The 144,179-nt window shown below is 39.0% G+C and overlaps 1 protein-coding gene and 2 pseudogenes across 7 annotated transcripts; 2 read left to right on the top strand and 1 right to left on the bottom strand.

The window, feature by feature from the left end:
• Nucleotides 1-6,473: 6,473 nt before the first annotated feature.
• On the top strand, nucleotides 6,474-9,156 carry LOC114203791 (polypeptide N-acetylgalactosaminyltransferase 12 pseudogene; annotated as a pseudogene).
• An 18,766-nt stretch (nucleotides 9,157-27,922) lies between these two features.
• Nucleotides 27,923-35,620, bottom strand: LOC114202493 (pleckstrin homology domain-containing family A member 1-like; annotated as a pseudogene).
• Nucleotides 35,621-52,248: 16,628 nt separating this feature from the next.
• On the top strand, nucleotides 52,249-117,384 carry MAGED1 (MAGE family member D1). Of its 7 annotated transcripts, none has more exons than XM_088028789.1 (14): nucleotides 52,249-52,301; nucleotides 72,894-72,981; nucleotides 111,072-111,145; nucleotides 111,863-112,579; nucleotides 113,287-113,955; nucleotides 114,081-114,144; nucleotides 114,373-114,452; nucleotides 114,626-114,717; nucleotides 114,945-115,024; nucleotides 115,116-115,158; nucleotides 115,417-115,479; nucleotides 116,225-116,339; nucleotides 116,581-116,966; nucleotides 117,173-117,384. In XM_088028789.1, exons 2-13 carry the CDS (start codon nucleotides 72,918-72,920, stop codon nucleotides 116,956-116,958), a joined length of 2,439 nt encoding a protein of 812 aa, XP_087884915.1. In that variant the 5' UTR covers nucleotides 52,249-52,301; nucleotides 72,894-72,917; the 3' UTR covers nucleotides 116,959-116,966; nucleotides 117,173-117,384. The 7 variants fall into 7 exon arrangements, with proteins under 7 accessions (XP_087884915.1, XP_027951543.1, XP_087884914.1 ...); XM_028095742.2 differs by having other exon boundaries at nucleotides 72,894-73,008; XM_088028788.1 differs by lacking the exon at nucleotides 72,894-72,981 and adding an exon at nucleotides 100,426-100,634 and having other exon boundaries at nucleotides 52,257-52,301.
• Nucleotides 117,385-144,179: the final 26,795 nt, after the last annotated feature.

Genomic DNA, 144,179 nt, shown 5'->3' with positions numbered 1-144,179 from the left:
GTAGATAGAATTAAAATATCTCAATTTTAAGCCTCAAGGGATGCCAGCGCCCCATGCTGGCATTATAAAAAAAGGGGCAGCCGTGCAATACGTGCCTCCTGAGAGAATAATGCAACACTGCCTCTGAGACTTTCTTGCCAAAATAGGAAGACTGGATCAGAAGACTCCAGCTCTAATTCCCTGTCGCAAATGGCAGGATTTCCTTCTTTCTGATGGCTGGATTAACATCCCACTGCACATACGTCCTTCTTATCAAGAAACAATCTTCCACAGAAGACCCCTACATGTGGCCCGTCCACTTCTGTGGGCAGAACTGGGTCACGTGGCCGCCACCGTTATAGGGGTAGGGGAGGCGGGAAACACCATCACCCGGCAAAGGGGAATGGGATAGCCATGACTGCACTGGAGAAATCCAGAGTCCCACCCCGGGATCGGGCATGATACTTTTTTTTAAACAAAATCAGTTTTTCTTACAATAGGGCATTGGTAGGAAAGGCTGCTGGGTCAGAGATGAACAAATCCAGTGAGAAGGAGAGGCAGGGCTCCTAGGATCAAAAACACAGCCAAGGGCAAGGATTGGCTATGCACTGAAGGGGGTAAACTCACAAAGATTGGGCCACATACCATTTCAGGGCACTTTCATAACCGCCACCTTCTTCTGTGCTTCCAACCCTCCTACAACGCAGGTAGCCGGCATTAATCTCCTTGCTATGCATGAGGGACCACAGACTCCTAGAGACGGGCTGAGGTGGCTTGTTCAGGGTTCCGATTAGTGCCTCTAAGGCACGTTATTTTCCCTCTACCCTGGATCATCATCCCACCTCTGACTTAACTCCGTTTACCGTGGGAAACATAAGCAGGCGAAGGGAAAGAGGTCCGCTATTTCCTCAGCACAGTGCAAGGCATATTGCATGTCAGGAAGGGGACACACTTTTAATTCTGGCCACTTCTGTGATGATGGGAGATGGTGGCACAAATGGAGCTGACAGGGTGTCTCAGAGCTGATCCTGCCTCTTATGGGCTGAATCGTGTGCCCTCAAAATTCGTATCTTTAAAACTTTAACTCCCAGTACCTCAGAATATGACTGTACTTGAAGATTGGGCTTTTGAACACGTGATGATCAGGTTAAAATGAAGCTGTTAGGGTGGTCCCTACTCCAATCTGACCAGTGTCCTCATGAGAAGAGGAGATCAGGACACACGGAAGGAAACCAGGGGTGTGTGACCACAGACGGACAACATGTGAAGAGGCAGCAAGACGGCGTCCATGTGCAAGCCAAGGAGAGAGGTTCCAGGGGAAGCCAACCGTATGGGGACCTTGACCTTGGCCTTCCTAACTCTGGAGCTGTGAGAAAATAAACTTTTGTTCTTAAAGCCACCCAGTGGGGGACATTTTGTTATGGCAGCTCTTGTAAATGAACGCACTGCCCAAACTATCCCTGCTGCCCATTCTGCACAGCCTGATCAAACGTGACATGTGGGGTCACATGAGCTCAGCCATGCACTGACACAAGAAGACTTCAAGGCCTAACACACGACTAGGGAGAGTGTCTCCGAGACTTAGCAATCTTACCATACTCAGAGGTCGCTGCCATCCGGGTCGTGTTGCCAGCACGCCCGACCATAATCACAAAGAATGCCTCTGATGTGCATTTGGTTCCACGTGCCTCTGTCATGACACCAGAGGCCTGCTGATGTCCTGCCAGGACATCAGAGGAAGTTCCCGGAAGGCCTTTCTTATGCCCCACACTCCATTTCATGCCAATACTAGGTTGCCATTGACAAAGGCAAATAGTTGTTCTTTTTTATGTCGACTTTGCTCCCCTACCGCGTTTTACCCCATGCCAGAAGGGCGTGACTCAGTTCTCCTCTGTCCTCAAGGATTGTGTTTCCTGAGATGAGAATCCTGCCAACTGAACGCTCTGTTCTCTAGTTAGGTAGATGCATGTGGCTCAACGCCATTTGTAGACTGACGAGTTCTTGGTGTGTGAGTCTCTTGTGAAGAGTACTGGGGAGAGGGAACTTCCCGTTACTAAAACAACTCAGGATCTAGTCTTTGGATGTTTTAAAAATATTCCATTACATTTCAATCAATGTTTTCATATGTCATGAGAAACTCGGTTGAGCCATCATAATCCGGCAGACTCACCTGTTGACATGTGACATTTCCTCTCTCCTCTGAAAACTTAACTGTGGACTTACTCAACTCTTCCTAGAAAATCAAGGCCCTGAAGGTAAGAAGCATACCTGCTCACAGTAGGTCCTGTAGGCGAGTAAGACCAAGGACACAGGAGGATGCCCCATCATTACTAATTCTATTATTATCCTGTTGATAGTTCCATGCTTGCCTATTAGTTATAAAATCTGTCTTGTAATAGACGAAGCAAACCCTTCAGATACCCAAATGAGAAAGGAGAAGTAGTGTGGTGTCTGGGTGCTGTCTCTGTCGATTATATTGGGTGTATTATCAGAGAAGAGTCGCCTAATGTGAGAGAAACGGTGAACAGGTTGTGTCCACAAACACTGACCCTGGAAAAAACTGGTTTTTGTTTGTTTGTCTGTTTGTTTTTCTTTCCTACAGGAGATGGCTGAGTTTCTTTGATGTGAGTTCGAGAAGAGAGTACAGTTTCTCTGCTCTGATCTTGAAGTAATTCACCTACTAAGAAAAGAAACTTCACCACCAGAGGTCTGAGGAACCGGTGTAGATAACTTCTTATCTCACTTAATTTAATCTTGAACAGAAAATAAGGAGTCTGTGATGAAAAAGCCTTTTGATTCTTTTCTGTCTCACAGAATGGAGAGCATCCCACTCACTCGTTTACTGAAACAACACATCTATTATGGGAGACTTGTCGGCGAAGGGGAACCTTCCTCGATCTTTGCCTAAACTCACCCCCAAAATATCTGAGGTGTGGCTGACAAGGCATTCAGTGAATTATGCACACGCTTACAGTGGGATCCCAAAGGTTGGTTCCAAATTTTTCTTGCCAACCGAAAAGAAAATGGAAACCTTATTTCTAACCTTTAAAGTGTCTTTAGGATACATGCTACAAGATGGTTAACCTTGCAAACATTATGCCAAGTGAAATATCCCAGACACAAAAGGACACGTCCCTTAGGATTTGACAGATATGCAATGTCTAAAGGAGGCAAAATCATAGAGGCTGAAAGTAGAGTAGAGGACACCAGGGACTAAGTGGGAAGAGCAGAGGGGGAGTCATTGTTCAATGTGTACAGAGTTTCTGTTCACAGTAGTAAAAGGTTTGGCAAGAGTGGTGACAGTTGCACAAGATTGTGAACCTAATTAATGCCACTGAATTGTACACTTAAAATGATTAAAGTGACCATTTCACACTCGATATATACGTTTTTACCACAATAAAAACATTTTAGGGCTTTTGATCAGGAGGCAGAAGTGTCTCTTGAGGGCCAGAGGCAGCCATCTCGAAGGGGTACTTAAGTCTGTCTCTGGATAATGATTTGCACAGCCCAGGCAGAGTGTCCAGTATCCAGCAAGGGCTGCATGGGTATTAGCTGCTGCTTGAACCATCCTCTGTCCTGTTCCTTCTGTGCACAAGTTGTGTCTCTGAGATCCCACGGACAAACCTGTGCACCTGTCAGCCTTCTGCTTGCCCTTCCCCTGAACTTTTCTCTCTCTTCCCCCTCCATTCTGCTGGTTCTGATATGTTGTTGCACTCAAATGTAGAATTCTTAATGTCAGCGATTGTATTTTTCAGTTTTCCATTTTCCAGTGTATCTATTTGATTGATTTAGAAATTCTAGTGTTCCGACGAAATCTCAAGTTTGTCATCCATATTCTTGAACATATTCATCACAATTATTTCACAATCCATGTCGGATAAGTATGCTATTGGGGTATTCTGGGGGATTTTTTTTTCTTCCTTTTTCTCTTAATCTGGTTTTTAATATGTCTGCTGGTTTAATTAAGTGTCAGGCATTGTTTATGGAAGAGCTGAGTGGTTCTGGATGATGCTTCTCCCCTCCATAGAAGTTTCGCCTTCTCCCTGGCAGGCGTCCAGGGTAGGGGCCATGACATCAATCCAGCCAGGGGCTGAGCTGACTCACGGCTACTCGGGGCTTTATAAGGTTTGCACCACCTCAGGTTTTCCCCCCTCCCAGATGGCAGCACTTCAGGGGTCCCCACTGACAGTCTGGGGTGTTTCCTGGGGGACCTCTTTCTGGTGAGTTCTGCACTCTTCTTTTTACTTCCCTACACCCTGGGACTGCTGAGAAATCTGTTGAGACTTTTAACAGCTGCCTGCTCAGCTTCATCGTCTCATGTCCTGTGCAGCTTAGGTATGGAGAAATGCCTCCAGAGAGAAAACCACGCAAGGCAGGCCTCACGTCTGCTGCCTTTCTTCTTCCTAAGGCCCTGACTTCTCAAATATTGACTGCTTTGTAAATTGGACTCCAAGTTTGGTTTCCCTAGCCCCATGAGTTTTCTGAGGAGCTGCTGTCTTCTCTCACTTGGTGGGTGCTTTGTCTATAGAATGATGCCCTGTCCCTCAGGGTAGTGTGGCCTTCAGCAATTCCCTGAGGGGAGAAAAGAAGCACAGGATGGCTGCATTCCCCTGCGGAGCTTCCCTACTCTCCAGTAGGAAGTGGAAGCTCAAGTGTGACATAAAGGAGAGATGGACACACAATAGAAGCACCAAGAGGGACTACCTGCAGCATTTGTAAGAGCTGGTCCTGGCCCGCAGGGCAGGTCCATCCACTCTGCACCCCAAAATGAAGGAGACAGCAGGATCCACCTTCCCAAAGCAGCACCTATAGCGGATTCTCAGAGGCCTGACCCACCCCACGCACTTGTCAAGACTGCCACAGTTGTGCCTCACCACCAGCCCAGGTGACTCCAGTAGGCTTCATGTCTCCTAGGGGTCCCTTCAATGGCAGAAGGTGATCCAAGGCCAGCATTTCCCTCTACTCCAGCCAACAGAAAGGTTCCAACTGGATACGGTGGCTCATGGTATTCTGCGCAGCAAAACAACACCCAGGCCAGGCACCTGCAGTCCTTCCACTCACTGGCAGAAAGCAACCAGGCCTGGTATTTGCACCAGAAGGTGAACTACTTTTGGGGTGCCTCCACCCAGTGGCGGAGAAATACCCAGGCCTGCAGCTCCTAGCCTGCCCACCAGCAGCAGCAGGTGTCATGGTAGATGCCTCCCTCCCCTGGGTATACTGGCAGATGTAGAGTAGGAAGGCCAGTGGTACTGGGTGACTGAAAAACAGGCCAGGGGCAAATGCTCTACATCCTTTAGGTCCTGAATCCCACACCCCCACCTAATGACACCCCACGGCCCATGGAAGCGTTTTCTGCTACCACGGGCATCTCTGGCAATCGCCCATCAGAAAATCAGGTGGACTCAGGACAACGCGGTTCAGGAATGCTTTGCAAAAGCACGTGAAACTAAGTGACTATGGGACTACAACCCCCACAAAGTAGGCCAGAACAGGCAGGCCAAACCTTAAAACAGGGCAACTTCCTATGAAAGGATCAAGAGTCTTTTTGCAGAATATGCAAACTATGCAGGCCAGGATAAAACATCGTTCTTCATATGTAGAGCCAGGGAAGCCAAAACTTAAATGAGAAAAGGCAATCCCCGAGAGCAACAGAGATGAATCAGATTTTGGGACTAGTTTGCAAAGATTTTAAAGTAGCCAATACAAAATTTCTTGAAGGAGTAATTATGGATTACTGTGGAATTAAAAAAAGATAGCAAGCCTCTGCCAAGTTACAGAAATGCCATAAAACACACCAAATGGAAATTAAATATTTAAAAATATAATAAACAAAATTAAAAACTTGCTGGCTGGGATCCATTGTAGAATGTAGGTGACAGAAGATGAAATCCGTGAACTTGAGGACAGATCAACGGAATATGCTGTTGTTCAGGAATGAGTATGTTGTTAAGGAAAATGGTACAACAAGCAAACAAACGTGGACAGAGAGTTTGGGAGCTGTGGGACGAAAGCCAAAGGGCTAACGTTCGAATCATCTGAGTTCCAGAAAGAACAAACAGTCGAAGCAATACAGATCCAATTCAGATATGACACAGCAGCTGGAGTGATCAGACAGGGAAGATAAGACAACTGTGATAAATATGCTAAGATTTCTAATGGGAAAAGTCGACAACGTAATGGAGGTAGATAGATGGAAACTGTGAAAGAGAATAAAAAGGGAATGCCAGAATTCATGCTACTGCAATAGCTGTGAAAAATGTCTTTGATGGGGTCCTCAGGAGTTGTGACCTGTCCTAGGAAAGAATCAGTGACCTTGAAGAACGGCCAAGAAGGACTTCCCAAAGTGAACCGCAAACAGAAAAAAGATGAAAAAATGCGGGGTAGAACATCTAAAAACTGTGAAACAATTTCAAAATACATGACATAGACGTAGTCGGAATGTCAGAAGTGGAAGTAAGAGAAAAAAGAGCAGAAAAACTATTTGAAAAATGATGACTGGAATTTCCAAATTACTGATAGGCACTGAATCAGATACCCAGAAAGCTCACAGGACAGCAAGCTACCTCATGGCCTATAAATTTGAATTAAAGAAAAGGTAAAGAAGAAATCTTGAAGAAAGCCAGACCAAGACAAACACACACACACACACACACACACACACACACACACACACACACACACACACACCAAGAATACCGAGAACGAAACCTCCTTACCCGTAGAGGGACAAGAGGAAAATTACAGTGAAGTCGTGTGAGTGACCATGCAAGCAAGAAGAGAGTTAGGGGACATTTTTAATGTGCCAAAAGAAAAATAATTCACCAACCTAGGATCCTTATATATCTAAGAAAAACTATTTGGTATAAAAGACAGAGTAAACAGACTTTTTCTCTCGGACAAATAAAAATGAAGGGACTTGTCACCATTAGACCTACCTGCAAAAAATAGGAAAGAGTTTATTCAGGAAGAAGAGAAATGATAAAGGTCAGAAATTTGGATTTACATAGGAAAGGAAGTGCATCAGGGAAGAAACACATAAAGGTAAATAAAGTTAATTTTTCTTGTTCTTAATAGATCAAAAGGTAACTTGTTTATTTATGTTTTTAAAGATTTTATTTATTTATTTGAGAGAGAGAGACAGAGATAGCAAGAGAGAGCCCCTGAGCGGGGAGGAGAGGGAGAAGCAGACTCCCCACTGAGCTGGGAACCTGATGTGGGACTGGACCCCAGGACCCCGGGATCATGACCTGAGCCAAAGGCAGACGCTTAACCAACTAAACCACCCACGCGCCCCAAAAGTAACTTGTTTAAATAATAAAATTTATCTTATTCTTGATAAATGTCAAATAAATGTTTAAATAATGACAGTCATAACGTAGCTGGGGAGTATAGCATACGAGTAAGTGAAAAGAATGGCAGTCATGGAAAAATGGGCAGAAATATTGCAAGTTGCCCGCTCAACTTGTCAACCATGTCACTTGGAGGTGGACTTACATTAGTTTGAAATGTATATGTAACCTCTAAGGAAAGATCTAAAATGTTTTTAAGCACCCATAACTGAGACACTAAGAGGTGAACAAAAAAACTGCCTTCATTTAAAATGTTCAATTAAAACCCGAGAAGGCAGGAAAGTAAGCCTCTTGTAATGAATAGAGAACAGCTATAAACATGGTTGATATCAATGCAAGTAATTTCAATAACCACTTTAAATAGGAATGGTCTGTAAATAGCAATCAAGAGACAGAGTGAATTTTAAAACTTCAGCAGTATATATTGTCTGCAATGACCTATTTTCAATACAGTGATTCTGATAGGCTTAAGTAAAGGGATGGAGAAAGACATACCATGTTAACAGTAAGCTAAAGAACTCTGGAGTATTGATATTAATTTCAAGCTGTCAGAGGCATAAAACTCACAGAAATCGACAGAATTGTCACAGCCACGAGAAGCCTAAGAAGATACTAAGGGTACGAAATATGAGTTTGTATCCTGCATGGGATCTCGGAACACAAAAACAACATTAGAGAAAGTCTGAATAAAGTATAGCCTTTAGTTAATGATGACATCTCGATATCAGTTCGTTAATGTTACAAATGTACCCCGTTAGCATAAAATGATAATAATAGGGGAATCACCTGTGGGGTGTATGGGAACCATCTTTACTCTCCTCATAGTAATTCTGTAAGCCTGAAACTGTTTCAAAATGTAAGGTTTAGGGCGCCTGGGTGGCTCGGTTGGTTAAGCGACTGCCTTCGGCTCAGGTCATGATCCTGGAGTCCCAGGATCGAGTCCCGCCTCGGGCTCCCTGCTCGGCGGGGAGTCTGCTTCTCGCTCTGACCCTCCCCCCTCTCATGTGCTCTCTCTCTCTCATTCTCTCTCTCAAATAAATAAATAAAATCTTTAAAAGGAATGTCATGTTTACTTTCAAGAAGCACATTGCTACTATGTTGCAAGAGTTGCAGTTATCTTGATGCCCCTCTGGACAGATACTTTTAATGACGTAGAATGTCAGTTTCCTAAAAAAAAGTATACTCAACCCCACTCCCGCAACAAGGCTGTGGGCCAGCAGCGTCCGAACAGCTGAAGTGTAGATGATGAATTTAAAGAGCTCTACGGCCATCACAACCCCCACGCCCGCGTGGAACCTTTTGGGGATGTGACAGAGAGGAAGCAGCTCCATGCAAAGCTCCAGTGGAAGGACTTCAGGTGTTCTTGGAGAACATGTACTCAGAATTGCACGGGCCTGACGACAAGCCCGCCTTCTTTGGGATGTTCCGGAACAAAAGACCGAAAGGTTATTGCTTTGACTCTTACCCTCCCAGTGAAAACCAAATCGTGGGACACCGGGTCCTTCTGTACCTCTGTCATGGAATGGGTCAGAAGCAGTTTTTCGAGCACACGTCCCAGAATGAAGCATGCTGTCACACCCACCAGCCACAGCCTGCATAGCTGTGGACGCAGGAACGGATATTCTCATCCTGCATCTCTGCCAGGAAACTGCCACAGAGAATCAGAAGTTCATGTTGCCAGAGGATGGCTCTTTTTTTCACGTACAGTCGAATAAATGCGTTCAGGATGAGAGGAAGGCGTTCGCTCAGGGACAGTTTCCTATCACCCTTACGGGACTGCGTGGATTGGGAACATCAGAAATGGCTCTTCAAGGAACACATGTAATAAAGTGTCACTGTACCAAGGCGCTCATCGAAGGAGTGGAAAGGCCCCTGGACTCTGTACCCAACAGAGACTTAGCTCAGTACGGTGACAGACCCACCCAAAACCTGGCTGCTCCACTTTTATAAGGAAGTCTTTTTTGCAATCTGTGAAGGTTGATGTTGGATTTAATAAGCTTTGTACTGATTTTGAAAACTTCAAAATTGCTCCCAAGTACCCTAATTTCAAAGGGAAGTCATAAAATGTTAACTCTTGGTATTCAGAGAATTAAAACATTGAAGTATTTTTATTTTTTTAGAATTTCACTTATTTACTTGAGAGAGAGAACAAGGCAGAGAAAGAGTAGGAGCAGGGGCATAAGGAGAGAGAGAAGCAGACTTCCCGCTGAGCAGGGATCCTGAGGCAGGCCTCGATCCCAGGACCCCATATCATGACCTGAACCAAAGGCAGATTCTTAACTGATTGAGCCACCCAGGCACTCCAGTATTTTTCTATCAAGACAAAAAAAGTCACTCTGATCCAGTATGTCATTCAAAGCCATTGTTTTCTTGCTGATGGTGTGTTTCAATGATCTGTCCATGGATATAAGTGGTGTTTTAAAATCCTCTACTATTATTGAATCTTATCAATTATTTCTTTTTTGTTTGTCATTAATTGTTTTATATATTTGGGTGCTCCCATTTTGGGTGCATAAATATTTACAGTTGTTAGGTCTTCTTGTTGTTTTGTTTTCTTTATTTTGAAAAAGTAACCTTCTTCATCTCTTGTTACCATCTTTGGTTTAAAATCTAGTTTGTCTGATGTAAGTATGGCTACTCCGGCTTTCCTTTGATGTCCATTAATGTGATAGATGTTTCCCCATCCCCTCTTCACTTTTTTTTTTTGTTCTTGAAGATTTTATTTATTTATTTGAGAAAAAGAGAGGGAGAGTGGGGGGGGAGCACACTCCCCGCCAAGCAGAGAGCCCAGGATGCCCAGGCATGACCTGAGCCGAAGGCAGATGCTTACCAGACTGAGCCACCCAGGCGCCCCAGCCATCCTTCACTTTCAGTCAGCAGGTGTGTTTAGGTCTAAAATGAGTCTCTTGTAGGCAGCATATAGATGGGTCTTGTTTTTTATTTATGCATTCTGACCCCCTATGTCTTTTGATTGGAGCATTTAGTCCATTTGCTTTCAAAGTAATTATTGATAGATATGTATTTAGTGCCATTTTATTACTTGTTTTGTCATTGTTTCCTGAGATTTCTCTGATCCTTTGTCTTTGTCACTTTTGACAAAAAAGTGGACTCAAAGAGTCCACTTTAATATTTCTTGCAGGGCTGGCTTAGTGGTCATGAACTCCTTTTGTTTTTGCTTGTCTGGGAAACTCTTATTTCTCCTTCTCTTCTGAATGATAGTCCTGCTGGATAGAGTGTTCTTTCCTGCAGATTTTTCCCATTCAGCACTTTGAATATATCATGCCAGTCTCTTCTGGCTTGCCAAGTTTCTGTGGAGAGATCTGAAGCTAACTTTGTGGGTCTTCCCTTGTAAGTTAAGGACTTCTTTTGTCCTGCTACTTTTAAGATTTTTCTTTATCACTGTATTTTGCAAATTTCATTACAATATGTGTTGGTGTTGGCCTGCTTTTGTTGATTTTGATGGGGGTTCTCTGTGCCTCCTGTATCTGGATGTCTGTTTCCTTCCCCATTTTTAGGGAAGTTTTCGGCTATTATTTCTTCAAATAAATTTTCTGCCCCCCTTTTTTTTCCTCTCTTCTTCTTCTTCTGGGACTCCTATAATACGAATGATGGAGTCACTGAGTTCCATATGTCTATTCTCATGTTGCGTAATTCTTCTTTCTTTGTTGAGCTATATTATTTTATCTTCTATATCACTTATTTGTTCCTCTGTTTCTTCCAGTCTGCTGTTCATTGCATCAAGCCTGTTTCCAATCTCATTTATTGCACTCTTCATTTCTGACTAATTCTTTTTTAACTCATTTATCTCTGTGGTAAGGGTATCACTGATGTCTTCTATTCTTTTCTCAAGCCCAGTGAGAATCCTTATGACCGTTGCTTTAAATTCTCCATCAGACATGTTACTTATATCTGTTTCTGTTAGATCTCTGGCCTGGCCTTATCTTGGTCTTTCACTGGGATGAATTCCTCCATTTTTGTATTTTGTCCACGTCTTTGCTTGGGTATGTTAAAAAAAAAAAAAGCCAGTTATGTTTCCTGCTCCTGGGAGTAATGGCTTTATGAAGAAGAGGTCATGTGTGTCCAGGACCTGGGGCTTCAGGGAGCATCTCCGATGTGTGCTGCATGCTCTCTGCTGTTGTGTTTTGGCTGCTCTGTCCTTCAGGCCAGTCATCTGCAGAGCCTCTACTTGCCTGCAGTGAGTAGTGTTTGGTCCTTGGCTAGAGTATGGTGTTTGTTAACTAGGTGTGCTCTGGTCTGCTTGTTAAATGAGACCTGGTACTACTTGCACTAGAATTGAAGCCCTGCAGAACTCTCTGGTTGGGAGACGTGGTATGTGCATGGGTTTCTGCTGGTCTCCTGTGGCAAGGGCCCACCTCTCTGGGACTGAGGCAAGCTTGACTGAAAAGGACAGTCTTGTCATAGCATATGGTTGTAGGACTTGGTATAAGCAAGTTAGGCAGCCAGTGTTGAAGCAGTGCTGCTTACTGCAGGTGGCTCTGTGGTTATGCTAAAGGGCAAGTGAGGGAAATGACGCCAACCAGCTCTTTTGTCCCCGGAGAGGCATCTCCATGAATGCTGCCTCTCAGGGAAGCAATCTAAGAAGATTGAATATTCTACCTTTGTGTGTCCCAGTTGTTCTTTAGATTGCTGTTTCCACACTGTCTGCCTTCAGGTTATTTGCCTGACTTCTCTCCAAAGCAACATATTGCCCTCCAGGCTCTATCTCAGCCAAGCCTGCTGACCTTTAAGACTCTAGGCCTTAGGGACATGGTGTGGGCATGGGCTTGTGCTGGTCTTCTGGGGGCGGGGCCTGCCTCACTGGACTGAGGCAAGCTTGACCAAGAAGGGCAGTTGGGCCAGAATGCAAGGGTATGGGCCTTGGTATTAACAATAGCCAGTGTCGGTGAACCAATTCCTTTTAAGCAATCTCTGGTTCTGTTGCTTGGAGAACACTTAAAAATATACTCTGTAATATTTTTTGCACTCCTAACTTCATGTCAGCATCTGTTTTCTGAAAATCCCAATCTGTAACAGAGATTAATATTGCAGGAGATGAGAATTGGACAGATTCAGGATACTTTTTTTGTTTTTTAGATTTTATCTATTTATTTGACACAGAGAGAGAGAGAGAGAGAGAGAGTCAGTGAGAGCAGGAACACAAGCAGGGGGCTGGGAGAGGGAGAAGTAGACTTCCCGCTGAGCAAGGAGCCTGATGAGGGGCTCAATCCCAGGACCCTGAGATCATGACCTGAGCTGAAGGCAGACGCCCAATGACTGAGCCACCCAGGCGCCCCCAGGATACATTTTGAAGGTAGAGTTGACAGAGTTTGCCGATGAGTTATATATGCCATGTGACACAAGTACTTATTAATATTTATTTTAATTAAATATGCAGTAAATATTACTACTCTTTATCAGTGTTAAATATGGGAAATGCTGTGCAATGAGAAGTGTCACATTTCCTTGCTCTCTTGAAGTTAAATATAGCTATGTTCCTTTCTCTGATAAATGAAATATAAAAAGAAGTAAAAATTGTCATTTATTTTGGGAGCAATTAAGAATTGATGAAATGTTTCTCCATGCTTTCTTCTTCCTGCTGCTGTAACTGGTGAGGATTTAGAGGTTGTAGCCTCCATTATCCTACATCCCCAAGTAAGGATAATATAGAGAAAATACCTCTTCTGATCCATGTAAAGCATGTCCAATAAGCAAGAAATAAATGTCAAACCACAGAGATTTTGCTGTATTTTATTACAACAACCTACTCTTGCTTAGCCTGACTGAAATAGCTACTGGTACTGGAAGTGGAATGTTACAGAAACAAAACCCATAAAAGCCTAAAGTATATGGCATTGACTTAGCAGTCAGATGGTAGATGGTAAGAAAAAGTTCTTTGGAAGCTCAGAGAGTTAAAAAATTTGTTTCTGTTCACACATTTGATAAATAGCAAAGCTGAACTTGAATGCAATTTTGACTCCAAAATCTATGCCATTTACCATTTGATTTGGGGCTCAGGAGGTTGGATAGTGGTAGCTTGTCTTTAATTGATGCATTCACCCTTTTGGTAAATATTATTTGTAGTATTACTTAGTATGTTCCAGTAATTGTGCAGAGTGGGAATAGGAATACATACATTAATAAGTCGATTTTTAGATATGTTGTGTTTGACTTGGCTTTGGGACTGAGGAGTGGAATGGTCCAGTAAGAATTAATTAATTAATCCATTCAATCGTCCCACAAGTTAGTGTCCAACATCTACAATGGGCCAAGAACTCTGTTACATGCTGCGAATGCAGTCATGAGGTGTATAGTTCTTTTTTTTAATAGTTTGCTGTTTTATTACATTTATGTTCATGAGAAATAATGCTCTGTAGTTTTCTTTTTTGTGCTGCTTTTGTCTTGTTTTGGAATTAGAGTTAAATCATAAAATAATTATAGAAGTGTTCCCTTCCCTTCCATATCCTGAAAGAGATTCTGTAAATTGGTATTATTCTCTAAGTGTTTGGTAGACTTGTCTAATGAAACCATACTGGCATAGAGATTTCATTTTCTGGAACTTTTTCATTACAAATTCAAAATCTTTCATGGTTATAGGACTAATCAGATGATCAGATTATGTATATTATTTTGGTTGAGTTTGGCAAGTTGTATTTTTTTATTTTTTTTAGTTTTAAAGATTTTTAAATTTTATTTTATTGTTATGTTAATCACCGTAATCATCATTAGTTTTTGATGTAGTGTTCCATGATTCACTGTTTGCATATAACACCCAGTGCTCCATTCAGTACGTGCCCTCTTTAATACCCATCACCAGGCTAACCCATCCCCCCACCCCCTTCCCCTCTAAAACCCTCAGTTTGTTTCTCAGAGTCCACAGTCTTTCATGGTTCAACTCCCCCTCCGATTTCCCCCCAATCATTTTTCCCTTCCTACTATCTTCTTCTTTTTTTTTTTTTAACATATACTGTATTACTGTTTCAGAAGTACAGGTCTGTGATTCATCAGTCTTACACAATTCACAGTGCTCACCATAGCACATACCCTCCCCAATGTCTATCAGCCAGCCACCCCATGCCTCCCACCCCTCACCACTCCAGCAACCCTCAGTTTGTTTCCTGAGATTAAGAATTCCTCATATCAGTGAGATCATATGATACATGTCTTTCTCTGATTGACTTATTCTGCTTAGCATAATACCCTCTAGTTTCATCCACGTCGTTGCAAATGGCAAGATTTCATTTTTTGATGGCTGCATAATACTCCATTGTGTAAAGATACCACATCTTCTTTATCCATTCATCTGTTGATGGACATCTAGGCTCTTTCCATAGTTTGGCTGTTGTGGACATTGCTGCTATAAACATTGGGGTGCACATAACCCTTCGGATCACTACATTTGTATCTATGGGGTAATTACCCAGTAGTGCAAATGCTGGGTTGTATGGTAGCTCTATTTTCAACTCTTTGAGGAACCTCCATACTGTTTTCCAAAGCGGCTGCACCAGCTTGCATTCCCACCAACAGTGTAGGAGGGTTCCCCTTTCTCCACATCCTCGCCAACATCTATCGTTTCCTGACTTGTTAATTTTAGCCATTCTGATTGGTGTGAGGTGGTATCTCATTGAGGTTTTGTTTGGGATTTCCCTGATGCCAAGCGATGTTGAGCACTTTTTCATGTGTCCATTGGCCATTTGGATGTCTTCTTTGGAAAAATGTCTGTTCATGTCTTCTGCCCATTTCTTGATTGGATCATTTGTTCTTTGGGTGTTGAGTTTGATAAGTTCTTTATAGATTTTGGATATTAGCTCTTTATCTGATATGTCATTTGCAAATATCTTCTCCCATTATGTCAGTTGTCTTCTGGTTTTGTTGACTGTTTCCCCTGCTGTGCAAAAGCTTTTTATCTTGATGAAGTCTCAATGTTCATTTTTGCTGTGGCTAAGGTCGAAGAGGTTGCTGCCTGTGTTCTCCTCTAGGATTTTGATGGACTCCTGTCTCACATTTAGGTCTTTCATCCATTTTGGGTCTATTTTTGTGTGTGCTGTAAGGAAATGGTCCAGTTTCATTCTTCTGCATGTGACTGTCCAAATTTCCAACACCATTTGTTGAAGAGACTGGCTTTTTGCCATCGGACATTGTTTCTTGCTTTGTTGAAGATGAGTTGACCAGAGAGTTGAGGGTCCATTTCTGGGCTCTCTATTCTGTCCCATTGATCTATGTGTCTGTTTCTGTGCCAGTACCAAACTGTCTTGATGATGACAGCTTTGTAATAGAGCTTGAAGTCCGGAATTGTGATGCCACCAGCTTTGTTTTTCTTCATCAACATTCCTCTAGCTATTCAGAATCTTTCATGGTTCCATATAAATTTTAGGATTATTTGTTCCATTTCTTTGAAAAAAGTGGATGTTATTTTGATAGGGATTGGATTAAATGTGTAGATTACTCTAGGTAGCATTGACATCTTAACAATACTTGTTCTTCCAATCCATGAGCTTGGAACGTTTTTCCATTTCTTTGTCTTCCTCAATTTCTTTCATGAGTATTTTATAGTTTTCTGAGTACAGATTCTTTGCCTCTTTGGTTAGATTTATTCCTAGGTATCTTATGGTTTTGGGTGCAGTTGTAAATGGGATCAACTCCTTAATTTCTTTTTCTTCTCTCTTGTTGGTGTATAGAAATGCCGCTGATTTCTGTGCATTGATTTTATATCCTACCACTTTACTGAATTCCTGTATGAATTCTAGGAGTTTTGGGGTGGAGTTTTTTCAGTTATCCACATAAAGTATCATATCATCTGCAAAGAGTGAGAGTTTGACTTCTTCTTCGCTGATTCGGATGCCTTTTATTTCTTTTTGTTGCCTGATTGCTGTGGCTAAGACTTCTAATACTATGTTGAATAGCAGTGGTAGTAGTGGACATTCCTGCCGCATTCCTGACCTTAGGGGGAAAGCTCTCAGTTTTTCCCCATTGAGAATGATACTCGCTGTGAGGTTTTATAGTTGTTGTTTTTTTTTTATAATATTGAGGTATGTACCCTCTATCCCTATACTCTGAAGAGTTTTGATCAAGAAAGGATGCTGTACTTTGTCAAATGCTTTTTCTGCATCTATTGAGAGGATCATATGATTCTTGTTCTTTCTTTTATTAATGTATTGTATCACATTGATTGATTTGTGGATGTTGAACCAACCTTGCAGCCTAGGGATAAATCCCACTTGGTCATGGTGAATAATCCTTTTAATGTACTGTTGGATCTTATTGCTAGTATTTTGGTGAGAATTTTTGCATCCATGTTCATCAGGGATATTAGTCTGTATTCTCTTTTCTGATGGGGTAATTGTCTGGTTTTGGGATCAAGGTAATGCTGGCCTCATAAAACGAGTTTGAAAGTTTTCCTTCCATTTCTATTTTTTGGAACAGTTTCAGAAGAATTGGTATTAATTCTTCTTTAAATGTTTGGTAGAATTCCCCTAGGAAGCCATCTGGCTCTGGGCTTTTGTTTGATGGGAGATTTTTTTTTTACTGCTTCAATTTCCTTAGTGGTTATAGGTCTGTTCATGTTTTCTATTTCTTCCTGGTTCAGTTTTGGTAGTTTATACATCTCTAGGAGTGCAACCATTTCTTCCAGATTATCTAATTTGCTGGCATATAGTTGCTCATAATATGTTCTTATAATTGTTCGTATTTCTTTGGTGTTGGTTGTAATCTCTCCTCTTTCATTCATGATAGTATTTATTTGCATCATTTCTCTTTTCTTTTTGATAAGTTTGGCCAGGGGTTTATCAATCTTATTAATTCTTTCAACGAACAAGCTCCTAGTTTTGTTGATCTGTTCTACTGTTCTTTTGGTTTCTATTTCATTGATTTCTGCTCCGATCTTTATTATTTCTCTTCTCCTGATAGGTTTAGGCTTTATTTGCTGTTCTTTCTCCAGCTCCTTTAGGTATAGGGTTAGGTTGTGTATTTGAGATCTTTCTTGTTTCTTGAGGAAGTCTTGTATTGCTATATACTTTCCTCTTAGGATCACTTTTGCTGCATCTCAAATATTTTGAACAGTTGTGTTTTCATTTTCATTTGTTTCCATGAATTTTTTAATTCTTCTTTAATTTCCTGGTTGACCCATTCATTCTTTAGTAGGGTGCTCTTTAGCCTCCATGTATTTGAGTTCTTTCTGACTTTCCTTTTGTGATTGAATTCTAGTTTCAAAGCCCTGTGGCCCAAAACTATGCAGGGAATGATCCCAATCTTTTGGTACTGGTTGAGACCTGATTTGTGACCTAGGATGTGATCTATTCTGGAGCATATTCCATGGGCACTAGAGAAGAATGTGTATTCTGTTGCTTTGGGATGGAATGTTCTGAATAGATCTGTGAAGTCCATTTGGTCCAGTGTGTCATTTAAAGCCTTTATTTCCTTGTTGATCTTTTGCTTAGATGATCTGTCCATTTCAGTGGGGGTGGGGGTGTTAACATCCCCTACTATTATTGTATTGTTGTTGATGTGTTTCTTTGCTTTTGTTATTAATTGGCTTATATAATTGGCTGCTCCCGTGTTAGGGGCATAGATATTTACAATTGTTAGATCTTCTTGTTGGATAGACCCTTTCAGTATGATATAGTGTCCTTCCTCATCTCTTATTATAGTCTTGGGTTTAAAATCTTATTTGTCTGATATAAGGATTGCCACCCCAGCATTCTTTTGATGTCCATTAGCATGGTAAATTGTTTTCCAAGCCCTCACTTTCAATCTGGAGGACCTTTGGGTCTAAAATTAGTCTCTTGCAGACAGCATATCGATGGGTCTTATTTTTTTATACAATCTGATACCCTGTGTCTTTTGATTGGAGCATTTAGCCCATTTATATTCAGGGTAACTATTGAAAGATATGAATTTAGTGCCTTTGTATTGCCTGTAAGGTGACTGTTACTATATATTGTCTCTGTTCCTTTCTGGTCTATGTTACTTTTAGGCTCTCTTTTTGCTTAGAGAACCCTTTTCAATATTTCTTCTAGGGCTACTTTCATGTTTGCATAATTTTTGTTTGTCCTGGAAGCTTTTTATCTCTCCTTCTATTTTCAATGACAGCCAGCTGGATATAGTATTCTTGGCTGCATATTTTTCTTGCTTAGTGCTCTGAATATATCATGCCAGTCCTTTCTGGCCTGGCATGTCTCTGTTGATAGGTCTGTTGCCAATCTAATGTTCCTACCATTGTAGGTTACAGACCTCTTGTCCTGAGCTACTTTCAGGATTTTCTCTTTGTCTCTGAAACTCTTAAGTTTTACTATTAGATGTTGGGGTATTGTCCTATTTTTATTGATTTTGAGGGGGGTTCCTAGTGCCTCCTGGATTTTGATGCCTGTTTCCTTCCCCAAATTAGGGAAGTTCTCTGCTATAATTTCCTCCAATATACTCTCTGCCCCTCTCTCTCTTTCTTCTTCTGGGATCCCAATTATTCTAATATTGTTTCGTCTCATGGTATCACTTATCTCTCGTATTCTGTCCTCCTGATCCAGTAGCTGTTCATCTCTCTTTTTCTCAGCTTCTTTATTCTCCATCATTTGGTCTTCTATATCACTAATTCTCTCTTCTGCCTCATTTAGTCTAGCAGTTAGAGCCTCCATTTTTTATTGCACCTCATTAATAGTCTTTTGGATTTTGACTTGGTTAGATTTTAGTTCTTTTATTTCTCCAGAAAAGGTTTCTTTAGTATCTTCCATGCTTTTTTCAAGCCCTGCTAGTATCTTTATAATTGTCATTCTGAACTCTAGTTCTGACATCTTACTAATGTCTGTATTGATTAGGTCCCAGGCATTCAGTATTGCCTCTTGTTCTTTTTTTTGAGGTGAGTTTTTCCATCTTGTCATTTTGTCCAGAGGACAATAAATGAATGGGAGAACAAAATGCTCAGAGGGTAACAAAGACCCCAGAAAAATATACGCTAAACAAATCAGAAGAGACCTGAAACTTGGAGAAAAGAAAGAGAAAGAAAGAAAGAAAGAAAAAGAAGAATAAAAGAAGAATATGATCAAGCTGGTGAATAGATTAGTGCCACACCCTAGATTTTGGGCGTATTTTGGTCTGTTTGAAGAAACTGCCTCCCAAAATTTTAAAGAAAGAAAAAATAAGGGTAAATATGATGAAAGAATGGATATGATTATAAAGATGAAAATTATAAAAGATTTTGTAAAAAGAATTGATAAGAAGTTGGCTGAAAAAAGAAAGAAGAGAAATTTAAAAAAAATAGGGAGAGAATGTGATCAGGTAGGAGACTAGAACAAAACCATACACTAGAAATTTAGGGTGTATTTTAGTCTGTTAGAAGAAACTGTATCCCCAAATTTTAAAGATAGAACAACTTATATATATACCAAAAATAAGGTTAACTACTATGAAGGGATAGAATATGACCCTAAAAATGAAAAATAAAAAATATTTTTTAAAAAGGGTAAGGTGTTGGTTGAAAAAGGGAAAAAGAAAAATTTAAAAAAAATTTTAAAAATTGACTTTGAAAGACTAAAGAATCATAGGAAAAAAAAGCCATGAATTCTATGTGCTGTATTCCCCGAGTCCTGGAGTTCTGCCCTTCTCATTGATTGGTAAACTTGGTTTTGGCGGGCTGTTCTTGCTGATCTTCTGGGGGAGGAGTCTGTCGCAGTGGTTCTCAAATGTCTTTGCGGGAGGCGGAATTGTCCCGCCCTTGCCGGGGCTAGGCTAAGTAATCTGCTCCGGTTTGCTCTTGGGAGCTTTTGTTCCCTGCAAGCTTTCCATACAGCTTTGGAGGACGAGAGTGAAAATGGTAGCCTCCCATTCTCCACCCCAGAGGAACCAAGAATTCGGGGCCCAACTCCTCGGGGAGCCCCCAGAGAAAAGCAGTCAGTTGCTCCCATCTCCCCCGTCTCCAACCACACTCCATGTTCACCCAGCCTGTGACCAAGGGTTTCTATCTCTGGCACACGACCCCGTGTGGAGTCTCCAAACTCAGCAGATCCCTGTGGTGTGCTCCCATGTCGCTCCTCCTGGGGGAGGAAGGGGAGTCTCCCCGGATCTGCCACTTGTTGGGTCCCTGCTGGAAGAGGGGTGGCCTGACTGTACTGCGGATCACGGTTTATGGCAACCCCGAGCTGAGAGCCCACTCCTCGGCTCTGTCTGTGCTGCCGGCTTCCCTGCTCCGATATCTGGGAGCTCTGCTGCACTCAGGCACCCCCAGTCTTTCTGTGATCCTGAGGGTCCTGAGACCACACTGTCCCAGCTAGTGTTCTGCCCCCCGCTTAGCCACTGGAGCGATGTCCCTCCTTGGAGCAGACTTCTAAAAGTTCCGATTTTGTGCTCTGCTGCTCTATCACCTGCCGGTAGTGGCTGATGGAGGCTCCCTCCCCCTGCAGTCTATCTTCCCGAATATCGCCTCAGATTCACTTCTTCGCACTTCCTTCCAGAAAGCGGTTGCTTTTCTGTTCAGAGAGTTGTTGCTATTCTTTTTTCGATCTCCTGTTGAGTTCATAGGTGTTCAGAATGGTTTGATCCCTATCTAGGTGAATTCCTGGGACCAGACGAAATTTAGGTCTCCTACTCCTCCACCATCTTGCTCCTTGCCCCCGGCAAGTTGTAATTTTTGAGGACTGTTTCTTTTTCTTTTAAGTTGCCAAATTTATGACTATAATGTTGTTTGTAATATTTCCTATTATGTTTTTAATTATGTAGGATCTATAATGGGATTCCCTATTTCATTCCTGGTATTGATGATTTGTGTATTCTCTCATTTTATTTTTGCTCTTCTAGCAAAAGGTTTATCAATGTTATCAATCTTTTTTTTATACTTTTTTATTATGTTAGTTACCATACAGTAGTACATCATTGGTTTTTGACGTAGTGTTCCATGATTCATTGTTTGCGTATAACACCCGGTGCTCCATGCAGTACATACCCTCCTTAATACCCATCACCAGGCTAATCCATACTCCTAGCCCCCTCCCCTCTAAAACCCTCAGTTTGTTTCTCAGAGTCCATAATCTCTCATGGTTCATCTCCCCCTCTGATTTCCCCCCTTCATTTTTCCCTTCCTTCTCCTAATGTCCTCCATGCTATTCCTTATGTTCCACAAATGAGTGAAACCATATGATAATCGTCTTTCTCAGCTTGACTTATTTCACTTAGCATAATCTCCTCTAGTTTCATCTATGTTGATGCAAATGTTGGGTATTCATCCTTTCTGACAGCTGAGTAATATTCCATTGTATATATGGACCACATCTTCTTTATCCGTTTGTCTGTTGAAGGGCATCTCAGCTCCTTCCACAGTTTGGCTGTTGTGGACATTGCTGCTATGAACATTGGGGTGCATATGGTTCTTCTTTTCACTACAGTTACTGATCTTTTTTTAAAAAAATTCCCTTTATTAATACTTACATTGTGTATTTTTCTGTTTTCATTATAACCAAACTATGTCATTGAATTTGAAGTTTCTTATAACCAGCAGCATGTAGTTAGATTTTTTTTGTTATTTTATCACAGGTTCTTCAGGCTCTGGTTTGTTTGTTTTTACTCTATTTCTATGTCTACATTGGATAAATGCTATTGATATGTCCTCAATTCACTGACTCAATGCTTTGTCTTCTCCATTCTACTGTAGAGCCTACCTTAGGCAGAGATTTCCTATTTCAGTTATATTATTATTTCTTACTGAGAATTTCTATTTTTCTTCACTTAAGAGAATTTTAAATTGCTTGTTGAAGTATTTGTATAATGGCTGCTTTAACGTTTGTCTTCGATGTCTCAGGCCCTAAGGATGAAGAAGCTTCCTGAATGGAGCTACTTGTTGTCCAGGGAAGAAAAGCACTTTCCCTGGTTGCTTATTATCAGCAGGTCTCCTGATAGATCCTCCTGGCCATTGCCACCAGGCCTCATTGGTGTTGGTGATGGTACTTCAATTCAAGGGAGAAATGAACCTATCTGGGCTTTCTGGTATTGATAGATTGGGCTTTGGGAATTGCCAGACCTGGGTTGCTTTATTCTGTTGCGTTGGAGGGAAGGTAATAAGATATTCTCTCCACCTTCTAAGGTCTTCTTATATATTTTTTGTGTCATGTGTAGAATTTTTAGTTGTACTTTGTGGGAATTTATCTTTTCCCAGAACCATAAACCAACAGGTGATTTATAATAAGAATTTTAGTTTGCAAGTGGATCAGTGATTTGTATCTTTCTGTCTACATGTTCTTTTCCTATCTACACTGGATAAAATCCTAATAATAATGTTCCTTTGTGCACAATAAGTCATAGCTCTTATGAGTTATGATTCTTACATCAATGACCCTAACATACTCATCACTCCTACCAAAAGGAATTAAATGTTCAAATTTTCTTAATGTACCACTTTCTGGACTCTATACTGAGAACCCACTCCCTCTTTTCTTTAAGATTTATTTATTTATTTGTCAGAGAGAGAGGGAGAGGGAGCACAAGCAGGAGGAGCAACAGGCCGAGGGGGAGGGAGACTCCTGGCCAAGCAGGGAGCCTGACGTGGGACTCCATCTCAGAACTGCGAGATGATGACCCTAGCAGAAGGCAGACAATCGACTGAGCCACTCAGGCGTCCCCCACTCCCTCTTTGTTTATTAATTTTTCTACAGTCTGTGCTCAATAGAGTTTTTTAGGTTTCAAGTTTCTTGGATTCTATCCTACTCTTTTAATATTTCACTCTTGCCATTTATACAGACCTATGTATTGGTAAATTACCTCAGATACAAATTTGGAAACACGAGTGTAATATAGTGTACATGCTAAACCATCTTATGCTATGTAAAAGCATCTAATATCTGAATAATACATGATAAAATTGTTAAAGTGAACTTAACATATGTTAGAGGCATTATAAAATGATTTTATAAGTTTAGAAAGAGATAGAACTAAATTATCTGAGTTCTTATGATCATTAATTTAAAGTATTATATAACATGTTAAAGACATAAAAATGTATACAAAGGGCTTGCCATCCTATGCCATCTGCATGTGCAGCACTGGCTCCACCCACACTGAGAAATGGACCAATTTTGACAAGATGTAGTGCCGCAGTGTGCCTGATGGGATATATTCAATCCTGGCATCCAAACTTTCCAGAAAACCTTGCTCAGAAGCTTCCAAACCCTGTGGAACTGTACCTTCACTCAAATGACATAGTTGTGGTTCCAAAAACCATTGGGTCCCTTGTAAAATTCCAATGTTTGGATCTTTGTGACAATGCCTTAGAAATTATTTGCCCAGAATTTGGTTATCTGAGAGCATTATGTCATCTTCAATTAACTAATAACCAACTGCAATTCCTACCTCCAATACCTCACTGTGGACCAGTATCATCTATGGTGTGTGCTGTACCAATTCTGCCCCCTTCCCAGTCTCAGTGAGCTTTCCATGGCTGGAAACTATCTTGCATTTTTGCCACTTGTCAAGGACAACAAGAGCAAAAATAATCAAATGGGACTACATCAAACTAAAAAACTTTTGCACAGTGAAGAAGACCGTCAACAAAACAAAAAAGCAACCTACTGAATGGGAAAAGATATTTGCAAATGATATAGCCAATAAAGGGTTAATATCCAAAAATATAAAGAATTCATAAAACTCAATATCAAAAAAATAAACTGGTTAAAAAATGGACAGAGGACCTGAATAGACATTTTTCCAAAGAAAACATATAGATGGTCAACAGGCACACGAAGAGATGCTCAACATTACTAACCATCAGGGAAATACAAATCAAAGCCACAGTTTGATATTTCACCTCACACCTGTCAGAATGGCTATTATTAAAGAAACAAGAAATAACCAATGTTTGGGGAGGATGTGGAGAAAAGGAAACCTTCGTATACCGTTGGTAAGACTGTAAATTGGTGCAGTCACTATGGAAAACAGTATGGTCGTTCCTCAAAAAATTTAAAATAGAACTACATTACGATCCAGCAATTCCACTTCTAAGTATTTATCCAAAGAAAATGAAAACCCTAATTTGAAAAGACATATGTACCCCTATATTCATTACAGCATTATTTACAATAGTTAAGGTATGAGAGCCACCTAAATGTCCACTGATAGATGAATGGATGAGAAAGATGTCGTATATACATACAATGGAATTAGTCATAAAAAAGAATGAAATCTTCCTATTTGTGACAACGTGGGTGGACCAAGAGGGATTATGCTAAGTGAAATAAACCAGACAAAGACAAATACTGTATGACTTAACTTATATGAGGACTCTAAAATACAAGACACACTAACAATCTAATAAATTTACCAACTATGAGTTTTGATCATAGATACAGAGAACATAGATAGCTACAGAAAACAAACTAATGGATGCCAGAGTGGAGGAGGTGGAGGGATAGATGAAACAGATGAGGGGGATTAAGGTGTATGATTTTCCAGTTATTTTTGTAAAGATTTTTACTTATTTATTTGACAGAGAGAAAAAGAGATAGTGAGAGAGAGAGAGAGAGCACAAGCAGGGGGAGTAGCAGGCAGAGGGAGAGAGAAAAGCAGGGTCCTTGCTTGAGCAAGGAGCCTGACACAGGGCTCGATCCCAGGACCTTGGGATCATGACCTGAGCCAAAGGCAGACGCTTAACCGACTGAGCCACCCAGGTGCCCCCAGTTTTCCAGTTATAAAATAAATAACACACAGTGATGTAATGTACAGCATGGGGAATTTAGTAAAAAAAAGGTACAGATGTGAAATTTAGAAAAATAAGTAGTATGAGGACTAGATCTTTGAGCAGAATCCTGGCCAGCAAAGTTTTTGTTAATTTGGTTTTGGAATTCAGAGTTTTTAAAATAGTGACAAGAATGTGCAGTACTAGGAAAATCTGGAAGATGTTGTCAGTTGACTTCAAAGCAAAAATCTGGAGTTTCTATCAGTCATTGTTTTCAATAAAGTTCTTCAGTTTTAGGGAGGGAGAAAAAAATCAGGTGCAAGTCCAGCTAGGCAAAAGCTCAAGATGAAATGCAGAATGAAGACATTGTGCTCTCCACACTGCTGCCATGGCATCAGAAGATAAAGTGTTGTAATTCCTGAGTCTGTGTTGGACAAACAGCACGAAGTCTCCTTCTCTAGGATCTTCTCTGAGGGAATTCTTGGTATTTCTTGAGATTATTGTTGTAAATCTGTAAGTCAGAACAACCTCACCAGGTTTTGATCTTTTAAAGGAAGTATAGGGATATTTTGTTCATCATGTGTCTCCTTGGCAGTGTCTCCTGACATCATACCTGGATGCTTGGGCACAGTGCCTGTCCTTTGGCACCCACAGCATTTATGCAGCTTGCTAGGTATTATCACCTCCTACATTATGTGGGAGTTCCCTGCTTATATGGAAATGATGTGTTTTGGGAGGCTGTCTAACTAACATCATGATGAACCAGGCTGACATCCTTTTAAATTCCAGCTCTGCTATTTAATAGCTGGGTGAACTTGGGCTTAGAAAAGCTTTTAATTTGTCTCTCTCAGAAACAGGGTAAAATTAATACCTATTTCATAGCATTATTTGAAAATTAAATAAGATCCATTTAAAATACTTCTATCACTCATAAATACTACACAAGCATGGAGTCAATTTGAACCATTACTATTGTTTCACTAGACTGCTAGAAAGGGTTGGAACTGTGTGTGTCTTCACTTTTGTACCCCAAGCATCTAGCACAATGTCTAGTCCATTACTCATAATAATATCTTTGTTACCTGAACTATGCAACAGAAATAAATATGCTGATGCTTCAATATTTAAACCAACAGAAAAGGAAGTTTTCATTCAAATTCATTAAAATAAGTTTAATTTTTAAAAAAGTATACGGGAGTTGTACAATGTAGCCCATGCATCCACCATCCAACCTAATAAATTAAACTATGCTTATGCTAAAGTTTTGTGTTCTTTGGCTGATTATTATGGTTCTGCAAATTTTTTTTAGTAACTCAGTGTGAGACTTTATTCTCTGAAAAGCAAACAAAACACACACCCAGAGCAGAAGCATAAGCCATGCAGCATACATGTGCAAGTTCCTTCTTAAAGCAATGCATTTTAATTTCATTGTTTTTAAATTTTTTTTGAGTATAGTTGACACACAACATTATATTAGTTTCAAGTGTACAACATAGTGATTTGAAAAGTTTATATATTATGCTATGCTCACCACAATGCTATTACAATATCATTGACTATATTCCTTAGGCTGTGCCTCTTATTTCCATGACTTATTCATTCCATAACTGGAAATATTTATCTTCCACTCCCCTTTACCCATTTCGCCCATTCCCCTCACCCCCCCCCTCCACCCTGGCAACCATTACTTTGCTCTCTGTATTTATAGGTCTGATTCTGCTTTTTGTTTCTTTACTCATTTGTTCTTTTTAGATTCCTCATACGAGTGAAATCATATGGCATTTGTCTTTCCCAATCCAAAACAATGCATTTTTAGGAGTGAGTTTAAAGCAATGATACTTAACCATCATTTCCACTATCGTTTCCACTAAGAAACCAGCTCTGTCACCAAAGCCAAATTTGACAGCTTTGCCACCTGAAGATTCAGTCAACCTAAACTAGAATGCAGTGTTCCGGTTGCAACTAAATTGTGTTTAAAAGGAAGCCTACCAGTTTTACCCTTTTATTTCAGTGTCTATTCTCAATTGACACTAGGAATTATCCCACATATTTTAGAAGGACAAAAAATGAAAACGCAGAAAATAAAAATAAAAGGTCATGTTTCTTTATATTTCTTTAATTAGCCGAACTCAACATTTTTCACACCTATTATTTTTTCTGGCAGTCTGCAAATTTAGTTTCCTTCCCTGAATCTCACTGTAATCAATAACAGCATAGTCTTTTCACCTTTGCTTTAATTGTATTTATTTAGTGTTGAATATGTCACACATTCGTATAACTTAAGATTTTAAATGTAACAAAGGGCACATATTTAATCATTTACTAAAACTGCAGTGAAAAAAACTGCAGTGAACTAATTATCAATTGTAAATATTAATTTTAATTTGTTTTCACCTAAATAAAATCTAAATATATCCTTAAATATGACCATTCTAAATGCACTGCCATACAGTCCCTAGTATGTTGTGTTTATTTATGATACTAGTGACTTTGAAAACAAAGTGGTACAAATTAACAAAACACTATAGATTCCTATGAGGTGGCTAAATTTCACCTGATATTTAAAATTCCATGCAAACTATAGTAATGTAGAGTTTGTCCAATGCATATGCATGTATGAGTTTGCATGTATCCTTAGAACAAAGGTGCATTTCAAGTGGCGTGGTATAAAAAATTTCAAAACACATAAAACATAGAAATTGAAACTCTAGGGCCAATTCAGTAAATTAATTTTTACAAGATAGCTTAATGTGATTTTTTCACATTAAAGTTCCATTTTTTCATAATTCATCATTTAAAAAAATATACTTATACAACCTGATGACTGTCGAGAAAGTTTGCATGTTGTTGACATAGTCAGTTACCATAACTGTAAAAGGCAGTTTGGTTAACTCAACTTTCTATGATCATTTATAAGTACTGAGTAAGTCCTGGGACTTGTTTTTTTTTTTTAGTAAGTCCCAGAGATTTCTTTAATCCACCTGTGCATCTCTTCAGGGCTATCAGCCTGCACATAGAAAGTTTAAAACAATGTTACACTTTCAAAGAGATTGTCCCTCATCATTACATTGCTCTGTCTACATTCCTGTACTTCATGATCTTCTTTAAGTGGTATTATCTGGAGAGGTTCCTTCTCCAGTTCAGATTTGAAGTAGGCTATTGTGTTTTCATCCAATTGAAAAAAATATCTTCTACTCCAGTTGCTTCATCACCACTCCTTGCTTAACACAATATCCAGCTTTGATAACTGCACTATCTGAAGGAGGTTTAGGAGTAAAGAAGATGGCTTCATGACCACTTCAAATTATTTGCCAATACTTTCACCATATTTATTTACTTCTTACTGAGGTGGAGTAATGATGGGTATACCACCAATGCCAGTTTTCTAAGATGCTTGCTTCTTCCTACATTCACCCTGCTGACTTATGTCATCAGAATGATGCTGTGAATCTGACTGCTTTGGTCTTGTAGTTTTTATGGCTTAGTTCAACATATTTACTCATTCTACTAGATCCTGCTGGTCATTGGCTTGTAAGGAAATACTTCCTCATCCCTGCATTCATGACAAGAAAAAATTCAGCCTTTGGTCTTAGCTTACTTGCATTGCTACCTTTGAAATGTAGGTAAGATTAATGGCTCCAATGTATGATGATCCAGAAGGTAGGTCTTGTGGATTACCCATGTACCATACAAAGCAATCTTCTCTGGACAGAAGAAGATGGTGGTGGAGTAGGAGGTTACCTCATCCCACGAACACAACTAGATAACTATCAAACCATCCTAAATACCCCAGAAATCAACCTGAAAACTGACAGAAAAAATTCCACACCTAAAGGGAAAGAAGAGTCTACATCAAAGAAGGTAGAAAGTGTGGAGACCTGGTTTGGGGAGAAATGTATTGTGGGTGCTGCAGAGGGGAGGGAGCCCTAATTGTGGAGAGGGCGAGAGAGAGAGAGAGAGAGAGAGGAGCACATGGGAGAACCCACAAAGAGAACATTTCTCCAAAGTCGTTGCCTTGGAAAATAAGAAGGGCTGAATTTCATGAGTTCTTATAACCAGCAGGGCTTAAGACTGGAGTTTTAATTTTTTAAGATTTTATTTATTTATTTGGGAGAGAGAGAAGAGCACACAAGCAGGGGTAGAGGGAGAGGGAGAAACAGACTCCCCGCTGAGCAAGGAACCCAATGTGGAGCTTGATCCCAGGACCCTGAGATCATGACCCGAACTGAAGGCAGGCACCCAACGACTGAGCCACCCAGGCGAGGCGCCCCTAAAGCCTAGAGGTCAGTGAGCTTGGCTGGGATAGACCCTGAGCACACAGTGCTGCTCCTGGAGAGAAGGCAGGCAAACAACACAAGGTCAGACAGCGTGGAAACAGTAACCTGAAGAATGCCTGGGACACACATGGGGAGATTATTTGCTTTTCTCACAGTGTGTCCCTGAGAGGTAGTGTTCATGGAGACACTTCTCCAGGAAAAAAGGAGATATCTGGCACCATTTTCCTACACGGTCCCTGAGCATAAACACAGAGCTACCTGTGGGAAGCAGTGTAGCACCAACACTGGATGTCCAACTTGCTTACACCAAACCCCACCACTCTACACTCCAGTAGTACTACCCTTCTTAGTCACATTTGCCTCAGTCCCTCCCCCAGAAGACCAGCACAAACCACTGCCCACACCACATCCCCAAACAAAGAGTTCTGCAGGGCCTCAGTTCTGGTGGAGATAGTGTCAGGTTTCATTTCACAAGCAGTCCAGAGCACATGTAGTTAAAAAAATCACCACACTCTAGCCAAGGACCAAACACTGCCCAGAGCAGGCAAGGAGAGCCTCTGCAGATGACTGGCCTGAAGGATAGAGCAGCCAGAACACAACAGCAGAGTACACATGGCACACAACAGAGACATTCCCTGAAGTGGCAAGCCCTGGACACTACATGACTTCTTCTTCAAAGGTCGTTACTTTCAGGAGCAGGAAACATGACTGCCTTTTCTAACACAGAGAAGAAGGCAGAGACCTAGACAAAATGTGAAGATGGAGGAATTTATCCCATATGAAAGACCAAGATAAGGCCATGGCCAGAGATCTAAGAGAAATAGATATAAGTAACATGCCTGATGGAGAATTTAAAGCAACGGTCATAAGGATACTCACTGGGCTTGAGAAAAGAATAGAAGACATCAGTGATACCCTTACCACAGAGATAAATGAGTTAAAAAAGAATTAGTCAGAAATGAAGAGTGCAATAAATGAGATTGGAAACAGGCTTGATGCAATGAACAGCAGACTGGAAGAAACAGAGGAACAAATAAGTGATATAGAAGATAAAATAATATAGCTCAACAAAGAAAGAAGAATTACGCAACATGAGAATAGACATAAGGAACCCAGTGACTCCATCATTCGTATTATAGAAGTCCCAGAAGAAGAAGAAGAAGAGAGAAAAAAAAGGGGGGCAGAAAATTTATTTGAAGAAATAATAGCCGAAAACTTCCCTAAAAATGGGGAAGGAAACAGACATCCAGATACAGGAGGCACAGAGAACCCCCATCAAAATCAACAAAAGCAGGCCAACACCAACACATATTGTAATGAAATTTGCAAAATACAGTGATAAAGAAAAATCTTAAAAGTAGCAGGACAAAAGAAGTCCTTAACTTACAAGGGAAGACCCACAAAGTTAGCTTCAGATCTCTCCACAGAAACTTGACAAGCCAGAAGAGACTGGCATGATATATTCAAAGTGCTGAATGGGAAAAATCTGCAGGAAAGAACACTCTATCCAGCAGGACTATCATTCAGAAGAGAAGGAGAAATAAGAGTTTCCCAGACAAACAAAAACAAAAAGAGTTCGGGGCGCCTGGGTGGCTCAGTCCTTAAGTGTCTGCCTTCGGCTCAGGTCATGATCCCAGGGTCCTGGGACTGAGCCTCACGTCAGGCTCCCTGTTCCGCGGGAAGCCTGCTTCTCCCTCTCCCACTCCCCCTGCTGTGTTCCCCCCTCGCTGTCTCTCTCTCTGTCAAATAAATAAATAAAATCTTTAAAACAAAACAAAACAAAACAAAACAAAAGGAGTTCATGACCACTAAGCCAGCCCTGCAAGAAATATTAAAGTGGACTCTTTGAGTCCACTCTTTTGTCAAAACTGACAAAGACAAAGGATCAGAGAAATCTCAGGAAACAATGACAAAACAAGTAATAAAATGGCACTAAATACATATCTATCAATAATTACTTTGAAAGCAAATGGACTAAATGCTCCAATCAAAAGACATAGGGGGTCAGAATGCATAAATAAAAAACAAGACCCATCTATATGCTGCCTACAAGACACTCATTTTAGACCTAAAGGCACATGCAGCTCGAAAGTGAGGGGATGGAGAAACACTTATCAAACAACTTTTTTCAGAAGAAGTAGACTTTAAAACAGAGCTTAACAGGAGACAAAGAAGTAAATATATAATCATAAAGGGGACAATGCAACAAGAAGATATAATAATTGTAAATATTTATGTACCTAACATGTGAGTGCCCAAATATATAAAACAAAGGCAAGCATAAAGGAACTAACTGATAATAACACAATAATAGTAGGGGACTTTAACACCCCACTTACATCAATGGACAGATCATTGTAACACAACATCAACAAGGAAACAATGGCTTTGAATGACACATTGGACCAGATTGACTTAGATATATTCAGAACATTCCATCCTAAAGTAGCAGAACACACATTCTTTTCCAATGCACATGGGATATTCTCCAGAACAGATCACCTACTGGGTCATAAAACAGGTCTTAACAAATACAAAGAGATTGACATCACACCATTCATCTTTTCTAACCATAACATTATGAAACTAGAAATCAACCTAAAGAAAAATTTTGGAAAGACCACAAATACATGGAGGTTAAACAACATGCTACCAAACAATGAATGGGCCAACCAGGAAATCAAAGAAGAAATTAAAAAATACACGGAAATAAATGAAAATTGAAACACAATGGTCCAAAACCGTTTGGATGCAGCAAAAGTTGTCGTAAGAGGGAAATATATAGAAATAGAGGCCTACCTGAAGAAGCAAGTAAAATCTCAAATAAACAACTTACACCTAAAGAAGCTAGAAAAAGAACAACAAAGCTTAAAGCTAGCTGAAGGAAAGAAGTATTAAAGATCAGAGTACAAATAAATGATATAGAAACTAAAAAAACAGTAGAACAGATCAATGAAACTAGGAGCTGGTTCTTTGAAAAAACTTAATAATATTGGTAAACCTCTAGCCAGACTTATCAAAAAGAAAAGAGAAAGTACCCAAATAAATAAAATCACAAATAAGAGAGGATAAATAACAACCAACACCTCAGAAATACAATTATAAGACAATATTATGAAAAACTATATGCCAATAAATTGGACAACCTGGAAGAAATCGACAAATTCCTGGACACATATAAACTATCAAAACTGAAGCAGGAAGAAATAGAAAACTTGAACAGACTGATAACCAGCAAAGAAATTTAATCAGTTATGAAAATCTCCCAACAAACAAAAGTCCAGGGCCAGATGGCTTCACAGGCAAATTCTACCAAACATTTAAAGAAGAGTTAATACCTTTTCTCATAAAACTATTCCAAAAACTAGAAGAGGAAGGAAAACTTCCAAATACATTCTATGAGGCCAGCATTACCCTGATATCAAAACCAGGTAAAGTCTCCACTAAAAAAGAGAACTACAGGCCAACATCCCTGATGAATATGAATGCAAAAATTCTCAATAAAATACTAGCAAACTGAATGCAACAGCACATTAAAAGAATCATTCACCACAATCAAGGGGCGTTTATTCCTGGGTTGCAAGGGTGTTCCAATATTTGCAAATCAATCAATGTGATATACAACATTAATAAAAGAAAGGGTAAGAACTATATGATCTTTTCAATAGATATAGAAAAATCATTTCACAAAGTACAACATCCATTTGTGATAAAAACCCCTCAACAAAGTGTGGTTAGAGGAAACTTACCTCAACATTACTAAAGGACATATATGAAAAACCCACAGTGAATATCATAAATGGGGAAAAACTAAGAGCTCTTCCTCTAAGGTCAGGAACATGACAGGGATGTCCGCTCTCACCACTATTTTTAACATAGTACTGGAAGTCTTAGCCAGAACAATCAGACAAGAAAAAAATAAAAGACATCCAAATTGGCAAGGAAGAAGTAAAATTGTAATGATTTGCAGATAACATGATACTCTATATAGAAAACCCTAAAGACTCCACCAAAACCTGCTAGAACTGATACACGAATTCAGTAATATTGCAGGATACAAGATCAATGTACAAAAATCTGTTGCATTTCTATACACCAATAATGAAGCAGCAGAAAGAGAAATCAAGGAATCAACCCCATTTACAATTGCACCCAAAACCATAAAATACCTAGGAATAAACCTAACTAAAGAGGTGAAAGACCTGTATTCTGAAAACTATAAAACACTGATGAAAGAAATTGAAGAGGGCACAAAGAAATGGAAAGACATTCCATGCTCATGGATTGGAGGAACAGATATTGTTAAAATGTCTGTACTGCCCAAAGCAATCTACACATTCAATGCACTCCTATCAAAATATCACCAGCATTTTTCACAGAGCTAGGAAAAGCAATCCTAAAATTTGTTTGGAACCAAAAAAGACCCCAAATAGCCAAAGCAAACTTGAAAAAGAAAAACAATGTTGTAGTCATCACAATTCTGGATTTCAACATATATTACAAAGCTGTAGTCATCAAAACAGTATGTGCTGGCCCAAAAATAAACAAATTGATCAACAGAACAGAATAGAAAACCCAGAAATAAACCCACAACTATATTGTCAATTAATCTTCAACGGAGAAGGAAAGATTATCCAAAGGGTTAAGGACAATCTCTTGAACAAATGATGTTCAGAAAACAGGACAGCACCATGCAAAAGAGTGAAACTTAACAACTTTCTTATACCACACACAAAAATAAGTTCAAAATGGATTAAGACCTAAATGTGAGACCTGAAACCATGAAAATTTTAGAGGAAAACATAGGCAGTGACCTCTTTGACATCGGCCATAGCTACTTCTTTCTAGATATATCTCCTGAGGCAAGGAAAACAAAAGCAAAGATAAATTATTGGGACTTCATAAAAATAAATAGCGTCTGCATAGTGAAGGAAACAACCAAGAAAACTGAAAGGTAACCAATGGAATGGGTGAAGATACTTGCAAATGACATATCCAATATAGGATTAGTATCCAAAATATATAAGGAACTTCTAAAACTCATCACTCAAAAAATAAATCATCTAATTAAAAATGGGCAGAAGACATGAAAAGACATTTTTCCAAAGAAGACATACAGATGGCCAACAGACACATGAAAAGATGCTCAACATCACTGATCATCAGGGAAATACAAATCAAAACTATAATGAGATATCACCCCACACCTGTCAGAATAGCTAAAATCAACAACACAAGAAACAACAGGTGTTGGTGAGGTTGTGGAGAAAGGAGAACCCTCTTACACTGTTGGTGGGAATGCAAACTGGTGCCCCCACTGTGGAAAATAGTATGGAGATTTCTCAGAAAGCTAAAAATAGAAGTATCCTAGGATCCAGCAATTGCACTACTGGGTATTTACCCAATGAATACAAAAATACTAATTCAAATGGATACATGCACCCCTATGTTTATAGCAGCATTACTTTCAATAGTCCAATTATGGAAACAGCCCAAGTGTCCATTGACTGATGAATGGATAAGGAGAATGTGGTACATACATACAATAGAATATTACTCAGCCATAAAAATGAGTGAAATCTTGCTATTTGCAATGACATAAATGGAGCTAGAGAATATTATGTTAAGTGAAGTAATTCAGTCAAAGAAAGACAAACACCATATGATTTCACTCATATGTGGGACTTAAGAAACAAAAGAAAAGAGCAAAAGCAAAAAGAGAGAGAGAGGCAAACCAAGAGATAGACTTTTAACTATAGTGAACAAACTCATGGTTACCAGAGGGGAGGGGGGTGGGGGCGTGGTTTAAATAGGTGATGGGGATTAAGGAGTGCACTTGTGATGAGCACCAGGCGTTGTCTGGAAGTGTTGAATCACTATATTGGATCCTGAAACGATTACACTGTGTGTTAACTAACTAGAATTTAAATAAAAACTTAAAAAATAACTATCTTCTCTGGTATCCAGTATGAAATATCTTTGGAGAAATTTCCCACTGTTTTCATTTTCTTTGATGTCTTATAAAATCACAAATGTGGCTGTGACATTTCACACAGGTATTCCTGAGCTTCAACATTACACTGGGTGACCTTGGGCAAGTCACTTTCAACTCTGGCACCAGTCATCTGTATCATTAAGGTGTGAACATAAAGCATGATTCTATGGCACAGGGCAAAATCCACTTCTGACTTAGGGAGTCCAGTGCTTGCCAGCCCCTTAGCAGACCAGCAGTTGCCTCATACCTTGCCCAGCTGCTCTTTAAGCCAAACTGCACCACAGTCCTCCAACCATCCACGGCCCTCCATCCATGCAGCCCTCATGCCACTGTGGCTCATGCTGTCATAGGCATGAACTGCTGGCACTATGCACATGTTCCTGGCTGTCTCAGCATCCACACGGTGGCAGAGATTCCAGAGTCCACACTCCCAGTCCGTGGAGACTCATGGTTCTGCAAATTTTGAGTACAGCATAAAGATCATGGGTATTGATGTCAGGCCTAAATTCTAGTCCAAGTTTTAATTGACCCAGACAAGTCATTTAACCTCTTTGGGACTCAGTTTCCTCATCTGTAATACTGTGGTAAAGAAAGCGCCCATTGCTCAAGGCAGTTGTGATACTTAAATTAGATCATTTTGTTAATTAAGATGCTTTATCACAGTGCCTGGCACCCAATAAATGTAGTTTCTGTTGTCATTTTTGTATCATCCCAAGCACTGCAAGGGGTACAGAAGTGAGTAAGCCATGGTTCTTGTTTTCAAGGAGCTCGTGATGAGCACTGGTGTTATAAGCAGCTAATGAATTGTTGAACACATCAAGAACTAATGATGTACTATATGTTGGCTAATTGAACATAATAATAAAAAAGTAAGGATATGATAGATATACAAATAGCTACTCTAAGAGCTATAGCTCTTATAAGATAAATGACACAGAGGTAGGGTTACCAAAATGCTGTGAGTTCAAAGGCTTGAAATGTGGTAGCTGATGTCAGAATTTTGTGTCTAATTGTTACATGTGTGATTTTGTTAACACTGATGTCTGGGAATACAGTGTTAAAGCTAGGAGTCAAGTATGCTGACACCCTTTTTCCTATATCCATTGACAGACACTACTGCTTGATCTCAGATATGGCCTTAAAATTTTTGACATACTGCTTCGGGCATCATTACTAATCAATTGGATTTGTCCTTGAAATAAAGTATGGTACCTAAAGTATGATGCTCCTGGGAGGACATCAAGAAGAAGGGGACATAGGCTAACAGTACCAAGTAATAGAGGTAAAAGAGATAGAAAGGTATCAATTTTGAAGAAAATTATCACTGGTGAATATTGAGAGAGAAATTATATTAAGTTGTAACGTATGATCCATAAGTAAAAGTCATAGAGTTGGAGCTTAAGGTGGATAGAATTAATGGCTATTGAAGTTGTGGGCATCAAGGAGCTTTGAAGCTAAATTTGGATGAAAAATCTAAAGAAATCTTGAAGTTGCCCATGATGATGGTAGAAATTGCAGTGGAAAACAAGAACTGACTGCATGTCGAAGAGCAATGAGTTAGGACACAGTAGATTATAACAAAGAAGATTTGTTAAACATGTTCACTCCCTTTACTAGATAGTGACATGTAAAACCCAAGGAATTAAATCTTATTTTCTTTGAATCCCAGGATTTAAATGCAATGTACAAAACATTGAATAAATGGACGAATGCATGAAGGAACGTTTGGTGATCATCAAGAAAGTTAATGTAGACAACTTATTTGAGCCCAAGTTGAAAAACCACCCTAAAAGAGATTAGTTTGGGACTAAAGAGAAGTAATGAAAACTGAGTTTCCCTTGAGCAAATCATATCCTCCTTTTGCTGGGTATTCAATAGATAATTTGTCCTACTAAGCCCTCATTCTTATCTCAGTCTATGCCAAAGGTACTTTAAGTTAGAAACACCTAAATACTTTTTAAAAAATCCCATTGCCCCAGTTTCACCTCCGACAAATCAAATTAGAATCTCTGGAGGTGTTATCTAGTCTTCAGTATTTCTTAAACTCCTTTTTAAAGGTTTATATTTCTAAGTAATCTTTATACCCAATGTGGGGTTTGAATTTACAACCCCGTGATCAAGAGTGGCACACTCTACTGACTGAGCCAGTCAGGCAGGCCTAGTCTCACATTTTTAAAAGCTCCCCAGGTCAGGGCACTTGATGTAATGAACACTGGGTGTTATATGCAACTGATGAATCACTAATAATACACTATATGTTAATTAATTGAATTCAACTTTAAAAATAAATAAATAAATAAATAAATAAATAAATAAATAAATAAAAATTTTTAAAAAGCTCCCCAGGTAATTTATGCTGTCAAGATTGAGAACTATGGGGTTGAGACTAGATAAAAGAAGATGCAAGTGTATTAAATTATCTAATTACACAAAAATTCAACATTACAGCTAGAATTTCTAGTAATTTTTTGTAAGAAATGTAGTATCTCAGTTCTCAACTTCTACTTAAAATGTTTATCCCATAATTACATAGTGCCTGGAAGCCTACAGATGGGTTGTGTTTGGCCCTCATAATGCTGAAAATTTTTGAATTGATGGCCAATATTTAAAAATCAAATTTCACATAAAAATGAGAACTTGCAACTTCTCTTCACAATTAGAAGCACCAGTAACATGATGTTTGCATTCCCTAGTGGAAGAAGTCAAAACTCAGTAGCTGCTGCCCCATTTAGATATAAATGGTCATTGAATTTTCTTTTTTTCACTTTGATTAGAGATTTATCAATTTTATTGATCTCATAGAACCAGATTTTGGGTTCACTGATATTCCATTGTTTTAATTTTTTTCTCTTTCATCAGTTTCTACTTTGATCTTTATTAGTCCCTTTCTTCCGCTTACTTTGGGATTAATTCTCTCTCTGTGCCACCCAGGAGCCTCTATTTGGACTTGTTTTTATTCCACAGAATATTATTCATATTGTTAAGTGTTCCATGTGTACTTGAGAATAATGTATATTCTACTGTTGCTCAGAAGAGTGTTCTATAAATGTCAATCAAGTCTAGCTGGTTGATTGTGTTGTTCAAGTTGGCTTCATATCCTTGATGATTTTCTGCTTACGTTTTCTATCAGATATGAGAGAAGAGTATTGAAGTCCTTGACTATAATTGTGGATTTGAATATTTCACATTGCAGTTGTGAGATAATAGAAAAAATATATATTGGTTTCAGGCCCCAGTTTCTGGCACAGAGCTCCTAACACCCTTGTAAATTCCTGAGTGATAAGAACACCAGGAGCATCTTTTGTTCTAATATTTGCTCTTTGACCCTGGGTCCAGACACTGGGCTCCTGAAACCTTTGCAAATTCTCAAGTGATAAAAGGACTAGTGATGTGGGAAACAAAGGCAAAAGAAATATAGCTTAAATTAAAATCTCCTTACAGCTTGCAGCCCACTGATAGATACCTGAAACATGCAGGGTGTGACCTTCCTCAAGGAACTCGTGGTTGCCTTAGTGCCTTAATGTTTAAAAAGAACCTGATCTTGGCAGCAGTTGGCCCCTCAAGGTCCTGAAGACTTGCTTCCAGATTCTTGGAGATTTGCACTATCCCTAACCCCCACTAATAAAAAAGTATACAATCAGTCACCCCTCACAATCCCAGTATAGACATTTCTGCCTACAGCTCCTGTCCCATGAATAGGGAAGGGGTTAAGGTATAGGCAGAAGAGAGAGGAGGCCCTGATTCTTCTGACTGGGTTCTGTAACTATTCCTGGCAGGTGGAGATGCTGAGACAGAACGGAACAAGAGATAAAGAAACAAACCAAGACGGCACAAGAATCTCAAGGCCACAAGCTTCGCAGTCAGTTCTCAATAAAAGACTGCCTCTAAAGGCCCTCAGTGGCAACCCATTCGGGACCCCTCTCACTCTAGAGAGCTTTTGTCTTTCCTTTCTGCTCTCACCTTCACTTAATAAACTTACACTTCACTTCACCCTTTTGTGTCCGTGAGATTCATTCTTGGACTCTGTGAAACAAGGACCCTGCAATCCTGCAACACTAGGAGCATCTTTTGTTCCAGTGAGGTGACTTTAAGTGGGATCCTGGATGGTGATTGGTCACCAGAAAGTCCAAGCTAAGATTAGAAGCTTGGAGTTTGCAGCTCTATCCACCCCATCCCCATCCTCCAGAAAGGCGACGAGGGCTGGAAATGGAGTTAATAATTGACCATGCCTATGTGAGGAAGTCTCCATAAAATCCCAATAAGTATGGGATTCAAAGAGCTTCTAGGTTGGTGAACACATCCACATACCAAGAGGGTGATGCACCCCAACTCCATGGGGATAGAAGTTCTGGTGCTCAGGACCATCCCAGAACTCATCCTATGTATCTCTTCATCTGACTGTTCCTCTGTATCTTTAATCATATCCTTTAATAAACTGGTAAATAGGGATGCCTGGGTGGCTCAGTTGGTTAAGCAGCTGCCTTTAGCTCAGGTCATGATCTCGGGGTTGGGACATTGAGTCCCACGTCGGGCTCCCTGCTCAGGGGGGAGCCTGCTTCTCCCTCTGCCCCACCCCACCCCCCTGCTCATGCTCTCTATCAAATAAATAAATACAATTTTTAAAAAATAGGTAAATTGGTAAACATAAGTGTTTCCCTGAGTCTTGTGAGTCACTGTAGCAAATTAATCAAATCCAAAGAGGGGGTTGTGGGAGCCTCAGATTTATAATCCATTAGAAGCACAGGTGTTGTGGGCCTGAGTTCTTAACCTGTGTACCTGATGCTATCTTCAGGTAGATAGTGTCAGAACTGAATTGAACTGAGTTAAATCGTAGGACACCCAGCTGGTGTAGCAGAATTGCTTGTTTGGGAAAACTCCACACACGTCATAAGTGTTATGAGTGTGTTAGTACCATGAGAATAAAGGAGAAATACTGGAGGAGGACTGGGTTTTATCCTAACACAACAGTTCTATCAGGTTTTCCTCCATGTATTTTGATGCTCTATTATTAGGTAGATAAACATAATTGTTATGTTGCCTATCTAATTGACTAATTTATCATTATTAAATATCCTTATTTTAAAGTGGTAATATTCTTTGCCCTAAAATCTACTTTGTCTCTTCTTTACACTAGAGTTAACATGGTATATTTTTATCAAATCTTTTATGTTTGTTCTATTTGTGTCTTTAAAAGTAAACTGTACCTCTTATAGGTAGCAGATAGTTGTTTCATTTTTATCCAATCTGCCAATCTATGACATTAAACTGGAATGTTCAGACCAGTTATATTTTGTCATTATTGATATGGTTTGGTTTGAGTCTAGTATTTTTCTTTTGTCTTACTTGTTTTCTGTTCTTTTTTCTCTCTTTTTCTGCCTTCTTTTCCATTATTCAAGTATTTTTCTGAATTCATTTTATCCCTGTTGTCAGCTTATTACCTATAACTTTTTTATTTTTTTTTTTTATTTTAGTGGTCAGTCTTGGATTTATGACATGCATTTTTAACTTACTCTAGTCTACGTTCAAGTAATATTATACCAGTTTGGGTACAATATAAGATCTTTAAAATAGCTTGCCCATTCTTGCCTCTTGACCTTTATTCCATTGTATACATTTTACTTTTACATATGTTATAAAACTTACAATACATACTATTATTTTTGTTTAAACATTCAATTTTCTTTTAAAGAGTTTTAAATAGGAAAAACACTTTCTTATCCATTTTGTTACCATTTCCAGAAGAAAAACACCCTTCTGTGTGTCTCCTCCACTCTCAATACTCTACTACAATACTACTTCACTTCTAACACCAGATGTGTGTATGTATGTGTGTGTATGTGTGTGTGTAGGGAGGCATTCCCCCATACCAAACAATTCTTAACCAGTTGAGTTTCCTACAATTTAATTCCACAGGTTAAAGGCTCAGTCCCACAGAACTGCCCCCCCATAACTTCAGACAACAATAGCAAGTCCACGTTGTTACCTATGCTTCTGACCAACTGACTGTGAATCAGAGTTTCACATGACCCCCTCCTTCAGTTCGATTAATTTGGTAAACCGGCTCACATAACTTAGGAAAACATTTACTTACTAGATTACTGGTTTATTATAAAAGGATATAACTCAGGAACAGCCAGATGGAAGAGATACACAAGACAGTTTCCATGCTCTCTCCAGGCACACAATTCTCACATCTCCAAATATTCACCAACCCGGAAGTTCTCTGAACCCATACATTCGGGTTTTCAACGAGGCTTTACTACATAGGCATGATGGATTAAATCTTTGGCTGTAAGTGACTGAACTCAATCTCCAGCCCCTCTCCCTTTCCCGCAGGTTGGGGAGGGTGCATAGAACTGAAAGTTCCAACCCTGTTATCAGGCTTGGTTCCCCTGGCAACCAGCCTCCATCCCTAGAAGCTTTCCAAAAGTCACCTCATTAACATAATCTCAGGTGTTGTTGAAAGGGGTTTGTTATGAATAACAAAAGACATCCACTTCACCTTTATGTTCTGAAGCTATTTCAGGAACTAAGGACAATAGACCAAATATTATAACAAAGGATGTCCCTATGGCTCTTAAGAAATTATAAGGATTTTAGGAAATACGTGCCAGGAATAGTGGACAAAGACCAATATGTATTTATTATAAATAGCAATATCACACCATTTCTGACCCTCTTCATTCCTTTCTATAGATGCATATTTTTATCTGCTATCATTTTCCCTCTGCAGGAAGCACTTTCTTTAACATTTCTTATAGTACAGGCCTGCCAGTAATAAATTATTTCAGCTTTTGTAAGTCTGAAAAAAATATCTTTATTTTACCTTCACTTTCAAAAGATATTCTTGTCAGTATAGAATTTTACCTTGACTTTTTTTTCTTTCGGTATGTTAAAAATGTTTCTTCACTGTCTTGTATGCGTTATTTCCAAGGGGAAATAAGATGTCATTGTTATTTTTGTTCCTCCAGACATAACATGGCTTTTATCTCTGGATGTTTTAAAATTTTTCTCTTCTTCACTGGTTTTAAGCAATTTGATCATAATATACACAATTGTAATTTTCTTCATTTTTCTTGTGCTTGGAATTTATCTTCCTGTTTCTTTATGTTTATAGTTTTCAACAAATTTAGAAATTTTCAGCTATTATTTCTTCAGTTTTTTTTTCTCTCTCCTTCCCCTCTCCTCTTTCAGACACTCCAATTATCCATCCAGTAGTCACTTAGTAAATTGTCCCACAATTCACTGATCTCACTGATAACTCTGTTCATTTTGTAGAATTCATTTTTTCTACTGTGTTTTATTTTGGATAGTTTATGTCATCAACTACATTAATCTTTTTTTTCTGCAGTGCCTAATCTGCCATTAATTCTATCCGTCATATTTTACATCGAACAAATTTTAGTTTTCATCTCCAGAATGTCTATTTGGGTCTTTTTATATATAACCCATGTCTCTACTCAATTTTCTGAACAGATGGAATATAGTTATAATGTCTTTAAATGTCTATGGTTCCTAATTCTAACATCTCTATCAGCCTTGGATCAGTTTCAATTGTTTTAATTTTCTCCTCGATATAATTTGTATTTTTATGTATTTTTTCATTCTTTGTAATGTTTAATGAGATATTAGCCAGACATTGTAGATTTTACCTTGTTCAATGCTGAATATGTCTGTATTCCTTTAAATACTCTTGACAGAGTTCTGGGACATGTTAAGGTGCCTGGAAATACTTTGATCCTTTTGAGTCATGTGTTTAAGTTTTGTTACAGGACTGGAATAGTGTTCAATATAGGTCTAATTATTCCCTTACCAAAGCCACCCTTCTGTGTACTTTACCCAATGCGCAATGAATTTTGAGGTTTTCTAGTGTAGCTGGTGTGAACAGGCATTGTTTCTGGCTCTGCATTCACCCCAGACAATGTTAGCTCTCATCCTTTTGGATGATTTTCTACCTGGCCTTGAGGGTACTTTCCTCAAATGTGTGTTCTGATCAGTCCTTAGCTGAATGCTAAAGGGGAATCTTTGTAGGTATCTGGGGTTTTACCTCTATGCAGTTTCTCCTCTTTAGTACTCTCTCCTGAAAATTCTAGCCATCTATGTCTTTCTGGACACTCATCTCTACCTTCTCAATGCAAGTAGTCCATCAGTCTTTTCTTCAATTCTTCCTCCCTGCACCATAGCCCAGAAAAATCTCTCAAGACAATAAACTGGGGAAATCTTTGAACTCACCTCATTTGTTTCCATATCTGAATCTCTGGATCTCCAGTGTCTTGAAAACTGATGTTTCATATGATTTGAAACATCTTTTGTTGTCTCAGCTATGAGGGTAAATCTGATCTTTTTTATTCCATACTGCCCATAAGTGAAAGCATCTGTTCTTTTTTTTAAATGTCTTTTAAGTTGAGGTATTTTACAAGCAATAATATGCACTACTCATGTGTGTACAGCTCAATTATTTATATATCTGTGCAATCACCATCAAGATATTAAAATTTTCAAGCACTTCTAGAAGGCTCCCTCATCCCCCTCCATTGCTGTTTTACTGGAAGCTAAACACTTTGTTATTTCACTTTGCCCATGAGGAAACTTACACTACAGTTGGGATAAAGCCATGTAATTTTATTACTGCTGCACTTCAACTATAAATCCCTGTCTTCTAGAAGTAGTCTCATGTCATATATTCTCTATTTTTTTTTACAGATGGCCATTACAAAATAGAGTGAATTTTTTTGCTTTATTTTTTTATTGAGGTATAATTGACATATAACACTATATTAGTTTCAGCCCTGCAGTATAATGAGTCAGTATACATATATATTGTGAAATGATCACCACAAGTCTAGTTAACATCCATCATTATACATAGTTACAAAATTTTTTTCTTGTGATGACGACTTTTAAGATTTACTCTCTTAGCAACTTTCAATGCAGTGCAGTATTATTAACTATAGTCACCATGCTTACATTACATCCCATAACATATTTATTTTATAACTGGAAGTTTATGCCTCTTGACCCCCTTCACCCATTTTGCCCATCCCTTACCCTCTGCCTCTGACAACCAGTTTGTTCTGTGTCTGCGAGCTTGGTTTTTGTTTTGTTTTAAATTTCACTGTAAGTGGGATCATATGGTATTTGTCTTTCTCTGTCTGACTTATTTCACTTAGCATAATGCCCTCAAGGTCCATCCATATTGTTGCAAATGGCAAAATTTCCTTCTTTTTTATGGCTGAATAGTATTCCTCTGTGTGTATATATGTGTGTGTGTGTGTATGTGTGTGTGTGTGTCTATGTGTATCACACATCTTCTTTATCCATTTTTCCCTTGATAAACACTCAAATTGCTTGCATATCTTGGCTATTGTAAATAGTGCTGCAATGAACATGGGGGTGCATAGATCTTTTCAAATTAGTGATTTTGTTTTCTTTGGATAAATACCCAGAAGTGGAATGGCTGGATCATATGGTGATTCTATTTTTAATATTCAAGGAAACTTCATACTCTTTCCCATAGTTGTGGAACCAATTTACATTCCCACTAAGTGAAAGAGGGTTCCCTTTTCTCCACATTCTCACAAACACTTTTTTCCCAAAGTACTGGGCCTACCTAAATATACAGATTTTCCCAGTTTTATACTAAAACCCACCCCAATCTCATTGTTATCAGTTGTTTATCATTCACATAGTAGAATATCAAAAGATGGTAACAAAAGTGAGTGGTACTAATGGAATTATGATTATGACTTTGATCAGAAAAAAATAATGACTTCCTCTTTTTCATCTTTTTTTTTGTCTACATAATAAGCCAAAAACTGTTTTTAAAGACATGAGTTATTTTCTGAGTTTATAATTTTTTTGTTTGCCAATTACCAATATTTCATGTTTCCTAGACCTCAGCAACCAAGCAATAAAATAATAATTAAAAAGGAATATTCTTTTAATTCTGCTTTCACTTAGTCTTCAGAAACTTCAGTCCTTGACAAATTCTACCTAAATGACTTTGAATGAACCTAGGGAGGTTTCTTATGCCCCCAGGTTTTCTCACCTTGATCATTATCAAAATTATCTCAGAACTATCTCAGATCCCATCCTCAAGGAGCTGTTATGGTTCCTTTTATTTTGTATTCTGCTTTTATTACCATAATCTTTCCCTAAAACTCAATCTTTGGATCCTTGAGGCAGGGCTGGTGGACAGTCTGAATGACTGGCTAGGTTATATTTATCATTCCTCTCTTCATGGCTTTGATATGCATTTTCCTGATGGCTAATGATGTTGAGCATCTTTTCATATATTCACTGGCCATTTGAAGAATGTCCATTTGGATCCATTGCCCATTTTTTAAGTTGGGTTATTTGTTTTTGAGCTGTACAAATTCCTTATATATTGCATATACAAGTCCTTCATCAGATATATGATTTACAAACATTTTCTCCCATTTTGAGTGTTTTCTTTTCACCTTCTTGATAGTATCCATTGAAGCATGAAAGATTTTAATTTTGGTAAGTCAAAATTTACCTATAGTTTTTTATTTTGTTATTTGGACATTTGTATCATATCTAAGAGGGCTTTGCCTAACTTGTAGTCACAAAGATTTACTCCTATATTTTTTTCTAAGATTTGTATAGCTTCTGCACTTATATTTAGGCCTATGATCCACTTTGTGCTAATTTTTATATATAATATGTGGTAGGGTCAGGAGGCTTCATTCTGTTTCTAGTTTGATGTTTTTTTTATTTTTATCATGAAAGTGTGTTGGATTTTGTCAAATTCTTTTTCTGTGTCTGTCCAAATGATTATTTGGTTTTTGTCCTTTATTTTATTGATATGCTGTTTTACTTTAATAGATTTTCAGATGTTATACCAACTTTGCATTTCTTGGATATATTCCACTTGCTCATGGGGTATAATTCTTTATATATGGCAGTGGGTTTGGTTTGATAGTATTTTACTGAGGATCTTGGAATAAAAGCCTGTGGTTTTCTTTTCTTGTCATGCTCTTGTTTACTTTTGTTAGCAGGAAAATACCAGTCTTACAGAATTTGGAAAATGTTTCTCTTCTATTTTCTGTAACAATTTGTAAAGAATTAGTATTGATTGTAATTAGTTATTTAAAAGTTTGGTAGACTTTATCAGTGAATTTGGACATGGACTTTTTCTTGTGGGAAGTTTTTTATTAAATTACAAATATAGAGATTGCTTTGTAGTTGTTATGGGTCTTCTTTGGATTTTCTACTTCTTGAATTTGTTTCAGTAGTTTGTTTCTTTCTAAGAATATGTCCATTTTGCCTAATCTATCTAATTTATTGGCATACAGTTATTCATAGTATTCTCTTATTTTCTTTCTCTTTCTTTAAAGTCTGTAGTAACAACTGCTCTCTCATCACACCTTTTAATAATTTGAGTCTTCTCTTTTTTCTTGGTCAGTTTAGCTAAAGATTTATGAATTTTGTTGGTCTTTTCAGAGAAACAATTTTTTTTGTTGATTTTCAATTTATTGAGGCTTATTTTGTGACCTAACATATTGTCTATCCTGGGGAATGTTCCGTGTGTACTTGAAAAGAATATGTATTCTGCCTTTTCGGAGGGGAGTATACCATTAAGCCAAGATTCTTTATATTGTTGTTCAAGTCTTCTATTTCCTTTTCGATCTTCTGCTTTGTTGTCCTATACATTCCTGAAAGTGGAGTATTAAAGTTTCCAAATATTGTTGAATTATCCATAACACTCTTAAGTTCTATAACTTTCTGTTTCTCTTCTTCGGGGTTCTGGTTTTAGGCGGATATGCACCTGTGCTTGTAATTTTAATATCTTAGAGATGGATATACTCTGTTATCATTATAAAATGTTTTCCTTTACTTGTAATAAAATTTTATGTATTAAAGTCTCTTTTTTTCTAATATTATAGCCACTCCAGCTTTACTTAATGCTGGAAAATTAAATGCTTTCCCTTTAATTTCTGGAACAAAGCAGAGATTCTTCTCACCACTCCTATTCAACATTGTAGTGGAAGTCCTAAACAGTGCAATTACTCATGAAAAAGAAACAACATTAATTGGAACAACATTAATTCCAATTAAGTAATTGGAAAGGGGAAAAAACTTTCCTTACATTCAGACAACATATTTGTCCAGAAAAAATCCCCCCAAAATCTACAAAACAAAAACCCTTAGAAATATCAAGTGAGTTTAACAAAAATTCAGGATATAAGTCAATACACAAAATCTATCATATATCTAAAAACCAGTAAGAAATTTAAAAAAGTTACAATAGCTCCAACAATTAAACAAAATTGAAGAAAACAATACAATTTATGATAACTCAAAAAAAGAGCAATTGGTGTGAATTTAGTAAAAAGTAAACACAATCTGCATGTTGAAAACTATAAAGCACTGATTCAAGAAATCTAGAAAGATCTGAAGAAATGGAAAGACATCTCATATTCATGGATTTGTAGGATCTACAAAAATGAAGAATATCCCCAAATTAATCTAGATTCAACACAATTTACACCAAAACCACAAGATTTTTTGTAGTTATAGAAAAGCTGATTCCATAACATATAGGAAAAATCAAAGGAATTAGAATAACTAAACAATTTGGAAAAGAAGAATAAATGTGAAGGAATTACACTATTTGAGATTAAAATTCACTTTAAAACCATAGTTATCAAGACAGTGTCATATTGGTAAAAGGGAGACATATACATCAGTGGAGAAGAATAGAGTATTTAGAAATAGACCAGTACAAATATGGTGAGCTGATTTTTTATAAAGGTGCTGTTTCAATGGAGAAAAAATAGTCCTTTTAACAAATAGTATGCATACTAAAGCCACAGAGATTCTATCTACCACATACCTATTTGAATAATTAAAATTAAGAAAAGTATGAAGGGGCGCCTGGCTGGCTCAGCTGGAAGAGCATGTGACTCTTGATCTCAGGTTTGTGAGTTCAAGCCCCATGTTGGGTGTAGAAATTACTTAAATAAATAAAAACTTTAAACAAAGTATGAAGAATACCAAGTGCTGGCAAGGACATGGAGCAATCATAACTCACACATTGCTGGTAGGAATGCAAAATTGTTCAGCCACTTTGGAAAACATTTTGGCAGTTTCTTATAAAGTTAAACATCCAGATACCATAACCATTTATGAGCAATCTTACGCCTAGGCCTTTCTTTTGAGATATTAAAACTATGTTCACACAAAAACCTGCATATAAATGTTATAGCCTTTTAACTCATCATCTCCAAAAGTGGAAATTACCCAAATGTTTCAATTGGTGAATGGATAAACAATCTGTGATACATCTATACAATGAAATACTATTCAGAAATAAAAACTAATGAAAAATTGATACATATAACAACTTGGATGACTCTCAAAGGTGTTATCCTAAGTAAAAGAAGCCTGTCTCAAAGGTTACTTATTCTATGTTTCCATATATATGATATTTTAGAAAAGTAGAAACTAGATTGAAAGAGAACAGGAGTCTTTGCCAGGGTTTTTGGGTGAGGAAGACTGTGTGACTAAAATAGGGTATCATAGAGACTTTTGGGAGTTATGGGACTGTTCTATATCCTGACTGTGGTGTGGTTATATGAACCTATGCATGTGTTAATACTCATAGTACTGTTCATACCAAAAAAGTAATTTACTATATGTAATTTTAAGAAATGACAAATCTCTTTATTTAACAAGGTGAAACACATGCCTACACATATAGTTAAGTAAAAAAAATCTTGGAGCAAAATAGTTTGTATTATATGCTGTTTTTTGGTAAAAATGTAAACAATACATATACATGTGTTTGCTTGCATATGTATAAAATATCTTTGAAAGAATAACTAAGAAACTTACTAGGTGACTAGGGGCCAGGTATAAGGTGGAAAGTTTTTATTGTATATGATTTTGTGTCAGTTTTGGGTAACTGTTTAAAATTATTCTTTATATCTTTATTATAATATATGATATATACAAAATAATGCATGTGGTTTTCATGGGCACCCAGAGTTGAAAACTACTGTTTTATAAGTTCCATATTTATTATGCTATTTTGTTTATTGCTTGTCTTCCCCACTAAAATGTAAGTTTTAAAAGTGGGAGGATTTTTTCCACTCCTTTGTTTATGCAAGTATCTCTACTGCCTTGAACAGTGACAACCACACAGTGGTTGACCAACAAATGTTTGTTGAGTGAATAAAATAAAGTGTTAAGAACAGGATGTATGGTGGAAGCAGAGAAGAGGAACAGTTGTCTGGTTTTGGTTAAGGAGTGGAAGGAAGAATCAGTAAGGCTTAATGAAAGAGTTAAAATATCAGCTAATCTATGAAAGGTGAATACTAGATAGCGGGTGTGAAAGCACACATATTTGAGATCTCAGTACACTTTCTAAATTGTAAGCACTTGTGTGAGACTTTAACTTAGGGTGGGAAAAGCTGAGTGGTGAGAGATGAGGCTGGAGAGAGAGAGAGACCAAGTTAGACTACCAAGGCTTTTGTATACCATCTAAGGAGTTGGGATTTGGGGAGAAACATGTAGGGTCTGAACTAAGTGATCCTGATGACTGAGAGAAATGGATGAAGTCTATAAACATTCATATATCACCCTTTCAGGGAGCTTTTCCATAATGGCAATCTTCTCCCCCTCCCCTTTGTGCATTGCTATCCTACTTACTTGCTTTATTTCTTCATAGTACTTGTCACTTTCTGGCATGTATTTTCTTAAGTATTTTATTATCTGCCACAAGAATGTAGTTTATGTGAGGGCAGAAATTTTTGTCCATTTTGCTCATGGTTCTATCCTTACAGCTTGGTGCATATTAACTGCTTGATAAATATTTGTTGCATGAATTTTTCAAAACTTTGAATGTGGAGGAAGTCAAGGAAAAATGATCAGGTTTCAATGCCTCTGGATTTCTCATAATCCACTGGCTAATTTTTCCAGCTCAATTCCCAAATATAATTAATTATTATTAGCATAAGCCCCTAATTTTCTGTATTTATTCACTGATTACTGTAATATCCTCTAAATCAACTTCTCTGCTTCCAGATTGCACCAGTACAACCCATTTTCTATATTCTGGTTTTAAACATTACCATATACTTTTTTTTTAACATATAATGTATTATTTGTTTCAGAGGTACAGATCTGTGATTCAACAGTCTTACACAATTCACAGCGCTCACCATAGCACATACCCTCCTCAATGTCTATCACCCAGCCACCCCATCCCTCCCACCCCCCACCACTCCAGCAATCCTCAGTTTGTTTCCTGAGATTAAGAACTCCTCATATCAGTGAGATCATATGATACATGTCTTTCTTTGAGTGACTTATTTCGCTCAGCATAACACCCTCCAGTTCCATCCATGTCGTTGCAAATGGCAAGATTTCATTCCTTCTGATGGCTGCATAATATTCCACTGTATATATATACCACTTCTTCTTTATCCATTCCTCTGTCGATGGACATCTTGGCTCTTTCCACAGTTTGGCTATTGTGGACATTGCTGCTATAAACACTGGGGTGCACGTACCCCTTTGGATCCCTACATTTGTATCTTTGGGGTAAATACCCCAGTAGTGCATATACTTTCTTGCTTAAAATTCTTCTTTGGACTTCTGTTTCCCTTAAGCTCAAACTCCATGACATGGCTTGCAAGGTCCTTCCTTCTCTGGCTTCTTCTTACATTCAGCTTCATCACTCATTACTGTTCCTCTCACATCATACTTCAAGTCCTCTGCCATTCTTCCCTTTCATTCGTCCATTCAATAATCTAGTCAACATTAAACAAGTCTTCATTGAGCACCCCTTAGGAGATAAGGTATGTTTCAGGTTTTTAATATTCACCAATCAATGGGACAACCGTGGTTCCTACACTGTCTTCTCTACCTATTATTTTGTCACATTATAGTGCTGTTAGTTGTTTATGTGTTCATTTCTCCCACTGTTTGGATGGCCTTGAAATCCAGGGTTGTGTCTTATTTTTCTTTATATGAGCAATATCAGGAACAGAACCTTACACTGAGTGGTTGTTCAGAATCTGCTGGTTGAGTGACAAAATATGAGTTAAAAATGTTGAAATGAACTATAAAAATACCAGAGAAAGTAAGGACTTGGTGCTGGCCCCTTTCATTTCCCTGACCACATTTTGGTTATTTATTCATCAAACACTGATAATCACCTATTTTATGCCAGGCTCTTATGCATTTAAAATGTCACCTTTAGCTCCTAAGGTGTGGGGTTCCGATTACAATGCTCATCGGTGTAGCATAGTATTTGGGACATGGTAGATGCTCACTATATACTTGTAGATTGACTGAAAATAACCACAAAAAAGAACTGGGGTACAGACTTTGGGCCCAGAAGAGCTTTCCTGAAGTAGTGGCAATAGGTAATTCAATACTGAACTTTTAACCACAGTAAGAATTATTCTTGTTATTGAAAATTTTGTCAGTTGTCATTTTCTTGGGGGGGGGGTTATATACATATACAAGAATGCTTTCTAGACGAGTTTCCCTTATTTATTTGGAAATTTGAGTATGGCATGTAACTCTTTGGATACCGTTCCGAGACAAAAAGATTCAGACTTCAGATTTTTTAAGATCTTGAAATCAAAGTATGCCACTAATAAAAATGAAATTTTTTTCCAACATGGTATGCCAGAAAACAGTAACTCAGTATGACAAATACGTAACTGTTGACATCCAAGAGTTAAGGGACTAGGGTTAGGAAGGTATTTCAAAGGCTTAATCAACAAAGCGAGGTGACAAATTTGGATACGTGGGGTTTGGCTGAAATAATGCAGTTCTTGGGATGACGAGAGCTAAGATTTGTAAAAACGTACTGATTCCCTCTCAGCCTGTTTACATCACTACCCAGCTTCTGTTAGGGTGAGAGAGCCAGAGCGATAAAGTATTGTAAGAGATTGCTAGAGAGGCACAGGAAGTTGCCTGGTAAAGGGGGAGTGGCGGAGGAAGCTAGGCTTCCGCCAAACGAAGGAAAATAGCAGTTCCGGTCACGCCATCGTTGCGTCGCGGCTCTCTTCAGCAAGGTGAGTGTAAAGAAAGAGGCTGATAATTTTCACAAGTGAGTCCCCAGACACCCCGGGGAAGCTTTCCTCCTTGCTTCAACATGGGGCAGAAAGAAGTTTTCATTCCCGGAGTACGTTGTGTGAAGGTTGTTTCTGACGCTTAGGTTACCGTCGCCTGTCTTCTCTCCCCCGCTCTGAAGATGGCAGGCCGTCATCCCCTCCCCTTTCTCTCTTGTAGTCCTTTTATCCCTAGTAATTCTTCACCTCTCCTCATTATCCCAGATCCTCTTCCTGATCTTTCTGAGCCTGGGCCATTCCCTCTACCACGGATTCTTTTCCTATCTTTTATCTCCCACCTTGTTCCCCGCCCCCTTTTAGCCTCAGAACTTTTGCAACCCCCTTCTCCCACTCTTCCTTTTCCTTCGATTCCAATACTTTACTCCCCTCCCTGCCCCACAAGGCTTCTGATCCCTCCTGTCCCGCTCCTGCAGAGGCAATTGAATTATGTACTTGCCAAAGCCAGGTGTGACTTCAATCTCATGGTCAACGTTGTTTTTGTTCATAAAAATAAGCAGTGGCAGAAATTTTAGCCCTAAGAGACGTAGGGTCTTGTTCAAATAATAATAATAATTATTATTATCATTATCATTTTTATTTTTATTCTAAACAAGATGATACATCAGAAACTGCACTGATTTTAACCCTCTACTCATGACATTTAAAAAAAAATTGGCGTAGAACTCAATCCCCACTTTTTAAAGGGGCAAACAAAGTGGGTTTTGTCTGTAACCTGGTGTCAGCTCTTGACAGTGGAAGCTTTTCCATCTCCTTTAGAACTTCTCGTGGAATAGAAATGGTTGACAGATATGACATCCAATTACAAATTTATTTTTTCATATGAGTTACGTTTATTATGCAAATTCTTCTCTGGTCTCTGGTAGCAACATTGAACAAGAAAGCTGGCAGATTTTTCAGACAAAGTTTTCCTGGGAACTTTGCAGGTATTCTCTATTTGGTGCAAAAATGTATTTTTCTGTCCCATTTATCAGGTTTAATTTGTCTTGTGAGAACGTTAGTTAATCACAATTTATTATTCCAATTTTTTACCCAAGAGAGGAGACATGATCATTAAACTTAAGATGAGGCTTAGGGTTTTTCAGGCTCTAAAGAGGAATTTAACCAAGGATCTCCTTGAACAAGCAATTTATTCCTCTTCTCCTGTAACTACTGTGTTATACTTGCCAAAATAAGAGGTAACTCTTTTTTTCTGGGCCAGGTATAATTTTCAGTTCTTTTAGAAAAAACGAGGCAGAGATTTTCATGATACTAAAACACTTAGGAACTCTTTTGAAGGGTATTGCTGATGTCTCTGTTCTCTATTCAAGTCATAATTACACAGCATTTAAATATCATCTGGCTTCAACCCAGTGTGCAACCATCATTTATTCATCAAAGAACTTTTATTGAATAACTTTTTAAAAATTTTTTTTAAAGATTTTATTTATTTATTTGAGAGAGAGAATGAGAGACAGAGAGCATGAGAGGGAGGAGAGTCAGAGGGAGAAGCAGACTCCCTGCTGAGCAGGGAGCCCGATGCGGGACTCTAGGATCATGACCTGAGCCGAAGGCAGTCGCTTAACCAACTGAGCCACCCAGGCGCCCTTTATTGAATAACTTTATGTGTCAGACAGTGTTAAGCACTGAGGATACAACAGTGGAAAATAAAAAGTGTATTAAGCTGTAGTTGAGAGACAGACAGTAAATGAATATATAATAAATACGAATAGGTTGTGATGGGGAGGGGATGTACTGTTTTAAATAGTCCCTGGTAAGGCAACATTTGAGCAGAACCTAAAGGAAGTGAGGGCACAAACTATACAGCTATTAGTAGGAAAAACAGGATACATCTATGTCAGTGTCTCTGTATTTGTTGTTCACTGTGCTTCCTACACACCCCCTCTTTCACTTTTCTGCATAGCTTTAATGCAGCACTCTGCATACTGAAATAACCTAATCCAGGTGCATACATTTCCCATACTCTTTTTATCCTAGCTAGCTTCTTCCTGTCATTTAGATATATTGTCAGTTACTAGCCCTGCTAGGAAGACATCTTTATATCCATCCTCAGTTCTCCCTCAGTCTGTTTATCTGTGGTGCGTCGTGTGCTATCCTACCGCATATTTGCTTATCTCTCTCACTGCTCTTAACACTGTGTGTTCATGATATGTTGCCCATAAATGTTTGGTATGTTAAATTGGAAGAATTCAGTACTTGGTCTGTCTGTACAGATAACCTTTTAAATATAGTTGGTCCCTTAGTGTTCAAAACCATCCTCTAAGGTCAGTATTATCATTATCATTTTACTGATGATAAAACCAAGACTCAGAGGTAGATAGTAACTACTATTGGTGGAGTTCATGAAGGTATGGTCTGCAAAACGCTTGGTCCTGGCCTGATTCTCTTTGTCTTTCTGGCTGTCTCTCTTTCTCTGTTTATTAATGAGAAATAGAAAATATATGGAGTATTTTATTATTTTATAAGACATAATCTGGGTATAGAAATTTCATTTTAAAAAATTTCATAAGTCAGATTATATCAGGTACTTGTTATAAATAATATAGAGCTGAGAGGCATGGTGACTCTTTTTACTTGAACAATTTTTAATTTAACAAGCATAAGTTGAAAGAAGAGTACAATGAATACTTTTATGCTCTGAACCTCTAGGTTCAGCAGTTGTTAACTTTTGCCATATGAGCTCACTTGTTCACTCACTTGCTCACTCATCCATCCATCCATTCATTTTTTTAATTAAAGTATAATTGTTTATATATTTTCTGATCTATCTGTTTTGGCTGAACCATTTGAGATTTGCAGGCATTATTTTTAAGTAAACTTAAATACACACAGAAAGGTGCACGTATCATAAGTGTACGGCCCAAAGCACTTCACAGTGTAAACACCTGTGTAACCAGCATCCAAATTAAGAAATAGAACACGCAAACAATGAATCATGGAACACTACATCAAAAACTAATGATGTAATGTATGGTGATTAACATAACATAATAAAATAAAATTAAAAAAAAGAAAAGAAATAGAACATGATTATCATCTGAAGGCCCTTGAATGTATCCCCGATCATTCACATCTAAGCTCCCATTAGTCACAATCCTGGCTTCTATCACGGTATAGTAATTTTGCCTATTTTTGAACTTTATAAAAATATGGTAGTGCAATATTTTTTGTGTGTGCCTGACTTCTCTGGCTTAAGATTTTGTTTTTAAGGGGCGCCTGGGTGGCTCAGTCACTTAAGCGTCTGCCTTTGGCTCAGGTCCTGATCTCAGGGTCCTGGGATTGAGCCACGCATTGGGCTCTCTGCTCAGCGGGGAGTCTGCTTCTCCTCACTCTCCCTCTGTGCGTGTGCTCTCTCTCTCTCTCAAAAAATAAAATCTTTAAAAAAAAAGATTTTGTTTTTAAGATTCATTCATATTATTGGGTACAGTGGTAGTTCCTTCATTCTCATTGCTATGTATTCCATTGTGTGAATATATCATAGTAGATGGACATTTTGCTTCCATTTTTGGCCTGTAAATAATACTGGGAATAATCTAGTACATGTCTTTTGTGATATATGTACACATTTCTGTTGGGCATATACCTGAGTAGAATTGATGAATTATAGATTATGTATATGATTAGCTTTAGTAGAAGATGTCAGCTGGTTTTCCACAGGGGTTGTACAGACACACCTCGTTTTACTGCACTTTGCTTTATTGCCCTTTGCAGATACCGTTTTTTTACAAATTGAAGGTTTGTGGCTATCCTGAGAGGAACAAATCCATCGGCACCATTTTTTAAAATTTTATTATGTTATGTTAGTCCCCATACATTACATCATTAGTTTTTGATGTAGTGTTCCTTGATTCATTGTTCATTGAACCATTTTTCCAACATTTGCACACTTGATGTTTCTGTGTTACATTTTGGTAATTCTTGGAATATTTAAAGCTTTTTCATTATTATTATATTTGTTAATGGTGATCTGTGATCAGTAATGATGACTTGCTAAAAGCTCAGATGATGGTTAGCATTTTTTAGCAATATTTTTTAATTACAGTATATACGTTATTAGACATAATGTTATTGCATACTTAATAGACTACAGTATAGTGGAAACATAACTTTTATATGTACTGGGAAACCAAAAAATTCATTTTACTTGCTTTATTGTGGTATTCCTTTTATTGTGGTGGTCTGGAACCAAATCCACAATGTCTCTGAGGTGTGCATGTACTATAAAACTCTTGGTATAAATCTTTAAGAGTTCCACTTGCTGTAGAATATTGTCAACACTTGTTACTGTCTTTGCTTTTTAAGGAAAAAAAGCCATTCTAGTGGTTATGAATGGTATCTTACTGTGGTTTTAATTTGCAAATCTGATGATAAATGTGCATCTGTTCATATGTTTGTAGGCCTGGATATCTTTTTATGAAATACCTGTTTAATCTTTGACCACTTTTTCTCCTGGACTATCTTATTGATTTGTAGGAGATATTTTTATATTAAGAATGTTGATATTTTGTTAGATATATTTATTGCAAATCTCAGTTACTTGCATTCTCAGTTTCTTAAAGGTATCTCTTGATAAACTGAATATCTCAATTTTAATATTGTTCAGTTTCATAGTTTTTCCCCTTTATGGCTAGTGCTTGTTTTGTTAAGAAATCTTTGCCTTTCTCAAAGTCATGAAGACATTTTTCTGTTATGTTATTGTTTAATCTTTCATTTGTATTCACAATATATTTGAATTGATTTTTGTTTATTATTTCAGTATGAGTAAAGCCCCCCCTTTTGTATGTCAAAATGGACATTTAGGGGTGCCTGGGTGGCTCAGTCAGTTAAGTGTCTGCCTTTGGCTCAGGTCATGATCCCAGGGTCCTAGGGTTGAGCCCCACATCAGGCTCCCTGCTCAGCGGGAAGTCTGCTTCTCCCTCTCCTTCTGCCCCTCTCCCCACTCGAGCTCCCTCTCTCAAATAAATACATAAATCAATCAATCAATCAATCTTTAAAAAAAGAAATAGACATTCAGTCAACCCATTATCACTTACTGAAAAGATCATTCTTTCCCTTGTATAGAGTCATATTTTTCATAAATCAAATGACTAGATTATATATGTGGGTTCGTTTCTGAATTCCATCCTGTTTGGTTTGTTTCTCTATTCTTGTGTAAGTACCACTTTCATAATTAATGTCATTTATAATATACCTTATATATAGTCATTTAGTCCTACAGTTTTGTTCTTTTTCTTCAGTAAGGCCTAGTTATTTTTGGTCTTTTGCATTTCCATATGCATTTTAGAATCACCTTGTCAATTTTCACAAAAATGCTTCTTGGCATTTTGATTGAGATACCACTTAATAGGTCAATTTGAGGAGCTTGCATCATGGAACTTTACTTCTAAATATCTCAGTGTTCATCTCCGAATATTAGGGATATTTTGTAAGTAATTTAATTACCATTGTGTTACCAAGAAAAATTAAGAATAATTTCCTAATAGCATCTAATACCTAATCCATTTTCAAATTTTTTTTTTCCCCAATGAGCCTTTTATAGCTGGTATTTCTTGTTTTTAAAAAAAGAAGACAAGGAGTGTTTACTAAGGTTCTATTTTTCATCAGGCAATATATACATATTTAATCAAAACAAAAAGGAGTAAAGATGTACATATTCTTCCATTTTATAGGAAAGGAAAGGAATAATACTTGGTTAAGAAACCTTTTCAGGGGCGCCTGGGTGGCTCAGTCATTGTCTGCCTTCAGCTCAGGTTGGGATCGAGCCCCGCATCGGGCTCCCTGCTCCGAGGGAAGCCTGCTTCTCCCTCTCCCACTCTCCCTGCTTGTGTTCCCTCTCTCGCTGTCTCTCTCTCTGTCAAATAAATAAATAAAAATCTTAAAAAAGAAACTTTTTCAATCATAAAGCTTCAAAGGCTGTTCATATTCAAATGCGTAGTTCTATAATATGAAATCCCATGCTCTTATCACTGTATCATATCATATACAAAAGAATAAAGGTAAAAATCAGATAATAAAGAGGTAGGGAGAGGAAGAAATCCTGCTGAGGGACCTATTAGTTATAAAATGCAAAATATAGGTCTTATAGCTGGTTTTTAAAACCATCGCCCAACTTAAAGTATATTTATATTTTTTGAGATTTTTTTTGTTGTCCTTTTTTCTATTGTGTTGAACTTGTGGCTATTTATATATTTAGTACTTTTCAATCCATTGCAGTCATTTCTTCTGTTGCTCAAACTGCCAGTTTGGAAGGAGCCAGGTGCAACCCCTGACACTGGCTTCTTTTTTCATTTATTACTGAAATTTTCCAATATATTTAAAGTAGAAGATAGTAAAATAAACAAGCATGTATCCATTTCTCAGCTTCAACAATTAATACCATTTGGCCAATTTCCTTTGATCTTTTCTCCTCACCCACTTTTTTCACTGGGGTATTTTAAAGCAATCCCAGACATTATGTCATTACACATGTAAATAACTCATATCCGTCTCTGACTTTTTTTTTTAAGATCTTATTTATTTGAGAGGGAGAGAGAGTGAGAGAGCAAGCAAGAGCACAAGAGCAGGGGGAGGGAGAAGCAGACTCCCATCTAAGCAGGGAGCCTGATGCGGGGCTCAGTCCAAGGCCGCTGGGATCATGACCTGAGCTGAAGGGAAATGCTTAACCAACTGAGCCTCCTAGGCGCCCCACATCTCTAACTCTTAAGTGGATTATATTAAGTAACACACAAGGCCATTATACTTAATAAGATTAACAGTAATTCCTTATATTATCTAATGCCCAGTCCATATTCAGATTTCCATGATTGTCTTAAAGATATCTTTTTAGGGGCACCTGGGTGGCTCAGTCAGTTAAGCATCTGACTCTTGATTTCGGCTCAGGTCATGATCTCAGGGTCGTGATATCAGGTCCAGTGTCGGGCTCAGCATTCTTTCTCTTCCTCTTCCTCAGCCCTTCCCCCGCCTCGTGTGTGTGTGGGTGTGTGTGTGTGTGTGTGCGCGCGCGCGCACGTGTGCACGCATGTGTGCACATGCTCTCTCTCCCTCAAATAAATCTTTTAAAAAGGTATTAATAAAAAATGTCTTTTTATAGTTGTTTTTTTTTTAAGATTTTATTTATTTATTTGAGAGAGAGAATGAGAGCCAGAGAGCACGAGAGGGAAGAGGGTCAGAGGGAGAAGCAGACTCCCTGCTGAGCAGGGAGCCCGATGTGGGACTCGATCCCGGGACTCCAGGATCATGACCTGAGCCGAAGGCAGTTGCTTAACCAACTGAGCCACCCAGGCACCCTATAGTTGTTTTGTTAAATCTATATCTAAAGAAGGGCATTTATTGCCTATTTATTGACATTAGATATTTTTCTTTTAAGTCTCTTTTCCTAACCATCTGTAGTCACCCCCCACATTTTAAAGACCATTGGTATATTAGAGAAACTAAGTCATTTATCCTATCAACAAATGGATTTAGATGATTGCTTCCTTGAGGTGGTATTCATTTTGTTTTCCCATCTGCATGTTTCTGTTCACTGGCATTTAGAATTAGAGGATTGATTAGATTCAGTTTCAATTATTTTTTTAAAGATTTTATTTATTTTTTTGTCAGAGAGGGAGAGAGAGAGAGCACAGCAGGGGCAGTGGCAGGCAGAAGGAGAAGCAGGCTCCCGGCTGAGCAAGGAGCCTGATGTGGGACTCGATCCCAGAACGCTGGGATCATGACCTGAACTGAAGGCAGACGCTTAATTGAATGAGCCACCCAGGCGCCCCTTCAGTTATTTTTTAAGGGAAAAAATTGTTGCAGGTAGCGATAAGCACTTTCTTTTGTATTTCATCATATCTGGTTTAACTTTTTAACTGATTCTGGAGTTGATTTGTGTTTTCAGGTTTTGTCAGCCTGATTTCTCCATTGTAGCATCTCCTACCAACCTTTCTCCTGTTGATTTTAGCAACCACTGAAGACAATTGTCTAAATTCATTATTTCAGGGGTGCCTGGGTGGCTCAGTCGTTGGGCGTCTGCCTTCGGCTCAGGTCATGATCCCAGGGGTCCTGGGATCGAGCCCCACCTCGGGCTCCCTGCTCGGCGGGAAGCCTGCTTCTCCTTCTCCCACTCCCCCTGTTTGTGTTCCCTCTCTCGCTGTGTCTCTCTCTGTCAAATAAATAAATAAAGTCTTTAAAAAAAATTCATTATTTCAGTAGTTGAAAAAAAGCGGTCTAATTTCATCAATCCTTCTGCATTTATTAGCTGAAATTATTTTATAAAAAAGACCTTTTCTTTATCAGCTTTTTTTGGTCCCAAAATATATTTTATAAAAAGAAAGTCAGGGTGAATGCTTTTTTTCATTTGTCAGAGTAAGGGCTTGGTTTCCTAGAGACTTTCATTGTTTTCTTTAATATGATTAGGAATTCATGGATTTTTATGTATTTTAGTGTATGTATCCACTTTGATTTATTTTTGATGTGCACACTGTATCATCTTAGAAATTAGTCTTTTCTGTTTGGCTCCTGTATCCTTTACATGGTCTCATTAGATCTTGACATCCTTGCTTTCTTTTTTTTAATTTAAATTTTAGTTAGTTAACATATAGTGCAATATTGGTTTCTGGAGTAGAATTCAGAGATTCATCACTTACATACAACACCCAGTGCTCATCACATCACCAGTGCCCTCTTTAATACCCATCACCCATCTAGCCCTTCCTTGCTTTCTGACACAAGATATTTTAGGCTCATTATGTACATTCTCTGCCCCAGTCCTGGAATCAGCCATTTTGCAAGGAGGCATATATTTCTTCAGTAGGGATTGGTACTGAGAAAGCAAGATGTGAGTGCTCAGGGGATTATTATTGTTTTCTTAGTCATGCTACATGACTTTTTGTTGTGCCTTTTTCCTCACTATTTTGAATGCAAGTGAATGACTCCACCAGCATTCCATTGGAAATTAAGCTAACCATGGCTTTCATTTGTTTATGTAGTCATTCAGTAAATATTTATAGACCACACCACCTTGTATCTGGTCTTATGCTGGGTACAGAGGATGTAAAGGTAAACTTGACTGGTTTCCTGTTCTTGATGAAGATTCATTAGAGTGGGGGTATGAGACTGTCTAAAGAGTATGATGAATACTATGGTGGGTATAGGCAAGTTGGGGTAAGTGATAGGCTATAGGGGAGCACAGAAGGGGCATCTGCAAATGCTTTGGAAAGGAAGATAATGTTTGATGTTGGATGAATAGAGGAAGTATGAAGGTCGAAGAGCTATGAGGGGTGTTCCAGTCGGGAAACTGGAAGAATTGTGGGGGAGGGATCTTGATATATTCAAAGAAAAGCATATTTGTAGTTACAACTGGAACATTAGTTTTATGTAGAGGAGGAGAAAGGAAACTGGAGACATAGGGGCTAGGTTGTGGAGAGCCCCAAAAGTCAGGTCAGAGAACTAGGATTTCACTCTGAAGCCTATGAGGAAGAAATAATGGACTTGTCCTAAGTGGATGAGATATACAGTTCTCTTTGTAATGTACTGATGATGCACTGGATGGGCAGATGGGAGTGGGACAGTAGGAGACTGATGAGGAGGAGAGAGGTGTCCACGAGAGAGACAATGTCATGTTACACTGCACCCTATATATATGTGTGTCATGTATGGGAGAGTCGTGTGTGTGTGTTACATATATTATAATTTATTATAATACATAACATATATATACAAACAGAGTACAGTGTAACATGACATTTTATATATATGTATAATATATATGTAGTATATGTTATATGTATATAAGATAGATCTGTGCATACACATGTACATAGTGTTGCATGTCTATAGTTCTTTATGTGCATATATATCCAGGGGCCGTCTCATTGCAACAGGTCTAAAATAGAGAATATTTCAGTGAAGAAACTTTGCCCAAGGACAGCTGAAGAGTGGAAAAGGGCTAACAAACACTTCCTCCTTGACCAAACATGAGTCATGCTCCTTGGAGCCCTCTTTTCAACTAGATATCATCTTTGGGCATTGTCTTTGGCCTGTCTAGTCCAGGTTTAGAAAGAATCCTGCTGAGTCAACTTAATGAGACTCCCTCCCACCCCGCCTTGATATGTGATCATCCTGGTCTGCCTTCAACAAGAATTCTGTTTAACAAGAATTTCCCTTTTTTTTTTTTTTTTTTTTTTTGAGACAGAGAGACAGTGAGAGAGGGAACACAAGCAGGGGGAGTGGGAGAGGGAGAAGCAGGCCTCCCGCAGAGCAGGGAGCCTGAGGCAGGGCACCATCCCAGGACCCTGGGATCATGACCTGAGCTGAAGGCGGACACTTAACGACTGAGTCACCCAGGCGCCCCAAGAATTCCCCTATTCTTGATGTCTCCTCTTAATTTTCTGTCCACTGACACCCCCGCCCCCCGCCATCCCCACCCAAATCTACTCTTTGTCTATAGATTCCCAGCTGTCTTTACTGTATTCAGAGTGGAGTCCATTTTCTCTTCCCTATTGCAATAGTCTTGACACCTATCACAATAGTCCTTTTAATTTTATCATTTTAACAAGTGTCAGCATAATTTTTTCTTTAACAGACCCCACCAGAACTTTTGCTTATTGTGTTCTTTCTCTTCAAAGCTCCACCAGTTGGCACTGAGGCCCAGTTGTGTATCCTTGACTAATCTGAGAATTCCTCTTCCTCCTCTTCATGGGATTTAAGGGTATGAGGAGCAGTGAGATGATTGCTCAGCTTCTCCCAGAGGTTGGAATGTGGCCTTAACAGTAATCTCTGGGAGAGTGGAATGATAATTGAAGATACTTATCTCCTTTTATGAATTTCTGTTGTATATTAATGAACATGTATTACATTTGTCTTTTAAGACTACTGTCTTAAACTTTTTAAAATATAAAATACAAAATGTGAAATTCCTGTACATGGTTATATAAGGTATAGACTGAGAAGGTTCTGTTAGATTAGGGATTTAGGGGAAACCAGAGTAGTGAGTATGTATGGATCAGTGTTAGTGAAGGCTAATGTGCAGAGGACTAATATAATTGGTGAAAGTGTTGATGAAATGAGTGTAGACTTTCATGTCAAAGATCTTGTCTGTGAAAAGTGGAATAAATAATAGGTGGTACATGTATATTTTTTTTCTAATTTAAGTACAGGTATTTTCTTTTTCTTTTTTTTTAAATTTTTTATTGTTATGTTAATCACCATACATTACATCATTAGTTCTTGATGTAGTGTCCCATGATTCATTGTGCATAACACCCAGTGCTCCACGCAGAACGTGCCCTCTTTATTACCCATCACCAGGCTAACCCATCCTCCCACCCCTCCTCCCCTCTAGAACCCTCAGTTTGTTTTTCAGAGTCCATCGTCTCTCATGGTTCATCTCCCCCTCCAACTTACTCCCCTTCATTCTTCCCCTCCTGCTATCTTCTTTTTCTTTTTTCTTAACATATATTTCGTTATTTGTTTCAGAGGTACAGATCTGTGATTCAGCAGTCTTGCACAATTCACAGCGCTCACCATAGCACATACCCTACCCAGTGTCTATCACCCAGCCACCCCATCCTTCCCACCCCCCACCACTCCAGCAACCCTCAGTTTGTTTCCTGAGATTAAGAATTCCTCATATCAGTGAGGTCATATGATACGGTACATGTATATTTTTAGGATGAGAGATTTGAACATGTTTGTATGTTCTGCAGGGGAGGAGCTGATAAAAACAGAGGTTGAAAATAATAGGAGAGAAAGGGGATAACTGGTGAAGCAAAATGTGGAAAAGATGTGTAGAGAAGGTATGAAGTACCGGCCTCAAATAAGAGAAGGGGCCTCACTTCTAACACTGGCATTAAGGAGAGTCAGAAAGGGATGTTTTTAATTTTTACAGTTTTGGAAAAGCAAGAAATAGGAGTTTCTTTCTTGGTGCCCCTATATTCTCTGTGAATAAGGTAGTAAGGGCATTCTGGAGTGTGAGGGGGGATGGCCAGGGGCCAGAGGAAGGAGGAGGAAGCTTGCAACCTTCTTTAGGGAATGAAAGAAGATTGATGGGCAGTAATGAACACCTATGTAGGCTGGAAATGAAGTGTTTATAGTTTTGTCTTTTTTTCTAGGTATGTTCAGCTGCCAAGAAATAGGAGCAAAGAAGGCAAACATTGGGTTTGATTTTAGACTGTGAATGTGGTGGTGATGATTATGGGTGGTGGAAGGTTTGAGGGGCTAATAAATAAGTTGTTGAGGTTACTGATGAGATTTGCTTAGGTTATAGACCATGGGATCTAGTCTCATCAGGGAAGAGTATATTCTCAGGAAGATTCTATAGATCCAGAGAAAGAGAAGCTTTGTGAATATGTGTGTGGGTGTGGGAGAAGTTGTATAGAAATTTCAAAGCTCAAAGAGTAGAAGTAACAAGGTGATGTGGCAGAAACTGTGGTTGGAGTAGATTATTGGAGCTTAAGATTTCAGAGGAAAAGTAGTTCTGCATGATGAGTGAGTTGGAGTAGAGGAGGTCAAGGGACTGTGAAGCTAGGGTGATGGACAAGTTAGCCATGGGATCATCAAAGATACTGCAGAAGATAAAAGGTGATAAAAAGAGTGGAGAGGAAGACGAGGAAGATGCCATATTTTGTGGAAGGGATGAGTATAGCTGTGAGACAGATGGCATTGAAAATCAAAGGAGCAGAGATTTTCACAGCAGGGAGATGACTTAAGGAATGGAAGCAGCAATAGCTAACATGAGTTGTTGCCCTTAACCAATTTAGCAGCAGATTCCTTGGATGGCCCTGGCTTTGTTTGTCTCAGTTTTTTTGTCTTGGCCCTTTTTTGGGGTGGGCATTAACCAGGGTTAGGGCAAAGAAAGGACTGGTGGTAAAATCTTGAATGTAAGGAGAGCCAGGATAGCATTCTATATTGATTTCTATTTTTGGAGGGACTTAAACAACTGCCCTTAGCAACTTTAAGGGAAATGGTGACTGCTGGTAGGACCCTGGCTTGCCCAGATGTATGTTTCCAAAAATCCTACTGCAAATGGATATGTTAGCCAGTCCCCATAATTTTTATAGAGAGAGGTAGATGCTTTTTATATAATATCATTCATCATCTCAGAAAGGTTGAGAACACGTGCTTTAAGGGAATTTCATAGGAAGGCCCTGGAGTCTTCCTTTTAAAAAAATGTTTTTAAATTGTGCAATATAACAGAAATACCGAAAGTTGTGTAAAATGTAAGTGTACACTAAAGTGAATAATTATAAAGTAAACACCCATAAAAGAACCTTCCAGAACCAAAAATAAAACATTGGAAGTTACTCAGAAGCCTCCACTCGTAATCCTCTCTCTCTCTCAGAGGTAACCATTTATCCTGACTTAACTTTTATGGTAATTACTTCTGCCTCTGTGTATAGACGCATGCATATACACCTATTTATACATTTTACTGTTTATGGACATTTGGATTGCCTTCTGTTTTTGGCTGTTAATGAGTAGTGCTGCTAAGAACATTTTTTTTTTTAAGATTTTATTTATTTTGACAGAGAGAGACAGTGAGAGAGGGAACACAAGCAGGGGAAATGGGAGAGGGAGAAGCAGGTTTCCCAGTGAGCAGAGAGCTCGACGTGGGTCTCGATCCCAGGACCCTGGGATCATGACCTGAGCCGAAGGCAGAGGCTTAACGACTGAGCGACCCAGGCGCCCTGCTGAGAACATTCTTATATACCTGTTGCATATGTGCATGAGTTTCTCTGGCAGAGGGATTATTTGGTAATAGTATGTGCATCCCTTCAACTTCATTAGATAATGGAAAATTGATTGCCACAAGGATTGTACCAGTTTTGACTATGAAATGTATGTGGATTTATACCCTGTTTTTTTTTTATTCTTCTCCACAGTACTATGGCTTGGAGATGATCCAGGGGTAGCCAGGACCTGTGGGATTTGCTGTGGATATGGGGGACTTGGTTACTGTTTCACATTTCTCGTGGAACAATTGCACTTAGCTGCTTCAGGGGGCTTCCACAGGAGAACCTTCGTTTGGTCCTATCTTTCCCAGAATCTTAAGGCCAAGAATTGGGCTCCAGAATTGAGTGTGGTTGCCCAGCCTCTGAAGTCATTTGAGAATGAAGGAGCCTGCATTATTATCCTGCAATGCAAATAGTTCATTTTAGTAATTAGCCAGGAGTTCTTTGTGGGGGCGGGGGGCTCTGAGTCAGTTGTCTCTTTTTCAGACTCAAAGGTCAAGAATCAGAACCAGGAAGTTAATAACCAGCATCTGTGGATGGCAGAGTATAAAGACTAGTGTAGTGGCTTAGATGACCCTGTGTCTTTGGAGGGTCCTTGAACAATTATCTTTGGCCAGCTCCCTCCTTGTTCCTTTCTTTCCCAGAGTCTGTCCTTTAGGGAGCCCTTGCACAGGGCCAGGAGGGCTTGTTTATTTCTTTTCCAGAGTTTCAAGGCTTTATAGAAGTATACTTGTAGTGATTAAAAAATTAGGAGTTTATTACCTTTCAGAAAATTGACAAAATGTTCTATATGAAGATGTGAAATATTATACATATATTAGTTTTTTATTTTAAAACAAATAATGGACTAATAAATAATTCCAAACTTTAACTACAATTAGTATTTAATGTACCTTTTGGACCTGATTATATTTTTTAGTTATTTCACAAAAAATATATTAGCATATTTACAGTTAGAAGATGCTTATTTCATGTTTTAGTTCACTCTTTCTTTACTTTTTACTACTGTTACTATTTTTGCTTTCTCTATACATGTTGAGAATTTGAATTTTGCAAGATAGGTCACTGAAAACAGTGGCATGTTTGTTGTAGCTCTTCACTTGATATCCTTTCATCCTTTGGCCGCTGTTTGTGTCAGGCTGTTTAATGCCTTGACGAGAGTCCCTCTAATGCCTTGACCAGAGCCCCTCACATATTCGCAAGGCAACGATATTCTAGAAAACATGTCGTCTTTCTTTATTATTGGTTGGGCACTACATTAACCCTGTTAGCTTTTACCCGTTGTGCTCTGTTCTGTAATACATGGCAACCCTCCAGAGGATGTCCGTCTCACAGATACTGCTTGGATGGTGTGTTAAGCACAGGTTTGGCATACCAGTTTGCTGTGGTTTACTAGTTGGGGATGGCGGGACCAGGGTGTGGAAGAATCAGCAGGCTTATGAGAAAACTATCTCATCTGTGGCTAGGGGAAGGGGTTTTCTAAAAATCACTGAAGGGTGTAGGTAAGCTTGTTTTTCAAGGAGGGGGATTCTAGAGGTCACAAAGGCTAGATTCCAGGTGGGAAGGAGCACAGTGAATTGATAGCTTCAGGGGGAATTGGGCATAGCTTGCTACTTTTCATTCCCTCTCTTTGTCTTCTTGGTTATCAGGAAAATTTTTTCCCAGGGCCCTGGCAGATAAGAAGTGTGAGTGAACAAAGGGGGAAGTCATAGAAGGTGAGAGGAGAAACATACACAGTCTAAGAATGTCAGAAGTGCTAAGATACCAGTGGGAAAGTTAAGAGTGGAAGCCTTAAAAAAGTTAGATGCACCATTAATTAATCAATCAATTAAGCAAGCAAAAACAGTGATCTAGACGTAGACTCTGCTGGATAACGAGGACACAGTTAAATTAGATGTGTTTTCTCCTGAGTCTGGTGGATGAGATAGACATTGCAACAGGGAGTGCTGTGATAGAGGGGAGACCAGGGTGTGGTACTGTCAATAGAAACATGGAGGAGGGTCCTCTAACCCATCCTAGAGGCTCAGTGAAGCCCTCCTGGAAGGCACCAGGTTGAGAACTGATTTTGCATAGAAGTAGCCATTAATCTGGCAGTGGATGAGGATGTCTGAGTGTGGGGACCAGAGAGCAAGTGGTCATTAGACCACGTATCGTAGTTGCCTGGTATGCCATCTAGTCTTGAGCTTGGGAAGGACCTGAAGAAATGGCCAGTTGAGAGGCCACTCTGGTTTAGTAGAGCTAGGGAAAAGAGGTCAAGTAGAAGTGAATAGTTTCATAAATGGTTAAATTTATGATGTAATATTGATAACCTTAGCCCTCATGAAAGAGCAGCCTCTTCTGTTTTCCTCACTATGCCATGAAATTATTACCATTTTCTATATATGCCATGTGTTTTTCAGTCTCATTTACGGAATTCTTTCTTACCTTGATTTCATAAAGGTATTCTACTATATTCCCCTGTAAAACTTTTATTCACAGTTAGTTTCCAGTTGTAATTTATTTTTGTGTATCGTATGATGTAGAGAACTTACTTTTTTTTTTTTTTGAATGATTTACCAGTGGGTCCAGGACTATTTACTAAATAGTCTGTTCTTTCTCCACAGATTTATAATGCTGTCTCTATCATATACCAAGTGGTAATAGATGTAAATGTCTGCTTTTAGGCTTTCTATTCTGTTCCATTGGTCTATTTGTCTGTACCTACACTAGTCCTACATTGTTAATCCTATAGCTTTGTAATGCATCTTAATATTTGGTAGAGAAAGACCCCCTTCCTTATTCCTCTTCTTCAAAAATATATTTTTTTGCCCTTTACCTTTCCATATGAATTTTAAGCTAAGCTTAACATGGTCTATAAGAAACATTGAAATTTTGATTAGAACTTATTCCTATTTATGGGTTTATAGATTTTGTTGCATCTTTACAGCTACGAATGTGGTTCATCCCTCCTTTTGTCTAGGTATTTTTAATGTCTTTGAAAAAAAAGTTTTATAGTTTTCTCCATAAGGGTCTCATGCATATTTTGTTAGACATATTTCTGTGTACCTGATAAGTTTTTGTTGTCCTTGCTGATATTTTTAAATTATATTTTGTAACTGACTGTGACTGGTGTACGGGAGTGCTTGATTCTGGTGCATTGTTTTTAGATCCATTCACTTTGCTTACCTCTTTCTCTAGGTCCAGTTGTTGTTTATAGGTTTTGTTGAGTTTTTATATAAACTTTATATAAAACATGCTTAAAAGTATGTAAATTATAACTCTACAGCTCATTGAATTATCACAAAGTGTTTTTGGCTTGTTAGTGTAATTTGTGAACAATTGTAATTTTTCCCCTTTCAGCCCTTGTACCTTCAAATACTGATATCATTCTGTGTAAAATAAAATAGAATTTCTTTTCTAAAACTATTTTCACTGAAGCATTTCTGAGGCTTCATGCTCTAAATAGTGGTGTATGATATGTAAATACTTTTGAAGTTATCAAAGAAAGGAAATTACCTTTACTTAGAAATTCCAACAGAACTTAATAAAAGAGCCTGCAGGGTAGTGATATTTCAGTTAATTGCAGTCCAGGATTTGGTGGTCAACATTTGTGAAATGCTAAAATGAAACTTGGTGATAAACAAATATATACAAATTAATGTACTGAGACTAAGATAGATATAGAAAGAAAAACGCACCCATCCTACACTAATACATACTTTCTAGTGACCGGAACACTCAGGTCCTCTCTCCGGGGAATGTCAATTTCCATATTGGGATACTTGGGAAATCAAACTAAGAAAACAGCTTGCTGTTTACTGTGAGCATGGAATTAAAGCAAAGAAGGCAGAGAATCTCACAAACATGGGGTCTTTTGTGCAGCAGTGGGTCATTTGAGGAATGCGTTTGAATGCTCTACCCTCTCTTCACACTCCAAGCAGTTTGAGGGGCAGCAAGATGTAGCGGAAAAATACTGGACTTTGTTGACAGTTGAAGGGACTTGAATCCTAGCTCTTTGCTTATTGATCTTAGGCAAGTTACTTCTCAGAGTTTCATTTTTCTCACTGGTGAAATAGAAATCATGACACTGTTAATTTAAAAGAAATATATTCTTTCAAATTATTTGTTATATAGTGAGTCCTGCAGAATTACAGATTTATATTTGTTTATCCATGCCGGTGGGTGAAGAGGAATGTGCCAATGATCCTTTCTAATTTGTCAGAATGATCTTAGAAGTATTAATCTATTTCCAAATATAGAGATTGCAGTTACAACTTTATCACTAGGTGGAATGAGCTTCCTATTGCTGCTGTAATAAATTATGACAAATAGAAATAATAAACACATTTATTATCTTACAATTCCGGAGGTCAGCAGTCCTAAAAATCAAGGTGTTAGCAGGCTTGAGCTCCCTCCAGAGGCTCCCAGGGAGAATATATTCCCTTGCTTTTTTCAGCTTCTAGAGATCACCTGCCATCCTTTGTGGTCCTTTTCTCTCTCTCTACAGGTCCTGCAGTATAGCATCTTCACCTTCTCTGACTGACTTTCTACTGCCATTGTTATATCTCCATCTCTGACTTTGATCCTTCTGTTTCTTATAAGGACTCTTGTAATTACGTGGAGCCCACCAGGGTAATCCGGGATAACTTCTTCATCTTTTTTTTTTTTTTTTTAAAGATTTTATTTATTTGACAGAGAGAGACACAGCGAGAGAGGGAAGAGAGGGAACACAAGCAGCGGGAATGGGAGAGGGAGAAGCAGGCTTCCCGCCGAGCAGGGAGCCCGATATGGGGCTCGATCCCAGGACCCTGGGATCATGACCCGAGCCGAAGGCAGACACTTAACAACTGAGCCACCCAGGCGCCCCCGGGATAACTTCTTCATCTTAAGACCCTTGATCACTTATGCAAAGTCCCATTTGCCATGTAAAGTAACATATTCACAGGAGCAGGACATCTTGGGAAGGCTATTATTTTGTCTACTACACCAGGTTAATGAGTTAACAGGCAAGATACCTAGTTAGAATTACACATTTCTTTTGTAGGTTATTTTCATAGAACAAAGCATCAATTTCTAAAGTTGTGGGAGACCTACAAAATGTCTTTCTTTAAATAGTACTTCCAAGGAAAGATTTGTATTAACAGAGAATAGAACTAGTTGGTAACAGTTATGATTATTCATAAGTCTCCATATTGTAAAAGAGAACTAGATTGACATTCTTGTTAAAAATTCTCAATTTAACATCTTTTAAATTTAGATTATTTGAAATAAGTGTGAAGCAAGATGGTTTCTACCCCTTCACAGCTTGAGGGAAGAGAGTACAGAGCCTTCATCTCTCTTTGAGTTTCCTTTTGTTGATTGTGAAGATATGTATTTGTAAAGTTAGACTCTGGAATTCCATTAGCTAATTTTAAGTAAAAAGCAGGTTTGGAGCCCAGTTTTGCTTGTGGAAATGGAGAAAGGGCTGAAAAAAATTTTATTATCAATGAAATTCTATATTTTGTGCCTTGTAAAGTAGTTGTTAAGATTCAGTGTGATCACTTTCCAAGGCCCTGACGCCTGTTTAGTGAATGAGAGCAGTTTGAGTCTTTAATACTCTTTTCTGTACTTTCCACCTTTTTGTCTCCTTGTACTGTACTCTAATAATTTTTATAAATTATTTTCTTAATCTGTTGATTAATGAAATCCCCTGGGTTTTTCATTTGAGGTGCTATTTTTTTCTTCCAAAATTTTGATTAGGTTTAATTGTGATAGTTTCCTGATTCTTGGAAGTACCTTCGTTTGTTATTTACTTCTTTATCTGTAGTAAAATAATTATCTTATAGTTTATGTTTGCTAACCCCAGGATTAAGTCTTTTCTGTTATCAGCTGATCCTGCTGTTCTTCTTTATCTAATTCAAGGCTCAAGGATCCTGAGGGCAAGTCATGTAATTCAGCCTGAGCTGCAGAATGACCTGCTTCAATTCGTCAACCCCCTAAGAGGGTAGCCTTTTGGGGTCCCTGCTTATTGTAGGGAGAGTCTCCTATTAGTTTTCCTACTCTGTGTAGTTCTGGACTTTAATCTGTCTCTTTTGCCTTCAAAACAACCAAAATGAAAGTTAAAATTTTTTTGTAATGGACAAATGCCCTTAGGGCAGAAATTGCCTCCCTGCTTATCTGTTTCTCTAGATTCTCCTTTTCCCCTGTTTCCCTGATGTTTCCATATTTTTATTGCCCTGTATTTTTATTGTTTTTAAGTAGATACTATTTATTTTTCATCAAGATTTTGTTTTGTTTTGTTTTCAGTGTGACGGTTTGCCCAAACAACCTCGTGGGCAATTACCAGAATTAAGAAAATTTCCTACAACTCTCCTACATTTTCTTTGAGATTAGGTTTAGGCTCAGAACTTCTCATTATCTTGTGGGGTTTCTTTATTTTATAGACGAAACATCCAGTGCTCAGAAGAGTAAAGATACTTGCTCAAGGTCACCTAGCAAGTAGGTAACTAATACTGGTTTTGAGCCCCAGTCTGTCCAGTCCTGAAGCCTATGTGCTTAACCAGTTTGATGCACTGCATCCTTTGGATTCTTTTGTTTTTTGTTCCTGGAATATGGGACATCTTTCTTCTAGGAGGAGAGTAAATGTCGCATTGTGTTTCTCTTACCAAGTTTTTATCCCTCAAGGTCAGCACCCTCTCTTGTTCTTGGGGAACTATGCCTCTTTCAGAAGATCTATGACTGTTTCTGAGACATCCTAATAAGTAGGAGACCCTCTTCTACCACCTACCGTGTGCTGCATTTCAGAACTGAATTTAGAGACACTCAGTACCCCAGCTTTAACCACAAAGTTTTCTTTTCTTTTCAACTGCAGGATATTCCACCTTGAAAGACCAAAATGCATTCCCAGATGAATTTGGAAAGAGCTAAGGACAAAGGGATCCAGGAAGAAATTCTCTTAGGTGAGCGAAGACAGGACAATGAGACAGGTAGGAGCTTGAGAATTTATAGTTTTGTTAGATAGTGTTAAAATAGTTTGGGAATTTTGGTTGGTGAATGCCCGCAGGGCACCTTGACATGGTGGAAATCACAGGAGCTTTGGAGCTGGACACACTTGAATTGACAGTTCCCTTACTAATCAACTCTAAAATATTGGGTAAATCAGTTCTCCTCTCTGGCATCAATTTCTTCATCTATATAATTTGAATAATAATACCTATCTCTCAAGGTTTCCATGTGAAATATAGGTAATATGTTTTGGTGAAGTGTTTGTGCTTGGTACATGCTTACTAAATAATTGTAGTATTATTATTTTTGTTGCAACTGTAGGGGTAGAAAAAATGTTCCCTTTTTTTTTCTAGGTGGACTGTTTAATATATTTATTATCTGTTTGCATTTCTTTTTTTGTGAATGGTTTACTCATGTTCTTTGCCTGTTTTCTGTATTTGGGTCTATCATTTAGTTGATAAAATTTTGACTAAGAATAGTACCTACTTCAAAGAGGGAAATTTCAGAAAAAGTCAAAATTCTTAAGAATGTTAGAGATCCAGAATCCAAGGCCAATTCGTCATAGTCTCTACTGTGGAGAAGACTTGGCATGTGATGACATAAGCTGCAAGAAAGCTTGGCAGGGAAGGATCTAACATATTCCCTTCTCTGCAGAAATCTCTTGTGGGCACAATACTGCCACTTACAAAAATAATCCAAACGAAGAGAAAGACTGTGAGTACATTGAGGAAAGACTGAGCTAGATGTTTTTGTTTTTTTTTAATCTTATTATGTTAATCACCATACATTACACCATTAGTTTTTGATATAGTGTTCCATGATTCATTCTTTGCGTATAACACCCAGTGCTCCATTCAGTACGTGCCCTCTTTAATGCCCATCACCAGGCTAACCCATCCCCCCACCCCCTCCCCTCTAGAACCCTCAGTTTGTTTCTCAGAGTCCATAGTCTCTCATGGTTCTTCTCCCCCTTCGATTTCCCCCCCTTCATTTGACCCTTCCTACTATCTTCTTCTTTTTTTTAACATATAATGTATTATTTATTTCAGAAGTATAGGTCTGTGATTCATCAGTCTTGCACAATTCACAGTGCTCACCATAGCACGTACCCTCCCCAATGTCTATCACCCAGCCACCCCATGCCTCCCACCCCCCACCACTCCAGCAATCCTCAGTTTGTTTCCTGAGATTAAGAATTCCTCATATCAGTGAGATGATATGATACATGTCTTTCTCTGATTGGCTTATTTCGCTCAGCATAATACCGTCCAGTTCCATCCACATTGTTGCAAATGGCAAGATTTCATTCCTTTTTATGGCTGCATAATATTCCATTGTATATATATACCACAACTTCTTTATCCATTCCTCTGTCGATGGACATCTTGGCTCTTTCCACAGTTTGGCTATTGTGGACATTGCTGCTAGAAACATCGGGGTGCACATACCCCTTCGGATCCCTACATTTGTATCTTTGGGGTAAATACCCAGTAGTGCAATTGCTGGGTTGTAGGGTAGCTCTATTTTCAACTTTTTGAGGAACCTCCATACTGTTTTCCAGAGGGGCTGCACCAGCTTGCATTCCCACCAACGGTGTAGGAGGGTTCCCCTTTCTCCGCATCCCCGCCAACATCTGTCGTTTCCTGACTTGTTAATTTTAGCCATTCTGACTGGTGTGAGATGATACCTCTTTGAGGTTTTGATTTGGATTTCTCTGATGCCAAGCGATGCTGAACACTTTTTCATGTGTCTGTTGGCCATTTGGAAGTCTTCTTTGGAAAAATGTCTGTTCATGTCTTCTGCCCATTTCTTGATTGGATTATTTGTTCTTTGGGTGTTGAGTTTGATAAGTTCTTTATAGATTTTGGATACTAGCCCTTTATCTGATATGTCATTTGCAAATATCTTCTCCCATTCTGTCGGTTGTCTTGGTTTTGTTGACTTTCTTTTGCTGTGCAAAAGCTTTTTATCTTGATGAAGTCCCAATAGTTCATTTTTGCCCTTGCTTCCCTTGCCTTTGGCGATGTTTCTAGGAAGAAGTTGCTGCGGCTGAGGTCGAAGAGGTTGCTGCCTGTGTTCTCCGTTAGGATTTTGATGGGACTCCTGTCTCACATTTAGGTCTTTCAACCATTTTGAGTCTTATTTTTGTGTGTGGTGTAAGGAAATGGTCCAGTTTCATTCTTCTGCATGTGGCTGTCCAATTTTCCCAACATCATTTGTTGAAGAGACTGTCTTTTTTCCAGTGGACAATCTTTCCTGCTTTGTCGAAGATTAGTTGACCATAGAGTTGAGGGTCCATTTCTGGGCTCTCGATTCTGTTCCATTGATCTATGTGTCTGTCTTTGTGCCAGTACCAAACTGTCTTGATGATGACAGCTTTGTAATAGAGCTTGAAGTCCGGAATTGTGATGTCACCAGCTTTGCTTTTCTTTTTCACCATTCCTCTGGCTACTCAGGGTCTTTTCTGTTTCCATATAAATTTTAGGATTATTCCGTTTCTTTGAAAAAAGTGGATGGTATTTTGATAGGGATTGGATTAAATGTGTAGATTGCTCTAGGCAGAATTGACATCTTCACAATATTTGTTTTTCCAATCCATGAGCATGGAATGTTTTCCATTTCTTTGTGTCTTCCTCAATTTCTTTCATGAGTATTTTATAGTTTTCTGAGTACAGATTCTTTGCCTCTTTGGTTAGATTTATTCCTAGATATCTTATGGTTTTGGGTGCAATTGTAAATGGGATCGACTCCTTAATTTCTCTTTCTTCTGTCTTGTTGTTGGTGTATAGGAATGCCACTGATTTCTGTGCATTGATTTTGTATCCTGCCACTTTACTGAATTCCTGTATGAGTTCTAGCAGTTTTGGGGTGGAGTCTTTTGGGTTTTCCACATAAAGTATCATATCATCTGCAAACAGTGAGAGTTTGACTTCTTCTTTCCTGATTCGGATGCCTTTTATTTCTTTTTGTTGTCTGATTGCTGTGGCTAGGACTTCTAATACTATGTTGAATAGCAGTGGTGATAGTGGACATCCCTGCTATGTTGCTGACCTTAGGGGGAAAGCTCTGTTTTTCCCCATTGAGAATGATATTCGCGGTGGGTTTTTCATAGATGGCTTTTATGATACTGACATATGTACCCTCTATCCCTATACTCTGAAGAGTTTTGATCAAGAAAGGATGCTGTACTTTGTCAAATGCTTTTTCTGCGTCTATTGAGAGGATCATATGGTTCTTGTTCTTTCTTTTATTAATGTATTGTATCACATTGATTGATTTGTAGATGTTGAACCAACCTTGCAGCCCAGGGATAAATCCTACTTGGTCATGGTGAATAATCCTTTTAAGGTAATGTAGGATCTTATTGGCTAGTATTTTGGTGAGAATTTTTGCATCCATGTTCATCAGGGATATTGGTCTGTAATTCTCCTTTTTGATGGGGTCTTTGTCTGGTTTGGGGAATCAAGGTAATGGTGGCCTCATAAAACGAGTTTGGAAGTTTTCCTTCCATTTCTATTTTTTGGAACAGTTTCAGAAGAATAGCTCTTAAGTCTTCTTTAAATCTTTGGTAGAATTCCCGGGGAAGCCATCTGGCCCTGGACTCTTGTTTTTTGGGAGATTTTTGATTACTGCTTCAATTTCCTTAGTGGTTATAGGTCTGTTCAGGTTTTCTGTTTCTTCCTGGTTCAGTTTTGGTAGTTTATACATCTTTAGGAATGCATCCATTTCTTCTAGATTATCTAATTTGCTGTCATATAGTTGCTCATAATATGTTCTTATAATTGTATTTCTTTGGTGTTGGTTGTGATCTCTCCTCTTTCATTAATGGTTTTATTTACTTGAGTCATTTCTCTTTTCGTTTTGATAAGTCTGGCCAGGGCTTTATCCATCTTATTAATTCTTTCAAAGAACCAGCTCCTAGTTTCGTTGATCTGTTCTACTGTTCTTTTGGTTTCCGTTTCATTGATTTCTGCTCTGATCTTTATTATTTCTCTTCTCCTGCTGGGTTTAGGCTTTTATTTGGTGTTCTTTCTCCAGCTCCTTTAGGTGTAGGGTTAGGTTGTGTATTTGAGACCTTTCTTGTTTCTTGAGAAAGGCTTGTATTGCAATATACTTTCCTCTTAGGATCGCCTTTGCTGCATCCCAAAGATTTTGAACAGTTGTGTTTTCATTTTCATTTGTTTCCATGTTTTTTTAATTCTTCTTTAATTTCCTGGTTGACCCATTCATTCTTTAGTAGGATGCTCTTTAGCCTCCATGTATTTGAGTTCTTTCCGACTTTCCTCTTACGATTGTGTTCTAGTTTCAAGCATTGTGGTCTCAAAATATGCAGGGAATGATCCCAGTGTTTTGGTACCAGTTGAGACCTGATTTGTGACCTAGGATGTGATCTATTCTGGAGAATGTTCCATGGGCACTAGAGAAGAATGTGTATTCTGTTGCTTTGGGATAGAATGTTCTGAATAGACTGTGAAGTCCATTTGGTCCAGTGTGTCATTTGAAGCCTTTATTTCCTTGTTGATCGTTTGCTCAGATGATCTGTCCATTTCAGTGAGGGGGGGTGTTAACGTCCCCTACTATTATTGTATTGTTGTCGATGTGTTTCTTTGTTTTTGTTATTAACTGGCTTATGTAATTGGCTGTTCCCATGTTAGGGGCATAGATATTTACAATTGTTAGATCTTCTTGTTGGATAGACCCTTTAAATATGATGTAGTGTCCTTCCTCATCTCTTATTATAGTCTTCGGTTTAATATCTAATTTGTCTGATGTAAGGTTTGCCACCCCAGCTTTCTTTTGGTGTCCATTAGCATGGCAAATGGTTTTCCTCCCCATTACTTTCAATCTGGAGGTGTCTTGGGGTCTAAAATGAGTCTCTTGCAGACAGCATGTCGATGGGTCTTGTTTTTTTATCCTATCTGATAGCCTGTGTCTTTTTGATTGGGGCATTTAGCCCATTTACATTCAGGGTAACTATTGAAAGTATGAATTTAGTGCCATTGTATTGCCTGTAAGGTGACTGTTACTGTATATTGTCTGTGTTCCTTTCTGGTCTGTGTTACTTTTAGGCTCTCTCTTTGCTTAGAGGACCCCTTTCAATATTTCTTGTAGGGCTGGTTTCATGTTTGCAAATTCCTTTCGTTTTTGTTTGTCTTGGAAGCTTTTGCTCTTTCCTTCTATTTTCGATGACAGCCTAGCTGGATATAGTGTTCTTGGCTGCATATTTTTCTCATTTCATGCTCTGAATATATCATGCCAGTCCTTTCTGGCCTGCCAGGTCTCTGTGGATAGGTCTGTTGCCAATCTAATGTTTCTACCATTGTAGGTTACAGATCTCTTGTCCCGAGCTGCTTTCAGGATTTTCTCTTTGTCTCTGAGACTCATAAGTTTTACTATTAGATGTTGGGGTTTTGACCTATTTTATTGACTTTGAGGGGTGTTCTCTGTGCCTCCTGGATTCTGATGCCTGTTTCCTTCCCCAAATTAGGGAAGTTCTCTGCTATAATTTGCTCCAATATACCTTCTGCCCTTCTCTCTCTTCTTCTTCTTCTGGGATCCCAATTATTCTAATATTGTTTTGTCTCATGGTATCACTTATCTCTCGAATTCTGCCCACATGATCCAGTAGTTGTTTATCTCTCTTTTTCTCAGCTTCTTTATTCTCCATCATTTGGTCTTTTATATTACTAATTCTCTCTTCTGCCTCATTTATCCTAGCAGTTAGAGTCTCCATTTTTTATTGCACCTCATTAATAGCCTTTTTGATTTCGACTTAGATTTTAGTTCTTTTATTTCTTCAGAAAGGGTTTCTCCAGTGTCTTCATGCTTTTTTCAAGCCCAGCTAGTATCTTTATAATCGTCATTCTGAACTATTGTTCTGATATCTTACTAATGTCTGTATTGATTAAGTCCCTGGCATTCGGTACTGCCTCGTGTTCTTTTTTTTTTGAGGTGAGTGTTTCCGTCTTGTCATTTTGTCCAGAGGAGAATAGATGAATAAGAGAACAAAATGCTAACAGGGTAAGAACGACCCCAGAAAAATATACACTAAACAAATCAGAAGAGACTCGAAACCAGGGGAAAAGAAAGGGAAAGAAAGAAAAAAGGAAAAAAAAAGAAAAAGAAAACAAACAGAATATGATCAAATATGGTCAGGGTGGTGCATATTTCAGTGCCACACAGTAGATTTTGGGCGTATTTTGGTCTGTTAGAAGAAAGTGCCTCCCAAAATTTTAAAGAATAAAAGCTTATATATGCACAAAAAGAAGGGTAAATATGATGAAGGGATGGAATATGATTGTAAAGATGAAAATTATAAAAGTTTTTATAAAAGTAATAAGTTGGTTGAAAAAGAAAACAAGAGGATTTAAAAAAGAAAAGGGAGAGAATGTGATTAGGCAGGAGACTAGAACAAAGCCATACAACTAGAGATTTAGGGTATGTTTTGGTCTGTTAGAAGAAACTGTATCCCAAAATTTTAAAGAGGGAACAACTTATATATATATACCAAAAATAAGGTTAACTACTATGAAGGGATAGAATATGACTCTAAAAATGAAAAATAAAAATAGATTTTTAAAAAAGGGATTGATAAGATGTTGGTTGAAAAAGGGGCAAAGAAAAAGAAAATAAAGAAAATTTAAAAAATTCACTTTGAAAGACTAAAGAATCAGGGGGAAAAACGCCATGAATTCTATGTGCTGTGTTCCCCTAGCGCTGGAGTTCTGCCTTTCTCATTGATCGGTAAACTTGGTCTTGGCTGGCTGTTTGTGCTGATCTTCTGGGGGAGGGGCATGTTGCCGTGGTTCCCAGATGTCTTTGCCAGAGGGGGAATTGTGGCCCTTGCCGGGGCCAGGCTAAGTAATCTGCTCAGGTTTGCTGTTAGGAGCTTGGGTTTGCTCTCAGAAGCTTTTGTTCCCTGCAAGCTTTCCGTGCAGCTTTGGAGGACGAGAGTGAAAATGGTGGCCTCCCAGTCTCCGCCCCTAGGAGCCAAGAACTCGGGCCCGGCTCGTCAGTGAGCCCCCAGAGAAAAGCAGTCAATCACTCCCATCCCCGCCGGTCTCTGGCCGCTCTCCGTGCTCACCCGGCCTGTGACCAAGCGTTTGTATCTCTGGCGCCCGACTTAGTGGAGTGTCCAAACCCAGCAGATCCCTGCAGTGCGCTCCCGCGCCGCTCCTCCCGGGGGAGGAAGGGGTGTCTACCCGGATCTGCCGCTTGTTGGGTCCCTGCTGGGGGAGCAGTGGCCCGACTGTGCCGCGGATCACGGCTTATGGCAACCCCGAGCTGAGAGCCCAGTCCTCGGCTCCGTCTCTGCAGCCGGCTTCCCCACTCCAATACCTGGGAGCTCTGCCGCACTCAGGCACCCCCGGTCTTTCTGTGACCTCAAGGGTCCTGAGACTACACTGTCCTAGCGGGGGTTCCACCCCCCACCCCCACCCCACCCCCCACCCCCACCCCACCCCCCACCCCCCACCCCCCCCCCCCCCGCTTAGCCACTGTAGCGATGTCCCTCCGCGGAGCTGACTTCTAAAAGTTTCGATTTTGTGCTCCCGGCTCTATCACTTGCTGGTAGCGGCTGATGGAGGCCCCCTCCCCTGCTGTCTATCTTCCCGAATATCGCCTCGGATTCACTTCTCCGCACGTCCTACCTTCCAGAAAGTGGTCGTTTTTCTGTTCAGAGAGTTGTTGCTATTCTTCTCTTCGATCTCCTGTTGATTTTGTAGGTGTTCAGAGTGGTATGATCCCTATCTAGCTTAATTCCTGGGACCAGATGAAATTTGGGTCTCCTACTCCCCCGCCATTTTGCTCTTCCCCCACAGCTAGATGATTTTGTATGAGGAAAACCTTTAGGAGAAAGAGCAGAGAGGTATGGTTTATTTTTTTAAATTTATTTTTTTATTTAAATTCAATTCACTAACATATAGTGTATAATTAGTTTCAGAGGTAGAGTTCAGTGATTCATCAGTCTTATATAATACCCAGTGCTCATTACATCACTTGCCTTCCTTAATGTCCATCACCCAGGGATGGAGTAATTGGGTATCAGAGGTATAGTTTATAGGACCATAACTCTGCAAAGTTTTAGAATTTGTGAGACACTAGAAAATTTCCAATGGGGAGAAGGCCTACATGTATGATTAATGTCTAAAAGCCTTTTGCTGATGTTCAAGGTTGATGCCTCAGAGTACTCATAGTAGAGGGAAACCCTATGAAGGTAAGGAATATAGAAATTTTTGTCATGATGCTGATCTTATTTGACATCTGAGGATTCACACCTGAGAATTTATTAATTCATATGGCTATGAAAACATGGAGAGGCCTTCAGGCAGAATTTAATTCTCTTTCAACACCAGAGATTTCATAAGATAGGAGGACTTTCCCAATGTGAGAGAAATTGCAATGGGTAATCAAGCTTTTTCAATCATATGAAAATGCATAGAGAGAAACCCTATGAATGTATTAACTATGGGGAAGACTTCAGGACAAACTCAGACTTTTTTAAAAATTTTTGTTTTTAAAGATTTTATTTATTTATTTGACAGAGAGAAAGAGGAGCAGGAGAGAACAAGCAGGGGGAGCAGCAGAGGGAGAGAGAGAAAGAGGCTGTCTGCTGAGCAGGGAGCCTGATACAGGGCTCGATCCCAGGAACCTGGAATCATGACCTTAGTTGAAGGCAGAGGCTTAACTGACTGAGCCACCCAGGCACCCCCAGACTTTTTTTTTTTTTAAATGTAAGAGAGTTCATAGGGGAGAAGAACTCTTATGTTTGCAATGCCTCTGGGAAGGCTTGCAGATCCAGCTCAAACCTTGCTAAGCATGAAAGAATTGACAATGCAAAGAAACCTTAGGGTGTGTAATGAATGTGGGAAAGGGATTTTGGTGATATCAGTCCTTATAGAACATCAGAAATTTATAATGGAGGTGGAAGGAGATCCCTGTTTATCATCTGTAAATTCATAGTGGAGAGAAACTGTACCTGTAGAGGCTAAGTTTTATCTATCGTCAAGTGATTCATAAAGGGAGGATCTTCTATGTTTATAAAAAATGTGAGTACACTTTCAGCAGAATTTAGTCTTATTTGACATCAGTGGGTCCATAGTGGAGAAGAATCTTTCAGGTGCAATGAATGTGGAAAGGCCTTCAATTTTTTTTTAAAAAGATTTTATTTATTTATTTGAGAGAGAGAGAGAATGAGAACATGAGCAGGGGAGGGGCAGAGAGAGAAGAAGAATCCCCATTGAGCAGAGAGCCCCATGTGGGGCTCTGATGCCAGGATGCTGGAATCATGACCTGAGCCAAAGGCAGATGCTTAACTGACTGAGCCACCCAAGCATCCCGAAAAGGCCTTCAATTTGAAGTGTAATCTTACTCAGCATTAGACAGTACAGGCATCTTACTAATGTAATGATGTGGGAAGGTCTTTGTGAGAAAAATCAGATCATGGTAGAAATTAAAAAAAAGATTCATAATAAAAGTTGATTAAAATACTTTACATTTATTCCATATAAGTATACACCTACCATGTGCCAAGCAGTATAAAAACTTTATGTAGTTTGTTTAATCATATAACTCTTACAATGATCATATGATAATAGGAATTCTTATCCTTGTTTTACATGTGAAGAAACTGAAGAAAGGAGGTGGAAGAATTTTTCTAAGCTCACATAGCTATCACTGGAAGAGCCAGGATTTGAATCCTACATAATTTAATTGTTAGGGGTTTATAATGGCAATGTGTAAATCTTCAGAGATGTGTTAGCCTTTATTCATCCTTAAGGAATTCATTCCAGAAATTGGAATTCACTCTTCAGTGCAGTGAGTTTTGGAAGCCTTAAGTCAGTTTTGGAATCTGGTAGATACTCCCAGAAACTCCACATTGGGCTCCAGAAAATGGAGTAAGGGTTATAAAGAGTTTATCCTGTAACTCTGTTTGAATTAGGGATTACCTCTAATCTTGGAAGATTTCACTAATAACAAAATTCTATTCTCAAATGTCCATCCTAACCACTTCTCATGGTTTAGGCAATTTCGTGTAGTATAAAGAAACACAGACTCTGGGATTAGCTAAGACAGCTTCATCATCGGGAAGTAAGGGAGAGCAGTCCAATTCTAAAAAAGACGGAGTAGGAATGGAAGATAGACAGATGTGCTGGGAGCTTTAGGAATAGAGCCAGGTCATTTTAGGAATTATAACTAGACAAGCCAAAATAAACAGAATCTAGCCCATAAGAAATAGAGAAACTAGGGTATATGCTATGATTTTCTCCTTGGATGGGTATAGATACAGGTAGCTTGTCTGTTACCCAGTATTCAGAGGAACTGCTACTTGAAATTGCTACAGGAATATTCACTGTTCTAGCACTCAAAGATCGGTGTGAGTGAGATTAGAGTGAGATTTTGGGATTTGGAATAAATGCTCCAATAGATTGTTTTTCATTTGAGAAAGAGGCTTTTAGTTTTCACTGTACTTTTCCAGGGGGTTTGGATGCAGAAGAAATGAAGGAGATAAGTTGATCCATTGTTTCTCCAAGTGTGATAGGCCTGTTACCTGGTTTCTCAGGTGTAGCACTTTGCTTGTTACCAGATTTCTCATCCTTAGAGATGAATATTTTCTGAATGAATTGACAAAACTGAAGTATAAATCAGAATGCCAATATATGGGTTTTGTCTTCTCTGATGACAAGATATCTCTCCAATGGGCAGTGCTGGATGCACATGGACAGAATTTACCTCCCAGTGCTGATTTTTGCTACAACATTCCTTGTTATATGTGCCATTGCTGTAGTCCTACTGTTGCAAAGATTGTTTAGGAGATACTCTGCCTAATCCCATGTTAATTCTCTTAGATCAACTCTGATAATTATTGAGGCACATCATTGTGGCAGCCTATGCTACAGGAAGAGAAATAAATTGTATATCTTGTGCCAGTTCCAACTGATTGAAATAGGTTTTCATAGTATGCTGTCTTGAGAATGATTCTGAGGTGCAGGGGGGCAATATTGGGGTTGATTACTGACGTCTGCCATAGATGTGAGATTGGCGTCAGACTGGCCTCGTATATTACATCCTCATGATGACTCTTACTCATTCAGAAACATTTGTTAAGCATCTTCTCTATAGCAGGCACTGTGATAGGGGATATCACAGTGTGATATTTTGAGTAAAAATGTGAATAAGACATGCTTTTCTGCTCCCAAAGGAGTTGATATTAGTAGAAGAGACATGTAAACAAATACACACAGCCGAATATTACACGTTTGATAAAAAAATACATATAGAGTACATTAGAGACACAAAGGAGGAAATAGTTAATTTCAGTGGCTGGGAGAGGGTTCCAGAAAGAAATTAATGCTTAAGTTAAATATTGAAAGGTGTGTAGATGTTACCAGTGTTAACTGCTGGGGCTGAGGAATAGAGGAGAGCCAGTCATTCCAAGCATTGGTCGTATGAGCAAAGATACAACATATGAAATGACTCTGTGTTTACAGTATGTTTATGCTATGTTTAAGAAGCTAAGTGTAGTTGGAACATAGAGAGTGAGAGAGGATGTAATGAAAAGGAGACAGTGGTTAGATCAGGGAGAGCCTTGAATGCTATACTAAGAACAGTGGAGAGATATTTGGAGATTTTAATCAGTTAATTAATTGGATCACATTTGCATATTAGAACTGTCCAGTTGATGAGAGTATAATAAATGGATAGACTGGAAAAGAGAACTGGGTACAGGAAGAGGGTGTTAGACGAGAGCTGTTGAAGCCTGAGTTAAGGCATGGGAAGGAAATGAGAATACACATACATGTGAGAAATTAAGAACTCAGTCACTGACTGGATATGGGGTAGAGGGCCAATGGAGAAGAAGGAATCTAGGACGATCCTCCATTTTCTTTCTGCCTTAGGTGGTTGAGAAGATGTAAAAGCCATTCCATGAGGGGCTCCTGGGTGACTCAGTTGGTTAAGCGTCTGCCTTCAGTTCAGTTTGTGATCCCAGGTTTCCGGGATAGAGCCCTGTATTGGGCTCCCTGATCATCGGGGAGTCTGCTTCTCCTTCTCCCTCTGCCCTTCCCCCCCATGTTCGCTCTCTCTCAAATAAATAAAATCCTTAAAAAAAAAAAAAAAAACCATCCGTGAGCTGGAGAACTTAGAATGAGGAGCAGATTTGGTGGGGAGGGTCGTGATGAGTTCAATTTTGAGCATGCAAAGTCTCAAGCACCTTCAGAGTGTCCAAGAGGAATTATCCAGTGGGTAGTCAGGAATTTATTCAGCTGCCGTTAAGCAAGTAAGATTACAGATAGATTTGGAAGTCATTAAGCATAGAGGTGGTGGTTTTAAGGTACGAATGAGATTGCTCCAGGGGAGTGTGTGGAGTGAGGGAATAAAGGGTGAGGGTGGGAGAGCAGGGCAGAATCCCAGAAACACAGGCATCTTTTTAAGGGAGGGCAAAGCAAGCTGAGAAAGAGCTGCAGGAAAGGTAGGAGGGGAACCAGAGGAACTATTGCATTCTAGTTGTGCCCTCTTGTGGCGGTCTGAGTTTCTTTCCCACAATAAATATCCCCTTTCCTATTTTCAGTCTCCAGGCTCTCTGGTCCCTGACTAATTTGGACCCATAATGCCCAGTCCCACTCTGCCTGTAAGACTGGGGCTACCAAGTCCCCTGTCAGTCACTTCTCAAGTGTAAAACTCCTCTTTGATTGCTACAATTTAAGAGCAATTTGGAATACCCCCTTAACAAAAGAGTTGCAAAAGAATAAAAAGCAAACATTGGGGGCCCTTCAGTTTCTACATTTACATGTTCCCCACCTCTTTTGATCTGTTCTCTTGGCCATATTTCACTAGATCCCAGTTCTCATCACATCCCTTTCCTTTATAGTTAAACAGCTCCCTTTATAACTAAAACATTTTATTTTGTATTTTGTTATACATATAATAGCATAATATATATTATTTATTATAGTAAGACCTATATATGGCTTAAAAACCAAATAGTAACAAAAAACAGTAGTGTTTATCTTCACCTTTTCCTACCCACCAGGCTCAAATACCTGAAGTAGCCAGCTTTGAAATATATTGGCTATTTCTTTGGTTTTTATCTCAATAATGCTAAATAATATGGCTATACTGGCATAGCTTGGAGATACTGTGGGTTCAGTTCCAGACAACTGCAAAACAGGGAATATTATAATAAAGTGAGTCAAATGATTTTTTTTTTTGGTTTCTCAATGCATGTAAAAATTATGTTACACTATACTCTAGTCCACTAAGTGTACAGTAACATTATGTCTAAAAAACAATGTACGGGGCGCCTGGGTAGCTCAGTCGTTAAGCGTGTGCCTTCGGCTCAGGTCATGATCTCAGGGTCCTGGGATCGAGCCCCGCGTCGGGCTCCCTGCTCCACTGGAAGCCTGCTCCTCCCTCTCCCACTCCTCCTGCTGTGTTCCCTCTCTCGCTCTCTCTCTGTCAAATAAATAAAATCTTTACAAAAAAATAAAAAATAAAAAACATACAGACCTTAATTGAAAAATACTTTATTGCAAAAAAATGCTGACCATCATATCATCTGAGCTTTCAGCGAGCTGTAATCTCTGCTCACAGATCACCATAACAAATATAATAATACTAAAAAAATTTGAAATATTGTGAGAATTACCAAAATGTAGCACAGAGACACAAAGTGAGCAAATGCTGTTGGAAAATTGGTGCCAATAGATTTGCTCGATGCAGAGTTGCCACAAATCTTCAATTTGTAAAAAAAAAAAAAACAACTATCTGGGGTGCCTGGGTGGCTCAGTTAACCAGGTTAAGTGTTTGCCTTTGGCTCAGGTCGTGATCTCAGGGATGGAGCCCCACGTTGGGCTCCATGCTCAGTGGAAAGCCTGCTTCTCCCTCTCCCTCTGCCCCTCTCCCCACTTTCTCTCTCCCTCTCTCTTGCCCGCTCTCGCTTGCTCTATCCCAAATAAATAAATAAAATCTTTTTTTAAATTTTTATTTATTTATTTGACAGAGAGAGATAGCGAGAGAAGGAACACAAGAAGGGGGCGAGGGAGAGGAAGAAGCAGGCTTCCTGCCGAGCAGGGAGCCCCATGCGGGGCTCGATCCCAGGACCCTGGGATCATGACCTGAGCCAAAGGCAGATGCTTAATGACTGAGCCACCCAGGCGCCCCAATAAATAAAATCTTTTAAAAAATGCAACTGTCTGTGAAGCTCTATAAAGCGAAGTACAATAAAACAAAATATGCCTATATATTATTTCTTGTGTTATTTCAGATATTAGCTGTTGATTGCCCATTTACAGTAGATAAAGATTAAACTCTTTCTCTCTCCACTTTTCTTCTCCATCCTTTTAATATAGTTATAGCATATATTTTGGTTAATGATAATGTTTATATTGTGGTTGTGCGAACAGTGTACACTGAAGAGACAAGTAGTTGTGATTACATCTCTTTTCTATACATTTTTGTCATTTCTAGAGATAATAATTGCTTTTCACCTCCATATTTTAATATATTCCTATCCTTTCCATCAGCTCTGTCATGTCTGTTTTTTTTTTCCACATGTTCCCAAGTAAGTCACATTTTTCCAAAAAAAAATTTTTTTTCTGGAAATCCCCTTCCTAGGGCTTTTTGTTCTGCTTCAGTATGGACTATTTCTACTCCTGATTCCTGGAAACTTTTAGAATTTCCACTTTATCACTGATACTCTGAAATTTCATGATGATGTGTGGATATTGCATCTATTGTGCTGGACAACTGGTACACTCCTTCACTTTGTATGTTCTTGTACTTAGGCTTCTAGAAATTTTTATTATTTCTTTTTATAATTTGAGAGCTCTATAAGGACAGTGATTTTTATCTTTCTTACTTCTGTGTCCCTAGTGCCTGAATAATAATAATGCCTGATACATGATAGGCACTTATTATTTGTTAAATGAATTGCTATTTACATTTAAAATAATATAAATAATGTAATACCAGTAAACCCACTAGCCAGGAAAAGTAATAGAACATTAGTGGTACCTTAGTGCCCACCCTCCCCATGTGCCCTTTTCTGGTCATACTCCTGTCTGCCTCCACCTAGAGATAGCACTATTCTGGCTATTGTATTAATAATTCTCTTGGTTTTCTTTTTCTTTTTCTTAAAGATTTTATTTACTTATTTGAGAGAGAGAGAATAAGAGATAGAGAGCACAAGAGGGAAGAGGGTCAGAGGGAGAAGCAGACTCCCTGCTGAGCAGGGAGCCCAATGTGGGACTCGATCCCAGGACTCCAGGATCATGACCTGAGCTGAAGGCGGTCGCTTAACCAACTGAGCCACCCAGGCGCCCTCTCTTGGTTTTCTTACAGTTTTATCACCTATATGTATTACAGGTGGTATTATAAACAACATATTGTTTAGTTTTAAAAAAATTGGAAAGCAAGCACAAATCTAGTTGCATGAAGAATGGGTAATATTGCCCTTGTTAAAGTCTTCCAAGAAAACAGGTTCTGGTCAAAACTGACTTCACCTTCCCTGAGAATTTAATAAAGCCGTTTCTGGGAAAATTAGTGAATGACATCATGAAGTTTGGTGTTACTGATGAAAGTCCTATGTCTGTCTAATTTCTTTTTTCTTTTTTTTAAGATTTTATTTATTTGAGAGAGAGAATGAGATAGAGAGAGCATGAGAGGGGGGAGGGTCAGAGGGAGAAGCAGACTACCTGCTGAGCAGGGAGCCCGATGCGGGACTGGATCCCGGGACTCCAGGATCATGACCTGAGCTGAAGGCAGTCGCTTAACCAACTGAGCCACCCAGGCGCCCCTAATTTATTTTTTCTATTGTAGGTAATTTTTTCTTTCTATCTGTAAGCTTGTAGGATGCTTTCTTTATTCTTTGAGTACAGAAAATTTGATCAGGGCATGCCTAAGTGTGTCTTAGAATGTAAGCTCCATGAAGGCAGGGAATTTTGTCTGTATTGTTCACTGATATATCTTATAAGCGCCTAGAAAAGTGCTAGATACATAATAGATCCTTATTAAATGTATTGATTAAATGACTGTATGGCAGCATAAATTAATAAATGGATGGGTGAATGGATAGGTAAATCAGTCTTGTCTGGAATTCAGAGAGCCCTTTCTTTAGCTCAGGGAAATATTCTTCTGTCATTTATTTAATGTGACCTCTCTTGCCCATGTCTTTTTGTCTCCTTTAACTCCCCTATCCACCCACCTGTATTCACATGGTAGGTCCCTAAGTGTCTTGTCCCTCATGGACTCTATTACTTTATAATAATAGTAATTATCATGATTATTATTTCAGTGCTTTGGTATAAATCTTGCATTTCATTTTCTAGTCCAGTAACTCATAGCTCACAGTGGCCCATTATTTTTCATTTTATTATTTAATTGGAACGTTTTAAAGCTTTGAACTTCCAGAAAATGTTTGATATGTGTGTGCCATACTTGACTTTTCTTAGGTGTTCTTAGTACTCTTTAGTCAGGTTGTCACATATCTTATCCAACAGTTTTGTTTTATTTCTCTTTTACTGCTGAAACATAATTTTGTTTATATGTTCGTTTTTTTTCCCTTGCCCACTTTCATTTATTTGTTTTTTTATTATGTTACGTTAATCACCATACATTACATCATTAGTTTTTGATGTAGTGTTCCATGATTCATTGTTTGCGTGTAACACCCAGTGCTCCATGCAGAACGTGCCCTCCTTAATACCTATCACCAGGCTAACCCATCTCCCCACCCCCCTATATGTTTGTTTTTATGAATGATCATTTTGTTAGCTCCGATGTAGATTGGAAAAGGAGCATTTGAGTCAGTACCTCTAGAACACCAACTATGTGTAGGTATGAAAAGTGTTCCTTTGCAAAAGAGGTCACATATGAATTCTAATCCTCACACTGTTGTGTTTCCAGAGAACAGTTGGCATTTCTTCACAACACTGATTGTCCCAGGGTAGAACTGAAAATTTCAGTATTTGGGCCTAGTCACCTTGGACACAAATTGTACTCTGAAATGGTGTTCTTTCATTGAGAGCAGACAAACACAGTATTTAAGTTTGTATGCAAGGGCTCAAAAGCTAGCATGAAGCTAACTAGCAAAAAGAATGAGAACTAAAATGACTGTTAGATCTAAATTTTTAGAGAACTTGTTAACAAGAGCATCCTGTTAGACTAAATTCTAGTTTTTTATTAAAAGGTTTTTTACCCTTTAAGAAATGGTTCACATTGATCTTTCTTTAATAAGGCTTCCATACATCTGGATGAATGGCTAAACCCCTTTCTAATATTCATATAAAGCTTTGCTACCACATCCCATGACAGAGCTCTTTTGGTTTTGCCCTCCTAGGACTTAACAGTATGGCCAAGGAAGATAGATGCAGTTGGTGCTCCCCACCATCCTGATTAAGTAGCACCTATTGCTACTTACAATGGTAACTTAGAATGCACCTTACAATGGTAACTCTGCTCCTTCAGATTTTGAACTGCCTAATCCAGAGAAATTGGGAGTTTAGGAGTGGTAGACATACAGTTTCCATGTTTACACCTATTCTTAGTTGCTGCCAAGTGTTTGTCTTAAGTGCTAATCAAAAACAAACTTCACTTAGAAACTGCTCTGTGTTAAAACAATAAAGCTAGTAAAGAATTTTCATGATTTCAGTTGTGTGGGAATTTTAAGAGACCAATAAATAACACTTTGTCTTCCCTGCCTAGGTTCAGAACCAATTGAAATACAAATTTAGGACTCTAATAGATGGAAATCAAAATATCATCTTCATTACTGATAAAGATGGCTGGAGAAGGTGGTTTTAGTGTGAACTTCCTAATGGTGGGCCCCAGAATTAGGCAGACTTACCTAGGCAATTATAAGCAATGCTGAAAAACTGAGAGGCTCCAGGCCAAAAGTAGGCCCCTTATTGCACGGCAAGGAGCTAGTCAGAATGCATGTTCTCCATAGGCATACAGACCCCTGGGAGAAAAAGCAGAGAGCAAGGGTGTGAGCCAAGCACACTCAGATATGTCTCTCAAACATACTAGTCTTATAACTCATTCATTCTCCTGTGGGCAGAAAAGCAGGAGTGCTAGTCTACTTGAAGTTCTTCCACATGGAAATATGAGAAGTAAAGATTAACTGTTCCTTGTAACACAGCTTAGTGATATATTCAGTATTGCCATTTGCTTGAAGCTGTCTGTCTCTTCAGGACCAAAAATATCACAATTTTGCTGTAACAAGAAAAGCTATTAGGATATTTTGGGAAGACTTTATAGTGCAAATAGCTTAACTGCATAGATCATAATTAAAGACACATCAGTGAAGTATTAAAAACCTCATCTAAATGCTATAACAAAACGTGAAGAAATGCTTCTTAAAGGCAAATATACCAAAAGGAATCCATTCACAACTATTTACCAAGTGAGAACATTAAATATTATATCTTTTGAGCGTATCTTTCTCTATTTACTAGAGCTTTGAAATGAGGCTTCAGCTGAGAAATTTATCTGTATTATCTGGGTTCATGTAGTATGCACATGTTGGGAAAGTGTGTAGGTATGGGTGGGGAGAAGGGAAGGGAGAAAAGAAAATGAGATTTAAGGAGATGGGCACCATGTGTAAAATTGTGGATGATCTGGGCCACGTGTTTGATGCAGAGATGGGGAGAGTATTGAGTGACATTGGGATAGTGGGAGTGATGAACAAGCAAGGTATGTGTGATAACTACAACATTAGGGACAGTGTGAATAATGGGGGAGAATGGTCTGAAATCACTGGAAATGAAGGTGGGCAATGTGAATGACAGTGATCGGACAAGATCAGAACATATGTGATACTGGTAGTTATAGACACGATGTATGTCATACTGTGGAAGATGAGAATTGTGCTTGTGTGGTATGGTTGTGTGAGAGAGTGAGGAGGGAGATATAATGGTAAAGGACATGATGAGACAATGGGATTATTATGTGTAAAAATGTGGATGGGTATTTCAAGTAGTCATAGGAGGATGTAGACAGTGAGTGGAATGGGGAAAATTTAAATGATGGTAGAAGATAGATTCATAGTGGAAGTGATAGAGTTAGTGTTTGTATGTGTTTGTGATGGCTGGGGGAAATGAGAAGTGTATCTACCTCGGGGAGCAGATAGATGCGGTGAGTGTGTATGTTAAGGGGGAGTGGAAAAGTGTTATGATAATTTGGAGTGTGGATATCATGAGTGTCTGAGTGGGGTTGTTGAATAAAGCATATGGGAAAATGCAGTTTCAGGTGTCAGTGAGGAACAGGAAAAGTATGCTTGTGACAATAGAAGTGATATGGGTATTGGTTGTGAGTGTATAATAGGGAGATGGCATGAGCATGTGGGAAAGTTTTGGAAGATGATGAAGGTTTTATAGTGGGGTTGTGGACTGTGTGATAGTGGGTGTGGTGAGACACTGATAATGTAGGGATTGAGTGATTATAGGTGCGGCTGAGTGATGGCAATTGTATGTGTTGATTAGAACTAGTTGTATTTGACAGTGAGAGTCATGGTACTGTATGAACATTGTGTGTATGATAGGACATTGTGTGTATGATAGGACAGTAGATGTGCAGAAATGGGAGTAATAGAGATAGTGTGCATGCTAGTGGGATAGTTTGGAGAATTGGGACAGTATGTAGAGATCATAAGTCATAAATCATAGTCATTATAAGTCATAGAGGGAGTCATGAGTGAATGAAATAATCCGTTAAAGACTGTGAGAGAGAAATTTTTCATGTAACAAATCTGAAAATGAGTTGTTTAAAATGATTAGGAGATATCTTTATCTTATCTAAAATCTAATGAAGTCCAGGATTTCATCAATGCCCTTCACATACGTATATTTTTTTTGTTTCATGATCTTTAGCATGTGGCTCCCATCCTTCAGGTGCCTCATGGTTGCAGGATGCCTTATACAACTTTATCCATCATGTCTCTTTCAGGTAGGAAGATAAGGAAGAGGAGAGGATAAAATATCTTGTCAGTAGAATTACTCTCCTTTATATGAGCTTTCCCAAAAATCTTACCCAACAACTTCCACTTACATCCATAGGACAGAACTGACACATGGCCACCACTATCTGCAAGGGTGTCTGGGAAATGTAAGTTTACAGCTAAGAATGTTGTCACCTATAATAAAAGTCAAGGTTTATTCAGTAAGAAAGAAGGGATGTCAGGATATAGCCAGGAGAGAAGGAGAATGGTTGCAGGTATGGGAGAGAGGATATAATTAAAAGATCAAAATCCCAGAGGTAACAGACACAGGTAAGGTTCAACGTACAGGGGTACTATAAGACTGGCATAGTTTGAGATGCTGGAGATATCATGGTAAACAAAAATAGACATGTTTTCTCTGCCCTCACGGCGCTTACTGTCTTGTAATTAAAGACAGACATTAATCACAGACCCAGATATTTGTGAGGTTGACATTGTAATAAGTGTTGTAGAAGCTAAGTGCATGGTTCTGTGAATTGATGTAAAGAGGGTTTGACCTACTCTAGAAGGCCAATGAAGGAGGAAGTGACAATTGAACTGAGACCAGAAGGCAGATTCAGAATTGGTTGAAGGATGGCTGGATGGTTGGGATGGAGGAAGAGTAAGAGTGTTCCCAGAAGAGGAAATGGCATGAACAAAACTATGGTCTATTTATTTTTAAAATGTATTTTATTTTTATTTCATTTAAGAATATTTGCTATTGTTATATCTTCAAGTTCATTAATCTATTTACTAGTTAATTCCATCCAGTGAATTTTTCATTTCAAATATTATGGTTTTTATTACTAGACATGATTTGCACCTTATTAAAAATGTCTCATTTCTCTACTTAACATGACTTTTCTTCCAGCTTTTTGCACATAAGGAACACAGTTATAGTACTTTTTTTTAGAGACAGAGAGCTCTTGTGGGGTGGAGGGAGGGGCAGAGGGGGAAGAGAGTATCTTAAGCAGGCTTCACGCCCAGTGTGGAGTCCACTGGAGCCTGAGGTGGGGCTCATTCTCACCACTCTGAGATCATGACCTGAACTGAAATCAAGAGTCAGACGCTTAAATCAACTGAGCCATCCAGGCGCCCCAATTATAGTAACTTTTTAAATGAGCTTGTCTTCTAAATATAACATCTGTGTAAGTTGTGGATCAGTTTGGATTGATAGATTTTTTTTCCTCACTTTTTTCTGCTTCCTCGCATGCCTGGTTTTGTTTTGTTTTCTTTGTTTTTTGAATGCTAGGCATTATGAACTTTACCTTTTGGTGAAATTTTGGTAAATTTTTTGCCTTTTGGTGCTAGATATTTTTGTATTATTATACATCTTCTTGACGTTTATTATGAGATGCAGTTATTTGGAAGCAGTTAAATCTTTTTTGAGTCTTGCTTTTAAGATTTTAGGCAGGACCACAGAAGTGTTTTGCATAAAGCTAATTATCCCAGACTAGTGAAGCAAGGCCCATCTGAATACCTCGTGCCTCATGAATTATGAGTCTTTCTGCTCTGGATGGTAGGAACAGGTGGGAACAGGCATGATCCCCAGACCTGTTTGAGTTTTTGACATTTGTGCACTCTAATCTTTTCAGGTGGTTCTTTCCCCAGCTTTGGGTAATTTACTTATATGTATTAACTGATCAGTATTCTACTAAATACCTTATGACAATCTTTCAAAATTCTTCAGAATTCTCAAGCGCAGCTCTCTACTTTTTGGTATTTTGTTCTCTGAACTCTAGCCACCTTGTTCTTTCTGATCTCATCTCTGTCACCTCAATGAAAGAAATCCTCTGGGCCCTGACTGCGTTCTCCTTCATTGCACCATGAACTGGAAACTTCCAAATTGTAAAGGCTCATCTTATTCCCCACCCCCACCCCACCATCTCTCAGGGATCACTGTTTTTCACTGCCTAATGTCTGATGTCTTAGAAACAATGATTTCATATGTTTGTCCCTTTTTTTTAGTGTTTTTGTCAGGTTGGAGGGTAATTCCAGTCCCTGGCTTGCCTCTTAGGAAGCTATATGGTGGAGACTTGTTAGATAATCCTCTCCTTTTCCTTTTTTCTTTTTCTCTTCCTTTTCTCTCTTTCTCCTCTCTTTTCCTTTGAGCTTGTTGGTTTCCTCAGTACTGCCAAGTATCAGATGTAAGTGACAGTTGCACTTCTAAAATTTTTGTTAATCAAGATGAGAAGGAAGAGTCTGAACAAAACAAGAAACATATTCTAAGATTTTTGGATCACAGGGGATATGACCACATATTTCAAGGGTAAATCTTCATGACTTCAAGCTTAAGAAACTTCTGAGTATAAAGTCAAGTTAAAGAGGCAGATTAAATTCCCTTCAAAGGATAGATTTTTAAGGCTTGGGATAGATACAGGATTGTATCCAAGACTATAGTAAGTGTTAGAATAATTGTGCTCTAATTTCAGACACTGTCATACATGAGGATGAACCCATACATAGGACAGGCAGCCCATGGTGTGGGTCACAGGATCTTAGCTTTCTTTATCCAATTTCAATTTCAGAGATCACAGGTCACCAAGAAGGTTATGATGGTGAGAAAACATGTATAAAGAGCGTTAAAGAGCCCTTAGCCAGGCTTCAGATTTTGTTAACATCAGAAAATTCATCAGTAGAGATAAACCCTATGAATGTAGTGATCATGGGTCTTTCAACCAGAGTTCAAATGTTAATTTAGTATAGTTGAATACATGGTGAAGAGAAGCCGTAGGAATGCAGTCAATGTAGAAAAGCCTTTAGGGGTGACTCGAGTAATCATCAGAAATTTCAGTCTGGAGAGAAACTATTAAATATCCAAAATGTGATAAAATACTTCCTTCTGTTCTTACCCCATGCACGCTCCCCCAATCTCTGTGAGTGATTCTTTGGATTCCCTCCTCCCATGGCTTTGACAAAGGAGGGAAAACACTCTTTCCCAAGCCAAAGACTTAGAACACTGTGAATTCTTCTCTAATTTTTCCTAGTCTCTAAGTACATTTGGTCAGAGAAGGAATAGAGTAAGTATCAGTAGGGTGAATAGTCTGCTATTCTGTGTAAGTCCTGTAGGAATATGTTCAGAACTCCTTGGTGGTTCCCTTTAGAATAGGGAGATACTTGGTTTCTTTTTTTTTTTTTAAGCTATGTGGCTTTAACTAAAATTCTGAGGCAACTTTAGAAGTCACATTCGATACCCTACTAAATTGTGTTTTCTTCATGCTGTAATAGAAATCGGCTTTTGTCATTGTTTAAACATCAGAATAATTTAGATTTGTATAATTTCAGTCTTCATAGGTAAATTACTTGTTTTAGGTGCTAAGTATGCATTTCTGAATTACTTTCCATAAAAATGAATATTTACTTGGCTTTTGAATGGTTAAGGACAGCCCTAGTATTTTTTTTTTTAAATTGAGGAAATGACTGTGGAAAAGAAAGTAACAGTTTGCATGTTTCCTATATCAAGAATTCATGAACAAAATTAAGAGGCAAGCCACAAGCCAAAAAAATGTATTTGTGACAAATATGGTAGAAATAAAGTTAATATCCTTAATGTTTAAAGAACTCTTATAGAAGTAGAAATGACTAAAAAACACTGAGAAGTGTGTTTCCCTTCATTAATCATAAAGTAAATACAATTTAAATCAATTAAATATTTTATCTATCAAACCAGAAAAGATATTTTTAAAGCAAATACTGAATATGATCAAGGGTACATGAGAACTCTTCTACATTACTAGTGTCGATAAAACTTTCTGGAAAGCATTTGGGTATTGAATAACAGCCTTAAAATAGTTCCTACCCCTTTGACCTAGTAATTCCATTTCTAATAATATACCCTAAGGAAATAATTGGAGATAGGCACAGAGCTTTGTGGGGAAGAATCACCACAATCATAATCTAATGAACAAAAATGAATGGAAACAACACCTTTGTTAATTAGTTGAGTAGGTACATTTATATAATGGGATATTATATAATTATAAAGAAATTTACAAAGGCTTTTTACTATCTTGGAAAATGTTTTAATATCAGAATAATTGTTATGTAACATTATGTTCTAAAAACAGTCTCAGGTGCAGTATATTATTGTGCATGTGGGGGGGGTGTGCAATGTTGGAGATGGTAGGGACCATTTTTCCAGTGTTTTTCAGATCATCCTTGTTTCATAAAATGAAATCAGAAAATGCCATAAGCTGAGTTATGTGGTGACTTAAGTCTAGCTCTGTATCTTTCATAGTTTTTAATGCTTCATGATTCTCAAATTAGGTGGTTTTTAAGTTTTATATTGATGCTGAACATGAGGACACCTATGGAGCCAAATCATATCCCAGGTATGCCTGTGAATTTTCCAGTGCAGATGACAGAGGGTCTCTAAGTCACAAGATACCAAAAGCCCATATGGTAACATTATCTGATGAGATATCAAACACCCTCAAACTGCGTGGAGGTTCTGCTTGCAGGCTTCCTCTTGTCTCTTCTGATAACCTCTTCTGATAACCTTCTCCTTATTAATGTTAATTGTTGTGGTGATGGGAGTGAGGAATTAATTGGAAGGGAATAGGGAATTGGTCATTGTGAAGAAAGATGTAACCTATTTAAGTTTATGCCAAGATCATTTGATATAATCTTGAGATGTCACTTTGCCTGCTCTCATGCAGCAAATTGGCATCAAAAAGCTCCGTAAAGTATCTCAAAATTGTGCAGGTTCTAACTGGACTCAGTTTTGTTTACATTTGACTGAGAGCCAGTAGTCCTTGAAAAGAGGTAATACACGTGTTTTTACTCATCATTGTTTCCCCAGCACTTATCACAATACGTAGCATCTAGTAGGCATACTTAAATTTCTTTTAAAATTCTTACACAGATATAAATAAAGGAGGTAAAATCAAGTTAGCTTCCATCCAAAAACATGGAAGGATTTAAGAATTCTGTAGTGCTCATTTTGAGGCACCATAATGTTTTTTTAATTTTTTAGTTTTTTAATTCCAGTATAGTTAACATAAAGTATAATATTAGTTTCAGGTGTACAATATAATTCAACAATTGTATACATTACTCAGTGTTCGTCATAATAAGTGTGCTCTTTAATCCTCGTCACCTATTTCACCCATCCCCCCAACCCAACTCCCCTGTGGTAACCATCAGTTTGCTGTCTGTAGTTGAGTCTGTTTCTTGGTTTGTTTGTCTTTCTCTCTCTCTTTTTTCCCTTTACTTACTGGTTTTGTTTCTTAAATTGCATATAGGAGTGAATTCATATGGTATTACCTTCCTCTGACTTATTTTGCTTAGCATTATCCTCTCTAGCTCCATTCATTCTTTGTTATGGCTGAATAATATTCCACTGTATATATATACACCAAATCTTTATCCATTCATCTTGGGCTGCTTCCATAAGTTGGCTACTGTAAATAGTGCTACAATAAGCATAGAGTTGCATATATCCCTTTGAATTAGTGTTTTTGTATTTTTGGGGTAGATACCCAGTAGGAAGCATCCTAATGTTTTATGTTTGGGTCTCAATGTATAGTGTCTATGTAGAAGTTTCAGGAAGGACCCATTATTTCATATGATTATTCTATTATTCACTCCACTATGATTTTGGTTTTATTATTTCTTCTTGCTTATCTGTTAAATTATGATTTGTATATTATTTATATCATGCATTGAACTTTTCATCTAAAATAATGTTTTACCTTAGAGTACTATGTCTGATATTAATATATCATTTGTTTATTGTGTGCCATAACTTATTCCATCCTTTTATTTTTATCCTGGATATATGTTTATGTTTGAAACGTTTCTCTTATGTATTGCATGCAATAATGGAGAGATGTTTTGCATAAATTTCCTTTGATTAAAGCATCCTAAAATATCTATAATTGCGGTTTTGATTTTCTCTTTGAAGGAAAGCTTCATTTATTCCCTCTCCAATGTTCCTGTCTTTATGTAGTTCCAAGTTTCTGCCCTATATTGTTTTCCTCCTGCTCCAAGAAAATCTTTTAACATTTCTTGTAGGATAGATCTGCTGGTGATGAATTCCTTCAGTTTTTGTTTGAGAAACTATTTCTCCTTCACTTTTAAAGGATACTTTGCTAGATATAGAAATGTAGGTCAGTGGGTTTTTTTCTTTAACGTTTTAAATATTTCACTCCACTCTCTTCCTGCTTGCATGGTTTCTGAAGAGAAGCCTTCAGTAGTTCTTATCCATGTTCCATTGTAAGTAAGATACTTTTTTCTTCTAGCTTCTTTCAGGATTTTCTCTTTGTCTTTGGTCTTCTGCAGTTTGAAAATTATGTGCCTCAGTTAAATCTTTTAGTATTTACCTGTTTGATGTTCTTTGAACTTCCTGGATCTGTGATTTGTTGTCTTCATTAATTTTGGAAAATTCTTAGCCATTATTATTTGCAATATTTCTTCTGCTTCATTCTTCTCCCTCTGTGTTCCAGTTATGCATATGTTGCATCTTTTGAAATTATCTCATAGTTCTTAAATATTTTGGTTTTTTAAAATTATTTTTCCTATTTACCTTACAGTTCAGGAAGTATCTCTTAATCCACCTTCCAGCTTTCCTCAGCTGTGTCCAATCTACTAATGAGTCCACCAAAGGCATTCTTCATTTGTTATGATTTTTTTCTAGCATTTCCTTTTGATTTTTTCTTAGAATTTCCATCACTTTGCTTACTTTACCCATATCTAAGATTCTTGCATGTTGTTTGCTTTTTTCATTAGATCCTTTAACGTATTAATTACAGTGTGTTGAATTCCCTGTCTGATAAGTCCAACACTCTTTCATATTTAAGTCTTATGCTTCCTTTGTCTCTTCAGACTTTCTTCTTGCTTTTTGGTGTGCCTTCTATTTTTTTGTTGAAAGCTGGACATGATGAATTAGGTAATAGGAAGTGAGATAGACTGGTCTCTAGTGTGAAGACACAGGTTAACCTTGCCAACAGCGGGCTTTGTTTAAAGTTTCCTTTAGTATTAGGTGTGAGAGGCTCCATATTCTTCTAGCATCCTTGATTTTGTTTCCTCTTTTGACTTTGGGCTTCCTTAAGTCCTCTTCCTTAGAGAGTCTGTCTTGCAGTTCATTCAGTTATAACCCATTGTTAATATACTGGAGCCCTGTTGCTGTGGTGGTATGGTATGAGAGAAAAGGGAGTGTTTTGTAATATTCCAGTTAAATGTTGGAGTTTTAGTGAGCCTGTGACCTTTACAGGTGTTTCTTCTTGTGTAGTCCCCTCCCTGTGCCCCTACCTTAGATGAGATAGGAAAGCTAGAGAGTTTGGAATGAGAAGGATGTCCTTCCTCCATGGCTTTGGAACAAGGCTCTGGTAGTCTTTCCTCCTGGAGAGTATGCCTCTGTTGTGGAGAAGGCTCTGGGCATATTTCATAAGGATATTCACAAGGATTCTTCCCCTCTTCCTGCCAGGGCCACAAGGGTGTCTTTCTTGGATCTGCACTCTGAGAACCTGGTGAGATTCCTGGAAGTAAAGCCCATGAAAGTGTGCCTCCCCCCAAGACTACCACTCCCGGGAGTTTCTCACTTTCATTCTAGTCCACACTCAGCCTCCAGCAACTTGTCAGAATTATCAGTTAAGTGTTCCTGCAAGTTTATAGCTTTAGTGGCTTCTGTTTCAGGTAAGTATATTTCATTTGTGATTCTGGATTTGCCTGTTCCTCAAGATTTCAGGATGGTGGTTTGTTCTGAAACCTCATTTCTCTGTCGGGTCCAAGAAAAGTCATTGATTTTTAGTTTGTTTAGCCTTCTGTTGTTTTTAGCACTTCTTTTCAAGGTGTACCTCCAGCTTCACATTGATTGTGTTGAGAAGAAAAGCAGACAAGAAGCAAAGACTTGGTAGAAATTGTGGATTTCTGGAGAAACCTAAGCCCTGTATTACAGGGATGGGAAGAAACCCCAGGTTGGTTTGTGAGATCCTCTAACAATGTGGCCTTGTGCCTCACTTCCTGGGTAAGGCCAGGAGAGATGAAGACTACAAAAATAGAAATGGTTGTGTGGTGTCTAGAGGGATTTTGAGCTTTAGGACTCCTCACATAGTTTCTCTCAGCTCAGGGTATCATGGGAGTATAACAATATATTAGGCAAAGACAGCCTCACAGAGATGAACAGGCCCCATCATATGATAGGAGCTGCAGAATATTTCCCATGTATATGAGTGGTATATGACACCCTCAGAGAGAGTCAGACCCCAAGAGGGGTTTGTAGTAAAGAAAGAGGCTCAAGTCAACAGCTACCTGCTTGGACAGACATTGGTGAGCCAGATACCACATGAGTGTCAGTGTGGATATGGGATACTCAACAGAACCCATTCTGATGTTTTGACACTAAGGTCTCATAACTTAGACACAACCCCAAAGAAGGGGGTAAGGAGAACTCCATACTGCTGGAGATTGAGTTTCAACCACTCAATCGATTGGGAAGTTGACATAGAATTTATAAAATGATGTGCAGAGAAAAAGAAAACTTATATATCCTGCATACCTGAATTTGTCAGATAATATCCATACCTGATGAACAACCACCGGCAGCATAAAGTATGTGATAAATGATGAGTATTGCAGACAACTTTTATCTATTCAAAATGTGGGGCACATGGTTCTTACTAGTTGAAAACCACAATGGTCTTACCTCAAGGCAGGAGTGACATCATGTGAGAAATCACCTCCGGCACTTTGCTTGGGTATCAAATACAAAGGAAACTGGGTATTTGAGGAGAAAAAAAAAAGAAGAGCTTCTTACATTCAACATTCTTCTGTCTGCAGAATGAAATCTGCCATTTGTGAGGTGTGATTCCACATCATTTCTTCTTCTTGTCCCTGTCCCTCTTACTTCAAAACACTTCTCTTTTCTCCCTTATTATTTTCTCTGCTGCTTTCTTCATCATTTCTTCCTTCTCCTTTTTTATTTTCCTTTCATCTACTTATTAATCTCTCTGACTCCTCCCATCCCCCGTCATACTCTTCTATACTACATCTCTTCTTCCTTGTGTGTTGTTTCCTTACTCTCTTTCTTACTGCTTTTTCTGTTTCGACTTAGTATATATTCTTTCTCCACTCTTATTTCTCCTTATCTTAATTATTCCATTTACTTGCAACTATTTTCATTCATCCTTTCTCTGATCCCTGTTTTCTTCTTTCTTCTTCCTTCTTCCATCTATTCCTCTTCCCCCCTTTTCAGTTTTTCTTTCTCCATTTCTCCCTCTTCATGCTCCCTTCTAACAATAAGATGATAAAATAGAATGCAATTAAGGTGTACTTATGGTACACTCAGCAGGAATAGGTGATGGATTAGATCTGTGAATAAGGCAGAGGAAATATTATGAATAAATAAAATAGGAAGGGAAACTACTAAATATGATTTTTAAAACTACTTGTAAGAAAGCAACAAACATTCTAAATGTTGAAATGGTAAAATCATTTCAGGAAAAAGAAAAGGATGTTACTTACTGGGATTATTACCCAAAATTGTTCTTGATGTTTAGCAAATCATCTAAAACAACAAAATAATTGCTGTATATATTGTAAAAAAGAGATCAAATTATTTTCTTAACAGTATGACTGTACATTAGAAATTCCAATCATTGTACATTTTTTAAAAGCATCAGAATTGAGGAGTTTTGCTTCCAGCAGGAAGGAGTAAATGGTGTAGATATACTTTACCCTATTGATCCCTGGGCATTGTATATAAACCAAACATGAGAAGACCTTAAAAGTTAGAGATAAGATGGCACACCTTCTAGGGAATTTTAGACAGTAACTGCCCTACTCTAGCTAAATGCCAGAGGGGAGACTGCGTCCCTACGCCTACCAGCAAAAGCCAACTAGAGACCCTATACTTCCATGCTTGCCAGGCTGTAATGAGGTCTTTAATCTCCGGACAGAGTGTCAGGGAAGGGCAAATGGGGAGTGGGAATAGCCCAGTCCCATAATGTCAGAAACCACGTGGGGAGCCTGGATCTCCATCCCTAAAGATGATAATGAAATGCACCTCCCCCTAACCAATGAAGTCATGTCAAAAGAAGGCATAGTGGACAGATGGGATTTTTATCACCACCGAGCACTAAAAATGATACACATTTACCATGTAATTAGGTACCCAGGTCCCTCCCACTCAGGCTGATAACCAGAAAACCTTAATATGGAGCTGGAACTCTCACTTAGCCCTCAATAAAAAGGACCCCCTCTCTCTCAGGTGTCAGTGGAGGCTGAGTGGGAATGTGGACTCACCCACATGTGATAAAACAAGATTTAAGTAAGATTCAGATCCTCATAATATACTATGCAAAATATCTAGGATTCAATTGAAAATGACTAGTTATATCAAGAACTATGATAATTACAACTTGGATGAGAAAAGACAGTCAACAGACACCAACACCAAGATGACACAGATATTAGAATCATCTAACAAGGATTTTTAAATAGACGTCATAAACATGTTTCAGGAACACTTGTGAGCATTCTTAGAACAAATGGAAAGGGGCTCCTGGGTGGCTTAGATGGTTAAGCATCTGCCTTCCGCTCAGGTCATGATCCCAGGGTCCTGGGATCGAGCCCTGCATTGGGCTCCCTGCTTGGCGGGAAGCCTGCTTCTCCCTCTCCCTCTACTCTTCCCCGTGCTTGTGCTCTCTCGCTCTCTGTCAAATAAATAAATAAAATCTTAAAAAAAAAAAAGAACAAATGGAAAAATAGAAAGTCTCAACAAAGAAACAGAAAATCTTCCAAAGAGGGGTACCTGGGTGGCTCAGTCAATTAAGCGTCTGCCTTCGGCTCAGGTCATGATCCCAGGATTCTGGGATTGAGTCCCGCATTGGGCTCCCTGCTCAGCAGGGAGACTGCTTGTCCCTCTCTGCCCTGCTCGTGCTCTCTTTCTGAGTCTCTCTCAAATAAATAAAATCTTTTTTTAAAAAAAGAAAATCTCCCAAAGAAATGGAAGATATAAAGAAGAATCAAAAAGAAATTTAAGAACTGAAAAAATCTGATAAATCAACTTTAAAAAAACCTCAATAGATGACTTCAACAGGAAAATAATATGACAGAAGAATAAATCAGTGAACTCTAAGATGGAATAATAGAAATTATCCAATCAGACCAACAGAGAAAAAAAATAGAGTGAAAAACAAAAACGGAGCCTCAGGCCCTTGTTGGACTATTATGAAAGATTTAACATAGGTGTTGTCATAGTCAAAGAACAAGAGAGAAAGAAGGGCTAGAAAAGTAGCTGAAAATTCCCCAAATTTGGAAAAAAAGCAAAATCCCATAGAGTCAGGAAGCTGAGTAAACTCCAGAAAGGATACAGCTGAATAAATTCATACCAAGGTGCATCATTTTCAAACTTGTGAAAGCTAAAGACAGAAGTTAAAAATCTTGAAAGCCACCAGAGAGAGAAATGGTACTTTACCTGTAGGAGAACACCAGATCGATGACAGCAGATACCTCATTTGAAACCATGGAGGCCACAGTATTTTTCAAGTGCTCTGAGAATGAAACTGTCAACCCAGAATTATATACCAAATAAAAATATCCTTTAGTAATATGTAGAGGAAATTGAGACATTTTCAAAAGAAGGAAAACGGGGGCACCTGGGTGGCTCAGTCGTTAAGCATCTCCCTTCAGCTTAGGTCATGATCCCAGGGTCCTGGGTTTGAGCTCTGCATTGGGCTCCCTGCTCAGCGGGGAGCCTGCTTTTCCCTTTCCCACTCCCCTTGCTTGTGTTCCTTCTCTCACTGTCTCTCTCTCTGTCAGGTAAATAAATACAATCTTTAAAAAATAAAATATGTGTGTGTGTATACACACATATATATATAATATGATACCTGTAACAGTCACTATAGAAGTCTGTTTAAAGTTATATGCTCAAAAACATAGATAAAATAGACTTTGTCTTGGTCCATTTGGGCTGTTATAATGAAATACCACGGACTAGGTAGCTTACAAACAACAGAAATTTATTTATCACAGTTCTGGAGGCTGAGAAGCCTAAGATCAGGGCACCAGCATGGTTACATTTGGTGAGGGCTCTATTCATAGCCCTCTTTTCATGGCCTCTTGCTGTGTCCTCACATGGTGGAAGGGATTAAAAATATCTCTGGAGCCTCTGAGGCACCAATCCCTTTCATGAGAACTCTACCCTCACAGCCTAACCCAAGGCCCACCTCCTAACACTATCATCTGTGGGGAGGTTAGAATTTCAACATATGAATTTTAGAGGGATACAAACAGAATAGCAGAATTCTACAAAAAAATTCAGTTCATCGGAAGGCGAGAAGTAAGAAATGAAAAAGAGAAAAAGAAACCAATTAGAAAATGGGCAAAAGACATGAAGAAATATTTAGTACATGTTAAAAATGTTCACCATCATTAGACATTAGGGAAATGCAGATTAGAACCACAATGAGTTATTAGTTCACATTTATGAGAGTGGCTAAAAATATACAACAGGTTGCTGGCAAGGATTTGGAGAAAATGGATCACTCACACATTGCTGGTGGGAGTGTAAAATGATACAACCACTCTGGGAAAGTTTGTCAGTTTCTTATACAACTAACATGTTCTTATTATACTACCCAGCAATTGCAGTCCTGAGCATTTATCCCAGAGAAATGAGAATTTATGTTCACAGAAAAAAAAATTGTACACAAATTTATAGCAGTTTTATTCCATAATAGCCCCAAACTGGAAACTACCCAGATGTCCTTCAGTGGGTGAATTGTTAAACCAGCTGTGGCACATTTATATCATGGAATAGTACTCAGCAATAAAAAGGAACAAACCATTAATACATAACAATTTGGGTGTATCTCAAAGGTATTATGCTGAGTGGAAAAAAAGTCACTTACACTGTGACCTATTGTATGATTCCAATTTTATAACCTTTTGAAATGTTGAAATTATAAAGTTGGAGAACATATTAGTGGCTGCTAAGGGTTGGGGATAGTGGAGGGAAGGATGATGAATGTGAGTGTAAAGGGGTAGTATAGGGAAATCTGAGGGGATGGTATAATTCTGTATATTGGTTGCTGTGGTGATTACTATAGAAACCTCCACATGTGATAGAATTATACGCATATATCATACCAATGTCAATTTCTTGGTTTTGATATTGTATTGATAATAACTGCCCATTGGGGGAAGTGGCTGAAGGGGTACATAGGACCTCTCTGTACTATCTTTGCAGTTTCCTGTGTATCTATAATTATTTCAAAAAGTTAAAAAAATTTAAAAATAGAATTAATAATAATTTATTTGTTCAAAAATCATGCCATAAGTATTAGCTGGTTGGCTACCATTACTGCCACCACTGAACACTGGATACTAGATGATGCCCTTAGCCCTGCTACCAGTGGTGCTCCTAGAAACTGGATTGTAGTACAAGAATTGACTCCACAGGTGTGTGCGGTCTATAAACCTGTGATTTCCAAAAAATGTCTGTACATTCCAAAGATAGGTCTGGCTCTTAACAAGCTCCTACGGGATAATCTCCAAGCCCTTGGAATATCCTGCCTGATTAGAGTGTCTTTGTTCACTTGGAACTTTGGGCCATACTAGATAGTTTATGTTAACAGTATGATTTATAGTAGGCCTTGGCCCTTTTGGTATTATATATTACATATATAGTGGGCCTGTGGCCTTGTGGCACCTGTGCACAGGCTAGAGGCTGAGTTACTAAGGTCAGCCACACAAGTGTCTGATGCCTACCTGACTGACCCCCAGTAAAATCCCAGCTCAGGCAAATTTCCCAGATTGCCACATATCTTGCTGGGAGATTTAAGCACTGGTCCTACAACTCCCCTGAGAGAAGACAACCAGAAGTGTATGCCGGGTTTCTCCTGGAGGCTTTCCTGTGCACCTTTTAGTTTGGTTGATTTAAAATCAGTATGCTTTTACTGTAATAAACAGTAGCCATGAGTGTAACACCTTTTCTGAGTTCAGTGAGTCCCTCTAGTGAATCATTGAACCTCAGGGTAGTTTTCAGGACCCTGCCACACTGGTAAATCCTAGATCACATTCTCTTGGCTGCTAAGGGAATGTGAAAAAGTGAGTATCTGGCCTTTATAAAGGCTTTTGCAGTTTGAACTCTTACATAATATAGAGTATATACACAGTATTCCCTTACTAAAATGTGAAAAAAAATAATTGAAATATATCTAGTACTAAGGGTTTTCAATAAGCATCTGTAGGACTGTATAAAGAAGTCCTAAAAATAAGACAAAGAGACAACATAAGATAAAAGACTTGCCCAATTATTTTACAAAAGAAATAAAATAGGTCCATCAATATAAGAATGTGTGTTTGACTGCGTACATCAGAAATGTAAATTAAAACCACAGGAGATACCAACAAAATACACATCACATTGGCAAAAGGTTGGAAAAGTTTTTATATTACCAAGCACTGTAGAGTATGTCTGTCTTATTCCTGGGCATCTGGTGTGACAGGAACGAAAAACATTAAGTATAAAATACAAGGATATATGTATAAGTATTTTATTGCAGTGTTGTTTGTATGTATGTGCTCCCCAACACCTTGAAACTAGAATGACCATCAGTGGGGAAATAATTGACTACATTGCAGTACATCCCTATCATGGAATATTATACAGCAATGTAAAAGAATGAGTCAGAGGTAGATTAGTGTTAACTAAAATAAATCCGATGCATTAAAATGTATATGATCTTAATTTTTGTAAGATAGTAAAAAATAAGATGACTTTTTAAACATGGAAAGATATAAAAATGGTTGTTAAAATGCATGTTTGGCAGATGAGGGTTGAGGTGAAAGGAGTGGGAGGCAGTAAGCAAAAGAATGCAATTTAAAATATGGCATATATATATAATCCCATTTATGTAAGCATATATATGCACAAAGTGTTACATGAAAAGGTAGCATCCAAATCTTATTGGCAGTTATCTCAGGGTAATGTGGTGCCATTTGGAGTGATGTTTACTTAATTTCTAAAATATTTAATGTTTAAATTTTTATTTTCATTTTTAAAAGATTTTATTTATTTATTTAGAGTGTGTGTGAGTGGGGCAAGTGGCAGAGGGAGAGGAAGAGAATCTCAAACAGATTCCACGCTGAGCGTAGAGCCCAACACGGGGCTCAATCTCACAACCCTGAGATCATGACCTGAGCTGAAATAAGAGTCAGATGTACAACCGACTGAGCCTCCCGCCCCAGTGTTTAAATTTTTCATGACAAATATTCACTGTTTGTATAAGGAAAAGTAAATGAACTCATCACAGGAAGGAAAAAAGAAAGAATACCTCTCAGATTTCTTGCTTGAGCAACAGGGTGGATGGTGTGATTCGTTCATTGAGCATATAAAATACGCCAGGTACCATTGTAGGTAGAGGGTATACAGCAATGAATAAAACAAAAATCCATCTCCCTAAAAGACTTTTTATTCTAAGGGGGAGAGAGTGGCATGACTAAAGGAGGAACACAGTGTTGGTGAGGAAAAGGATATATACAAAGGAATCAGTGTTTGTGACTTGTTAAATTTGGAGATATTGAGGAATATCCAGTTGCAGAAGTGAGGCAGGCAGTGGGATTATGGATCTAGAATTCATAGGCCAAACCGAGACTGGAGATACAGATACAGAGGCAGATAGCATATAAAATGGTGTTTCAGACCTCCTTTCCTGAGTCTGATCACGTCCCACTGCAGACACTTTACAGAGGAAGTGCTGAGGAAAAACAGGCAGCTGACAGGGGAGGTTGCTATGCAACAGATGAGGAAAGTCATCCAGCCAGGCAGAATTGATGTTGGCCCTTGGGGACCAAATGCTGCCATCCTTTCTAGCGTTAGCTTTCTTTCATATGCAGACTCCTGGCAGGAGCTGATGCCAGAACAAATGTGAAATGTACCAAGGTCTGCCTTGTATTTTTGGAAAGTATCAGTTCCATTTGAGTCATTTCACATCTGTATATGATTTTCTGTCTGAGTCGCCAGTCATCTGGAAGCATAGCGGCATGTGTGTCCTTGGGTCGGACTCCAGTCAGTGCTATTTGTGCTTCCCGTTTTGTATGTTGAGAATCTGGCTCAGAGAAGTGGAATGACCTGAGCCAGCTCACACAGCTGGGGTAGAATGGCCCAGCAATTCGTCCCAGGAATTGGGGCCCAAGCCCTGGAAGGAACCAGGGTAAACATTTACACTGAATCCAGGCTTGCCATGGTTCAGGGACACAAGTGTCTGATTGTCCTGGCTGCTCAAGCAGGTACCAGGAAGGCCTCAGGGGCAGCGGTGTTTGTGCCACTCACAGGGAGAGAACTGACTGGGAGCAGGGAGTGGACTCCCAGGAACAGTTCCCACACCTGGATGGACCCACACAGAGTGGGTGGGGACTAGGGGTCTCTGTGTTCTCCTAAATGCAGAGCATGAGCTTAAGTCTCAGCACAAACCTCGCTTGTTTGGGACAGGTGTTGACAGGGCAGAAGAGGCGTATGTGTGGGATCTGTCGCTCAAAACTGAAGAGGGGAGGGTGCCTCAGTTCCCAGGCCAGCACTAGTGGAACATGGGTTTGGAGTCAAGACTCGAGGCCCACATTTTGCATTTTCTGTTCACTGGCTCTGTGGCCTTGTCTAGTTCATGCAGCGTGTCTGTGCTTCAGCTTTATGACCTGTAAAATGGGGATGCTGACATCCACCTCCCAGGGCTGCCATGAGAGAAAGACAAGCCCTAGCACAGATTGCGCTGTGATGTTCAAACTGTTCCCTTCCCTCCCCTCCTCACCTGCACACAAAATATGCGCATGGCTGGAGCTGCACAAAGGGCAAGAAAGAAGCTAATGTTTATGAGTCTGGGATCTGTTGAGGGGGATCATACAGATTCTTGTGGCAGGTGCAGACTTTTTCTACCTCCAACAGTGTTTTCTCTCTGGCCATTCCTTTTCCTGGGTCCCAAAGTGGGGGGGGGGTGCTTAGCAGGAGCCTAGCACTTGTTGCAGTTAGAGACCCCACACAGACACCTTAATAGTGACCTAAGTGGTGCTAGGCAGGGGGGTGGAGATGCTTGCCGACCGGACAGGAGGGGCCAGAGGGGGAGAGGGATAGAACAGAGACGCATTGCGGAAAAGGTAGGGGGCCGGTGTGTGGGGCAAGGGGTGGGACCTAAAGGCACAGCGCATCTGTTTGGGGGAGGGGATATTGATGAAGGAGGTGGGACTGTGGTATACTGTCGACCTGGTTGGTGGTGGGATGGTGTGTTGGCAAAGGGGCGGGATTGCCTCCCACTGCACATGCGCACCATGGTGTTCGGGACGAAGCTTTTGTTGGGGAAGCGGGCGGGACTTTTATTTGGTCGGTCAGTTCTTGCGCATGCGCACAACTATCTGAGGCGGTGGGTGGTATATTAGGCGGAGAGGCGGGGTCGTCCTAGCTGCCGCGCTGGCATTTTCTCCTGGACAAGGAGAGGGTGCGGCTGCAGAGAGCCGAGCACTGCAATCCCGATCCTCTGAGTCGTGAAGAAGGGAGGCAACGAGGGGGTTGGGGTTGGGGCCTGAGGCAAGGTGAGAATTAGCCCCCAGACAGGGCATCTGCCCCCTGGTGCGGGCCCCCCATTTTTCATTTCGATCCCTTTACCCCGGAATCTGATCCCCCTTCCACTCCCCGAACCCCCATTCACACCCCTCACCCGATCCTCCCTTACTCAGAACCCCTGTTCGTTCTCCGAACCCCTCCCATCGTTAAAAATCTCCACAGATTTCTCGACCTCAATCTGTACTGTCATACGATTCCTCCCGATTCGAAACCTCCATTCAATTTACCATATGCGAGTCCCAACCCACTCCCCTTGGATTCAGAGCTGTTACTGGCTTTCCGAACCCCGATTTGAAGCTTCTCCCCGTCAGTAGCTTCTCGGGGTAGTATCTCAGGATACAGAGCCTCCATCCTGACACCCATTCACTTTTCCCACTCTGATCGAGCCCGTTCCCCTCACATTCAGCGCCTCATTCGCCCCCACAGTCAAACCCCAGACACCCCCCCAAAAAAATTCGGTCCTTCGTATTTGCCCTCTGTAGTATAACGCCCAGCTCCTCCCCCACACCCCCCAGGCTCTGCTCTTGCCAGAGGGACAGGAGCCATGGCTCAGAAAATGGACTGTGGTGCGGGCCTCCTCGGCTTCCAGGTGAGATCTCCACTCCCCACCCCACCATTTCCCTAGCCGACAGTTCCCTGGGGCCCCTTTGGCCACCCAAAAGCCTGGATCTGATTTTGCCTTCTTCGTGCCTAGACTCCGTCATCTTTCAGATTCCCATGGTTTATGGGGGGGGAGGGGCGTCCCTTTTCAGCCATCAGTCCCTGCTTAGAGAAAGGGGAGACCCTGTTAGTAGTCAGGGCAATCTGCCCAGAGAATGCGGGTTGGGTAAGGAACCATTTTTTTCCACAGTCCTGACGCTTGTAGAGCAGTCTGCCACCCCCTCCCCCAACCTCCCGCCGCCACCCTCCCTCTCTCCTGCATTCCCCACCCCTGCGACCCCCCCTTATTCTCCTCAACTCCTCGAGGCGGCACCCTTGCTCTCGCTCGCCTCGAGTCTGTAGCTCCTGCCGCACACCACACCGCATTGCTCTGCTCTAACCTCCATCAACCCCCACCGCCCCCTTCATTCTACTTCGTCCCCGCTCCTCATTCCGCCCCACCCCTCATTTAGTCCTGCCCGACTCCATCCCTACCACACGTTTTGTTACCATTCTGCCTCCCATCGCCCCTTGCTGGTGGTCTAAATCTGCGCCTCAGCCTTTTTGCACCACCCGCCTGCCTGCGCTTCCCCTGCACTGCTCCCCCTACCCTCCTGCTTCCACTTCGGAGGCCCAGAAATTTAATTTTCTCCCCCTGTATTTGCAGGCTGAGGCCTCCGTAGAAGACAGCACCTTGCTTATGCAGACCCTGATGGAGGCCATCCAGATCTCGGAGGCTCCACCTACCAACCAGGCCACAGCAGCTGGGCCGAATGCTAGTCCCCAGAGTTCACAGCCCCCCACAGCCAGTGAGATGGGTGATATTCAGGTTTTAGCAGCTGCCGCTAGGCCCAAAACAGCTTTTAAGGCTCAGAATGCCACCACAAAAGGCCCAAATGGGGCCTATGATTTCTCTCAGGCTCTTAATGCCAAGGAGATGCCCAGTGCGCCACCTAAGGCGGCCTTTAAGTCCCAGAATGCCACCCCAAAGGGCCCAAATGCTGCCTATGATTTTTCCCAGGCAGCAACCACCAATGACTTAACTGCTAACAAGTCTGAGATGGCCTTTAAGGCCCAGAATGCCACTACTAAGGTGGGCCCAAATGCCACCTACAATTTCTCTCAGTCTCTCAGTGCCACTGAGATGGCCAACACTCAGCCTAAAACAGCCTTTAAGGCTTGGAATGACACCACTAAGACCCCAACAGTTGATACCCAGACCCAGAATATTAACCAAGCCAAGATGGCCACTTCCCAGCCTGAGGTAGAGACCAACCCAGGTATCCCTGAATCTGATGGTGCAGCTGCACAGACATCAGCAGATGGTTCCCAGGCTCAGAATCTGGAGTCCAGGACTATAATTCGGGGCAAGAGGACCCGCAAGGTGAGATCCCTGCTAGCTCCACTTTGCTTTGGGCTCTCTCCTTTCTTTTCTGAGGTTCATTTGTTCTAAACAAAACAAAACATACATATATAATGTCCTGTATTCAGTTAGGTTGTAGGGGATGATAAGGTGAATGTGATCATTTCTGCCCTCTGAATATCCACAGACTAATGGGGAAATGAGACATGGACACATAATATATGTGTGTGTGTGTATATATATACATATATATATATATATATATATATATATATATATATACTCTGCATGTAATTCAGTTTACCTTCTCATAATAGCCACCATGTATTAGGTCTTGAGCTAGGCACATTCACACAGGTTATCTCCTTAAATCTTCAAGATATTACCAGCTAGGGTTCGCAGTCTCAGTTGTACAGAGAAGGAAACTTAAGTCCCAGAGAGGTGAAGTGACCTGAGTGATTTGTCCAGGGTGGTACAAGCAGAGCCAGTGTTGGACATAGGAAGAGGAGAAGCCTCAGGCCCCACCCCTGGGTTGCTCCTGGCCTGATTCAGAGATGAAACTCGTACCTGGAAGACAGTGAAAGACAAGCCCAGGACTCAGGGTGACCATTGGCTAGTGGGTCAGGCTGTCACTACAGGTGAGGGTTTTAGGGGGCCTTCCTGGAATAGATAGGGTGAGGAAACAAACATCTGGTGACCCTGGACCTTCCTTCTCTCTGATGATACAGATTAATAACTTGAATGTGGACGAGAACAGCAGTGGGGAGCAGAGGCGGGCCCCACTGGCTACAGGGACGTGGAGGTCTGCACCGGTTCCAGTTACCACTCAGAACCCACCTGGCGCACCCCCTAATGTGCTCTGGCAGACCCCGTTGGCCTGGCAGAACCCATCAGGCTGGCAGAACCAGCCAGCGAGGCAGACCCCACCAGCACGTCAGAGCCCCCCAGCTAGGCAGACCCCACCAGCCTGGCAAAACCCAGTTGCTTGGCAGAACCCAGTGATCTGGCCGAACCCAGTGATCTGGCAGAATCCAGTTATCTGGCCGAACCCCATTGTCTGGCCTGGTCCGGTTGTCTGGCCGAACCCACTGGCTTGGCAGAATCCACCTGGATGGCAGACCCCACCTGGATGGCAGAACCCACCAGGCTGGCAGGGTCCTCCAGATTGGCAAGGCCCTCCTGACTGGCCTCTACCACCTGACTGGCCTCTACCACCTGATTGGCCACTCCCCACTGACTGGCCACTCCCACCTGACTGGATCCCCACTGATTGGCCAGTTCCACCTGACTGGCAGAACCTGCGACCCTCACCAAACCTGCGCCCCTCTCCCAATTCGCGTGCCTCACAGAACCTGGGTGCCTCACAGCCCAGAGATGTGGCCCTTCTTCAGGAAAGAGTAAGAACTGTTATTCCCAGTTACTTTTCCCTCTCTTCCTCCTGTCATTGTCGTCCTATCTATAATTCAATCAGGTTTCCTGTAAATATCTTAATAACTTTAACGATTTCCTTTTCCCCTCCCAGGCAAATAAGTTGGTCAAGTACCTGATGCTTAAAGATTATACCAAGGTGCCCATCAAGCGCTCAGGTAGGCATCCAGTGCCCTCCCCTAGCACTCTGGCCTTCGCCTCACCCCATGCTCTGTGGACATCCCTTTGCTTATATGTCCCCTCCCCTTCAGTCCCCTCTTTCTGTGGCTGATTCTTCATTTTTCAGCCTTGAGGGCCCTGACTGTGTTCCCTTTAGCAGGACTGGCAAAGGGGTTGTAGCTCTGTGGCTCCTGCTCAGCTCAGGTACTCTGTTCTCTCTCCTACAGAAATGCTGAGGGATATCATCCGTGAATACACTGATGTTTATCCAGAAATCATTGAACGTGCATGCTTTGTCCTGGAGAAGGTGAGAAGACAGCCCTGAGGAACAGGAATAATGAGGGAAGGTTTTGATATCAAAGATTCGTGGGATTCCTACTGGGAGTTTAGAGCTGAAGTCTCACAGGGAGGTGAGCAACTGAGTATGGGTAGCTGGTGCTAGATATTGTAATTTCATAGTCTGTTCTTTTGTCCCTGTAGAAATTTGGGATTCAGCTGAAGGAGATTGACAAAGAAGAACACCTGTATATTCTCATCAGTACCCCCGAGTCCCTGGCTGGCATACTGGGAACGTAAGATGGGAAAAGAGGTGGAACATTGCCTTTCTCAGTGGTGCTTTTTTCCCGGGAGTGTTCAAGTAGGTCAGGGTCCAAGATTCAGGACCACATACCAGGTCATGGTCAGAACTTAGGTACCATAACCCCCTTGCTGAGGAATACTGGGGAAGCTAGATGGATAAGCTGCCTGGGGTGTCTCGTACAAATGACTGCTGAAAATATTTTTTTTTGTACTCCTTCAGGACCAAAGACACACCCAAGCTGGGTCTCCTCTTAGTGATCTTGGGCGTCATCTTCATGAATGGCAACCGTGCCAGTGAAGGTGAGTCGCTGGACCTGCAGCTGGGGGTCGGCTACAGCCTGATTTCCATGCTCATTTTCCGTCCCTTGTCTCCCCTTGCCTCCCATTGCAGCTGTCCTCTGGGAGGCACTACGCAAGATGGGACTGCGTCCTGGGTATGATTGGGCTCTCTCATCTCTTGCCTGTTTATATCATCCTTTGGCAACAGAGGATGGTCCCAGGACTGCATCAGCCTGGTGGTCTAGGGGAATTGGTCTGGGGAGGTACAGAGCCCAAGGATGTGACCTGGGTGGATCAGCAAATAGTTCTAAACTCTATGCCTCTTCTCTCATCTCTGACCTCTGTGCTAGAAAGCTCTTTTCTTTGGGCAGTGTCATGGTCTCTGATTATGGATTTCTTTTTTATTCTACCAGGGTGAGACATCCTCTTCTTGGAGATCTGAGGAAACTTCTCACTTATGAGTTTGTAAAGCAAAAGTAAGTGATATCTAAGGGGTTTTGTCTGGTCCTCATGAGTTCTATGTGCTGGTCAACCTCGGACAGTCCTTCCTGTGCTCTTCCTTAAACTATACATATACGTTCACATAGAAAAACACATACGTACTTGGAAGTGTTTATTGAGTATCTCTGCTTGTGGTTGGATTTTTCTTCAGTATAGTTATCTTGCAAGTAAAGCCTGCCCACTATCCCCACAGTAGGCATTTCCAATGCTGAGGTTTACACTGCACAGTAATCATTGCAATGGGCCAACTGTGGCTCAATAACAAGATTACAAGAACGTGGAGCTAGAGCTGTGACACAAGGGGTGAGATTAAGCATTGTCCATTCTGTGACCTTATATAAGCCACCCTGCAGTTCTAGGTGACTGCTTAATGTAGAAGCACTGGTACAGGAATTTGAAGACCTGGCTGTTAGAATATAATTAAGCTAGGTTTATGGGGTGCCTGGGTGGCTCAGTTGGTTAAGCATCTGACTCTTGAGCTCAGCTCAGGTGTTGATCTCAGAGTCGTGTGTTTAAGCCCCGCACTGGGCTTCACATTGGACATGGAGCCTACTTAAAAAAATAAATAAATAAATTTAAAAAAAGAATAGAATTAAGCTAGGTTTAGGAATGAGTTTGGGGTGGTTGCTACCTGAGATTGGGGGTGTCAAATATAGTATGATGCATTGTTGGACTACCATTCTTGTCTGTGTAGAAACAAAGACCTTTCTGCTCTATAAGGTACCTGGATTACAGACGAGTGCCCAACAGCAACCCTCCTGAGTATGAGTTCCTCTGGGGCCTCCGTTCCTACCATGAAACTAGCAAGATGAAAGTGCTGCGATTCATTGCAGAGGTAATAGGGGAACTGCTCCAGACTTGATAGGTCAAGGGATGAGGTATGACTGCCTGGGAAAGGTGCAGAGCAGGAATAAGACCTTAGATATTGCACATGGTAGGTGCTACATTCCTGGTGATACTTATTGTTGCTGTTATGTAAAAAGCACAAAGTAGGGTACTAAATATATAGCAGGTGCTTCATAAATACTAGCTCCTACTATTATGGATTTTGTTTTATTTTCTTTTCTTCCTCTCAGGTTCAGAAAAGAGATCCTCGTGACTGGACTGCGCAGTTCATGGAGGCTGCAGATGAGGCCTTGGATGCTCTGGACGCTGCTGCAGCTGAGGCTGAGGCCCGGGCTGAGGCGAGAACCCGCATGGGGATTGGAGATGAGGCCGTATCTGGGCCCTGGAGCTGGGATGACATTGAATTTGAGCTGCTGACCTGGGATGAGGAAGGAGATTTTGGCGATCCCTGGTCTAGAATCCCCTTTACCTTCTGGGCCAGATACCACCAGAATGCCCGCTCCAGATTTCCTCAGACCTTCGCTGGCCCCATTATTGGTCCTGGTGGTACAGCCAGTGCCAACTTCGCTGCCAACTTTGGTGCCATTGGTTTCTTCTGGGTTGAGTGAGATGTTGGGTAGGTATATCACTTTGGTTTTGGCAGTTAGGGTTATTGGGAGATATAGGGTCTGTGGGAACGTATTTATGTGCATGATCTGGGAGTCCTAGGGACACCCGTGGTGGGGAGATGAGGAAAGTATAGGGAAGCACTTTTTGGTATTTATATTTCTTACTGTTTGAAATATATCATTGATTGTTAATTTTTTTTTCTTATGTCCACAGATATTGCTAATCAGTTGCAATAGTCTTTCCCCCTGAGTGAGGCTGAAGCCTCAGATTCCTTCTAAACACAGCTATTTAGAGAGCCACATCCTGTTGACTGAAAGTGGCATGCAAGATAAATTTATTTGCTGTTCCTTGTCTGTTGCTTTTTTTCCCCCTTGTGTGCTGTCAAGTTTTGGTATCAGAAATAAACGTTGAAACTGCAAAGTGAAGTGGATGTGCTCTCTGCTTTTTCCCATGTTGGGGAGAGATCAACTTGTTTATATGGGAAAGAGAGGGCTTCAGTTCTAGCCTGAGGGGCAGATTAGCTTTCAACTGGTAAAAATATGGGTAGATCCTGTTAATGGATTGGGAAACAAAGGAGGAAGTAATCAACACAAATGTTAATGAGGTCCAAGAACTAGTATGGTTTACTTTATAAATATTACTTAAGTGACTCATATGTCATAGACATGCTGCTAGGTGTCCTGGAGGGACATTAAACGAGATGAAATAATGAGAGAGGATGTAGGTGGTCAGATAGTTGCATTTAAGAAGACAGAGGAGGTAAAACTCCAGCTAATGACCAGGTCCAAGAGAGTGGGTGGTTGAAGGGGAGGGAAAATAACTGTTCCTGGAGATGATGTCCCTGGAATCCCAGGGTGTTGGTTGTATTATCCATGTGGAAAGTGAAATAACTCCAGGATGGGGGCAGGAGTAGGAGCAGAGAGCACTATGATCCAGGTACTGGCGTTTCCTGTGTGAGAAAAAAATCTCATACCCTTAGCCACATCGTCCATAAAGAGATGGGTTCACGAGGCCCCCCTTTTCATCTCAAGAAATGCTACCCAGGAACCTGTCCCTCTAGAAAGCCCTCACAATCCCCCACCCCAGCAGGACCAGGGCCTCATCACAGAGACAAGTTTTTATGGATAGTGAAGGAAACCTCACATTGGCCTCTTCTCCCCTCCTACAAGGAGAAAGAGTAACCTTTGTTGCTTAGAGAACAAGAGTTGGGAAAGTAAGACAAGGCTTTGTGTAAAGCTAGACTGCCTTTTGACTGAACAAGGACCTGGCTTGAGCTGCTGAGATCTTCACTGGAGCTCTCAGGATGAAATTAGGCCTAAACCATAACTTCTTCAGAGGTTTGGTGGTACCTAAGCATGTGGGCAAGGGCAGAAACAGGAGCTCCCAGGATAGAAAAAAGAGCAAAGGCAATTTAGCCTCCTGGGAAGGGCTCAGTAATGGGCAGGGATGGTGTCCAGGGCTTCCTCAGGTTCTGGAGTGATGTCCACATTCTGGGGGGAGAGAGCCCAGGATTAATAGGAAGGAGCCAGCACTGTGGAGCCCCAGCCCCTCCCTTGCCTCTTGTCCTCACTGCCAGGCTCCTCTCCTTCAGCCAGGCCTGGATCCTGGCCCTTTTCTCAGGCAAGCCCCTGGGGAATCTCAACCTGAGGACTTTGGGGTAGGTGTTGCTCTAGCTCTGCATCTCTATGGCACCTCAGGCCCGGGCCACGGTTCCTGCATTTCTGGGTGCTGGTTATTCTTGTTGGTATGAAACACCCAAGCTCTGTGGGATTGGGGCGGCCTTTCTGTGCAGGTGGGTGCTTTCACCATGTGCCAGCTTAGGCCACAGAGTCCCTCACCTACCTCAGGTTTCTCCCAGTGTATGTTAACGGCTCCCACATTCAGGTAGATGGACTCCACTTTACAGTCTCAGAAAAGAATGACCTGCCCATCTATAAGCTCCCCAAGTTAAGTACAGGCCTTCCTTGAAGTGTCATTTGCTCCCTCACCCATCACCACCCACACCTCCAGCTCCACACTGTGTGCAGATTGTGACTGTTATGTAGGGAGGGGAATGTAGACCAGCTGTGTGTTGTATGGGGAAGACACCAGGTCTAAGAGAAGCCAATGGGATGTTCTCCCAGCTGCCCCTAATAGTCTCAGAGTTCTCTGAGCCTCAGTTCTCAACTTCAAATGTGAAGATGAGAATAGATGATCTCTGGGGACTCCCCCAACTCTTGCGCTCTGTGAGACAGCAGTCTATGTAATAGTGCTGGAGCTCTGTGGATCTTCCAAGCTGTGTTAGGTGCTGAAGTGGTGGAAGAGTCTTGGGGCAATCAGTCCCAGGTAAAGTTTATTTAAAGAAATATGTGGTTATGGCAACACCAGAGGTGTGGAAGGTCACAAGGGAATTCTGAAAGCCTCAAGAGAGGAAAGATGGTATCATTGGAGCCCGGGGATGGCAGAAAGGCCCAATACCCATGGAATCCCCCTTAACTCCATCCCTGTGGATTGCACCCTACTCTGGTCTTCAGTGCACTGTCTGCCCTTTTCACACCCCAGAAGAGATTTGATTCTGTCCCTTCCTTGCTCACAAAATTCTAGTGCAATGTGGACAGTTGGTAAAATTTACTGAATAAGGTATTTAAATTAGATAACAGTATTATATCAGTGTTAGTGGTCTGATTTTGATTATTGTACTGTTTTCTGTAAGAGAATGCCTTTGTAACTTACACTCAAAATATTTTAAAAAATTTGTGTGTGTGTGTGTGTGTGTGTGTGTGGAGAGAGGATAAAATAAATACAATAAATGTTAACATTGGTGAATCTAGGTTAAGTGTACACAGGAACTATTTTTACTATTCTTGCAACTTAAAAGAAAACATTTTATTTATTTATTAGAGAAAGAGCGAGAGAGAGAAAGAGAGAGCCCAAGTAGGGGCAGTGGCAGGCAGAGGGAGAAGCAGGCTCCCTGCTGAGCAAGGAGCCCGATACGGGACTTGATCCCAGGGCCCTGGGATCATGACCTGAGCCGAAGGCAGACCCTTAACCGACTGAGCCACCCAGGCATCCCTCTTGGAACTTTTTTGTAAGTCTTATATAAGAATAACAAAAAATAAAAATTATTTTTATTTTAACAAATATTCATTAAAGTTTACTTATCCATCTATACACACTTCCTGCCATTGCACCCTTTGGAAAAATGACATTGTAACATGATTCAGTTATTCTTCACGCAAACAAAAGTGCCTTCACTCCTCTCTAAAGAGGAAAAAAAACCTAAGTTTCATAAGTTGTTGCATCCAGATCCAAGTCCAGGGATAATGGTTCATCCCAATTAGAGATTTTGAATGAAGACATTTGGGGAAATGAACACAAAACAGATTTAGGGAAGTGGTATATGAACTTCTTGGGACTGGTCAGGAGCATGAGACTATTATGTTGGATGTGAATGCTCACCAAAAGTCTCAGTAATCAGGTGGGCAATATGACCTACTCAGTGGTGGTCAGTAAGCCTCTTTATTCAGCTACTCCTGTGCTTGCTCAATGGGCACCTGTACAAAGTGGTCACAGTAGCATTAACAGAGGCTATGTATGGCCTCAGCAACATGGTTTCCCCTCACAAAGGCTGATGTGACCACCCTCCTACCAACTGCTGAATGCCCAACTTGGCAACACTAACTATACTGAGTTTCTGATATGTACCAATCTCAAGGGGACCAGTCAGGTACCTGGGAGTATGGTAATTAATTTGGACCAATTATATCATGAAGAAGTCACTTGGCTTTATAATTTCTCTGGAATAAATGAGTATCTTTGATACAGATTTTCTGCCTGCAGTACTTCTGTCAGCACCACCATCTGTGATCTTACAGAGAACGCCTCATCCACAGTTGTGAAATTTCATACAATGTTGCTTCTGGTCAAGGGACTCACTTTAAAACCCAAAGTGTGGTGATTGGCTTATACCCATGGAATTCACTGGTTTTATCATGTACTGCACCACTCAGAAAAAAGTTGTCCTTATACAATGGAATAATGACTCTATTGAAGACAGTTATGCCACCATTCAAAAGACAACACTTAATGTGTTAGAGGTGCTGTCCTACAATACATAGTATATATTCTAAACTAGTCACCAATATATATAATGCCATCTAGTCAACAACCAGGATTCCTAGGTCTAAGAATTAAATGATGAAAGTTAGAGTTGTTCCTAAAGACATATTCACAAAATGTTTTGTTTATGGTCCCTATAATTTTGGGTTCTACCGGGTTAGAATTTTTAGTACCCAAGCAAGGCATGTTTCTATCAGGTTACTCAACAATGATTCCATTAATTTGGAAGTTGAGATGTCCACCTGGCAGTTTTGGAATCATCATGCCAATGGACAAATAGGTAAAAATGGGGGCTTTTGTACTGGCTAAGATGATTGATTTCAATTTTCATGAGAAAATAGGGTTGCTGCTACATAATGGGGGTAGAAAGGAGTGTGTCTGGAGGGCAGGAGATCTTCTAGGTCCTTTATCACATCCCAAAGTGGTTAAAATTATTAGGCTACTACAGCAACCTCATACATGCAAGGCTACCAATCCCTCAGACTATACACATGAATAAATGTTTGAATCATTTTTCTAGGTAAAGAGCCCATCTGACTGAGATGGTGACTTGATGACAGAAAACATGATGTGGAGAATAAAGAAAAAGAGCTTATACCAACTTTGACCTGGTAACTAGTTTTAGAAATGAAGACTACAGTAGTTACCCATATTTTTTATAATATGCATATATTTATATGTTTTAATGTGTCCCATTTTATTTTTCTTTTACCTACTATTTTATATATGGTGAGTTGGTGACAGTTGAGTTTTTTATTTATCCACCTTATTACAAAATATTGATACAGCATTCATTTGAACTAGAGGAAGAATGGATGTCATCCGAAGATCCTAAACTTGAACCTAGATGCTATGATTGATAAGACTTTATGTTTATCTCCATTTAGGGGTGACTGAATGCATTTTGCTTATATGAAGAGTAGTTGTCTATTGTCATTTTTCCAAAGTATGGGATGGCAAAAGTATGTGCAGATATTGAACAAACGTACGGTAGTGAATATCTCTCTTGTTGCTATCCATTTATCTTTCCTAGTGGCATGCAATTTCCTTTTAGGTAACACAGTTCCCCCATTTTTGTAGTAGATGAAACTGTGGTAGATGGAATTCAGGGATGGCCTACAAGATCCCCATCCCTTGGTTACACATACCTTTTAACCATTATTCAATAAAATGCTAATCTAGATGCTGCTGTGAAGGGATTTTCCACATGTTATTAAGGTCCCAAATCGGTTGAACTTCAAATATGGAAATCGTCTTAGGTGGGCCTGACCTAATCAGGTGAGACCTTAGAGGGGACTGCACTCTTCCTGGCAAGAAATATTTGAAGAGTGAGAGGGATTTGATGCATGAAAATTCTCTATTCCTGGATTTGAAGGTGGAGGCTATATTGCAAAGAATATGGGTGGCCTCTATGAACTAAGTGAGACCTTCAGCAGATAGCCAGCAAAGAAACAACGACATCAGACCTACAGATGCAAAGACAGGAGTTCTGCCAACAATCTGAATAGCTTGGAAGTGGATTCTTCCCCAGAGGCTCCAGAAAGGAATGTAGCCCTGCCAACCCCTTGATTTCAGGCTTGCCTGAACAGACAAACCAGACAAACCATGCCCAGACTTCTGACCTACAATTACTATGAGATAATAAATGGATTTTGTTTTAGCCACTCAAGTTGTGGTCATTTGTTGTGCATTAATAGAAAACTAATATGTAGCCTTTGTGAGATGACATGTCCAGATGCTTGCCTCCCCCTATTGAAACAGAGTAAGCCAGATTCTTTCTCTCCTTGTTCTGGTATTGCCAAGGGGGCAGGCATGCAATCTACTCTTACTCAATCACATGCCCTTTTGTTGGACTTCGAAACTTAAGTGATTGACACAGGAGTGAAAAAGAATGGCTTATGGGGATTTTGTCCCCAGAACAGAATCCTGATCAGATAATTCCTATCTTTGTGCTTCCTATCCAGTTCTCAAGTTACTTTCTTCAGTCACCCTTCAGTTCTGTGAGTCTCTGACATCTTTTTTTTTAAGATCTTATTTATGTATTTCCAGAGAGAGAGTGAGAGAAAGAGAGAGAGTGAGAGCACAAGCAGGGGGAGCGGCAGGCCGAGAGAGAAGCAGGATCCCCGCCAAGCGAGGAGCCCAACTCGGGACTTGATCCCAGGACCCTGGGATCATGACCCGAGCCAAAGGCAGACGCTTAACTGACTGAGCCACCCAGATGTCCCTGAGTCTCTTTCTAGTAACATCGATTTATTTACATTGGCAAGAAAAACTTCCTGTTGCTAATGACCAATGATGTATTGGGGCCAGCTTGCACCAGTGTGCACTTTGTCCCGCCTTTTTACATTCAGTGAAATTGGTAACTTGAAATTGGCCATGGCGGGATTATTTACTCCATGAAAAGTGGCAACGACCACCAAATAAGGATTTGTTTTGTTTTGTTTTGAAAACCAGTTGTTTACCATTTACCAGCACGCTATTGCTTACAATCAAAATCATAAGTGATGGAACATGTGGGTGTGTGGAAAAGGCTGGGATAATGTGAGCTCTAGGACAGAGGCAGCAGGGTGTTGTAGAAAGAATTTGGATGTTGCCATCAGAGAGCCCTGGCTTCTAATTCTGAACCCCCCCAATGTGTGATTTGGGGCAAGTATTTTCTCCTCTCTGTGCCTTGGTTTACTCATCTATGAAAGTATATGAGGAAAATAAAATACTTGGGGGGAAAACAGCACTTAGTGTTTATGAAATTTCTATGCACTCTCCTACATTTCTCAGCCACATTGCAGTTTTGTTGGGTCTATTGATATTGACTACCAATGAAAAGTAGTGATATATGCACTTCCAGGACAACACCTAAGAGCTCATATTATCTTCAAACTATTGTGTGCCCAGCAGAGTCCAAAGGGGGAGGTTCTCTGGGTGGATAACCAGATGTCCTGGTGGAGGTGAAACTGGTGGTAGTAGAATGAGAACAGGGAAAGACTGGAATGGCCTTTAAATCTGGGTCTGCCTCCTACTTTCTCTGTCTCTGCTAGTGTACCCACCTACAAAAGGGCTCACGTGCCGAAGGAGTTGATTTTAATATTTCTTTTAGAGTGGAGGGGGTAAGTGAAAGACATAGACAGACTAGATTGGGAGACCTAGTCCAAAGGTGACCAGAGGGACAAGTGTAGATTGGGGCCAGGTTGAAGAAAAGCTTCAAAGATCAGACTGAACAATTTAGACTCTCTTCTGGGGCATTAGCCATGCTCACGATGTCATTTTTTTTCACCCACTAGTTTTAGTATCCATTGATGATTCTTACCTCATTCAATTATTACCATGCTTATTGTCCAGAGATGACTTTCTATTTTCATCACTCTTTCTACTTTCTAGAGGTTGGATTTCTATGGTGATTATTTTTTGCTATAAAGAAATTTCTTTACCTTCCCATGTAAGAATGCATATAAGCATGTATGTGTATCAGTGTTGACTCATTGATATTGTTCTATTCAATGTGTTATAATCCTTTACTAAGATTAATTATTTAGATATGATAATAGTTACAGATTTGGTCAGTAGGAAGCCCTTAAAGTTGACTCCTGAATTCATTTAAAATATCCCCACCATTTTTTTAAGCATTTCTTATATTTGGCACAGCAAGATATTACAGATTCATCTTGAATGTTTCCTGCCCCAGCCGTCATACACTTTGCCATGGAGCCCTGGCTTTTATCGGTAGGTATTAGTGCTTATAAACCAAGATCTGGGTGTTAAATGTGCTCACTGCTATTAAGGTATCATTGCTATTAGGCCCTCTCAGAGGACATATCTGAGAGATATATATGTGTATGTATGTGTATGTGTGTGTGTCCACATTTTAATCTAGTTTACATCCATATTAAAAACCATGAGTTCATACTATTACTCAAATTACAGTCCAATACAAGATTCATTTCAACTTTCTCCTTTCAATAATTGTAAACCCCTTCTCTGACAGTAAGAAACAGCTCCCCTTATCCAACTATGTATATAATTTATTTCTACACAGAAATTAGTTTCAGAATTTCTAACCCATGATTCTTGAGGAAAAATCAAATCAACAGCAAAAGCAACAATTAAACTATTAGAGTTCAATTTTTTTGTGTATTTTTTATTTTAATTCTAGTAAACATACAGTGTTATATTAGCTTCAGATGTACAATATATTGATTGAATAATTCCTTATATCACCCATTGCTTATCACAAGTACACTCCTTAATCCCAATCACATATTTCACCCCACCCACCACCTCCCCTCTGGTAACCATCTATTTGTTCTCTTTAAGAGCCTGCTTCTTGATTTCTCTCTCTCTTTCTCTTTTCCTTTCCTCATTTGTTTTGTTTCTTAAATTCCATATATGAGTGAAATCATATGGTATTTGTCTTTCCCTGACTGACTTATTTTGCTTAGCATAATACTATCTATCCATGTCATCGCAAATGGCAAGATTTCATTCTTTTTTATGGCTGAATAAAATTCCATTGTGTATATATACACCACACCTTCTTTATCCATTCATCTGTTGATAGACATTTCAGCTGCTTGTAAACAATGCTGCTATAAACATAGGGGTGCATATATCTTTTAGAATTAGTGTTTTCATTTTCCTTGGGTAAATACCCAGTAATGGAATTATTGAATCATATGGTAGCTCTATTTTTAACTTTTTGAGGAAACCCATACTGTTTTCCAAAGTGGCTGCACCAGTTTGCATTCCCACAAACAGTACAAGAGGCTTCCTTTTTCTCCACGTCATTGCCAACACTTGTTTTTTCTTGTGTTTTTGATTTCAGTGATTCTGACAGGTGTGAAGTGATATCTCATTGTAGTTTTGATTGGCATGTCTCTGATGATCAGTGATGTTGAACATCTTTTCATGTGTCTGTTGGCCATCTGGATGTCTTCTTTGGAGAAATGTATTTTCATGTCTTCTGCCCATTTTTAATTAGATTATTTGGGGTTTGGGTGTTGAGTTGTATATGTTTTTTTTACAAATTTTGGATACTAACCATTTATTGGATATGTCATTTGCAAATATATTCTCCTATTCCATAGGTTGCCTTTTACTTATGTTGATTGCTTCCTTCCCTGTGCATAGCTTTTTATTTTGATGTAGTGCCAATAGTTTATTTTTGCTTTTATTTTCCTTGCTTCAGGAGACAGATCTAGAAACTTTGTTATGGACGATGTCAGACAAATTACTGCCTGTGCTCTCTTCTAGGGTTTTTGTGGTTTCAGGTCTTTAATCCATTTTGAATTTATTATTGTATATGGTGTAAGAAAGTGGTCCAGTTTCATTCTTTTGCCTGTAGCTGTCCAATTTTCCCAGCACCATTTGTTGAAGAGATCTTTTTCCCTTTGGGTATTCTTTCCTACATTGTGGAAGATTAACTGACCATATAATTCTGGGCTTTCTATTCTCTTCTATTGATTTATGTGTCTTTTTTGTGCCAGCACCATACTGTTTTGATTATTACAGCTTTGTAGTATGACTTGAAGTCTGGAATTGTGAATACCTCCAGTTTTTTTTTTTTTTTCTTTTTCAGGATTGCTTTGGCTATTTGGGGTCTTTTGTGGTTCCATACAAATTTTAAGATTATTTGTTCCAGTTCCATGAAAAATGCTGTTGGTATTTTGATAGGAATTGCATTAAATGTGTAGATTGCTTTGGGTAGTACAAACATTTTAACAATATGCATTCTTCCAATCTATGAGCATGAATGTCTTTCCATTTCTTTTTGTCCTTTTCAATTTCTTTCATCAGTGTTTTATAGTTTTCAGAGTACAGATCTTTCACCTGTTTGGTTAGGTTTATTCCTAGGTACTTTATTATTTTGGGTGTAATTGTAAATGGGATTGTTTTCTTAATTTCTCTTTCCACTACTTCATTATTAATGTATAGAAATGCAACAGGTTTCTGCACATTGATTTTGTATCCTGCAAATTTACTGAATTCATTTATCACTTCTAGTATTTTTTTGGTGGAGTCTTTAGGGTTTTCTGTGTAGAGAATCATGTCATCTGCAAATTGTCGCATTTTACTTCTTCCTTCCCAATTTGGATGCCTTTTATTTCTTTTTGTTGTCTGATTGCTGTGGCTACGACTTCCTGTCCTATGTTGAATAGAAGTGGTGAAAGTGGACATCCTTCTCTTCTCCCTGACCTTAGGGAGAAAGCTCTCAGTTTTTTTCCCATTGAGTATGATGTTGGCTGTGGATTTTTCATATAAGGCCTTTATTATGTTGAGGTATGTTCCCTCTAAACCTACTTTGTTGAGGGTTTTTATCATGAATGGATGTTATACTTTGTCAAATGCTTTTTCTGCATCTATTGAAATTATCATATGATTCTTATTCTTTTTCTTATTGATGTGTTATATCATATTGATTGATTTGTGAATATTGAACCACCCTTGCAACCCAGGAGTAAATTCCACTCATGGTGAATGATTTTTTAAATGTATTGATGAATTTGGTTTGCTAATATTTTGTTGAGCATTTCTTTTACATCTATGCTCGTCAGATATATTGACCTGTAGTTCTCTTTTTTTAGTGGTGTCTTTATCTGGTTTTGGTATCAGGGTAATGTTGGTGTTATAGAATGAACTTGGAAGTTTTCCTTCTTCTTCTATGTTTTGTAATAGTTTGAGAAAAAGAAGAATTAACTCTTCTTTAAATGTTTTGTAGAATTCCTCTGTGGAGCTAACTGGTCCTGGACTTTTGTTTGTTGGAATTTTTTTTTCTTTATGTTCAATTAGCCAGCATATAGTACATCATTAGCTTCAGATGGAGTGTTCAATGATTCATTAGTTGCATATAACACCCAGTGTTCATCACAACACATGCCCTCCTTAATACCCATTACCCGGTTACCCCATCCCCCCACCCCTCTCCCTTCTGTAACCCTCAGTTTGTTTCCCAGAGTCCAGAGTCTCTCATGGTTTGTCTCCCTCTCTGATTTCTTCCCATTCAGTTTTCCCTCCCTTCCCCTATGGTCCTCTGTGCTATTCCTTATATTCCATATATGAGTGAAACCATATGAATATTATCTTTCTCTGCTTGACTTATTTTACTTAACATAATCCCCTCCAGTTCCATCCATGTCGATGCAAATGGTGGGTATTCATCCTTTCTGATGGCTGAATAATATTCCATTGTATATATGAACCACATCTTCTTTATCCATTCATCTCGGCTCCTTCCACAGTTTGGCTATTGTGGACATTGCTGCTATGAACATTGGGGTGCATGTGCCCCTTCTTTTCACTACATCTGTATCTTTGGGGTAAATACCTAGTAGTGCAATTGCTCGGTCTTAGGGTAGCTCTATTTTTAACATCTTGAGGAATCTCCATACTGTTTTCCAGAGTGGCTGTACCAGCTTGCATTCCCACCAACAGTGTAAGGGGGTTCCCCTTTCTCCACATCCGTGACAACATTTGTTGTTTCCTATCTTGTTAATTTTTGCCATTCTAACTGGTGTGAGGTGGTATCTCATTGTGGTTTTGATTTGTATTTCCCTTATAGCTAGTGATGTTGAACATTTTTTCATGTATCTGTTAGCCATTTGTGTGTCTTTTTTGGAGAAGTGTCGATTTATGTCTTCTGCCCATTTATTCCTAGGTATCTTATGGCTTTTGGTGCAATTGTAAATGGGATTGACTTCTTAATTTCTTTTTCTTCTGTCTCATTGTTAGTGTATAGAAATGCAACTGATTTCTGTGCATTGATTTTATATCCTGCCACATTGCTGAATTCCTGTATGAGTTTCAGTAATTTTGGGGTGGAGTCTTTTGGGTTTTCCACATAAAGTGTATGTCATCTGCAAAGAGTGAGTGTTTGACTTCTTTGTTGGCAATTTGAATGCCTTTTATTTCTGTTTGTTGTCTGATTGTCGAGGCTAGGACTTCTAGTACTATGTTGAACAACAGTGGTGATAGTGAACATCCCTGCTGTGTTCCTGACCTTAGGGGAAAACTCTCAGTTTTTGCCCATTGAGAATGGTATTCACTGTGGGCTTTTCATAGATGGCCTTTGTGATATTGAGGTATGTTACCTCTATCCATACACTGTGAAGAGTTTTAATCAAGAAAGGATGCTGTATTTTGTCAAATGCTTTCTGTGCATCTATTGAGAGGATGCAGATCATTCTTGTCTTTTCTTTTATTAATATAGTGTATCATGTTGATTGATTTGTGAATGTTGAACCATCCTTGCAGCCTAGGAATAAATCTCACTTGGTCATGGTGAATAATCCTTTTAATGTGCTGATGGATTCTGTTGGCTAATATCTTGGTGAGAATTTTTGCATCCATGTTCATCAGGGATATTGGTCTGTAATTCTCCTTTTTGGTGGAGTCTTTTTCTGGCTTTGAGACCAAGGTAATGCTGTCCTCATAGAACGAGTGATTGAGTTCAGCCTTCAAAGCATTGTGATCTGAAAATATCCATGCATCTTCTCTGACCACAGTGCTATGAAAATAGAAGTCAACCAAAACTAAAAATCTAGAAAGACCACAAATACATGGAGGTTAAACAACATGCTACTAAACACTGAGTGTTCCAACCAAGGAAATCAAAGAAGAAATAAAAAATACATGGAAACAAATGAAAATGAAAACACAATGGTCCAAAACTTTTGGGATGTAGCAAAAGCAGTCCTAAGAGAGAAGTATATAGCAATACAGGCCTACCTTAAAAAGCAAGAAAAACCTCAAATAAACAACCTAACCTTACATCTAAAGCAGCTAGAGAAAAAACAACAAATGAAGGGTAAAGCCAGCAAAACAAAGGAAATAACAAAGATCAGAGCAGAAATAATTGATAAAGAAACTTAAAAAAATAGATCAATGAAACCACGAGCTGGTTCTTTGAAAAAATTAATAAAATTAATTTTATTTTAAAAATAAACCCTGAGTTCATGACCTAAGCCAAAATGAAGAATCAGATGCTTAACCAACTGAGCCACCTAGGCACCCCACTAACTGGAATTTAAATAAACACTTAAAAAGAACGCTCACCAAATGATAGAACTTCTTCACCTTGTAGAGGATAACTGCAAAGAATGTGCAGCTAACATCATACTTAATGATGAAATATTTAATGCTTTCCCCCTAAGGTCTGGTACAAGGCAAGTATGTCCATTCTCACCACTCCTTCCCAACATACCTTAAATCCTAAGCCAGTGCACTAAGGCAATAAAAGAAATGAAAAGCATACAGATTGTAAAGGAGAAAAAATTGTCACTGTTCTGCGTAGAAAATGTTAATTCTTCAAAAAATATAAAATAATTAAACTCCTATAATGAATACGTGAGGGCTCAAGGTCATAAGTTACAAGTCAACACACAAAAATCAATCCTATTTTTATATCCTAACAATGTAAAATTGGAAAATTTTAAAAAGCACTGTGGATATTAGCTTAAACAAACAAAAAAAGAGGTACATAGTGTGATGGTCAGTTTTATGTGTCAGATTGCTAGGTTATAGTACTCAGTTATTCAATCAAATACTAATCTATGTTTCACTGTGAAGATATTTTATAGTTGTGATTAAAGTCTATAATCAGTTAACTTTAAGTAAGAGAGATTATCTTAGATAATCTGGGTGGGTCTGAGATGATCTAGCGGGTTTCAGATATCTGTAGTCAACTATGGTCTGAAAGGTGATGATCCTTCTGAGGAATGTCAGAAGATCAATAGTAGCCTAACGCTAGGTCACAATGCCTATGTCAGTCACTTCACTTCATCTCATCACATAGGCATTTTACCATCTTACATCATCACAAGAAAAAGAGTACAGTACAATAAGATATTTTGAGAGAGACCACATTCACATAACTTTTATTACAGTATATTATAATTATTCTATTTTATTGTTAGTTATTATTGTTAATATCTCTTACTGTGTCTAATTCTTAAATTAAACTTTATCATAGGTATGTATAGCAAAAACATAGTATATATAGGGTTCAGTACTATCCATGGTTTCATGCATCTGCTGGAAGTTTAGGAACATATCCCCCACAGATAAGGGGGAAACTACTGTACATGCATTGTACCAGTACCAATTTACTGGTTTTGATATTGTGCTATAGGTGTGTAAAATGTCACCATTGGGAGAAATTGGGTGAGGGGTACACAGTAATTGTCTACGATTTTTTTTGTAACTTCTGTGAATCTATAATTATTTCAAACTAAAAAATTTTAGAAAAGTTAATGAAAAAATCAAATGCTGGAGAAAATTGGAGCAAATGGAAATCTCATACATTGTTGATGGGAATGCAAAATAATAAAAACAATTTGGAAAATGGCCTGGAAGTTTTTTATAAAGTTAAACATACATTTGCTATATAACTCAGCAATCACTCTTCTGGGTATTTATCCTTGACAAATTAATTTATGATTAAATGGAAACCTGTACAGGAATGTTTCTACCTATTCCATTCAAAATCTTAAAAATCTGTAAACCAGTCAAATGTTCTTCAACAGGTAAATGGATTTTAAAAAATCTTGGGTCAAATTCTTTTATGTCCAGTGATGGGTATTAAGGAGGGCACGTACTGCATGGAGCACTGTTATACAAAAACAATGGATCGTGTGGATCACTACATCAAAAACTAATGATGTATTATATGGTGACTAACATAACATAATAAAAAAAATCTTGGGTCAAGAAATAGAACATACTTCAACAATTGGGTTGCCTGGGTGGCTCAGTCAGTTAAGCATCTGTCTCCTGGTTTCAGCTCAGGTCATGACCTCAGGACCATGAGATCGAGCCCTGCACAGGATTCGTGCTCAACATGAAGTCGCTTGGGATTCTTTCCCTCTTTCTCTCCCTCCCCCTTTGCTCCTCTCCCTCCCTCTAAAATAAATAAATAAATAAATAAATCTTTAAAAAAAGAACACACTTCAGCAATAGAAAGAAGTAAACTATTGACATATGTAATAACTTGGGTGAATCTCAAAAGCATACTTAATCAAAGAAGCCAGTCTGAAGGAGTTACATAATGTATTGTTCTATTTATATGATATTCCCAAAAAGATAAAATTATAGTGATGCCGGACATATAGTGATCATTGCCAGGACAAGGGCTGGATTGAGGGTGTGACTATAAAGCAGTGGTTTGTAACTAAGGGAGATTTTGTCTCCTCCCAAGGGAACATTTGGCAATGACTCCAGACAACTTTGGTTGTCACAACTTAAGGGAGGCTGCTAAATGACACCCCTTGGGCAAAGGCAGGGATGCTTCTAAATATCCTACAATGCATACAACAGCCTCCCACAACAAAAAATTATCCAGCCTAATATGTCAAGAGTGCCAAGGATGAGAAATCCTGCTATAAAGAGATAGCAAAAGGGAGTTTGGGAATGATGGAACTGTTCTATATCCTGACTGTGACAATGGTTACATAAATGATTTCATGTGTTAAAATTCATAGGACCAAGGGAAAATCAGTTTTAATGTATGATGACTTTAAAAAAATTTTAAAATTTTTAAAGATTTTATTTATTTATTTGACAGAGAGAGACACAGCGAGAGAGGGAACACAAGCAGGGGGAGTGGGAGAGGAAGAAGCAGGCTTCCTGCCGAGCATGGAGCCTGATGTGGGGCTCGATCCCAGGACCCCGGGATCATGACCTGAGCCAAAGGCAGATGCTTAACGACTGAGCCACCCAGGCGCCCCAAAATAAATTAAAAATTTTATGTCACCTGAGCTGCAGAACCAAATAAAGCATATGGGAACTATTCAATACTGGTCTAAATATATAATAGCAATAATCAGAGGGGCAAGCCAGAGGGTGTAGAATGCTCAGAAAGTATGTACAATGCTCTACATCTCAAGTCCAATGTTTGTATGCACAATAAGTTGAGAAACATTGAGCACTGGCATACAAATTCATATCCAGTGTCTCCAAATCCATACTGTTTCTGAAAATCATTTGTTTTACAAACTTTGAGGACTTTCAGGAGCTATTATCTCCTAAATCAAAGAAATATTTAAACAAATTTCTCCTCTTCCTTGTTTCACCTTCATTTATCTAATTATACCCAAAGTTAATTTAATGTTTTTGATTCTGAATAGAATGTAGGGCATAAACCTATTGTCAAATTCATTTATGTCAAGTTATCCTTCTTTCTAGCTATCTACATGTTAATCTATCCTTTTAATTCATAAGTGAATAGAAATATATATCAATGAATTTTTAAAATTAAACTTTAGATTTTGAGTTAACTATAGATTCTTAAAATGTATATGAGATTTTGAAATTGGCTTTTCAAAAACTCAGCATAATTCTTTTAAGATTCATATATATTGTTGCCTTTCGATTTTTAGTTCCTTTTTATTGCTGAGTAGTATTTCATGGTATGGCTGTATCACCATTTGTTTGCCCATTCAGCCACTGAAGGACATCAGAGTCATGTCCAGTTTTAGCTGTTATAAATAAAGATGATATGGACATACATGTACAGATTTTTGCATGCGTCTAAATTTCCAAGTCCTTTGGATAAATGCTTACTAGTGGAATTCCTGAGTCATATGATAATTGCAGATTTAGATATATTTCACTGTTATAACTCACATATAATAAATTTCATTCTTTTATAGTGTTCAATTCAGTAGTTTTTAGTATATTCACAAAGTTGTGCATCCATTACCACTATCTGTTCCAAAACATTTTCATCATCCCCAAAAGAAACCCATTAGCAGTGATTTCCCATTTCTCCTTTTTCTTTGATTTTGGCAATCGCTCAACTAGTTTCTGCCCTATGGCTTTCCTTATTTTGGACATGTCATAAATAATGGACCATACAACATGTGCTGTTTTCTGACTGGCTTCATTCGTATAGTATCATGTTTTCAAGATTCATCCATGTTGTAACATATGTCAGTACTCCATCCTTTTTATGGCTAAATAATATTCCATTGTATGAATTTGCCATATTGTGTTTATGTGTTCACTAGTTGATGGACATTTAGGTTGTTTCCTCTGTTTGGCTACTATGAATAATGCTGCTATGAAAACATTTGGATACAAGTTTTTGCTTAGGTAAATGTTTTCAGTTCTCCTGAATATATACCTAGAAGTAGAATTGCTGGTTTATATAGTAATTCTATGTTTAACTTTTGGAGAAACTGCTGAACTGTTATCTGAAGTGGATGAATTATTTTATATTTCCACCCATGCTTTATGAGAATTCAAATTTCTCTATGTCTTCACCAAAACTTGTTATTCTCCACATTTTTTATTATATCCATCCTAATGGTTGTGGAAATTATTTCATTTTGGTTCTGACTTACTGCCTCTAATGACTAATGACATTAAGCATGTTTTCATGTGGTTGTTGGCAATTTGTACAGTTTTTTGGGGAAATGTTAATTCAAATCCTTTGACCATTTTTTAAATTGAGTTATTTGTTTCTTTGTTTTTGAGTTGTATTTATATATTCCAGATACCTATATGTACCTATATACACTTATATCCCAGATATCTATATTCTTAGATATATGATTTGCAAATATTTTTGTAATTCTATGGGTTAAATTCTCACTTTCTTTAATTTTTAAAAAAAATTTTATTTTTTATTTATTTGAGAGAGAGAGTGTGCGCACAAGAGAGAGCATGAACAGTGGGGAGGGGTAGAGGGCGAAGGAGAAGCAGACACCCCACTGAGCAGAGAACCTGATGTGGGACTCTATCCCAGGACCCTGGGATCATGACCTGAGCTGAAGGCAGACGTTTAACCGACTGAGCCACCCAGGTGCCCCAAATTCTCACTTTCTTGATAATGTCTTTTGAAGCATGAAAGTTTTCAACTTCCGTAAAGTCCAATTTGAATGTTTTTCTTTTGCCATGGCAGTTTTGGTGTCATATCTAAGAAACCAATGCCTAAACCTAGTTCACTAAGATATACTCATATTTTCTTCACAGAATATTATAGTTTTAGCCATTATATTTAAGTTCTTTATATGTTTTGTGGGTTTTTTGTTTATGGTATAAGGAAATGGTCCACTTTAATTCTTTTGCATATGGATATCCAGTTTAACAAGCATCACTTATTGAAAGACTATACTTCTCCAATGAACTGTGTTGGCACAGTTTCAAGAATCCATTGAACATGGATATAAATTTAATTGTATTCCATTGAGCTATATGTCTATTCCTGTGCCAGTACCACACAGCCTGGATTATTGTGCTTTTTTTTTTGATATTGTGGCTTTTTAGTAAATTTAAAAATTACAAAGCGTGAGTCCTCCAACTTTATTCTTCTTTTTGAAAATTGCTTCAGCTATTTTTGGACCATTGTATTTTTCCTCCAGCTTTATTGAGGTATGATTGACAAATTAAAATTGTATATATTTAGGTAGTACAACATGAAGTTTTGATATATGTATACATTGTGAAGTAATTACCATAGATAAGCTAATTAACATATTTATATCTCACATTGTCATCCTTTTTTTGTGATGAGAACATGAGATCTAGTCTCTTAGCTAATTTCAAGTATATAATACAGTCTTATGAACCTTAGTCATCCTGCTATACATTAGATCTCCAGAACTTATTCATTCTTTAAGTAAAAATTTATACCCTCTAATGAATAGTTTCTCTTTTCTTCCACTCCCTAGGCTCTGGTCTGGTAATTACTATTCTACTCTCCATTACTATGATCTGATGTTTTAACTTAAATTCCACACATAAGTGAGATCATACCGTATTTGTCTTTCTCTGTCTGGTTTATTTCACTTCGCATAATGTCCTCCAGGTTCATCCATGTTGTCACAAATGACAGAATTTCCTTCTTTTTTTTAAAAGGTTGAATAATATTCTATTGCATTTTCTCTACCCATTCATCCATCAGTGGACATTTAGGTTGATTCCATGTCTTGGATGCTGTAAATAAAGCTGCAGTGAATATGGGAGTTCAGATACTTCTTTGAGATAGGGACTATTTCCTTTGGATATATACTCAGAAGTGGGATTGCAGGATCATATGGTAGTTATATTTTTAGTTTTTTGAGGAATCTCCATACTGTTTCCCATAGTGGTTGTACCAATTTACATTCCAACCAACAGTGTACAAGCGTTCCCTTTTCTTCATACCCTCATCAGTGTTTTTTATCTTTTGTCTTTCTAATAGTAGCCATTTTAACAGGTGTGAGGTGATAACTCACTGTGGTTTTGCTTTATATTTTCCTGATGATTAGTGATGTTGAGTGTCTTTTCAGGTACTTGTAGGCCATTTGTTAATTGTGTTTTGTATGCCTTATAGCTTTTTTATCCTTCCTTTCCTCTCTTAACTGCTTTCCTTTGTGTTTTATTGATATTTTTAGTGACATGCTTAGATTACCTTATTTACCTTTATGTATATTCTATAGATTTTTTTGTGCATACCATGGAGATTATATAAATATCTTAAAGTTATAACTATCTCTTTAAACTGATAATAACAACCCCAATGGTATACAAAACTCTACTCCTTTACAACTCCACCACCACTTTGTTATTCATGTCAAAAATTATATCTTTACATATTGTGTACCCATTAATATAGATTTATAATTGTTTTTGTGTTTTTATCTTTTAACACCTATGTTAAAACTGGAGTTATAAACCAAAATTATAATACTGCAGGTTTTTATATTTGTCCATATAGATACAACTTTGCTGAAGCACTTTATATTTTTATATGGCTTCATGTTACTGTCTAGCCTCCTTTCATTTCCAGCTTGAAAGACTCACTTTGTCATTTCTTATAGGGCATTTCTAGTGGTAATTAACTCCTTAGCTTTTGTTTATCTGGGCAAGTCTTAATTTCTCCTTCATTTGGAAAGTTAGATATGCTGGATGTAGTATTCTTGGTTGACAAGTTTTTCTTTCAGCACTTTGAATATATCATGCCACTCCATTCTGTCCTGCAAGGCTTCTGATGAGATTTCCACTGATAATTTTATAGAAGCTCCATTATATGTGATGAGTCATTTTTTTCTTACTGCTTTCAAAATTCTCTTTTTATTTGAATTTTGACAATTTATTTATAATGTGTTTCAGTTGGGTATTTTTGAATGTATACTAGCTGAAGTTCATTTACTTTCTTGGATTTGGATATCCATTTTCTTCCCCCAATATATGGAAGGTTTTTGGTCTATTAAAAAAAAAAACAACTCTTAGCTCCTTTCTCTTTCTCTTCCCCCACTGGACTTCAGATAATGTGTATCAGTTTAGTCAATAGTTTCTACTCTGGACAACAGTATGGAGATTCCTCAAAAAGCTAAAAATAGAATTACCCTATAATATAGCAATTGTACTACTAGATATTTACCTAAAGGATATAAAAATACTGATTCAAAGGAACACATGCACCCCAATGTTTATAGCAGCATTATCAACAGTAGTCAAATTATGGAAAGAGCCCCAATGCCCATCAATTGATGAATGGATAAAGAAGAGGTGGTATACATATATATAATATATATATAATGGAATATTATTCAGGCATCAAAAAGAATGAAATCTTATCATTTGCAACAACATGGATGACACTAGAGTGTATTATGCTAAGTGAAATAAGTCAGTCAGAGGAAAACAAATACCATATGATTTCACTCATATGTGGAATTTAAGAAACAAAATAGATTAACATAGGGGAAGGAAGAAAAAAAAGAGAGGGATGCAAACCATAAAGGAAACTCTTAACTATAGAGAACGGACTGAGGGTTGCTGGAGGGGAGGTGCATGGGGTATGGGGAATGGCTAATTGAGTGATGGGTATTAAAGAGGGCACTTGTGATGAGCACTGGGTGTTATATGTAAGTGATGAATCACTAAATTCTACTCCTGAAACCAATATTACACTATATGTTAACTAACTAGAATTTAAATAGGATTTTTTAAGCTTTGTTCACTTAAAATTTTTAGGCTTTTGTTCACTTAAAACTTTTCACTTTTGCTCTTACACAGAGAGAACTAAACAACACAGAGAGTTTTGTTCACTTTTAGGCTTTGTTCACTTAAAATTCTTTTCTTTTGCTCTTCTTGCTCAAAGATTTCAAACGACTGTCTTCACTGATTCATTTTTCTGCCTAATCAAATCTGCTATTGATCCCCCTTAGTGAACTTTTCAATTCAGCTATTCTATTTTTCTGCTCTAGAATTTCTGCTTGGTTCATTTTTATAATTTTTATCTCCTCGTTAATATACTCATCTTGTTGATGTCATTTTCCTGATTTTGTTTAGTTCTCTGTGTTCTCTTTTACTTCATTCAGTATCTTTAGAACAATTATTTTATTTTTTTATTTAAATTCAATTAGTCAACATGTAGCACATCATTAGTTTCAGATGTAGAGTTCACTAATTCATCAGTTGCATATAACACTATTTGAGAAATAATTTAAGATTTTAAATTATTCCTCAAGTAAGTGAGAGGTCTGCATTTCTTTAAGTTGATTTAAACAGACTTACTTTGTTCCTTTGAATGGGCCATATTTTTTCTATTTCTTTGAATACTTTGTGATATTTTGTTGAGATTTGGGCATTTGAAAAAACAGCCACCTCTCCAAGTCATTATGGATGGCTTTGTTCAGGGGAAGAACTTCACTGACTGGTCCACCTTAAAATCTCAGTGTCCTTTCAAGTCTTTTCTGACATGTGCCTTCACTAGGCTTGTGCTTGTACTTTTATTCCAGCTCCCAGTGCATACAGCTGCTTTTTAATAGCATAATGTCCTTAAGTCTCAACCCTGCTTCTTCTCAGAAGCCTCGGTTTTCTATTGTATCCTTCTGCAGGCAGCTAACAGAATGGGAGAAGATTATTTGCAAATGGCATTACAGATGAAGGGCTGATATCCAAGATCTATAAAGAACTTCTCAAACTCAACACTCAAAAAACTAATAACCCAGTCAGAAAATGGGCAGAAGACATGAACAGACACTTCTCCAGAAAAAAACATGCAAATGGCTAACAGACACATGACAAAAATGTTCAACATCATTAGCCATCAGGGAAATACAAATCAAAACCACAATGAGATACCACCTCACACCAGTTAGAATGGCAAAACTTAACAAGACAGGAAACAACAAATGCTGTCGCGGATGTGGAGAAAGGGGAACCCTCTTACATTGTTGGTGGGAATGCAAGCTGGTACAGCCACTCTGGAAAACAGTATGGAAGTTCCTCAAGACGTTAAGAATAGAGGTACCCTACGACCCAGCAATTGCACTACTAGGTATTTACCCCAAAGATACAGATGTAGTGAAAAGAAGGGGTACATGCACCCCAATGTTCATAGCAGCAATGTCCACAATAGCTAACCTGTGGAAGGAGCCGAGATGCCCTTCAACAGATGAATGGATAAAGAAGATGTGTTACATATACACAATGGATATTATTCAGCCATCAGAAAGGATGAATACCCATCACTTGCATTGACATGGATGGAACTGGAGGTGATTATGTTAAATGAAATAAGTCAAGCAGAGAAAGGCAATTATGATATGGTTTCACTCATATGTGGAACATAAGCAATAGCAGAGAGGACCATAGGGGAAGGGAGGGAAATACAAAGGGGGAGAAATCAGAGAGGGAGATGAACCATGAGAGGCTATGGACCCTCAGAAAAAGTCTGGGGGTTTCAGAGAGGAGGAGAGTGGGGGGAGGAGATAACAGGGTGATGGGTATTGAGGAAAGCACGTGCTGTGATGAGCACTGGGTGTTATACTTAACTAATGAATCATTGAACACTACATAAAAAACTGATTATGTACTATACAGTGGCTAATTGAACATAATAAAAAAACACAGTGTAATATTAGTTTCAGGTATACAATATAGTGACTCAACATTTCCATACAACACCTGGTGCTCATCACAACAAGTGTACTCTTTAATCCTCATCATCTGTTTAACGCATTCCCACACCGACCTCCCCTCTGGTAACCATCAGTTTGTTCTCTATAGTTAAGAGTCTGTTTCTTGAATTGGGTTATGGGCATTAAGGAGGGCACTTGATGTAATGACCACTGGGTGTTATATGCAACTGATGAATCACTAAATTATAACCCTGAAACTAATAATACACTATATGTTAACTACATTGGATTTAAATAAAAATTTTACAAAGAGTGTTTCTTGGCTTGTCTTCTCTCTTTTTTCCCTTTGCTTGTTTGTTTTGATTCTTAAATTCCCACAGATGACATAATAAAAGAAAAAAAATTCCCACAGATGAATGAAATCATATAGTATTTGTCTTTCTCTGACTGACTTATTTCACTTAGCATAATACTCTCTAGCTCCACCCATGTTGTTGCAAATGGCAAGATTTCATTCTTTTTTATGGCTGGGTAATATTCTATTATACATATATCACATATTTGTATATATTTATATATATATATCATATATATATCACATCTTCTTTATCCATTCATCTACTGATGGATACGTGGGTTGCTCCCATATCTTGGCTATTGTAAATAATGTTGCAATAAACGTAGGGGTGCATATATCTTTTTGAATTAGTGCTTTCATTTTCCTTGGGTAAATATCCAGTAGTGGAATTATTGGATAATATGGTAGTTCTATTTTTAACTTTTTGAGGAACCTCCATTCTGTTTTCCAGAATGGCTGCACCAGTTTGCATTCCCACCAACAGTCCACGAGGTTTCCTTTTTCTCCACATCCTTGCCATTTATTGTTTCTTGTGATTTGATTATGGCCATTCTAACAGGTGTGAGGGGATATCTCATTGTGGTTTTGATTGGCATTTCCCTGATGATGAGTGATGTTGAGTATCTTTTCATGTGTCTGTTGGCTATCTGTATGTCGTCTTTGGAAAATATCTGTTTACGTCCTCTGCCCATTTTTAATTGAATTATTTGTTTTCTTGGTGTTGAGTTGTATAAGTTATTTGTATTTTGAATATTAACCCTTTGTCACATATATCATTTGCAAATATCTTCTCTCATTTGGTGGGTTGTTTTTTGCTTTGTTGATTTTTTTTTTTTTTTTTTTTTTTTTTTTTTGCTGTGCAAAAATTTTTGATTTTGGTGTAGTCCCAATAGTTTAATTTTGCTTTTATTTCCCTTGCCAAAGGAGACATATCTAGAAGAATGTTGGTAAGGCTGGTCAAAGAGATTACTGCCTATGTTTTCTTCTAAGAATTTTACTGTTTTAGGTCTCACATTTAGGTCTTTAATCCATTTTGAGTTTATTTTTGTGCTTGGTGTAAGAAAGTGGTCCGGTCCCATTTTTTTTTGCCTGTAGCTGTCCAGTTTTCCCAACACCATTTGTTAAAGAGACTTTTTCGCATTGTATATTCTTGCTTCCTTTGTCATAGGTCAATTGAGCATATAAGCATGGATTTATTTCTGGGCTCTCAGTTCTTGTCCATTGATCTATGTGTCGATTTTTGTACCAGTACCATACTGTTTTGATTATTACAGATTTGCAGTATATCTTGAAATCTGGGATTGTGATACCTCCAAATCTATTCTTTTTTAAGACTGCTTTGGCCATTCGGGGACTTTTGTGGTTCCACACAAATTTTAGGATTATTTGTTCTAGTTCTGTAAAAATCCTTAAACAGATCCAGATTTTAATAACAAAGTCAATTTTTATGCTTAGTGTAATTTGTCTATGATCAGATCAGTTTCTGTCAAAGCAGTAATGATCTATATCACTGGTGTGGGGAGGGTTCTCCTACAACTGCTCCCTACCTCAGGGAAAGCCCCCTCTCCCAAGCCCTTTCCTCACCCCTCCCTTAGAAGGAAGACTCGTGATGGGCCAGATTCTGGAACATTGAGTGCAGTACCACTGCACACTGTGAGGTGACACCCATGCATGTAGGACATGCCCATGTTCTCTTTTCAATACTAAGCCGTAATCTGAGCTAGTGCCCACCTGTGAAGGCTGGATGCTGCCACATCACTTTCTCTTTCTTTCTTCACATTGGAGATTTGGGGCTGAGACCTCATCCTTGCACATTAGGGTTCAGTGGTGGTAAGATGCAGAATTAGTTAAAGGAATTCTGCTTCATTCTTGAGTCCAAGCCCGTGCTTCAACCCAGCTCAATGAGAAAGTTGTACATTTTTTTTGCCTCATTAACTGGCCATGTTCAGTTTCCTATCTGCACATGATGTTCCCTTCTCTTGGTAGTTACCCCTTCTTCCACTGCTTTTCTTGATGATTTCTACACTCTTTGACCCTGCTCTTTTCTATTTAGCTCCCTCATTAATGTCTAGGAGACAAAATTAGCACATCATTATATTCATACTTTTCATCTGTGTTGTACTTTACCAGATTTTCTTAGTGTTTAGTATATTACATGGTATTTTGTATTGGTTGCTGTTTTTTTAAATGCCACACACTATTCTATAATCTATCAGAAATGTGATTTAGTGAAAAGATCATGTGGTTTGAGTTCTGACAACAATTTTTTAGTTGAGCTGAAGGCCTTACATTGAAGGGACGGGGAACTGGCCCAGTGAATGATATTACAGGTTCTTCACGGTATGTGTCCTTTAGGAAAAGCCCTAGGAGGAGGCAGAGTGGCAATTTAGGGTAGGAGTGAGGCATTCTTGGGTCCTCAAGACAAATACTAGCTTCATATTGTCAGATTCTCACCAGAAACCTCACACTCTACTCTAGATGGTAAACATACCCAACCAAATGTCATCACTTACATTGAAATGTCACATGTACCCATTCAAAGGTCAACACTTGTGTTTGCAGGCATGGTTGGTGGACTACATGTATGAAAAGGCAAGGTAAGTTTCCGCAGTTCTTAGTTGTTTCAACCATTTGAGGGTCATCATTCCCTCCCTGTTCCTCCTTCTGCTTCTTCCCTGCTCATTCCTTAGAAGATTCTATCCTACTTAGCCTTTTTGTCACCTGCTCTCATCTTCTGGGTTCACATTAAGATATCATCAGTGCCCTTCTGCCTTCTTAGGGCTTACTGTGGTGCAAAAACTTGTCTACTGATAACCTGAATGGGAGGACCGGTTGATTGGAGCACTGGTTAAGGCCTCCTAAATTCTGGTTCTTAATCTGTTCTCACAATAAGACATCATTTTGTCTCTCAGTAGTTTGATCTTGACATTTAGATTGCCCAAACTGGCAAACATATCCCAGGCCAACTTACTGCTTTTTGCTATTTCTCAGTTGTCTCATTTATAGTTGAATTGCACACATCAGTTTATCTTTAATAATTAATCATTCAGATGTAACTAATTATTGTTTTCCCTTATGCACAATGTTATGCACAATTCCCTTGAAATAGATAATACATATTGATAAATGCCTTTTAGCAATCACTGTTATATATTTTGAAGCATCACTATCACTTTCCAATATATATTTTCCTTTGCACAAAAATCTCATACTTACAGGCTCATACGAACTACTAATATAAACATAGTCAAAATGGGATGAGATAAATTTCTCTTTGGTGATCGCTTGCCAAATATGCCTCCACATGAGCAGGTGGAGTCATATCTATAGTCTCCATAATCCATCCTAAACTGCCTGTTAACGCAACAATTTCTCCACTGCTGGAAAATCGATTCTCTGTTCTCATAGGCTCTGGTTAAGTTGCATTCCTCTGCCATCCCAAAATAAATCCACTACTGATATCACACCCATATCACATGGTGCCATCACTCAAATTGAGCCCTAGTGGAATGGTCATACCCTAAATACTCCCTAATACATGCTCAAGAAAGGGCAATAAAAGATGTTATGACAAAGCTAAGTTTGATGCAAGAAAGTGGTTTCAGAATGGAAGGCAATTTTCCATTTTTGTTCATCTGAGTACTGAATATCTTGGCTAAAAGTCTCCTTATTATCCATTGTTAACAATACTGGCCCATAGTGAATTATAACACGACATATAACTTAAGAAATATATAGCATAATCTTCTAGCTTTGCGCCAAGATTACTTTGGTGTTTGATTGTCATAGTTAATAATATTTATATGTATCAGATAACTAACATGTTCATGGCTCTTGAACGTAAGTTCCCTATTTAGTAGATTTATTTTGTCCAATGAATTAAAAATACCAGTGTATTTTGCTAAGAGAGAAGATTAGATAATAT

The sequence above is a fragment of the Eumetopias jubatus genome, unplaced genomic scaffold (assembly GCF_037043125.1).
Source record: "Eumetopias jubatus isolate StellerSeaLion01/CBP00866 unplaced genomic scaffold, mEumJub1_p1.0 scaffold_11, whole genome shotgun sequence".
Lineage (NCBI taxonomy): Eukaryota > Metazoa > Chordata > Mammalia > Carnivora > Otariidae > Eumetopias > Eumetopias jubatus.
This window is presented reverse-complemented; position numbering and strand designations above follow the sequence as displayed.

Bases quoted from the DNA above. Each gene is read 5' to 3' on its own strand.
- MAGED1 (XM_088028788.1), top strand. From the start codon at position 100,493: ATGAAAGTGTGCCTCCCCCCAAGACTACCACTCCCGGGAGTTTCTCAC. The intron at 111,146-111,862 runs GTGAGATCTCCA...CTGTATTTGCAG, and splicing joins CGGGCCTCCTCGGCTTCCAG to GCTGAGGCCTCCGTAGAAGA. The intron at 113,956-114,080 runs GTAAGAACTGTT...TTCCCCTCCCAG, and splicing joins TGGCCCTTCTTCAGGAAAGA to GCAAATAAGTTGGTCAAGTA.